Source organism: Protomyctophum bolini (genome assembly GCF_963924005.1).
Source record: "Protomyctophum bolini genome assembly, chromosome: 12".
NCBI lineage: Eukaryota > Metazoa > Chordata > Actinopteri > Myctophiformes > Myctophidae > Protomyctophum > Protomyctophum bolini.
The window spans coordinates 16214929-16359107 of record NC_137873.1 but is presented as its reverse complement, the minus strand read 5'-3'; the positions used below and the strand labels follow the sequence as shown (position 1 = coordinate 16359107).

The 144179-nt window shown below is 42.0% G+C and overlaps 8 protein-coding genes across 10 annotated transcripts; 3 read left to right on the top strand and 5 right to left on the bottom strand.

The window, feature by feature from the left end:
- Nucleotides 1-96: 96 nt before the first annotated feature.
- On the bottom strand, nucleotides 97-20247 carry LOC308325663 (uncharacterized protein). Its single transcript, XM_080778229.1, has 6 exons — nucleotides 20010-20247; nucleotides 18640-18895; nucleotides 17665-17765; nucleotides 17092-17182; nucleotides 13219-13554; nucleotides 97-1492 (listed from the first exon to the last, which is right to left on the bottom strand). The coding sequence occupies exons 1-6, from the start codon at nucleotides 20055-20057 to the stop codon at nucleotides 915-917; spliced, it is 1410 nt and encodes a 469-aa protein (XP_080634355.1). The 5' UTR covers nucleotides 20058-20247; the 3' UTR covers nucleotides 97-914.
- Nucleotides 20248-22884: 2637 nt separating this feature from the next.
- On the bottom strand, nucleotides 22885-33041 carry LOC308325666 (uncharacterized protein). The gene is made up of 6 exons (XM_080778234.1): nucleotides 32611-33041; nucleotides 30692-30958; nucleotides 29490-29553; nucleotides 28085-28312; nucleotides 26507-26647; nucleotides 22885-26162 (listed from the first exon to the last, which is right to left on the bottom strand). Exons 1-6 carry the CDS (start codon nucleotides 32707-32709, stop codon nucleotides 25828-25830), a joined length of 1134 nt encoding a protein of 377 aa, XP_080634360.1. The 5' UTR covers nucleotides 32710-33041; the 3' UTR covers nucleotides 22885-25827.
- Nucleotides 33042-34487: 1446 nt separating this feature from the next.
- Nucleotides 34488-44150, top strand: LOC308325664 (uncharacterized protein). 3 transcript variants are annotated; one of them, XM_080778232.1, is made up of 5 exons: nucleotides 34488-34997; nucleotides 35771-35880; nucleotides 38570-38636; nucleotides 39057-39448; nucleotides 39773-44150. In XM_080778232.1, the coding sequence occupies exons 1-5, from the start codon at nucleotides 34667-34669 to the stop codon at nucleotides 40226-40228; spliced, it is 1356 nt and encodes a 451-aa protein (XP_080634358.1). In that variant the 5' UTR covers nucleotides 34488-34666; the 3' UTR covers nucleotides 40229-44150. The 3 variants fall into 3 exon arrangements, with proteins under 3 accessions (XP_080634358.1, XP_080634357.1, XP_080634356.1); XM_080778231.1 differs by having other exon boundaries at nucleotides 38519-38636; nucleotides 39063-39448; XM_080778230.1 differs by having other exon boundaries at nucleotides 38519-38636.
- Nucleotides 44151-52345: 8195 nt separating this feature from the next.
- Nucleotides 52346-54949, bottom strand: LOC308325662 (tripartite motif-containing protein 16-like). The gene has a single exon (XM_080778228.1). It carries the CDS (start codon nucleotides 54915-54917, stop codon nucleotides 53046-53048), a length of 1872 nt encoding a protein of 623 aa, XP_080634354.1. The 5' UTR covers nucleotides 54918-54949; the 3' UTR covers nucleotides 52346-53045.
- Nucleotides 54950-55919: 970 nt separating this feature from the next.
- LOC308326103 (extracellular calcium-sensing receptor-like) lies at nucleotides 55920-61462 on the bottom strand (the record flags this gene model as incomplete). The annotated part of the gene is made up of 9 exons (XM_080778912.1): nucleotides 61317-61462; nucleotides 60876-61170; nucleotides 59732-59818; nucleotides 59188-59457; nucleotides 58620-58826; nucleotides 58260-58535; nucleotides 57640-57867; nucleotides 57421-57544; nucleotides 55920-56833 (listed from the first exon to the last, which is right to left on the bottom strand). The coding sequence occupies exons 1-9, from the start codon at nucleotides 61424-61426 to the stop codon at nucleotides 55920-55922; spliced, it is 2511 nt and encodes an 836-aa protein (XP_080635038.1). The 5' UTR covers nucleotides 61427-61462.
- Nucleotides 61463-64291: 2829 nt separating this feature from the next.
- LOC308326102 (extracellular calcium-sensing receptor-like) lies at nucleotides 64292-71147 on the top strand (the record flags this gene model as incomplete). The annotated part of the gene is made up of 9 exons (XM_080778911.1): nucleotides 64292-64533; nucleotides 64655-64949; nucleotides 65796-65882; nucleotides 66506-66775; nucleotides 67121-67327; nucleotides 67580-67855; nucleotides 69360-69587; nucleotides 69678-69801; nucleotides 70234-71147. 9 exons carry the CDS (start codon nucleotides 64292-64294, stop codon nucleotides 71145-71147), a joined length of 2643 nt encoding a protein of 880 aa, XP_080635037.1.
- A 3627-nt stretch (nucleotides 71148-74774) lies between these two features.
- nmnat3 (nicotinamide nucleotide adenylyltransferase 3) lies at nucleotides 74775-80856 on the bottom strand. The gene is made up of 6 exons (XM_080778478.1): nucleotides 80793-80856; nucleotides 79940-80088; nucleotides 79089-79272; nucleotides 77293-77354; nucleotides 76989-77176; nucleotides 74775-76670 (listed from the first exon to the last, which is right to left on the bottom strand). The coding sequence occupies exons 2-6, from the start codon at nucleotides 80046-80048 to the stop codon at nucleotides 76446-76448; spliced, it is 768 nt and encodes a 255-aa protein (XP_080634604.1). The 5' UTR covers nucleotides 80049-80088; nucleotides 80793-80856; the 3' UTR covers nucleotides 74775-76445.
- A 147-nt stretch (nucleotides 80857-81003) lies between these two features.
- On the top strand, nucleotides 81004-129825 carry LOC308326101 (calsyntenin-2-like; the record flags this gene model as incomplete). Its single annotated transcript, XM_080778910.1, has 20 exons — nucleotides 81004-81010; nucleotides 82276-82398; nucleotides 87454-87528; nucleotides 89341-89463; nucleotides 93666-93864; nucleotides 94337-94448; nucleotides 95106-95202; nucleotides 96627-96776; nucleotides 97844-98020; nucleotides 98964-99218; nucleotides 99351-99478; nucleotides 101119-101281; nucleotides 117646-117812; nucleotides 121052-121200; nucleotides 125552-125814; nucleotides 126459-126626; nucleotides 126838-126983; nucleotides 128372-128492; nucleotides 128809-128948; nucleotides 129628-129825. The coding sequence occupies 20 exons, from the start codon at nucleotides 81004-81006 to the stop codon at nucleotides 129823-129825; spliced, it is 2961 nt and encodes a 986-aa protein (XP_080635036.1).
- Between the last annotated feature and the right edge of the window lie 14354 nt (nucleotides 129826-144179).

Below are 144179 nucleotides of genomic sequence, written 5' to 3'. Positions count from 1 at the left end.
TTGGTATGATGTTGAGTATACATCAATCATGACCTTAACCATTCTGTACTCTGATAGGAGACAAAAATAATAAATAATAAATACAGAGCTTTGTAGTTTTTGTCTGAGAAATAATAATCATAATTTGTCTGGAATCTCAATTTGTAAAAAAATACATATTTGTGAGAAAAGTGTATATTTAACCCAGTATTGTGAATCCTATCAAGTTGAGTGAATCATTACATCCCTAATATCAATACATTCTAAAAGGTGCTGTAAATGATTTTCCTTTTGTTAAAATAAATGTTCAAAAGTGTATTCTGATAGTAATGATTATAGAATGTTTGTTCAGTAATATTGATTATAGTGTTTGTTCAGTAACAGTAATATAGAGCTTAAACTTTAACATAACACTTTTTGTTTTAACCAATACATATTTTTACAGCACCTTTCATTTATATCAATTCCCATAGCTCAATCTCGTCAAAGCTATGGTTAGCTAGGATTTGAACAATTCCGGTTCATTAACTATTCCCTTTAACGATTCCGGTTCCTTAACGGTTCCCTTTCATGATTTCTATAGGGGGTTATAAATGGACCCTTACAGGTCTGTAACTCTGGGAACGTACAAATGGAACCAAATGCGAGTCCACTTTGCTCCATTTGTACACTCTCACAGTTATGATGGTTCTGTAAATTAAAAATGTTGAGAACCAGCGGTATTGTAATTAGACATGAAGTCCACATACCAGCTCTGATAAAAACGGTTCCGGAAACGGTTCCCAAATGTGATGGAAACCCTCCGGGTTCCTCAATTTCGGATCCGGTTCCTCCGGATCCCAACCGTAGTCAAAGCATGCTGGTCGCATTGGAGCCACACAACATCAGACACGGAGAACTGGAAGAACGAGTTCGATCGAACGTGCACAGTAACGTCACTGAAACGTCCCAGGGAGCTGCTTGTCGCCCTCGTGCGAGCTGACGTGCCTCCGCAGGTGGTTGGCGGAGATGAACGTCTTCCCGCAGTGTGGACACTTGAACTGCTTGCAGCCCGTGTGCACGCTCATGTGCACTTTCAGCGAGCCCGACTGGGCGAAGCGCTTGCCGCAGTGCAGGCAGCCGTAGCGCTTCTCGCCCGTGTGGACGCTCTGGTGCCGCTTCAGGTTGCTGGAGTCGGAGAAGCGCTTGCCGCACAGCGGGCAGCTGAACGGTTTCTCCCCGGTGTGCACCCTCATGTGGGTCTTGAGGTTCTTCAGACACGCCAGGGTCTTCCCGCAGAAGCTGCAGATGTACGTCTTGTTGCCCCCCGAGTCCGAGTCCCTGTTGTAAGGGAGACTGTTGCCGAAATCGTCCTGGGGCGGCGAGACCCAGTCCTCCCCCTGCAGGACGAAGGGATTGGTCACGGTCGGCAGGTCTTTCCTCGAGCTCATCTGACGTTCTGACGACTGTGTCCCCTGGGGGCGCTCGGCCACGGCAGTGGTCACCTCACTGATGACGAAAGGAAAGCTGGTCCCTGTGACAGAAGGCAGGGTTATTGTAGTTAAATTAAACTAACAAAATAACTAAGACTGAACTGGCTTTACAAGAAAATGATAACTGAAACCATATTGTGTGGTTCGTTTAAAAACGAACTAAAATCATGGAGAAAAGGTCCTTCGTTTTATAGTACCAGGCTAAGATATGTATGCACTATAACCCATCGTTTTTGTCATTTCGTAATTTTTTTCAAATCCTCAAAAATGATGAAAAACGGCGCGCTATAGTATGCCGTACGATATGAGCTATAGCCCATGGTCCAAAATGATGAGAAACGAGGCTAACTTTTTTTTTTTTAATTTAAAAAACATGGGCTATAACCCATCGTTTTTGTCATTTCGTCATTTTTTTCAAATCCTCAAAAATGATGAAAAACGGCACGCTATAGTATGCCGTACGATATGGGCTATAGCCCATGGTCCAAAATGATGAGAAACGAGGATAACTTTTTTTTTTTTAATTTCAAAAACATGGGCTATAACCCATCGTTTTTGTCAATTCGTCATTTTTTTCAAATCCTCAAAAATGATGAAAAATGGCGCGCTATAGTATGCCGTACGATATGGGCTATAGCCCATAGTCCAAAATGATGAGAAACGTGGCTAATTTTTTTTTCAAAATTTCAAAAAACATGGGCTATAACCCATCGTTTTTGTCATTTCGTCATTTTTTTCAAATCCTCAAAAATGATGAAAAACGGCGCGCTATAGTATGCCGTACGATATGGGCTATAGCCCATGGTCCAAAATGATGAGAAACGAGGCTAACTTTTTTTTTCAAAATTTCAAAAACATGGGCTATAACCCATCGTTTTTGTCATTTCGTAATTTTTTTCAAATCCTCAAAAATGATGAAAAACGGCGCGCTATAGTATGCCGTACGATATGGGCTATAGCCCATGGTCCAAAATGATGAGAAACGAGGATAACTTTTTTTTTCAACATTTCAAAAAACATGGGCTATAACCCATCGTTTTTGTCATTTCGTCATTTTTTTCAAATCCTCAAAAATGATGAAAAACGGCGCGCTATAGTATGCCGTACGATATGGGCTATAGCCCATGGTCCAAAATGATGAGAAACGAGGCTAACTTTTTTTCCCCAAAATTTCAAAAACATGGGCTATAACCCATCGTTTTTGTCATTTCGTGATTTTTTTCAAATCCTCAAAAATGATGAAAAACGGCGCGCTATAGTATGCCGTACGATATGGGCTATAGCCCATGGTCCAAATTGATGAGAAACGAGGCTAACTTTTTTTTTCAAAATTTCAAAAACATGGGCTATAACCCATCGTTTTTGTAATTTCGTCATTTTTTTCAAATCCTCAAAAATGATGAAAAACAGCGCGCTATAGTATGCCGTACGATATGGGCTATAGCCCATGGTCCAAAATGATGAGAAACGAGGCTAACTTTTTTTTCAAAATTTCAAAAAACATGGGCTATAACCCATCGTTTTTGTCATTTCGTCATTTTTTTCAAATCGTCAAAAATGATGAAAAACGGCGCGCTATAGTATGCCGTACGATATGGGCTATAGCCCATGGTCCAAAATGATGAGAAACGAGAATAACTTTTTTTTTCAAAATTTCAAAAAACATGGGATATAACCCATCGTTTTTGTCATTTTGTCATTTTTTTCAAATCCTCAAAAATGATGAAAAACGGCGCGCTATAGTATGCCGTACGATATGGGCTATAGCCCATAGTCCAAAATGATGAGAAACGTGGCTAATTTTTTTTTCAAAATTTCAAAAAACATGGGCTATAACCCATCGTCTTTGTCATTTCGTCATTTTTTTCAAATCCTCAAAAATGATGAAAAACGGCACGCTATAGTATGCCGTACGATATGGGCTATAGCCCATGGTCCAAAATGATGAGAAACGAGGATAACTTTTTTTTTTTTAATTTCAAAAACATGGGCTATAACCCATCGTTTTTGTCAATTCGTCATTTTTTTCAAATCCTCAAAAATGATGAAAAATGGCGCGCTATAGTATGCCGTACGATATGGGCTATAGCCCATAGTCCAAAATGATGAGAAACGTGGCTAATTTTTTTTTAAAAATTTCAAAAAACATGGGCTATAACCCATCGTTTTTGTCATTTCGTCATTTTTTTCAAATCCTCAAAAATGATGAAAAACGGCGCGCTATAGTATGCCGTACGATATGGGCTATAGCCCATGGTCCAAAATGATGAGAAACGAGGCTAACTTTTTTTTTCAAAATTTCAAAAACATGGGCTATAACCCATCGTTTTTGTCATTTCGTAATTTTTTTCAAATCCTCAAAAATGATGAAAAACGGCGCGCTATAGTATGCCGTACGATATGGGCTATAGCCCATGGTCCAAAATGATGAGAAACGAGGATAACTTTTTTTTTCAACATTTCAAAAAACATGGGCTATAACCCATCGTTTTTGTCATTTCGTCATTTTTTTCAAATCCTCAAAAATGATGAAAAACGGCGCGCTATAGTATGCCGTACGATATGGGCTATAGCCCATGGTCCAAAATGATGAGAAACGAGGCTAACTTTTTTTCCCCAAAATTTCAAAAACATGGGCTATAACCCATCGTTTTTGTCATTTCGTGATTTTTTTCAAATCCTCAAAAATGATGAAAAACGGCGCGCTATAGTATGCCGTACGATATGGGCTATAGCCCATGGTCCAAATTGATGAGAAACGAGGCTAACTTTTTTTTTCAAAATTTCAAAAACATGGGCTATAACCCATCGTTTTTGTCATTTCGTCATTTTTTTCAAATCGTCAAAAATGATGAAAAACGGCGCGCTATAGTATGCCGTACGATATGGGCTATAGCCCATGGTCCAAAATGATGAGAAACGAGAATAACTTTTTTTTTCAAAATTTCAAAAAACATGGGCTATAACCCATCGTTTTTGTCATTTTGTCATTTTTTTCAAATCCTCAAAAATGATGAAAAACGGCGCGCTATAGTATGCCGTACGATATGGGCTATAGCCCATGGTCCAAAATGAAGAGAAACGAGCCTAACTTTTTTTTTCAAAATTTCAAAAACATGGGCTATAACCCATCGTTTTGGTCATTTCGTAATTTTTTTCAAATCCTCAAAAATGATGAAAAACGGCGCGCTATAGTATGCCGTACGATATGGGCTATAGCCCATGGTCCAAAATGATGAGAAACGAGGCTAACTTTTTTTTTCAAAATTTCAAAAAACATGGGCTATAACCTATCGTTTTTGTCATTTCGTCATTTTTTTCAAATCCTCAAAAATGATGAAAAACGGCGCGCTATAGTATGCCGTACGATATGGGCTATAGCCCATGGTCCAAAATGATGAGAAACGAGGCTAACTTTTTTTTTCAAAATTTCAAAAACATGGGCTATAACCCATCGTTTTTGTCATTTCGTCATTTTTTTCAAATCCTCAAAAATGATGAAAAACGGCGCGCTATAGTATGCCGTACGATATGGGCTATAGCCCATGGTCCAAAATGATGAGAAACGAGGCTAACTTTTTTTTTCAAAATTTCAAAAAACATGGGCTATAACCCATCGTTTTTGTCATTTCGTCATTTTTTTCAAATCGTCAAAAATGATGAAAAACGGCGCGCTATAGTATGCCGTATGATATGGGCTATAGCCCATGGTCCAAAATGATGAGAAACGAGAATAACTTTTTTTTCCAAAATTTCAAAAAACATGGGCTATAACCCATCGTTTTTGTCATTTTGTCATTTTTTTCAAATCCTCAAAAATGATGAAAAACGGCGCGCTATAGTATGCCGTACGATATGGGCTATAGCCCATGGTCCAAAATGATGAGAAACGAGGCTAACTTTTTTTTTCAAAATTTCAAAAAACATGGGCTATAACCTATCGTTTTTGTCATTTCGTCATTTTTTTCAAATCCTCAAAAATTATGAAAAACGGCGCGCTATAGTATGCCGTACGATATGGGCTATAGCCCATGGTCCAAAATGATGAGAAACGAGGCTAACTTTTTTTTTCAAAATTTCAAAAACATGGGCTATAACCCATCGTTTTTGTCATTTCGTCATTTTTTTCAAATCCTCAAAAATGATGAAAAACGGCGCGCTATAGTATGCCGTACGATATGGGCTATAGCCCATGGTCCAAAATGATGAGAAACGAGGCTAACTTTTTTTTTCAAAATTTCAAAAAACATGGGCTATAACCCATAGTTTTTGTCATTTCGTCATTTTTTTCGAATCCTCAAAAATGATGAAAAACGGCGCGCTATAGTATGCCGTACGATATGGGCTATAGCCCATGGTCCAAAATGATGAGAAACGAGGCTAACTTTTTTTTCAAAATTTCAAAAAACATGGGCTATGTATAACCCATCCTTTTTTTCATTTCGTCATTTTTTTCAAATCCTCAAAAATGATGAAAAACGGCGCGCTATAGTATGCCGTACGATATGGGCTATAGCCCATGGTCCAAAATGATGAGAAACGAGGCTAACTTTTTTTTTCAAAATTTCAAAAAACATGGGCTATAACCCATCGTTTTTGTCATTTCGTCATTTTTTTCAAATCCTCAAAAATGATGAAAAACGGCGCGCTATAGTATGCCGTACGATATGGGCTATAGCCCATGGTCCAAAATGATGAGAAACGAGGCTAACTTTTTTTTTCAAAATTTCAAAAAACATGGGCTATAACCCATCGTTTTTGTCATTTCGACATTTTTTTCGAATCCTCAAAAATGATGAAAAACGGCGCGCTATAGTATGCCGTACGATATGGGTATAGCCCATGGTCCAAAATGATGAGAAACGAGGCTAACTTTTTTTTTCAAAATTTCAAAAAACATGGGCTATAACCCATCGTTTTTGTCATTTCGTCATTTTTTTCAAATCCTCAAAAATGATGAAAAACGGCGCGCTATAGTATGCCGTACGATATGGGCTATAGCCCATGGTCCAAAATGATGAGAAACGAGGCTAACTTTTTTTTTCAAAATTTCAAAAAACATGGGCTATAACCCATCGTTTTTGTCATTTCGTCATTTTTTTCAAATCCTCAAAAATGATGAAAAACGGCGCGCTATAGTATGCCGTACGATATGGGCTATAGCCCATGGTCCAAAATGATGAGAAACGAGGCTAACTTCTTTTTCAAAATTTCAAAAAACATGGGCTATAACCCATCGTTTTTGTCATTTCGTAATTTTTTTCAAATCCTCAAAAATGATGAAAAACGGCGCGCTATAGTATGCCGTACGATATGGGCTATAGCCCATGGTCCAAAATGATGAGAAACGAGGCTAACTTTTTTTTCCAAAATTTCAAAAACATGGGCTATAACCCATAGTTTTTGTCATTTCGTCATTTTTTTCAAATCCTCAAAAATGATGAAAAACGGCGCGCTATAGTATGCCGTACGATATGGGCTATAGCCCATGGTCCAAAATGATGAGAAACGAGGCTAACTTTTTTTTCAAAATTTCAAAAAACATGGGCTATAACCCATCCTTTTTTTCATTTCGTCATTTTTTTCAAATCCTCAAAAATGATGAAAAACGGCGCGCTATAGTATGCCGTACGATATGGGCTATAGCCCATGGTCCAAAATGATGAGAAACGAGGCTAACTTTTTTTTTCAAAATTTCAAAAAACATGGGCTATAACCCATCGTTTTTGTCATTTCGTCATTTTTTTCAAATCCTCAAAAATGATGAAAAACGGCGCGCTATAGTATGCCGTACGATATGGGCTATAGCCCATGGTCCAAAATGATGAGAAACGAGGCTAACTTTTTTTTTCAAAATTTCAAAAAACATGGGCTATAACCCATCGTTTTTGTCATTTCGACATTTTTTTCGAATCCTCAAAAATGATGAAAAACGGCGCGCTATAGTATGCCGTACGATATGGGTATAGCCCATGGTCCAAAATGATGAGAAACGAGGCTAACTTTTTTTTTCAAAATTTCAAAAAACATGGGCTATAACCCATCGTTTTTGTCATTTCGTCATTTTTTTCAAATCCTCAAAAATGATGAAAAACGGCGCGCTATAGTATGCCGTACGATATGGGCTATAGCCCATGGTCCAAAATGATGAGAAACGAGGCTAACTTTTTTTTTCAAAATTTCAAAAACATGGGCTATAACCCATCGTTTTTGTCATTTTGTCATTTTTTTCAAATCCTCAAAAATGATGAAAAACGGCGCGCTATAGTATGCCGTACGATATGGGCTATAGCCCATGGTCCAAAATGATGAGAAACGAGGCTAACTTTTTTTTTCAAAATTTCAAAAAACATGGGCTATAACCTATCGTTTTTGTCATTTCGTCATTTTTTTCAAATCCTCAAAAATTATGAAAAACGGCGCGCTATAGTATGCCGTACGATATGGGCTATAGCCCATGGTCCAAAATGATGAGAAACGAGGCTAACTTTTTTTTTCAAAATTTCAAAAACATGGGCTATAACCCATCGTTTTTGTCATTTCGTCATTTTTTTCAAATCCTCAAAAATGATGAAAAACGGCGCGCTATAGTATGCCGTACGATATGGGCTATAGCCCATGGTCCAAAATGATGAGAAACGAGGCTAACTTTTTTTTTCAAAATTTCAAAAAACATGGGCTATAACCCATAGTTTTTGTCATTTCGTCATTTTTTTCGAATCCTCAAAAATGATGAAAAACGGCGCGCTATAGTATGCCGTACGATATGGGCTATAGCCCATGGTCCAAAATGATGAGAAACGAGGCTAACTTTTTTTTCAAAATTTCAAAAAACATGGGCTATGTATAACCCATCCTTTTTTTCATTTCGTCATTTTTTTCAAATCCTCAAAAATGATGAAAAACGGCGCGCTATAGTATGCCGTACGATATGGGCTATAGCCCATGGTCCAAAATGATGAGAAACGAGGCTAACTTTTTTTTTCAAAATTTCAAAAAACATGGGCTATAACCCATCGTTTTTGTCATTTCGTCATTTTTTTCAAATCCTCAAAAATGATGAAAAACGGCGCGCTATAGTATGCCGTACGATATGGGCTATAGCCCATGGTCCAAAATGATGAGAAACGAGGCTAACTTTTTTTTTCAAAATTTCAAAAAACATGGGCTATAACCCATCGTTTTTGTCATTTCGACATTTTTTTCGAATCCTCAAAAATGATGAAAAACGGCGCGCTATAGTATGCCGTACGATATGGGTATAGCCCATGGTCCAAAATGATGAGAAACGAGGCTAACTTTTTTTTTCAAAATTTCAAAAAACATGGGCTATAACCCATCGTTTTTGTCATTTCGTCATTTTTTTCAAATCCTCAAAAATGATGAAAAACGGCGCGCTATAGTATGCCGTACGATATGGGCTATAGCCCATGGTCCAAAATGATGAGAAACGAGGCTAACTTTTTTTTTCAAAATTTCAAAAAACATGGGCTATAACCCATCGTTTTTGTCATTTCGTCATTTTTTTCAAATCCTCAAAAATGATGAAAAACGGCGCGCTATAGTATGCCGTACGATATGGGCTATAGCCCATGGTCCAAAATGATGAGAAACGAGGCTAACTTCTTTTTCAAAATTTCAAAAAACATGGGCTATAACCCATCGTTTTTGTCATTTCGTAATTTTTTTCAAATCCTCAAAAATGATGAAAAACGGCGCGCTATAGTATGCCGTACGATATGGGCTATAGCCCATGGTCCAAAATGATGAGAAACGAGGCTAACTTTTTTTTCCAAAATTTCAAAAACATGGGCTATAACCCATAGTTTTTGTCATTTCGTCATTTTTTTCAAATCCTCAAAAATGATGAAAAACGGCGCGCTATAGTATGCCGTACGATATGGGCTATAGCCCATGGTCCAAAATGATGAGAAACGAGGCTAACTTTTTTTTCAAAATTTCAAAAAACATGGGCTATAACCCATCCTTTTTTTCATTTCGTCATTTTTTTCAAATCCTCAAAAATGATGAAAAACGGCGCGCTATAGTATGCCGTACGATATGGGCTATAGCCCATGGTCCAAAATGATGAGAAACGAGGCTAACTTTTTTTTTCAAAATTTCAAAAAACATGGGCTATAACCCATCGTTTTTGTCATTTCGTCATTTTTTTCAAATCCTCAAAAATGATGAAAAACGGCGCGCTATAGTATGCCGTACGATATGGGCTATAGCCCATGGTCCAAAATGATGAGAAACGAGGCTAACTTTTTTTTTCAAAATTTCAAAAAACATGGGCTATAACCCATCGTTTTTGTCATTTCGACATTTTTTTCGAATCCTCAAAAATGATGAAAAACGGCGCGCTATAGTATGCCGTACGATATGGGTATAGCCCATGGTCCAAAATGATGAGAAACGAGGCTAACTTTTTTTTTCAAAATTTCAAAAAACATGGGCTATAACCCATCGTTTTTGTCATTTCGTCATTTTTTTCAAATCCTCAAAAATGATGAAAAACGGCGCGCTATAGTATGCCGTACGATATGGGCTATAGCCCATGGTCCAAAATGATGAGAAACGAGGCTAACTTTTTTTTTCAAAATTTCAAAAACATGGGCTATAACCCATCGTTTTTGTCATTTCGTCATTTTTTTCAAATCCTCAAAAATGATGAAAAACGGCGCGCTATAGTATGCCGTACGATATGGGCTATAGCCCATGGTCCAAAATGATGAGAAACGAGGCTAACTTTTTTTTCCAAAATTTCAAAAACATGGGCTATAACCCATCGTTTTTGTCATTTCGTCATTTTTTTCAAATCCTCAAAAATGATGAAAAACGGCGCGCTATAGTATGCCGTACGATATGGGCTATAGCCCATGGTCCAAAATGATGAGAAACGAGGCTAACTTTTTTTTTCAAAATTTCAAAAAACATGGGCTATAACCCATCGTTTTTGTCATTTTGTCATTTTGAAAAAATCCTCAAAAATTATGAAAAACGGCGCGCTATAGTATGCCGTACGATATGGGCTATAGCCCATGGTCCAAAATGATGAGAAACGAGGCTAACTTTTTTTTTCAAAATTTCAAAAACATGGGCTATAACCCATCGTTTTTGTCATTTCGTCATTTTTTTCAAATCCTCAAAAATGATGAAAAACGGCGCGCTATAGTATGCCGTACGATATGGGCTATAGCCCATGGTCCAAAATGATGAGAAACGAGGCTAACTTTTTTTTCAAAATTTCAAAAAACATGGGCTATAACCCATCGTTTTTGTCATTTCGTAATTTTTTTCAAATCCTCAAAAATGATGAAAAACGGCACGCTATAGTATGCCGTACGATATGGGCTATAGCCCATGGTCCAAAATGATGAGAAACGAGGCTAACTTTTTTTTTCAAAATTTCAAAAACATGTTTTGTCATTTCGTCATTTTTTTCAAATCCTCAAAAATGATGAAAAACGGCGCGCTATAGTATGCCGTACGATATGGGCTATAGCCCATGGTCCAAAATGATGAGAAACGAGGCAAACTTTTTTTTTCAAAATTTCAAAAACATGGGCTATAACCCATCGTTTTTGTCATTTCGTCATTTTTTTCAAATCCTCAAAAATGATGAAAAACGGCGCGCTATAGTATGCCGTACGATATGGGCTATAGCCCATGGTCCAAAATGATGAGAAACGAGGCTAACTTTTTTTTTCAAAATTTCAAAAAACATGGGCTATAACCCATCGTTTTTGTCATTTTGTCATTTTTTTCAAATCCTCAAAAATGATGAAAAACGGCGCGCTATAGTATGCCGTACGATATGGGCTATAGCCCATGGTCCAAAATGATGAGAAACGAGGCTAACTTTTTTTTTCAAAATTTCAAAAACATGGGCTATAACCCATCGTTTTTGTCATTTTGTCATTTTTTTCAAATCCTCAAAAATGATGAAAAACGGCGCGCTATAGTATGCCGTACGATATGGGCTATAGCCCATGGTCCAAAATGATGAGAAACAAGGCTAACTTTTTTTTTCAAAATTTCAAAAAACATGGGCTATAACCCATCGTTTTTGTCATTTTGTCATTTTTTTCAAATCCTCAAAAATGATGAAAAACGGCGCGCTATAGTATGCCGTACGATATGGGCTATAGCCCATGGTCCAAAATGATGAGAAACGAGGCTAACTTTTTTTTCCAAAATTTCAAAAACATGGGCTATAACCCATCGTTTTTGTCATTTCGTCATTTTTTTCAAATCCTCAAAAATGATGAAAAACGGCGCGCTATAGTATGCCGTACGATATGGGCTATAGCCCATGGTCCAAAATGATGAGAAACGAGGCTAACTTTTTTTTCAAAATTTCAAAAAACATGGGCTATAAGTTGCACTTCATTTAGGAGATCTCAACTGTTCTTGGCTAATATGACCGCCACGAACAACTTGGGAACTATGGCTAATTCTCTATCCGGGACGAAATACCTGAAAATGACCACACCCTATTTAAAATGCTAGTTGAAACATGGCTCTAACTTCTAAACCGTTGGAGCTACAGATTTTCTGAGATGCTCAAAATGTTCAGAATACTCATGTTTGAATACTCAATAGACCATATGCACACGGTGGTCATCTTTCCACAAGTTAATGGCAGGGTGGAAACTAGCCACAATTTGCCAATGACCGCCCATACATCCAAACCGACATAGTCCAATCTAATTGTATTAAATTATGTCAAACTCACCAACATTGCAGCTGTACGGAAAGCTTTAATTATCTTCTTTCTATCTGCAAAGTGTTTGTTTCATAAAAAATCCACGTTAGAGATGTTATGTAAGTATTGGAGTTTGGAAGCGCTCATTGAATAATCACCCAACGGCCCTGCGTACCACCTGTTTTGAATTTGCACATAATGCAGGAGGCAGCAGGATGCTGCGTTACTGAAAGGGAGCGCTTCCAAACTCTGACCTGCAAGGAATTTCTTAACATAAAGTGGCAACATGTCTATGTTAGATATTTATGAAAAAAAAACTTTGCAGATAGAAAGAGCATCATTCAAGCTTTTTGTACAGCTGCAATGTTGGTGAGTTTGACATCATTTAATACAATTAGATAGGACTTTGTCGGTTTAGATGTATGGGCGGTCAATGGCAAATTGTGGCTAGTTTCCACCCTGCCATTAACTTGTGGAAAGATGACCGCCGTGTGCATATGGTCTATTGAGCCCATGACAAGTATTCTGAACATTTTGAGCATCTCAGAAAATCTGTAGCTCCAACAGTTTAGAAGTTAGAGCCATGTTTCAACTAGCGGTCATTTTAAATAGAGTGTGGTCATTTTCAGGTATTTTGTCCCGGATAGAGAATTAGCCATAGTTCCCAAGTTGTTCGCGGCGGTCATATTAGCCAAGAACAGTTGAGATATCCTCTCCTAAATGAAGTGCATACATATCTTAGCCAGATCCTAGACTATTAGTGAATATCCAATATTTTCTTCCAAAATAGTGAACATAACAGATCTACAAGCTCACAACAGGTCGCTGTGCAATTGTGCATGCGTTGTAAGCTTGTAGATCTGCTATTTTCACAGTTTTTCAGCGCATGTGGAATCTCGCCACTGACCAACTCATAATACAATGTAAAACTGAAACACTAAAATGAATACAATCTAAACTAAAACTAAGCTTACTAATCAAAACTAAACTAAATTTGAAAAGATAAAGTCAAACCAAACAAACAAAAATAAAAGAAACATTAGAAACTACAATAACCTTGGTCGGAGGCAGCCGGAACACCCGTGTTGATGGAGTACGAGCAGCTGGGATCCTCGGCTGAGGGGTTCTGGGTATTCCGGGCTGTGTGTTGCTGTATGGGAGGTTCGTACATCATGCAGTCGAAGCCAGTGCTCTCCGGCAGCGCGGCCCCACTTTTGATGGAGTTGAGGTTTTTGGCCAGTGGCTGCGGGGGGCTGATGCCCCCGGCGCTCACCCAGGAACACACCCTGCTGCCGTCCCGCTCCGTCACTTCCTGTTTGGTCACTGGGGGCGGGGCTTCAGGGTCCATTCCGGGCTCCCCCAGACAACCGTCTGCGATATGATGGAAACCATCTGAGGATAAAAAACAAACGCTGTGTGTAAAAGTCAGTGATGTCCTGATCACGTTTTTTTTTTCATTTTTCATTTGATTTTGCGCATCTGCTAGTGCCGATTTTTCCCGATCCCAGTGATAAATAGGTTTTCAATGTAGTGAGTCCCGGGATGCAGGGATGGTCTTTTAGATCAGTCCCAGGGACATTTTATGAGTCCCAGTTTTTCAGCATTTAACTCCCACCTCATTTTATATGGTTATAATGTGGTTATGTCGAAAACGGAAGAAGAAATTATTATTATTATAACTAAAGCTAGCAAAAATAAATTAGAATAAAAAGAATGCTCTACATATTTCATATTATTTTGGCTATATGAAATCTATAAGAACTCTGCCAGTTTTAACTGTTAATTAAGATTAAGTAGAAGCAGTCATGGAGGTAGGCTGTGCACAGCATCATCATTAGCAGATGACTTGGGTTTAGGTTTAGAAAATAGGGCTGCTAATATTTTCTGTTGCCTTGCAGTTGGCTTTGGCACTTTTTGGGGAGGCATTTTAATGTGTGGTCGCACCGGTCCACAACGCACAACATACAACAGTGTCGACGTTTGTTACACGATGTGTTTCCCATTCAATCGGTCTACTCTGCTTGTCATGCTCAAACATGTTTCCCAAAATCATTCTGTCGGAGGCAGCACCGTTTAGATGAGAGTTGCGACAACTCCATTCACTGTTTATTCATTGGGCTGCATGAGTCACTAGGTGTGATTCCATTAAGCCTTTGCGAAAAAAGGAAGTGTATGTTCATTAAGTCGGAAAAAGAAAAGCGAATTGTCGGTGTTTCCATTAAACTGATAAAAAGCGCATATGAAATAAGTTCATGAAATATGCAGTAGGTGGCACTGTTTGGTCAGTAAAGTGAGGCTCATGCATAGACTGTAAAAAATATGGACAAAGCGTTCCGCGGGTCTAACATGAACGTAAAATGAAGCCTGTCAGTCCTTGCAATGGAAGTCGCCATCTTTCTAGATCCGTTTGGGCCCAGCTGGCCCATTGGCTGGCCCAGACAACGAGGCGGGACATCCCCCCTTCTTCTTCGTTGGTTTTTATTTTGACTCGAGTGGGTGGGGGATCCCGTTCATAGACTATAACGGTAGCCACGCCCCTCAGAACATGCGCGACTTTATGGTCATTTTTTTTATAAATGGGACCATCATTTTCCAAAAAGAATATTATGACATTAGAAATGAGACTTTAAACTAGTGACTGGAAGCAAAAAGTATTCATGACCATGTTTATTAAGGTAATACAGTCTAGGTGAAGTTGGGCCCAAATACATGGACTTCTATGGGGCTATGGGTTTTTTTTTAGCCCAATGACAGCGCCACAACAGGCCATTATATGAACTTTCATTTCCTTAGTGGCTTCACAAAATATTTGTCTGACTGCCCCCCTGGGCTCATGTAAAGTAGACCTAATCCATGTTCACACCATTGATTTGATGCGCTTTCTGCGTGCTCTCAGTTTAACGGACGGGACTACATATACTGCACTGCAATCTGATCCCTGGTCAGGGGCTGACCGTCAGCCAGTCTACAGCAGCTCGCCAGCGGGCATCTGCTGCTTTCACAGTATTGACACCTACAGTCAAAGAACGTACAAAGAACTATTTGTTGTGTAATACTTGTCTTAATATATTCGGGGCACATGTAGCCTACATATATGTCGCGGGACTCGATGAGAGCATACTGGTCATTTATACTGTAAATTTATTGATTGATTGCAGCTGCCAACAGTTGTGAATAACTTGTTTCATCGGCTATAACCTAGCCTACACGTTTAGGTTGCTTATCTTATGCAATGAATATAAATATGATATAAGAATAGATGAAGCATATGCATGGGTCGAAATCGAATAGCTTGCAGGGACCTGCCTGGCTAGGTTATATAAAAGTTTAGTCCACTACTCCACGTGTGTGTGTGTGTGTGTGTGTGTGTGTGTGTGTGTGTGTGTGTGTGTCTTGCATCCATACAGTAGCGATCAACTCGGGAGGATTCAGACTTCATATGGGATCTTTGAACACACTACACAAGTATTAATCGGTCGGGTAGATTGGGACCTTATATTGCGAAAAATTGAGACTTATTCGCATTTGAGGTGTTTCCATCCAGGAGATTTTGCGCAAGAGCCTTAATGGACAAAAAAACGGCTTTATGGAAACACACCTGACTGCTATGTTGTCTGGGCTCTCTCTCTCTCTTAACAGCTCTGGTCTTGAGGGTTGCTGCGCTCCGCTCACCTTGCAGCGCTCGTCTCTGAGCAAGATGGCGGCGCCCCCGTCCTGGGACTGGGAGGGTGGGGTTCAATCCCCCCCCATGCGTCATACCAAAGACCCAGTGCCTCCCTGCTTGGAACTCAGCATCAAGGGTTGGATTGGGGGGATATGTCCCTGCGACATACTAGCGTCATTTCCAGGGGGTGTACTTGTACATCAAGCTGCCTCACACTACATAAACAGGAGATAGGCTCCTGCCCTATGGGCCACATGGCTTTTACTTACTTAGTGGTTCTACAACGATTCCTACGTGTATTGTATTGTTTAAAACGTAGGATGAGGTCAGATGCAGCCATGCAAAATGTCTGTGGATTATTGTTTTCCCCCAATGTATTTATTATTTTGCGATAATTCTTTTCACATGGATTATTACTGTACATGCTAAGTAGATTAGTGCCGTGCGTCCCGTGGATGCAGAGGTCGTTGGTTTATTGCATCCATTACCTATATACTGCGTTTTCAGACAAAAAAGGAACCATATTTTAATCTCTGATCCGATATTTATATTTTTATAGAACATATCACAATAGTACAATATCCAAAATCGCAGACAATGTCCAGTCTAATATCATGATATGGATATAATATTGATACTAGGGATGTTCCGTTCATGTTTTCTTGCTCCAAATCCGATTCTGATCATTAGAAAAGGATGGGATCGCCCCCCGATTTCCGATCACATGATCGGATCGGGACAACCCTCGTAACAATGTTGCACTGATGTCTGAAATCTACATTAAAATCACTGAAGCAGAATTATTTAACTGTTGAAGAAATGGAAAAAGATACTTGTGTTCAAATTCCAATGGATCCAATGTAGTTATTAGTAAGTCACAAGCTACTTGTCATGGGTTCAATTATTCATCAAATGTAATCCTAATCAATATTTCACAAGGAGTGTCTACTCTACACTGACTCAAGTACGTTGAGTATGTTATGAGAGAGAGAGAGACGGACAGACAGAGTTACTGTAACCACAAGTATATAGTAGAATTTGAGAAATGGACATTGTGGGTAAGATTTCCATGGTCCGACTCCTCATAAGAGAAATGGTTTTGCTCACAATATGTCGCAGTGCAAAACATTGTCAGCTTTTAGATCATTCATAACATTGCCATGCTAAAATGTTGCTGTCTTCACAATCACAAGTATAGTAACACAAATATATGCGTGTCTGGCGCTGTGCGCAGTTGCGCACGCATGCGTGCGTAAAGGACTTACTGTCTTGCTTAGTGTCGGTCCAGGCCTGTTCATCAGACTTCTCCATCTTAATTACCGGAGTCTTAACCTTCACCAGCTCACCTGATGTAGACTGACACACAGACAGACAATACAATACAATAAAGAATAAACATGTCTTCTGAGGATAACCTGTAAATATTATTAGGCTATCATAATAATTTGTTTATTTATTTTGTTGGTGGGTGGGTGGGTATTTTCAACAGAGAGATGAGGAAGCAAAGAGCCTCAGGTCCGATTTGAACACGGATTGGCTGTGCAACAACATGCAAAAGGTACACTTCTTTTAAGTAAAAAAAAGAAGTGTTCCGTCCGTGCAGGTTTGATTGATTTTAAAAGTGCTTGAGTTGGAAATCACTCAACGGTCGTACAAACCACCTGTTTCTAAATGGAGAAGGCAGCAAGACAATGCGTTATTGAAAACGATCTCTTCCCAACTCTTATTTAACAACTTTCAACCTGGTGTCCCTATTTTGGGAATGTCATTACAGGTGAAAAAGGGGGGTTCTGTGAGAGATAAGAAGGTTGGGGACAACTTATGATATTAGCACATACCTTACTCGGAGTAGCATCTTCTATCACCACAACGGTGGACTCGACAGCTTCACACCTGGCCGTGGGCACATGGGCAGTCACCCTGGGCAATGGCACCTCACCTTCAAATAACACATAACACAATTAAAAGCAGTTATTAATACACAATAAGATCGCAATGCAGTGACACGTTGTGAGCTTGTAGATCTGCTATTTTCACTACTTTGGGTCCCAGAGAGACATAACATTTCACTTTTGGGTCTAGAGCTAAATAAATTTGGAACCAGTGCTCTGTCTAGACGCCTTTCCGTCTTTGATCCAGATCATTGCCCCTGATCTTCTCCCTTTCATTACCACCATCATATCCCTAATCTCAGGCTGTGTCCAATCTGCCTTCAAGTCAGCCTTGATTTGAAGGCTTTACAGTAGATATCGATACTGGTTTGACAATGTCCAAGTGGAACAGGTCAGGTTAAAGCTCAGTGACCTTGTGGTTCGTGTGTCCCCCCTACGCCTGCGAGGCAGGGTATTAAATCCCTGACAGGGTCATACCACAGACTATAAAAATGGGACCCAATGCCAATCCCAATGTTGACCTGCTCGACACTCAGCATCAAGAGTTTGATTGGGGGTAAGTCCCTGCGACATACTAGGGAGTCCAGACTCCAGTGGGTGTATTTGTACTTGTGCTCCTTCGCTATGGGCCACATGGTTCTGGAAATACTGGCTTACTTTTCAGGTCATAAATGTAGATATGACAGCCTGGTGTTGCCCGCCCGCAAGGGTTGCCAAACTTTTCAAGCCGCGATGCCCCAAAATAATTATATTTAAACTGGGGACCCCCCAAATGTGCAGATACCCCTTTACACTTAGTATACTGTATGTTGGTTTGTTTACTGTCGAGTGAGAAAACACATTAAATTAAACACAATAAGCTGACATCTGGGGCCCACCGGAAAATAACCCCTCAGTTTGGGAACCACTGCCATGCCGTACCGTGTGTCCTCCTCTGCTCACCAGCGGACAGGTGGGAGGCGGCTCGGGCGGCGGCACGGCTGCTGGCGAACACTCCGCTCCCGTGGTGGTGGGCAGCGCGCAGGGCGGACGTGCGCGCCACCTTCAGCTCCATCAGCCGCAGCTTGCGGCGCAATGCCTCGTTCTCCTTCTGGCTGCGAGAGATCTCCACATGCAGCACAGCGTAGCCGCTGTCCACCAGCTCGCAGATCTCTGCCACCGCCGCGTTGGCCAGCACCTGCAGCGTAGCCACATTCATGGATGAAAGCAAAAACTAAATGGCACGACTTAAACCGTTTGCACAACCAATTCCTAATGTCAGGAAATCACAGATAGAGAGGTTTTAACCTTTGCTTTTTTATGATCCGAGGACATATTTTATATGATCCGAGGACTATTAAGATTTTTTCGAACATATTTTTCTGCCTTCATTCAGTATTGAATACTTTATCAATCCAAAATGTAAACAGCAAGTGGCAGAGTCAGACATTAAGGCTAAAAGTACAGTGGAGAGTGACCGAAAACAGGCTGTCCCGATCTGTGAAACAATGTGAAAGGATTCCTCAACGCACAGATTGAGGTTTTTAAACGTTGCTTTTATGAAATATCCAAGACCGTTGGATATGGGGTTTATGGAAGATCCTTCTGAACAAGATTAATGTATACTAACATATATTATATTACTAGTTTGACCCATTACTCTAAATATATTAACCATGTTTATATTATAAACATGACTGAAATCAGTTGTGGTGACTGAGAACTGTCACAATTATGGCATTTCATTTGACGATTATCTGTCATAAAATAATCTGTTTGCCCTTTATGTATTGAAAGAAAGACCATATGGTAACTGCAGAAGAGTGGGCACTGGGCACGTACAGTAAACATTGTGGGCACCTACACATCGTGGACACAACCTTACAACAATTTTGAAAATGGTCTGAAGTAATGTAAAACGTACATGATTTGAACATGCTTGAACAATTTACTTTTATAAAGCCCAGCAATTCTACAAATGCTACAAAACAAAAAAAAACATAGGCTAGCCAGACATTATGGATTAAGTTATGGGCATAAACTAAGTTGTTGAAGGGTACATTTATGGCTGATAGATGATGATTGGTATGGTCATGTTCAAATTATGAATAGAATACATCAATACATGACATTATTTCAGACCATTTCCCCAATGTCTTTATTCCTTCTTTATTTATTTACATGGGGGAGGGGGGGAGCCCACCAACCCACAGTGATTAGCTCTATGCATAATTACGACCAGGTGATAATAGTTATCACGACATTTATCACGATAATAATAATGTAATACTAATAACCATAACAGGCCTTACCTCCATGATGGAGGCGAGCTGCGTGTGGAACGCGACGGCCCCGGACATTGTTGTGTTTGTTGGCGTTAGCGTGCGCGCGTGTCGTGCGTGTATGTAGACACACAAGCAGACGCTTCCACTCAGAAGAAGAGTTATTTGAGCTATAAACGGTTTCAGAAGATATTAAACGTCAGTTTTATCCTTGGTGTTGTGCATAGAATAGGTGTTGTGGAGTAACATCTTTTCCCCGGTACGGTTTTGTAAACACTGGCGAACAACCCGGAAGTGTTGAGGAAACGTCACGACGTCAGGCTCCATGGCACTGTCTAGTGAGCTAATCTAATGAGCTAATTTAAGACTTCCGGTGGACGGTCTCTTCAAAATAAGAGTATCCTCTAGAGTATTGAAAAAAAGTTTAAATGATGCTATAAGACACACATTATGTTTCTGTGTAAAAATAAGTAATTCAATAATAATAATAAAGTTATCTAAATGGATAAATGCTATTCACTGGAGTGCATGGACTTTATAAAGTGGACACTGGACAAAAGACGGCTCTGCTTGGCAACTATCTGGACATACCCACGCGTTCAGGGAGATGTCCTCTACCACACCCCACTCTCCGCTAAGCGGGAGAGGTGTAAAATTCACAGCAGCAGACCTTCTACTGGGGTCAACGCTCAATGTGAAAACTGTACAATGTGAAAACTGTACAATGTGTAAACTGTACAATGTGAAAATTGTACAATGTGAAAACTGTACAATGTGAAAATTGTACAATGTGTAAACTGTACAATGTGAAAATTGTACAATGTGAAAATTGTACAATGTACAAAATAAAAACTCCTCGATAGCGCGAGAAAAACGAGGCGCGACGACGACGATGATGATTTTTCTCGCGCTATCGAGGAAGCGCGAGTTTTTGAAAAAAAATAAGAACAAAAATAGGAAAAATAAGAAAATAAAATAAAAACTTGCGCGAGTTTTTATTTTGTACATTGTACAATTTTCACATTGTACAGTTTTCACATTGTACAGTTTTCACATTGTACAGTTTTCACATTGAGCGTTGACCCCAGTATAGAAGGTCTGCTGCTGTGAATTTTACACCTCTCCCGCTTAGCGGAGAGTGGGGTGTGGTAGAGCAGTGGTTCCCAAAGTGGGGTCCGGGGACCCCCAGGGGTACCTGAGGGAGTTCCAGGGGGGACCCATCTATTTTGTTCATGTTCATAAAGTGCTAAAGTGTTTAAAGCAGTGGTTCCCAAACTTTTTCATGTCAAGGACCCCCAAATTGACACTACTTAGCCCGTGGACCCCCATTTGAAAAGATATGCCAGGGACCCCCATAAGAGAAGACGTACACATTTAGACGTCTACATTTAGACGTACACATTTAGCGTCTACATTTAAACGTCTACATTTAGACGTATACATTTATTTGTTATCCGTGTTGCGAGGATGAGGGGGTACCTGGAAAAATATCTACCCCAAAAGGGGTACCTGGTCCAAAAAAGTTTGGGAACCCCTGTGGTAGAGGACATCTCCCTGAACGCGTGGGTATGTCCAGATAGTTGCCAAGCAGAGCCGTCTTTTGTCCAGTGTCCACTTTATAAAGTCCATGCACTCCAGTGAATAGCATTTATCCATTTAGATAACTTTATTATTATTATTATTATTGAATTACTTATTTTTACACAGAAACATAATGTGTGTCTTATAGCATCATTTAAATGCTTAATTTGTAGTTTTAATGTGCAAATTAAACTTTTTTTCAACTCTAGAGGGTACTCTTATTTTGAAGAGATCGTCCACCGGAAGTCTTAAATTAGCTCATTAGATTAGCTCACTAGACAGTGCCACGACGTCAGGCATCCTAGCCCTAGCTTCACTCAAATGAGATAAATATTTATATATGGTTTTATTTATTTTTGCACTTAATGGCAAATATGGCCAGGTTGAAAGTGTACTAAAATAAATAATGCTAAGAATGGTGTGTCAATAATGATCCGAATGCTTGGAAATTGCGAGGCAACAGTCTGGTAAAAGCCTGGATTTCCGAGGCTAATAACAGCCTGTTAACGCGAGACTAGTTTCTATTTTCTGCTCAGTAACTCACATCTGGTCTATAGCCCACCCTACTGTGTCCGGTCGGGGGGAGGTCCGGTCTTTCCAGCGCGCACATATAATGCAGTTTCCGTGTCCGTTCTAGACCGGATCTGCAAACTGCAGAATGAATTCATTCTGGCCAACCCAAAGGTTTCCGTCTGCAGTCACTATTGGAAGGTTTTGACTGCTTGAAATGAATGATAGGCCTACCGTAGATAGGTCAGAATAGCATTTTTATAAGATGAAATGCAAATGGTCTAAAAAAGAAACACACTCAATACACAAACCTACATCAATTAAAAGTATAGACAAATCAAGACACTATATTGAAATAATTGATTGCAGTAATATACAGTAGGCTAATTATTATTGATTACAGTAATATTTAACAAGTATTGGTAACTGGTAGTCCTTTATAAATTGTAACTTTTGAAATGTGCAAACTCCGTATACGCTTATGGTTTGTTTACTGTTGAGTGAGAAAACAATGTTGCACATTAAGATATTAATCATCTATTCTGGGGACCCACCAAAATAATTTGTGGACCTCCAAATCATTCATAGCCTATAACATGATTTAATAATTATATAATACTAAAGCAATGAAAACAGCTAATTTAATTCAATGTTCTTTTTGGGTGATACCATTATGCACCATAATAATTGCGTCTTATAGATAAACAGGCAGACAGGCAGACAAACTGACTGCTGCTCCAAAAGTGGTAATACAAAATATTTAATGTTATAGGCTACTACTAGTAATATTTCCAAAAATGGAAGCAAATCAACGTAATTATTTTATTAAAATAGAACAAAAGAGCATGTCAACTAATGATAAACTTCATAACATATTAACTGAAAAGTATCACTGTCAGACAGGGCCTTCTATAGGACAGAGGTATCAAGGGTACATCTGCTTCCATTTGTAAAACAAACAAGGGAGGGTGCATTTTGTTTAAGCACTAGATAATTTGTTGTAAAATACATCACAAAAAATAATACCGATTTACACACACTGGCAAAGCTTCACTCCAAACTGAGGCACCAGGAGAATCTAAAGTCAAAGGCAGTGGATTCCATAAAAAACGTGTCAAGGACTGCCAAATCTATTTGAAAATGAAGAGAAAAAGTCATCTTTTTCAATTTTTTTCAAAAAAAGATGGTAGTACAAAAATCCGGGGTGTTCACATACGTGACGATACGTCCGAGTAAAATAACGATAATGACCAAAAGTTAATTATCCCTTTAAGCTGGAACTAATGTTCTTGGGGGGTAGCCTGAGAGTTGTTTTATTAAAGAATATAATATAATATTATAAATTAATTTTTCATGTCAGAGTAAGCCGTTTGAATAAGATGTTTTTTGGCCAAACAGTCAATAGCATCACTACCGGTAGTTAAGTACTGTATTTAACCAGCAAAGCAAAGTTCTTTGTTTACCCAGGGAAGTGGACTAAGCTCGAGATGCTTGTTTACAGCCACACCCTGCTCATAGAACATTTCATGGTAGGGCTTCAATGCCATGCTCAAGGGCACTTCAGCGGTGGTCATTTTAACGTGACAGTCCAGGGATGCGAACTGGTGACCTTCCGGTATCAAGACCGCTCCGCAAACCGTTCGGCCACCGCTGAAGACCAAAACGTGTGTTTTTAGGCAATTCGTATGGACAATTATTTAGCCATTGATCTATTATTTTACCATCAATTTTGTACATGCCCATGTGGGGGAAGAAAGGGTCCAGTGGTTTGTGGAATTCTGTGGACACCGGACAGCCACATTTATAGAAAGCTGGACTCTTACAGAAGCAAAGCACAGGAAAAATGCTGTATTATCCTAGAAGGGTTGGAAGCTGTAATCTGGTTCTACTTAGATCAGAGCTGTCCTATGGAGAAGGATTAGGAAGAGATGGGCAGGCACCCAACCCACTGAGGATGAGGGAGAGGAGGGGGTAGACAAATTCAATGACTACGGTTCTTTTTGCCGTTTGGGAAGGCATTCTGTCTCTTTACCTTGCACTGCCTGAGGAAGGATCCCTTCTCTAACGCCGAAGACTTCTACACATTGGCTGAGGAGAAGTTGCATTTTGACGTTTCACTGTCACCTGCTAGTTCCAGAGAAGATGAAGAAGGTGATGATGAAGTATTTGTGGGTCCAGTCACCAAGATTCTTGAATTAGAATCCTGAAAAGCAACTGTTTTGGACATATGAGGTTTTCAACAGACCGAGACAATACTGTATACTTTGACTTGAATACTGTACTCAAGTACTGCATACTTTGTCCACCACTATGGGTGAGATGCAAGAATAAATCTAAACAAATGGTCGCTATGTGGATATTGGTAAACGTAGTCTTCAGGTCATATGAATCATAACTAATCAGTGATTTATGATGGCCCCAAAGAAATGCCTGTAGGGCTAATTTAAATACAATCATTAACTAGTCCTCGTTTTTAAAGTTTAAAACATTAAATGTCGAAGCATATTTAGACTAGATCTAGTGTGTTCTTGCACCATCTATCAACGTTCCTCACATTAGACAATATCTGCTTTGGAAACTGGATTTAGAAGTAATTTAACACGTTTCATTCTAAATGTGCACGCACACGCACACACACACACACACACACACACACACACACACACGCACAGCATTGCATTTAACCACACAAAACATTTCTATTCTGAGACCCTTTTCCTACAAAGCAGTAGCTTCTCTTTATAATTATATTTCTGGCAGTGGGTTCATGCCCCCAGTGCCCACAGCGTTCCCAGCAGGAATTGAACCCAGGACCTTCTAGCTGTGAGGCGACAGCACTACAGACTGCGTCATTCATATTCTAAAGAAAACCTGGAGACTTGACATTCAGTAAATGGGTCTCATGATCAAAATAAGAACATTATAATGGTGTGTAAAAAACAATAAAATATGTGCCACTGACAAGACTGCTTCTTTGCCACAGACATTGATGGACCCTGCTCTGAAGCCTGACAGAGCTTCACCAGTGTGATTCCTGGGCTCGGCTTACATGTCGCTCCCCCACTTCCTCTCGCTCTTTCCTGTCCGTCTTCACTGTGACTGTCAACCAAGGGCTGTCAACCAAGGGTCCTGCGACGACAGGGCTCATGTCGTCGCAGGACATGCCGGCGCCGTGGCATTTCTTCATGTGCAGCTTGAGGCTGTATTTCACTATGAAGCTCTTGGAGCAGAGCGCGCACGTGAACGGGCGCTCTCCCGAGTGCACGCTCAGGTGGGACTTGAGGTGGGCCGACTGGGTGAACTTCTTCCCACACTGCGAGCAGCAGAAGGGTCTCTCTCCCGTGTGGATGCGCATGTGGACGTCCAGGTTCTGAGATGTGGCATAGTATTTACTGCAGATGCCGCAAACAAAACGCTTGCCTGTGGAGAGAGATATAAAGAGTGACCACAGAGTAATCATTCCAACTCATTGTGCTGCAAGAGTGCTTGTTAACCACAAAAGATCCAGTCTGTCTCCTGTTTCACCTTACAAAAATACTTGTGAATGAATCATCTAAGCTCAATTTCAGAAACAGTGAAAATAGATTGAACGGATCCATTATGAGCTTGCATAAAGAAATATTTGTTTTCTTTTCGACATTTCTCAAGTTGTGGGATGAAAAAACAAACCAACCAAACAAACAAACCAAAGATATTTCCGCAGGCAGGATATTTAGTTGCGAAAAACAGGTCTGCGCCCCAAAAGTGGGTCACAAGCCTACGTGTGGGGAAACAACATGCCTTTAGAGGCCGATTGATCGCAATGCAGACCCGACGGGTCGCGGTAAAGGCCAAAGTTCATCGCGTCTGAGTCATCGTACTCAAAGACGGAGTTGCTGTTCTCGGAGAGTTGACAGTCGGTAGAGTTGGAGCCCGTCATACTGAGGATCTTCAGGCCGAACGGCTCGCTATCTGATGTCTCGTTCGGGTGGAATGCGGGAGGAGGGAATGCCATCTGAGATTTGGACGGCTTGGTCCAAGACAAACTCAAGTCCAGTTCTGCTTTGTTCACCGCGGTCTGACACGACTCCATCAATGCCTTGTTACTGTGACCTGCAAGAGGGGAAGGGAGGAGAGGAGAGGAGAGGACCAAAAATATAGAACCATTGATATGGTAACCGGGACTCAAATTAATGTTTTAATAAGCTCCCAACATCATACTTTATCCCAATAAGGTAAAAAAATATTATGAATTCTAGATGAATGCTATTTTTTTATCAAATCTCATGTTCTCGTGAATGACGTAGGAGGGTTTAATAGCTTTCTTCAAGATATCTCGAGAATGGCATGGATTGTGTTAAAAACCACAGCTCCTCTCACCAGCAAATCACAACGGCACACAGAGAGATTTGGTGCATTTATAGATAGATGTAAATTAACAAAATTACAAACTGTACCTCCAAAATACGTTGTGACGTGTCTGCTGCTACTCGACATGGTGGGAACCAGGGTCCGTTCTTGGAGCACCAGGTGAACATCTGAGTCGATCTGTGCACTGTAGGAGCAAACCTCGTCCCCTGCTTCCTTGTCCAGGCCTCCTAGTAGGGTTGTCACAACCATGTAATTTAGCTGATGGTTAATTCACACACTTGCTTTTATATCCACCTTTGCATAAGAAAAATGGCCAAATAGTGTGACACACACACACACACACACACACACGGCGACAAGGTCAGTCTGATAGGACCAATCTATTTGTTTGTAAACTGCAGAGGAGCTCCACTCAACATGCATTTTCTGTAGCTCCGCCTCCACTGATCTACAAGTCCACAACGCGTCGCGGATGCAATGCGCTGTGGGTCAGCTGCGTTCCCTGCTGTGTTGTGAAGCAAGAAACAGCACCAGAACGCAGAGACATACAGCTGTGTTTTCAAAGCACTACAATGTTCAGATGAGAGCTAGCCACATACACAGCATTTAACATTAAAACGTCAAATGTAAATGCAAAACATCCAGCCGCAATCGTTCATTAGTTCACTGAGATGACATGTCGTTGTGTTGAAACCTTCACTTGAAAACACAAGTGCTATTGCTACTGCTAATCACAAAGATGTGTAGCTCTATGCTGCTCTATGCTGCCCGGTCCTAGCCTGGTTAATAAACCAGACCTAATCAGCCGTTAGCAAAAAAAGATTGCCTGCCGGCGGATTACGGTCTGGAGAGGCTCAATTGTACGCCCATTTCCTACACCAGAGAACTGGGGCGGCCAATCGGGACACGGTATGCAATATGGGCGGTCTTTGGTACAGTGACTTTCAATGCTTGAGACCTTTGACTGACAGCTCTGACCAATTGTGTCAAAGAGAAAATGTTTGAACCCGCCCCCCGGGAAACAAGATCCATGCACAGCCTCTCCAGACTCAAATACCACACGACAGTGTGATTTGAGTCTGGCTTATTAGCCAGGCTAGCCCGGTCCCATCAAACATTAATTTACCACTCAACAGAGGCTGTACAAGATCTCCACAAAAGTGTCCTAGTTTCCTTATGCAGATCGGCTACTGTCGCCGTTTGATGAATTTAATTTGTCCTAATATTGGTCGTTGGTCCTAATAACACTTCTCACTGCTAGACCAGGGCAGGCTGACTGAGGCGGGGAAGCCGGGCTGCTTGAGCCCTGTAGTGGACATGCACACACGGGCGCCGGTGGAGCCGCAGAGAAAATATGAGGATCGGCTTGGCATATTTTGTTGCCCCCCTCAGATCACTTGACTATCATAGCAAGCCTGCTGCGTTGCGACTGCTTCGGTCATGTCATTCACACCACGGCCATCGCTACACTGTACACATCCCCTCCACCCCCCTCCATTTCGATAAGAAATCCTGAGGACAGAAATCCGTCCTGGGGAAGGAAAACTATAAGCCCTGAGATCTGCCATGTTCACGTTTGGGTCCCGAGCAGCAAACTCTGGGCAGGTAATCTCTTTTGGGTCTCGACCTGAGAAGTTTGGGAACCACTACCCTATTGCGCTTACCTCCTAGCTGGCTGGAGCAGCCAGGGTTGTGCGAAGGCGAGTCCAGTGTGTACTGTGGAAAGCCCTTCTTCCGTTTCCCCATGCTCAGTGTTTTGAAGGTGTCCATCTTGCTCTCAGGTGGGCAGGTGCTCTCGTCTCTGCTTGGCCAGACCCTCTTCTTGCTCCTGGCTGTGTCCCTGTCCCCCAGCACTCCGCCCACGCCCCCTCCCTCTGAACAAATCTTAGCACCTGAGAATGAGACAGAGGTCAGAGAGGTCGTTGATCCAGGCGACAACGTTTGCGTTAATCTCTGCCCGTTTGAAAGAACCAGTCCTTTAAAAGGATCCATGGCTAATACGACAACATCTTAAAACATTATAATTGCCCTCTATTACAAAAAAACATCTTAAATATTTTATAAATAGAGAATCTTTCACTCAATAGGGACTGCTCCTGTCGCAAGTTGATGATGTCATATGTTCATGTGTGGTCCAGCTCTATGGAATTATGGAATGCACGTGCTAATAAAAAAAGTGAGTGGTGCAACTCCGTGTGGGGGTTCCCACAGGAACGCACCCAGGGTGCCGGCCCAGTTCCGGCGAGCCGCCCCGCGTCGAAAACGGTAGAGAAATGACAGAGTTACCATGTCCCGGGGGTGGGGGTTCCAGACCCACGCGCCCAGGGGGCCGGGCCGGTTCCGACATGCCGCCCCGTGTCCGAAACGTTTGAGAAATGACAGTTACTGTGTGCCGGTCCCTCTACTGTACTGTCACTGTACTGTACTGGCACAACCAAAATCATCATATATATATACAGTTAATATGTGCGTGTGTGTTTGTGTGTGTTAGGTTGCGCACAGGTGGTGAAAAACAACCATGCTGTTTTCATGCTCATACCTACCCAGTACCCAGCCAGGCAGGCACCCACACACACACAAGTCCATAAGGGAGAGGTTGCACCACTCAAAAATATTTGAAATATTGCTTTGTTGCTCATATTAACTTTAGGAAGTATTAAGTTGTTTTTTATTAGCATATGCATTCCATAGGGCTAGACCGCATATGACATCATCAATATGCGACGGGAGCAGTCCCTATTGTGTGAAAGATTCTCCATTTATGAAAGAAATAAAATATTTATGGTGTTATTTTGTAATTCTAGTTATAGAAGAGGTTTTAACTAAGACACATTTGTCTTATTAGCCAGGGATCCTTTTAAAAAAAAGTTTGAGAACCACCGTTATTGAAATTGTATAGAAGACGTGATGTCTACATACGAGCTCAGACAATGGGACAAAACCGCTTCTGGGAAATGGTTTCCAAAATGTATGGTATCAATGTTGGATCCGGTTCCGGACCCAAACCCTAGAACACTCACTTTGAAGGAATAATTGACGGTACTTGATATAGTCTATTGCTGTACTCACCTTCCCCACAGCTATCATCATTGGAGTCTGAATCCTCATCTTTGATCAACACCACATCTGGAAACTGAATGAAACAAAGAAAGTTTGCCAAACAATACCAATTGTACAACCGATGCCACATACGTTAAGTTAATAAACCACGTCCACATTATGTTTGGATTAGGAACGCGTTTAAAAAGCAAACAAAGGAATAGCATCAAATTCTATATACAGACCGAATCATCATGACACCACAACCAAAACTTTGTCTGGGTAGTTTATGTCAGGAAAATAAAGAAAGGAAAAAAAAACAATAACTGATAAGTCTTGATTCATCAATAGATAAATCGCCTAGAACAGTGGTTCTCAACAGGCCACGACCCCCCAAAATAATCGCATTTGAACTGGGGACCCCCACCCTGATAAGCACTTGGAATTTTAGGAGTTGAGGCATTAATTAACTTTAGGTTAGCCTGAGCTAACGTGTTTGGATTTCACCGATCTGTCGGTCAGCCATGGCCAACACTTCCGCGTTCAGTTTGGGCCGCCGGAAAGCTTCCGGTCGGAAGCAACTCATTCACTGTGAACGTACGGTCGTGATTTTGTAGGAATAAAGTTTAGTACTTAATAATGTGATGCCATAGTTTTTAATAGTTTGTATTATTTGTGTTGCGACGTTGACATGATGACATGAGTTGATAAATGTCTCGGATTTCTCCGATGTTGCCATGTCCGCTTGTTATAAGCGACTTTGGTCTTGTTTTTCAGTAAAGTTGCTTGAAAATATTGACAGGTTAGGTTGCGTTTTTTGGGGCTTGTTTCTAAAGTGTATGCTTATTTAGGCTTGTTCCCTAATGTTGTTTAAACCTGTGATTCTGCTCAAACATTGTCATAAAGCCAAAGACCCCATGTATTTGTGCACACGGACCGCCATCTGAATGTTTTGTGCCAGGTTTTAATTAACGGCTACGCAGATTAGCACCGCTTCGAACACGTTCCCGCTGTCTCCTATTGCTGTTGTATGCATCTTTGAAACATCTCATCAACACTCAAGCGACCCCGCGGGTCTCCGTGAACAGACAGTAGGTAAAGCTGCGTCCTATGGAGAGTGGAATAACTAAGGAGGGACCCTAGGGTACCGCCATCCAAAATTTCAGAAAAGGTAACCTAGGGTTCCGAAAGGGGCTGCTTGCCCCTTTTGGGGCAAGCATCGTTATTATTACCTCTTCTTGTCTTGCAGCGTTGCTGTCCTCTCCAGCAGTGCTCCCCTCATCACCGACTCGTGGCGGTACGTCCACAGTGTCACCACCACCACCAACGGCCGCCGGATCGCTGGTGCATATCAGCGCCTTGAGCCCGCTGCCGTTGCCCCCACCCCCACGTACATTAATGATGGACTCAATGAGGTGCAGCTTCTTACGGAGGTCCTCGTTCTCCTGCCGACTACGAGTGATCTCCAAGTGCAAGACCGCATAGCCCTCATCCACCACCTATGGATAGACAGACAGATAGATATGTTGGCATAATTGTCACAAACGTTTCCATTCATCTGTATGAATTAATCTGTTGAAAGTAAAAAATATACAGGTATATACAAAAATAGTGGAATTAGTGCAGGCAAGCTCACAAGTCACAACACCTTGCGAAGAGAGATTTGTCAGCTTGTAGCTCAGTTAGTGTCACTATTTTAAAACGTGTTTAATGTACAACATTAAATACCGGTAGGCTATGGCTACTTATTTGAGTCCAACAATGCATCCTGCATCCTAAAGCCCCAACAACTTTGTCATCAGTAATTCAACAAAAAATACTTATAACACGCACAAATAAATTGCATTAAACAGTCAGGCATGCGGCCATGCAGAGTCCAATGGCACTTTGGATATAAATAACATCATATCCTGTTTGTAAAACTGCTGGGCGGGTTTTTGCACAACCCAATCGACATTGGAATATACAGTAGGCGGTCCTCACTTTGAGAACCCCTGCTTTACATGGTTATTGGACTGCTGTGTCCTATATTGAGTGGTCTCAAAGTTCAAATCAGCCTCCATGATATTGTCCTCATGAACAAATTAGTGCAATATCACTCTTATACTCACACAGTGATGTGAAATTGTGAATAGGTTTTCTTTTCTTTTTTTTAAGATTCGTTTTTTACGGGCCCGGGAGTGGCCATTGAGAGAGATATTTTGTAGGCTGATTTGAACTTTGAGATGACTCAATAAGTAGGACACACAGTCCAATAATCATGTAAAGCAATGGTTATCCAAGTGAGGTCCAGGGGTCCCTCCCAGTCAATGGTCGTTGAGGGGGTTTCGGCAAAATCAGTTGGTCCGTAACTTTAACCCTATGGCTGACATAACGTTAGCCCTAGAATGTCTCTGTTGTTACATAAAGATATTACAGTATTTCACATACCAGAGCCATAGAACACCCTAGTTCACTTCTGGTTGTGGCGTAACATGCACTGCATTAAATGTGATAAAAGCTCCGTTTGTACTCACCCATTAAATAATTCCAAAGACGTGGAGTGAGATATTGTCCTCTATTTTCATATCCCTGTGAAACGTGTATTTAGTCAAAAATCTCCACTTTTCCACTGCATTCACACAGACACCTTTCACTCCGGGAAAGGGGTCCGGAATGACAGCTGATCACCACAGACAGGTTGGCAGGTGCGTTGATAGCGGTGCTGGGTAATTAATCACACCACCTGCCAATGGTGTGCCCCAAACTTTTGTGTTTCCCTGATGACATTTGTGATGATCAAAGGAAGATTTGATAAATGAAGTCCAGCTGTCAGTCGTTCCCCCAGGTGCAGCTCGAGAAAAAGTGGAGATATTCGAGTAAACAAACATTTTATGACAGAACTGTCAGTTGAGGACCATATCTGACTCCCAAGTCTTTGGAATTATTTATTGAGCGAGTACACAGTTACACAGTAACAGTATACAGTTCTATGACTCTGGTATGTGAAATACTGTAACAACTGTATACCAACAGTTATAGAGACATTCTATGGCTAACATAACGTTTGATCACAACTGATGTAAAGGGACAGCAATGTACAGTATGAAATATGAATACAGTAACTGTATATTAACACACACACACACACACACGAGCCATTGACACACACCTCGCATATCTCTACCACTGCCGCTTTGGTCAGCGCTCCCATGATGATGTTGAGCTGCTCCTGGAGCACCTTGGGGTTCAGGACGTGAACGGCGGCCATCTTTTCACTTGTGTGACTGACTTGTTCACACCGAAGCGAATTTGCTCAACGCGAACAGAGGAGAGCGCACCACCTGGTGCGAATTCTACGTAATGACGCGCAGAAGGAAGAAGCCAGCCCAGTAGGAAATTCGCTCTAATGCGGATTGACTCCCGTGTGTTGAACTGAACACACTACAGTTTCGATGTATAATTATTTTTCAGTTTGGATATTCAAAAGCATTAATTTATTTCCCCCCCTCTATTTAAAAACAAAACCACCCATACGGTTTAAAACCGTTGGTTATCGCCATACATGCCTGCCTGTCACCATAGACTAGGGCTATGGTGGTCTTCACCACAACAAAGGATCAGCAGGAAGAGCACTGTTTTACGCACACTGCTGTTTTCAAAATAAGAGCGCAGCTGCATCCTAGCCTTGCGGGCTTGGCTGGCTTGTTTACAATCTTGCCAGATTTTGCGAGAGAAGAAGTGACTGATTGAAGTATTTATTAACAGTTTGCAGAATGGGTACATTTCACATGAATCACAACTCAGATGCCTATATATGTATTATCTCTGTTTATATTTTGTACATTGTGGTGATTGTGCCCTGCCACTAAAAGATTAGCACTTTGGTGATTTGTGGTATTTTGAGGTGTATCATGGATGTTTTATTTTCTGTTCTGTAATGTGACATGTTCGATGTAGCATTGAAGTGTAATTTTATTTCTGCCACTTGGCCAGTCTCAATGTGTCAGTCTGCATGTGGATGGACGACACACTGAATCATTACACACTACACACTTACACAGCATTACACAGCATACACTAGCACTCCATACAAGATTTGAAAGATGTCCAGATCTTTTCTTATTATTATTTTTTGCCTAGCTGCCCTAGCAGATCAGCTCCTTTCAAATATTGATTGATTGATTGATTGATTTATTTATTTATTGATTTATTTATTTATTGATTGATTTATTGATTGATTGATTGATCAAAAAGCAGGAACACAAAAGTTTTCACAATGGTGACGTCCCGCTGAAATTGCCTATAGGCTATGAACTTAATTTGTAGATCTGATATGTTTTATTAATTTGAAAATGTATTATTAATTATTTTATTAAAATAGATTTTTATACCTGGGGTCCTGGGCCCACCGAGCGGTCCAGGCACCTCGGCTGGTAATCCTGACAGTGTGTCGTGAGTTCGAGTTCCGATCCCGATGACCTTTGCTGCATGTCTTCTCCCCCATCTCTCCCCCTTTCCTGTCAAACTACTATCAATCAATAAAAGGCAAAAAGCCACACAAAAATATATAAAAAATGATTTTTAGATAGATAGATAGATAGATAGATAGATAGATAGATAGATAGATAGATAGATAGATAGATAGATAGATAGATAGATAGATAGATTAAATCAATTAGTTTGATACATCTTATAACAAACTACATCTTATGTGTTTGTTATTAGAAAGTATCTCGGTCGGAAATCTGCAGTTGTAAAAGAGAGAGAGTGACAGTGTACAATTGGAACCAAATAGTGTATGTATAGTAGGCCTAGTAGCCCCGATACGTTCCCATGACTTCCCAATAATCCCTTCATCCTGGATTCCTGGAGTTTTGGTGGGATCCCAAATCACTTCTCAACCAAATGGAGAAGAAGGAACACGTTTATTTTGAAAGGCTTCTGAAACGGACATTGCGTGGCCCAAGGAAGAGGAGGAGATCTAACCATCAACAAACAGCATCCATCAATTCCATCTAACAGGCCAGTGGCCACCCATCCATCAGCCGGGCCGGGGATGAAAAACAACCAACAACAACGATCCAAAAGTGCCGTCATACAGCCACCACCGAATCCGCCCTCACACTTTTCACACATCTAAACAGATCGACAAACGCCTATCTCGATGCCTGCTTTGTGATCGCTTTATCGTCTCATCTTGGAGAGAGAGAGAGAGAGGGATCACCATGGCGACCTACACGGCGTTCCACTCGCAGCTCGCCTCCATCATGGAGGCGTTGACCAAGGCTGCGGTGGCAGAGATCTGCGAGCTGGTGGACGACAGTTACGCCGTGCTGCAGCTGGAGCTGTCCCGCAGCCACAAGGAGAACGACGCGCTGCGGAGCAAGCTGGAGCTCATCGACACCATTATAGCCCGGGGGGGACACGTCGTACCGGGGGGCGGCAGACACCACCACCTCCACCACCAGCAGCAGCACCGGGGGCCGGCGGACATCCAAGACGATTACCCCGGACAGGAGGCCGGGGCCGGCCTGCTCCACCTGGACTTCACCCTGGGTGAGAGAGAGCTTTACATCATGAATCTACTATAGGCTATACCAGTATACCTTACCTTGTTAACTACTTGAAATGAATTTGCTGTTAGAAGACAAGTAGTATTTTTGTGCTAGTTTGTGCAAGCTAGTTTTTCCAAGTTGCAATGTGGCCGATCTGTTTTATTTATTTTGATTCTTACTTTAAATGTAAACGTGTTTACAATTGGAGGGAAAGTGGTGGAAGTGCTTAACCGAAGTAGAAATTAGTCATAGTAATACCACAACCACAATACACATGCTGTGTAAAAGTAGTGAGTGAGTAAAAGTACTAAAACATTCCTATCAAATTGCATTACCAAAGTCAAATTTGCCTACTCAATACTCTATTGTCTATACAACTCTTTCAAAAGATTGCTGATCTACATGTTAGTCATTTTCAATGAGTCTAAATATGGTTAGGTAGTAGTAGTAATGTTAAATAAAATGACCCCAAAATTGGTTTAACGTAAAGGAAAACTTCACCTATCATTGACTCACCCCATGAATCCTTGAATTCATGGATATTTGTTTTTTTTGTCGTTTTGTTTGAGTTGTTTGTTTTGCTGATTTTTACATGTGATTAGTAGTTCCTATTCCTCATTGTCCTTACTTCAGTTAATACTATACAGAAAACCCAAAGGCACATTTCAGCATAAGAAGTTTCCTATTGTACTGTCTTCTACCCTATTTTATTCTATTCAGTCTATGTGTTTGGTGTAAGGAAGTCTAACAACCATTTGTCTTGTGTTTTCCCAGAACGTGCCTTGCCAAGTGGAGCGAAGCAACCTAAAGTCAGTAACACAAGAAGTGGCAGATTTTTGCCCGTAGAGGCTGCGCCAGAGAAACCGCCAGCTGGAACCAAAGAGGTAACGCATCTCTAAATCATCGATCCATCTTCAACTGCTTATCCGGAATCGGGTCGCGGGGGCAACAGTTTCGTCCCAAGCAACATGTGTCTTCCTGGGGGATCCTGAGGGGTTCCCAGGCCAGTGTGGAGATATAATCCCCCCCATCTGATTCTGATCCTTGGTCTGCTAGGGCGTCTCCTTCGAATGGGACGTGCAGCGAGGACCTCGATTTGATTTATACAACTACTGTCTATCGCTGTAGGTAGAAAGAGAGAAACCTATGATTTGAAAGGTTATTCTTATACAGTACATGCATTCAATATTTGAATGTATGTACTGTACTGTATGTACCCCATGAAATACTCAATACTCTGTGGTGGTCTCTGTTCTGTGCTCACTCTGCCCTTTTAGGTTCTCCAACATCCGTGCTGGTTCTCCAAAATACAAAATACATAATTACATACATGCCCTGATTGCTGTTGTACTGTAGATGTGTTCTTTCTTGACCTCAAATGTGCTGAATGAGACAGATGCTAGATTCATTGTTTACCTGGTATCTTTTCTATAGTTTTGAATGTACAGAAACAGAATGTTATGTCTCGACAGATGCTGCTACGTTCACTGTTTACCTGGTATCCTAGTTTATTTGATGCACTATTGTAGTGTATTACTCTACACTGTATTTACCTGTTTATTGAGTTCATGTTTACTCTGCTTACTTTGAATTCTCACATCTGTCACTCTGTATAAGAGTGTCTGCTAAATGCCTACATTATACTGTATATTTTAAGAGGTTCACATCCAGTTGTGCCTTGGAGATGTTGTAACAGCCACACTTTAGTAAGCAAGGCATATTTTTATTTGTATAGCACACATGGACAACAAGGCAAATAAATGTGCTTACATAAATCATTAACCATTAAGACAACAAGACGCAGAACATTTAGAGTGCAAATGAAACGCATGAAAAGACTTGACTACAATCAAAGTTTATTACTACTTATTATTGTGAAATATATTCTACAACTATACAAAACTGTTATGTTTGTAATTTACTGTATCAGTATTGTGCACACTCAAACAGAGTCAAATTCTATATATTGTAACGACTGCCATCATTGCATCACTATTTTGGGCATGTTATTACTGTATTACTATATTGCAAAATGTTTTTAAAATAGCCAAAACATGTCACAGTGTGACACATTGTGAGCTTGTAGATCTGAGAGTTATGAGGAGATGAGTTAGAGGAGATGAAGTCAGCACACCTGACACTTTTATTTGGATCTGAGAGTGAACATATGGAACCAAATGGACCCTTACTCGTCCATTTGGTTCCATTTGTACACTCTCAGAGTTATGGTGGTCCTTGAAATAATGAAAAGAAAGCAAAAAATACCTTGAGAATCACTGGTATTGTAATTGCAAAGTCCATCAAACCGGTTCTGGAAACAGTTCCTAATGTGTGAGAACCGATTCCGGTTCCCCAATGCTGGATCCAGTTCCTTCAGTGCGCATTGGGCACAAAACCTTTTAAAACCACTGCTTTAACTGTGGTTGTTTGAGCCCTGGTATTGCTAGTAATCCACCATAGTAGCGGCATTGTACTGTAACTAGTGGCGGCCATTCCCAGTCTAACTACTAACACCGTAGAGTGTAGACCATTATGAATAGTGTATGCAGTGTGGCAATGTGTGCACATAATTTTAGTGATGTGCGTCTTCTCCATACAATGTGAAAGCATTTCCCTCACAGGATACGCCTTTGGTAACAGACACTGCATTGTGTGGCAGGGCCCTAAAGATGGCTTCTGTCGCTCACACTGGCATTTAAAACAGACAGTTATTGAAGCAAACATCAGGGGTGTGTGTGTGTGTGTGGTCAGGAAAATCTAGGCAACAAAACAGTGGTGGAAGGAGTAATGATATTATTTACTTAAGTAAAAGTATCAATACCCTATTGTAGAAAGAATATTTTACAAGTACAAGTTCGGAATTGGTTGGTTGAATTTCTTAGATTTGTTTGTGAAATGACTGAAAAAAATCATTGTGAATTTATTTTTAATTAATGAAAAAGCAAAAGGAAAATGTAGAAAACCAAAAATAAAGGGACCCAAAAAAATGTGTCCGCAAGTTCGCAAACCACAAATGGGTTCCGAACCTCCGAGTCTCCGACCCACTGTTGGGACCCATTTCACTGAAAGAGTGAGTCACCCTGGAGTGTCTGCTATGCATCCAAAGGGAAACAATGTCTTGCTTTATAAAGTAACTAGGGTACCTGTTAAGCATCAAACCTCTGTAACAACATGCTATTCAAAATTAGCCCATAACCTTTATATTACAGCTTTAAGGTGAATGTGGTGCAGTAGTGTTGACATTATAAGACACTGTTGTGTGTTCTGTTTGCTCTTCAGGTGAATGTGGCAGTGTAGTGTTGATTACATATAGCGTGCGTGTGTGTGTGTGTGTGTCCACTTGGTGATTTGGCGGCCCCTCTGTAGTAACTCTGCAGACCCCCTAGGGTCCCGGACCCCCCTGTTGAAGACCTCTGGTATAGAGCATTCCACATTTTGGTGGCCGCATAGTAGAAGAATCACGCCAACGTTTGAGCCAATGTTTTGGGGAAATTATCAGCGTGTGTTGTGTTTTCTCATCAGGTGAATGCGGTGGCAGACGATCTAAATGAGTCTGACGTGGTTTTAATCAAGGAAGAGACGTCGGTAGAAGATCTCAACGATGACCATCCCACTGATGAGTTGCTCATCAATGATGACGGTACGTGAAGAGTCGGCATGGTGGGATTTATCTTTACACTAGGTTTTTAAATAAGTCCCGGATTGCAGCTTAACGTGCCATTTTAGTTGTTTAGTGGATGTTTTTATGATCCGTGAGTTTAGAATAAGCACGTCGGAACCGTGTGTTTTACTCCAGAGAGATCATAATTGTGGGGATTGAGAACATTGCGTCCATTGTCTAATGAACTGAACACAGCATCAATATCAAAGTAACTCAACCTCAATGTTGCACATCATAAAAAATACTCACTGCGAAAAATCACGATACGTCGCAGCGAGAATGGCGGGAATGCGTTGGCTACAACAGTGTGTGTACTACTGTACTACACATCGTCCAGACAGCCGATGACTCTGTGGGCGTGACTTGTTTATTGACCTTAGTTTGTGTTCCTTTCGAAAGGTACAGAGATGCAGAAAGTGGAACGTGACGACTGTGAAGAGGGGCCTTCAGGAGTTCTGCTGGGCGCCACCGCCAGCCTGTTGCCGTGGGAGCGGGGCGGCGAGGACCTGTGCGACGACAAGCACAGCAAGATGGGGTCTCCCGGGCCGTCGGTGCAGGGGCTGAACGACAACTCGTCGGACGGTGTCTTCGACCTGGCCTCCGAGTCTGACTCGGACACCCCCGCGGGCTCGACGTCGACTCAGAAGCCCTTTCTCCTCGGACCCTCTGCCGGTGGCAGCCCCGGGGGCGACTCCCTCCCACCGACCTTCGACCTGAAACGGGGCGTGTCCCTGCTCAGCTCTCTGCCGTACGACATGGAGCTGGAGATGTGCTCGTCATGGAACAACCAGGTTAATCTATTAATTGGTTATGTAATATTTCAAACATTAATCTAGGGACGGAATTATAGATTGTTTTCTTGGCAATTATTTGTCTTACAGTATATACAGTAGCAACATACTGTACATATATATATTTGATGTGTTTCAGAAAACTTAGGTCAGGATTTAGAAGGTATTTTTAGAATCTTTTTTAGAACTAATAATCTACTAAATCAATTGGTGTGATAACCCACTTAAGTCGATACTTTGTCATACAAGTGTTGCACAAAAATAACAGATCCTCTTATTAAAATCAATTAGGAATAATTTGTTAACCGTTTCATTAACAACCAGGGCCTGTCTGCCATGGTGTCCGCCACTGCCTCGACGAATCATCGACCGACGTACCTCAAGCCCGACCACAAGACCTTGGATTCACTGGGGGGCGGGGCGGGGCCGGCCTTCTCCTTAGCCCTGGGCCTCTCCTCCTCCTCTGCCTCATCCTCGTCCAAGTTGGACGCCGCCCTGGACCTAAACCGCTTCTGCCGGGACCGACGCTTCGCTTGCAACTACTGCGGCAAGTGTTTCACGTCGTCGCGCAGCCTGGAGACGCACGTGCGCGTGCACACAGGCGAGCGGCCATACAGCTGCGCTCAGTGCGGCAAGCGCTTCACGCAGTCGGGCCACCTGAAGACGCACCAGAGCGTGCACACAGGTGAGCGGCCATTCGCCTGCGAACACTGCGGCAAGAGGTTCGCCGGCAAACAGAACCTAAGGATCCACCAGCAGAAACACCATCTGGCCACGTGAAGATATGCCAGTGTCTTACAGTAGTGTGCAGACTGAGGTTGGGATCCGGAACCTGGAGGAGTCGGATCCAACGTTGAGGAACCGGAATTGGTCCCATCACATTTTGGAACCATTTATCATCGCACTGTCGGAGCTTGGATGTCGACCTCAAGTCTGCTAGACAATTACAATACGGGTGATTCTCAAACTTTTTTATTTCAAGGACCACCCTAGAGTGTACAAATGTAACCAAATAGACCCATAAGGTCCATTTGGTTCCAGAGGGTCCCTGGACCTCACTTTGAGAACCACCACAATAATATGTATGCAATACTGTATGTATGATTGAATTTGTTGTGTTGATCAAAAACTTTAATGAAGTTATATATATATGATATATATTTAAAATGAATATACAGTTTACTGTAGCAATCGTTAAAGGAAACCAGTGAGGAACCGGAATCGTTAAAATCCCAATCCCAATCGTAGTGGACATAGTAAACTGAATCAATGGTAAAATTACACGTACTGTGCAATAGCGGACACACTATGGACCAGAGCTGCTCGCTCTACGCGAGGAGACACCACCGGACTCGTTTTGATAAGAGAACGCTCGTTTTCATAAGAGTATGAAGGGGATTTGTTTTTCCTTACCTTTCTCATATATTTTTGTGAGCTTTTCTGCCTTTTTTTTCGATAGTACAGTGGAGAGAGACTGACGGGAAAGGGGAGAGAGAGTCGAGGAGTTGCATGCAGCAAAGGTCTGCAGAGCTCGGAAATCGAACCCAGGACTCTCTGTCAGGCTTCAGGCATCACGGTTAAGACTATTGTTTTCAATAATTTGGGCTACAAACAAAGGTTGAGTGTAAAAGTAATAGATTTGATTGCCCCCGGACGTTTAGTGTCAGTCCGGAGAGGCAAACTGCTAATTCAAATGATGCCTTTTTGTATTATTATTATTTAATATGATGATGGGACCAAATGGACCAATTGCAATATATTTACACACATCCTTTATGTTCAAAATGACCTAAAAATAGGGCCCAGGTATGGGGGAAAAAGTCTCCTTAAAACATCACGTGAACTCAAAGATCCCTAACTATCAGCGAAAATAGCAGATCTACAAGCTCACAACACACAAGCTCACAACACATTGCAGAGCTTGTACATTCGCTGTTTCTGGCAAAGATATTAGTGTAGAGGGCCTTTGGGAATACGCTCAACTAAGTATAGAGTTTCAGCTCTTTTACATTTTCAACCTGGCTTCCCTATGTTGGGCACGTTAATATAAGCAACATTGTTTAAAAATGTTTTTATTTATTCAACAAGCAGTACTTGTAGATCAGCTATTTTGCCTTGCGACAAACTAAATCAGACTTAAAAGAGTAACTTTTTTATTTTAAATGTTATTTTTTATATTGTTAATGTCGGGTGGAAAATGTCCAAAACTGTTACTTAGTTTTCAGCACTCAAATTCAATATCAGATCTTTTGTGTGGCACTGTAGTATAAGACGTTTCAGCCTGATATACTGCAATCTTTCACTGGTATATTTTTCACAATAACTATTCCGCACATTTTTTATATTTTTATTTTTTGTTCTCAAACATATTTATTTGCAAAAAAAATGTTTTAAAGTTAATACAGTTTTCTGACAATGCTGTTGTTTCTTTCCAAGATACTCTCGATACTATGAACCAACAACATTTATTTTGGGGTGCTACTTCTGAATTCTGAGAATCACAATTCTAACAGACCATACACAGGCACCAAAAACACTTCTAAAGGTGTAATAATCATGCAGTATGCTTTTCACCCCCAAAATGACCTTTTCTATCAGTTTAATGTGAAAATTTGTATTCAAGGGATGGTATTAATCAAGGGAAGGTATTAAGGGAATGTGTTTTCTAAGCAATCACTAATTTTCTTCTCATGGTCTCGGCAAATGTTTCTTCAACAAGTATGCTTCCTGCTTAGCTTCAGTTAGTTAACCTGGCAGGCCTAAACATTTAGGAAAAATGGAACTGAATTGATGATGATCATTAATGAGAGCTACACATGTATTGTTTGATTTAAAAAAGAAAAAGAAGCTTCAGTAACAAGTAGGAGAGACTGTGAAGGGTTAATGGACGATACCGTCTCCAGTTGTACTGTAAGGTATATTAAAAGACATTTCTCTATCCAGTAATTCCTGCTGGCAGATTCGTCGCACCGGGAGGCAGCCGGAAGTTGGATGGAATGCATTGCAGTCAATGAGAGCCGGCTGGACCAGATTATGAAACCCTATTTTAGGAACGAATGGAAGCTTAGTAAAATACTGGGAAATACACACATTGTTTTTTGCTTTTCAGTAATTGTATTAATGTATCAAATGAGCATGAAGTACATTTCTGTACACATCAAAAGTATGGGCTGTTACAAGACTTTACAAGACTCTCGATCACTGACAGCCTGACAATCAATTCTCGCTATACTGCCGAACCAAAAAACGAAATATGTCGCTGTTAAGATGCCTCAGCAAAATTCTGTGGCCTTCACATCGAACAACACATGATTAGAAAACAACCTGTTGTATGCCTTCTTTTATATTGCTGAACCAAGCGGTCTCCAGACCCCACTGTCTAGCATCAGGGTCTTGAGTTCTGCAGTGTTGTTAGCCCCGCTGTCATGCCGCAGTGCATCTACATAGGTGCTCTTCTAGCCTTTCCTGACAACTTTGCAGTAATTCAGTAATGGTGTTTGTTCATAAGCTCATTGACTGCAGTGCATTCCATCCAACTTCCAGTTTGCCTCCAATGCCTCCCATGTGTCAAACGCTGCCAACTTGGTGACTGTTCCTTCTCAATATTTTGTCTTGGTTGAACTCAGGATGTGAAAGACTTCCTCTTAGTATATTCTACATGCTTAAATGAGCACTTGTCACAGACATTTTGAGGGGCAGATGCTGAAGTGAACAAATGGCACCTTGTGCGGTGAGTAGAACCGCCGGCTGCCTTAATAGTGTGTGAGATTTATATTTTTTTGGGCATAAATAATATATTAGACTCTTTTAATCCAGAATTGACCGATGTTGCCATGGGCCACATACTGTACAAAACAAAAATATAATGAACTAACTACAAAAAAGAACTTTCAAAAGGGCACCACTTGGTGTGCATCTGTGCACGCCCCTGGAACCTGACCCATTTTCAACCGATCTTCATTGGTCCTAACTAATGCTTCTTATAAGATGACAACATTTCTGTCGGTCACTGTCTCAGAGGGATTTAAAACTTAATTTTTCTTGCAAGAATGCAAGGATGCAAGAATAATGGCTTCTATTTCAGATGCTAACTTTCCAGGATGAGAAAGGCTGTAGAGTTTCTATTAGCTTGGAATCCCCATCAATGATGTCACTGGTAGGCAGGTTTCTGAACTGCCCACAGCCCCCCAATGAGACACAGACTAAGTAGATGTACCATCTTTAGCATTAGTGAGGACCAATTAGTGAAAATATGCTCATTTAAGTTTACTTTATAAGCTACAATAGACCGGAAACCTACTACTGTCACTGTTAAACTGTACTGGTAATCTCAGCTTTTGTTTTTTTAGAAGCATTTTGTTTTAATCATGGGCGAAAATATATAAAACCAAGACCTCTCAGTTGTTTTTATGTTTTTGTTTTGTCTTTTCTTTTTACTCGTTCTAAACTGCCTTGGTAGAAAATCCTGGATCGATTTTCCTTTTGAAACGATAGCGAAGCTGACAAACTGAGCGATCCTTCTCCTTACCTCAAAAAGCCTTGTGGGTGTTTGTTTTTTTTCATGCCTGCAAGGGCTCCGTGGAGACACTGACAGACAGTTCCGTAGCAGAACGAACATAGGCTACACCTATATGAGAAGCATGTGAATGTCTATTGGTATTCATAGTTGGCAGTGTCTAACATTAAAAGTGTGCAATTTGAATTAATTGATTCTTCATTTAGTTGCGTGTCTTACTGTCTTTGCTTTGCAGTGCTGCGTAGGCCTATGAATCTTAGTTTGATGAATGGGGTTTCATTTGTGGATGAGCCTAGAATGGAACAGAAATGATTAACAATGTCAACATAGCGTCCCTATTTTGGACATGTTTTATACAGTAGGGCAACATTCTATGACAATACCGTAGCCGATCTACAAGCTCACAACGAGTAGTTGGGTGGTTTCAAAGTTGGGCAGTGTAAACCAACACCATCATTTACAAAACCTCATTACAACAGAATACCGAGAGTACCTCAGGCACAAAAAACAAACCACACCCTTTCACCTCACCTGGTACTTATAGCACCCCCGACTCTACCATCACCTCCACAGTGCAGGTCCCTGTGGTATTACACTACTAACATCTACGCACCGTCTAACAGCAACAACACTTACAGTACACACCATGCCAATTATTACTTAGTTAATACAGGTCAAAACAAATGTATAATAAACTAGATAAATGCCTAACACAAACACAAACCGACAAAAAACCTCCAACCACAGTTACCACACCCTCTCTCTTCCCTGGCCCCTTAATGGTACAGCCGGACAAGGTAATTGCCAGGCTTAACAAGATGATGGACATCAGCTGGAATACATCAAATAACCACAGTAAACTTCCTATATTAGGATGACAATCACAATGTCTGTTTTTTTTTTTTTAACAATATATTTATTGCATTTTTTTTTTTGTACAAACAGACAATACAACAAACAAAACAATACACAATACAGACAATACAATTACCCAAAATGAAAAACAAACAAAACAACAACATACAGTACGTACATAATAATAATAATAATGGCACTCGAATGGCAACAATAACAGAGTCAAACAACAAACAAGACCAAAAACAAATAGCTGCAGAGAACAAGATCAAACAATTTCCCCCATTAAATAAGACAAGTCATTAACCGTAATATACTGAATAAACTTTCCCCATATCCTATCAAACAACTCCTGTTTATTCTTTAAAGTATACGTGATTCTTTCCAGAGGAAGACACAATGATAACTCCCTAAACCACTGAGCAATACTGGGTTTGCCTATCTTTTTCCACGATAAGGCTATAGCCCTTTTGGCTTGTAGTAAACATAAATCCAGAAATCTTTGTTCGCTACTCTGAATCTTATGGCCAGGTGGGCAAAGACCCAATAGAAACAGTTTTGGGTCAAGCTCAATATCTATCGACAATATCTTCTGAATCTCCCTCCTCACTTCTTCCCAGAATTCTTTCACTCTTGGACATGCCCACAGACAATGGAAAAGTGTACCTTTGTCCCCACCACATCTGATACAAGTATCTGGAATATCTGCACTAAATTTATTTAGTTTCTCTGGAGTGATCAGCCAATTATATTGCAACAGTTTTAACCGAGTGTTACCGGTCTGGGATTGAGCATCCATACAGGCTGAGCTCCACTCTTCCAATGTCAATTCCTCTTGTAGATCAGCATTCCATGCATTATATTTGGATTCAGAGGATTCAGGAGAGAATTCTACTAACATAGAGTATAAATCAGAAATGATGCCCCTATTAAAGGGGTTTCTGATAAGCTCTTTTTCTATTATTGACAGGGGAGGGAGTGTCAGAGAATTCACCTGTTTAACCCCTATAAAGCTTCTGAGTTGTAAATACTTAAAGAAGTGTGTACGGGGTAAATTGTATTTAGCAGCTAGTTCATCAAAAGAGAATAGATTCCCCTTTTTGTCAAAAACATCCTTCCATTGTTTAATCCCTTGCTTGGCCCATATCTTGAAGCCCCCATCCGCCCTTCCTGGGGTGAAGTATTAATTTCCCCAAATTGGGCTGAATCGAAAACTGGGTTGGATATCCAAAAGATAAAGTCTGACATCCTGCCAAACTTTAATCATGTTTTTAACAATAGGATTAGCTGTGTATTTTATCAGTTTTTTACTCGAATTAGAGTAAAGATATTCAGGCAGTGGGAGCTTCAAAGAGTATGATTCAATGTTCCTCCATGTGGGGGATCCACAATGTCTGTTTTCACAATAGTGAAGGGGGTGTTCTTCAGCTCCCTCATGCACAGCTGTATTTTAACTGTTGCTTTTCCTCCCAAAACTGGTCTTAGAATCCTCTCCAGTCCAGCGATTCCCAACTTGTGGGTCGGACTCGGGCCCACTGGTGGGCCATGAGAATATTATTGCATATTATTTTGATAGTAATCATGGCTATATTGTTTGTGTTCAGTAACAGGGGTCTCCCTGTCTCTCCACAATCCATAAATAAAACAGAAAATGAATTTGCTATTTTAACAAATTAAGTTAAGTAACGTCTTAAGTAATGTCTTAATAGCAGTGAGAGAAAGATAGAGACCATACTTAGTTTAACAAACAAATAAAACATAGGACTATATCATGTAATCCATGGTATGCACCTTTACATTTAGTTGTTACTGTTTATGGCAATAGTAATATTAGTGATATCAAAAGAATAATAATCACGGAATTAAATGCTTTGTGGTCATGATTCACCAGAATCCTGGATGGCTTGATTCTAGGCTCATAAATATTTGTTGAAATCTCTTTGGGAAAAATGAATGGTGTCTGGAACGATGAAACAAAAAAATGGGCACACTGCTATGCCTTAGGGCTTAGGCCTATAGAAGCATAAGGAAATGCACAGGAGGAACACAAAACTATGCAATCTGCACAATACTGCACACAGAAAATGCTACTCTCCATGAACACAATAGATGCATACAAACCATTGACAATAACACATCGCACAACCTCACACAAATTCTATTGACGGAATGCACAATAGACACACACAAAGTTCACAAACACTAGCTGGCTGAAACTCGCATGCTAATTACATCCACACTTAAATAGTGGCGTAGACAGTAAAATTCCCTTATGTTAATTTATCCATTTGTGACTCTAAGAGTGTGCAAATGGATGGAACATTACCGGTCCATTTGGTTACATTTGTACAGTCCAGGAGTAAATGTTAGCCTATTGTTTATTGGCTATAAGTGTTAAATAACCTGCATGATCACTAGTAATCATTCCTAGAACCTTTATGTGTCTCAGGGCACACCTTCAAATAACTTTTTCATCCACAGCACCCCTGAATTACACTGAATACTTTACAGCACCTTAGATTTATTTCAGGCTGTGACCCCCCATAAATAATAATATTCTAATTGGGGAGTGGAATATTCTAAACGGGGGACCCCCAAAATAAGCCTAATTTGAACGGGGGACTCCCCAAAATAATCACATTTGATTTCCACAGATAAATATTGTGAAAACATCCGAAGTAGATCAGCCATTTTCACAACTTTTGCCTCTTGCAATATATTATTTGACAATTTGGCCAATGTTTGACCAGTTTTTAGTTCATCGATTACTTTTGATGCCGTAATGGTCTTTTATCATATATTTTCTTTTTTACTTTTTTGTATGCATTAAAAAATGTACTTTAGGACACGGTCACACAGCACTTCTATTCTACCTTGTCACACTTTGTCCTAGTGTGAAGGTAGTGTGGGCCCAAAAATGGCACTGAACCAGCTCAAAAATAGTGAAAGGTACTGAAAACAAGTCTTTTGATGAACAATAAATATGTTTTATTCACCTTGCAGAGTTCACAAGAAAGAGTCGTTCCAACAAACAGCATACCAAAAAAAAAGTATATACAGCCCACTGGCCAGGTTGGCTCTATCTAGGTCTGCTCTGCACCCTGTGCAATCCTACATTGATTGCCCGGGCAGTGGCAGGTGCTCCTTATAAAGGCTAGGCCCCTCCCATGGACCAAACCAACCCTGGATTGATTCCACAATCATACCAGTGCAATTGATTCCACAATCATACCAGTGCATTCCCAATGTCCAGAGACATCACAATTCATAACATATTTTAGTGTCACATAATATTATAAATTATCTACATAATATGATTAAAGAGTTCTCTAAACAAACCCTCCCACTGTTGGCATGTTCCCCATACCCCACAGTAGTTGCTCCCTTCAATGAAGTCAACAATCAATTATCAATCAACAAATGCACAATAAATAATGTCAATTAACTAAACTCATTTTCTGCAAATTCAAACTCTGTTGGTTATCTTCAGTCTCAGTGGCAGGGTGAACTGCCACATACCTATAAGGGAGGATTCTGGATTTCTGCATAAACACACTCGTGCCCTTACTGTTATCTAGGAAATAATTTGTCAGGTGTGGCAACAATTTCATCCAATCAGGTAAAATATGAATGATCCACATGTGGGATATCAACACGTTGTGTTGGTTCTGGCATGAGAGAAAGGACAGTGGGCGGATCCGCGAGGGGGTGCCCTGGGCGCAGCGGTCGCTGGGGTGTGGTCAGCACTGGTTTCCTGCACCTGGCCGGCAGCATAGGCGGATCTAGAGATTATGGGCCCCTGGGCCACAGTCATGCAAAAGGGTCCCCCCCAACCTGAGTTCATCATAGGTTTGCAGTGGTAGCTCAGTGGTCTCAGTTTGTTTTTGTGCAAGCTCCAACATATTGTTTTCCAGGAAAGACAGGATATTTTGCATACATTTATTTAATTACATTCTAACTACTTGTAGCTGGTGAGAGATGTGTTTTAAATTTGCATGCATTGGCACCCCCATGTGGGCAAGACAGGATACAGCACATTGAAACTCATCCTCTCGTGTGTGTGTGTGTGTGTGTGTGTGTGTGTGTGTGTGTGTGTGTGTGTGTGTGTGTGTGTGTGTGTGTGTGTGTGTGTGTGTGTGTGTGTGTGTGTGCGTGCGTGCGTGTGCGCGTGCGCGTGCGTGTGTGTGTGTGTGTGTGTGTGTGTGTGTGTGTGTGTGTGTGTGTGTGTGTGTGTGTGGTTTCGGGGATTTGAAATGGGTGCTTGCAAAATTGCATATAAAGAAATTGATTATTCTGTTTGGTGGTGAGACCTCAGAGAAAACGAAATAGCCGTACTGTATAGATCCCTAAAAGAGACAAGCTGGCCCTTCACGTTCCACTTATTGTAGGTTGAATCCAAAGCATGGATGAAAACAAATGGTTATTGCAAATACAGGCATAAGGACTGATGGGGATTTTTAACTTAAAATGTTGTCTAAACTAATTCAAAATTGTCAATGAAGAGAGAACTACTGGGTTGTTGGTATACACTGGGAATAACGTGTTGGTAGAGGGGCAGAGTTATAGTATAGTTCTAATTAATTGTGCTAAATGTATTTTTAATGCTTAAAATCTTGAAATCAATGTTTGTCCCTAAATATCTTTACTGTCACCCCAGTTATGCTGATGCACCTGTAAATGTCCCCCGACAATTTCTCTAGCCACATGACTTCAGAAAGTAGCATATATATTTGTATGTGAGACCCTCATGTGAGACCTTCATCATTCTGAAAATATGGTTGATAAATAAATTATATTAAAATTATTTATCTGTGTTCACAATGTGTTACCATTCTTCATTACATGAGGAGTAATATCCATATTTAGCATAAAATGTCCAAAATGTGTACAGTGTGTAAAGAATGTTGATCTTGAGAGAAAAGAAAACCAAAACAATTATGAATGAACTATTGTGGAATGTGGAGTCATTCATCACACATGGTCATGGACCGTCTCAAAGTGCGACCCACATGAAGTCACACAAAACACCAGTGTCTCCATGACCTCAAAACCAAAGTCCATCATAGAGGGTTTGCCTGGATCCACATTATAGTAAGTAAGTAAGTAAGTACATTTTATTTATAGAGCACTTTTCAAAACAAAGTTACAAAGTGCTGTACAGTAAAAACAACAATATAAACAATCAAGTTAAAACAGGCACAAAGGAGCAAACACAACAAAGAGTAAGAGCAGAAACATAAATTGACAACAGTGATAGTCAAACTAAAAGTAAACGTTTACAAGATAAAATGTAACCTAAATAAGTGAGTTTTTAACTTGGACTTGAAACCTTCAACAGACTCTGCATTTTTAATTGATAGGGGTAGGGCGTTCCACAGTGTGGGAGCAACCACTGCAAAGGACCGGTCCCCTTTGGTTTTCAGTTTTGTCACCGGAATATTCAGGAGGCCTTTGTCAGAGGACGTGAGGGGTCTTATTATAGAAGGTCATAGCACCTGCAATGTGATCCAGATATATGCCTGTCCTGGACGATACATTACCTAGGGGGAAACATGTAGTAGGGGCAACATGATCCAAATAACACATTTTGTTCTCACAACGTAAAGTCCAATTCATCAGATCATCTTTTCCGAATGTCAATCCACTGTCATCATTTATCTCGTTCCACCACCTGGGGATATCTTTATATGAGACTGCTATACCAACATCGGATCCACTCCACTCTACCTCCCAGTAACAGCGTTCAGGTTCAAGTTCCTGTTTTTCAGTCGATGGACATGAATATCATAAGAGCTCAGATCTGGTCTTGGGTTTTGGTGGCCACCAGTACTCAAGCCGCCAGTAATCAAGGAAAGGATTTAGAACCACTGGAAACTGAACCCCAAACTGCTCCCTGTGTGTCCACTGGGGCTGAAAACTGCTACTTATAGGATGTGTCAACATAATTACAAAGAAAAGGGCCACTACAAGTAACCCCTTTATTTGTTTTATTTTAAGAAAGTCCTCTTTGTCTTTTTGTAAGAACTTGGCTCTTGTTTTGGGTTCTGGTGATGCTAACAGTAAAACATTCACTCTATTCACTGACTCTGAAATATTTGTCCCACCCTCTTTAAAAATGTCCTCTAGTTTGTCCCTCATATTTGACACAGCCACAGGCACATCTTCAAAGTATCTCAGAGGACGGATATTGCTGCTGACTTAGTGTGTAAATTCACTAATCATTGAAAGGGACTGTTTAGAAAATGTACCGGTATGTGATCCTTTGTGTGTGAGAGCTGCTGTAGCTCAGCATGTCTCCTCCTCAGTTCAGTGACCTTCTGCTCCACACACTTCCTCTGTTCTTCAGCACGACTCACTTCACGTTTCTGTTGGTCTCTGATCAACTTTCTCACCTCAGATCGTCTTCCCTTAATGGAAGTGGTGAGCTCAGACACGCCCCTGTATGGGGCACATGTCAGTTGTGTGCCCCATACATTTGTGCTTCAGTGGTCAATTTGTGATGATGTTTGGGGTGATCAGAGGGGTCCACACATAGACCTATTCCTTGTAGCCTATTGTTATTTGTTCCATGCTGTTCTCTCTGGTGGCATGTGGCTGTCTGAGGTGTAAGAAATGGCACCTTGGCCTGTCAAGGCCAGAAAGTAGTTTTTTGCTGCACTCAGTAGGCATTCCCGCATAACTTCTGGGTATGATGTCACGCGACTCACGCCCATGTCCTCTATTGTTTGTCACGGGACCCCGTCACCCCGCTGGGCTTGGAAGAGAGAGGTATGGCCATACAAGTTCTAAGCTGGGCGGAGACAGCCAGGCCGTCTGAGTTGTATTGTTCTCATTATGTAGATCTGTGGTCCTCTTTGTGTTGTTCTCATTATGTAGATCTGTGATCCTCCTTCTGGAGTATTAGGGCAGAGGTTCTCAATCTGTTGGCCACGATCCCTCTGGGGGTCGCTACATTTTTTTCTGAATGTGTAAAAAAGAATATAAACTACAAAATGTGCCCTTCTGGGCACAGGTCTCCACCAGGAGGATAGGAGTGTGTGTGAGATTTTTGGCAAAATGTAATATAAAAAACATGTTTTTTTTATTTGTTTGTTTCTTGCAACAATTTTCTTCATTTTGTTGAGGAAATGCAGAGCCAGATCACTCATAGCATCTCTGAGGATAGAATTCTGGATGTGCAGCATTTTGTACAAAACGGGCTACTCCTGAAAACTTTGGAAGGCAATCTTAGCTAATCAGTGTAGAATCTTTCACTCAATTGGAACTGCTCCTGATGCAAGTTGATGATGTCATATGACCATGGTCTAGCCCTATGGAATGTATAGAATGCATGCTAATGAAAAACAACTTAAATAGGCTACTTCCTAAGGTTAATATGAGCTTAATATGTCAAAATCAAATATTTATGTCACATCACAGCTTTACAGTGGTAGGTCACATTTTGTTGTTTTCCAGGAAAGACGGGATATTTTGGAAACATTTTAAGATTTATTTAATTACATTCCAACTATTTATAGTCTGTGATACATGCGTTTTAAATCTCTCTGAAACGCCCTCCTGCACTCCACACCAAAGCGGGATAAAATAATATGCTTGTTATGTGTCAGTGTACTACTATTTGATCTGACAGTGTCAGAGGAACACATGTCACATGTCAGTTCATTCAGAAATCTAGCTATTGTGTGCTTTTCCTAAACAGTGGGTCAGGAGTCGGGACCCATTTGTGGGTCACAGACCAATTTGTATGGGTCACGGACCAATTTATATGGGTCACGAGTCTCACGACTCGTAATCTTTAGTTAAATAATAGTATATCACATTGCTTACCAATTATTACATTGCATTAAATATATAGTAATAATGTAATTTAAAAAGGTCTGTGAATTCAGTTGAAAAGTATTCAGAGAATTAAAAAGTCAATCAACATTATTTAACATGGAATACCAAGCACAGAGAATACATGTGAATACTAGGAGAACAAAATAGTGAAACAGATAGTTATCTGAAAGTAAGACAGCAAGCATATTAAAAAAATCTTCTATAATACCAATAAAAGAAACACGATTTGAGTGACAAATCTGAGGCCAAACAAATAATTTGGTTATTTTATCTCCATCAAGAGAACAATTTCTTTTTTAAATTTGAGTTTAAGTTGATCTTGAGAGAGGGGGAAAAATCGAATTATGAATCAATTATTGTCATGAGAGACAGACTCAAAAGTCTGTTTTACTTGAGGTCACTCAGGTCACACAACTCAGCAGTTTCTCCAAGTCTTGACAATAATCCAACTTTGACCTTCTGGGTGAATGTGATCTGGGCTCTGTGGAGCAGAGTCATGGTGTCATTAGAGAGGCTGTAGAAGGACAGATCACCTTTACTGTGATCCAGGTACACTCCCACTCTGGAGGACACATAGCCTGTGTGAACCCTAGTTACCATGAATGGATTGGCATTTGAACGCGTTACCTTAGTCATGTTTTGGAAATAACATTCGTCAATCTTACTACACATTAAAGACCAAGATTTATCATTGGATCCAAATCTACTAATACTAATCCTGTCGATATCTTTATATGAGACTGATATACTAACACTGAATCCACTCCACTCTACCTCCCAGTAACAGCGTCCAGTAAGACCCTCTCTACTCAGAACCTGAGGCCAAAAAGTGAATCTCTCTGGATTAGTGATGTTAGGATGTGGTGGTATTGTATGTGTTATTTTTCTGTTCCCTTCAGAAAGAGACAAGTTTACATGTGCCGTGTTTGGATCCAGTGTGATTGGACATGAATATTGTAAGAAGTCAGCTCTGAGGTATCCCTGAAGACAGTTGAACGCAAACTGCTCCCTGTGTGTAAACAAGGGCTGAACATTGCTGTTAATGGGATGTGTTAACATAATTACAAAGACAAGGGTCACTAAAAGTAACCTCATTATTAGTTTTATATTGGTCTTGGTTAATTCTGGTGTTGGCAGTAATATATTGGCTCTATTCGCTATCACTGAGACATCAGTCCCATCCTCTTTAAAAATGTCCTCTAGTTTGTCCCCCATCTTTGACACAGCCACAGTCACATCTTCAAAGTATCTCAGAGGACGGACATTGCTGCTGACTGGGTGTGTGGATTCACTGATCCTTGAGAGAGAAGTGGAACTGTGTAGAAAATGGATGTGATCCGTTGTGTGCGAGATCTGGCACAGCTCAGCATGTCCCCTCCTCAGTTCAGTGACCTCCTGCTCCGCACACTTCCTCTCTTCTTCAGCACGATTCACTTCACATTTCTGCTGGTCTCTGATCAGCTTTCTCACCTCAGATCGTCTTCCCTTAACGTAAGTGGTGAGCTCAGTGAAGATGGTGTCACTGTCCTCCACTACTTCATCAGCACAGTGATGGATGGAATCCATCTCCTGGTGAAGGACCTTCACGTCTTTCTCTCTCTCCTGGATTCTCTCCTGGATGTTCTGCTGACTCGTATCAAGCTCTTTCTGTATCTCAGTCTTTTCTGCTGCAGCTGAGATTTTATCATGACCTTTGTGTTCTTCCATGGAGCACATATAACAGATACACTGCTGATCAGTACGACAGAAAATCTTCTTCACCTCGTTGTGATGAGAGCAAATGTTCTCCTCAACCTTGCTGGAGGCTTTAACCAGCTTGTGAATCTTAAAGGCAGGAGACTGATAGTGAGGCTGGAGGTGAGTGTCGCAGTAAGACACCAGACACTGAAGACAAGTTTTCACAGCTTTCAGTTTTCTCCCAGTGCAGAAATCACAGGCCACATCTCCAGGTCCAGCATAGCAGTGCTCAGGAACAACAACTGGGACTTCTGTCTTCTTAAGTATATCCATCATTTCAACCATCATTATGTTTTTCTTTAGATCCGGTCTTTGGATGAACGTCTCTCTGCATTGTGGACAGCTGAATTTCCCCCTTTGATTACGCTGATTCCAGTGTCTCTCAATACACTTACTGCAGTAGTTGTGTCCACAGGGAACACTCACTGGATCTTTCAGTAAATCTAGACAGATAGAACAAGAGAACTTTTCATGGTCCAGTTGTCCCTCTTGCTCTTGCTGCGCCATTTTAGCTGCCTGCATGTCTTAAAGTAAAAAAGTTCAGTGTGGTCTCCGTGTCCGTGACTCCGTCTCATTTGTGTGTGTGTGTGTGTGTGTGTGTGTGTGTGTGTGTGGGTAGGAGGAGCCATCACCATTGGGGGAGGCGCTAGGGGTTACTATATTTCACCCTGTTGAAATATGAGCCAGAAGAGTTGGGGGAATAGTTAATGAGCTAAATATATCTACTATAAAGTGCTAGCCTCTGTCCCAGGCTGGAAACAGGTACGGTCGCCCCTTTTCCATCTCGCCCCACTACTCTACCTAGCTGTAAATAACAAACATAATTCATGTTGGTGATTATATAAAAGGTATTATCATACTATAATTCTAACAATGTCTGTGATTCTAACAATGTCTGAGTGTCTGTCTGTCTGTCTGTCTGTCTGTGTGTGTGTCAGAAACACTGCCGTAGCTCCTCATTGCCGACGAAATTAACTGCTAGAAGGTCCTAAATTAACATGGAAAGAGGGAGTAAATTGAAAGAGAAAGAGAGAGAGATAACTACTGACTCATATTTCAACACTTCAACACATTCCTCTTGTGCAGTGTGCACCCCCAGGTCCCCACCCCCACACACAGAGGCAACGGTTGCACAGTGCACACACACCGACCCTCCCATGTCATGTGTGTGTGTGTGTGTGTGTGTGTGTGTGTGTGTGTGTGTGTGTGTGTGTGTGTGTGTGACACATCTATTCACCCTGTTGAAATCTGATTCCTAGTGTTGAAGGCCAAGGATGGTTGTTTACGATGAATCTATCATGCTTAAAATGTAGTTTATTAATGAAAAGAATAATCACCAAAGTTTAAGGGTAATCAATTTTGACAACTTTTCTTTATAATAGATGTTTGCATCTCAGACCGGATTACTGCTTTTGGTTAATTCATTTGGTAGTAAACTTACCATCAAGGTTAACGGCAATCAAATGTATCCATATATTATTTATAAGAAAACAGAGAAAATGTGTTAGCATTGAATTTCTGCTACTACGTCTTCGTTGCACCTCTGCCCATGATGGACTTCTTAGTGTTTCTCTCAGGTTTCAAAATAATTATATAACACTTTGGGCCAAACAGCGCAATTAAAAGACCAAAACTAGATGCTAAAATAGCAAATACCTCCACTACATCTGCATATTTGCCTGGAGAACTGATATATGCTGGGATGAAGGCTATCCACACGGCACAGAAGATCAACATACTGAAAGTGATGAACTTAGCTTCATTGAAGTTGTCTGGAAGATTCCTTGCCATGAATGCTAGGAGGAAGCTGAGGAGTGCCAGTAAACCAATATAACCTAGTAACACTCCAAAACCAACTGTTGATCCCACATCACACTCATAGACAATCTTATCACTGTGGTATTGTGTGTTTTTATACGGAGTCGGTGAGGCAGACACAAGCCAGGCTATGCAGATTATTGCCTGGATGGAAGTAAGAGTCAGAACTGTTCCTCTCTGCTGCATAGCACCAAACCACTTCATAATGCCTGCACCCCCAGGCTTGGAGGCATTGAACACAGCCAACACAACCATAGTCTTTACCAGGATACACGAGACACACAGCACAAAGCTGATCCCGAATGCTGCGTGCCTCAACTGACAAGTCCAGAGCTTGGGACGGCCAATGAACAGAAGTGAACACATGAAACATAGTTTGAGTGACATCAAAATTTGGAAGCTGAGTTCTGAGTTGTTGGCGCGTACCATGGGTGTGTCACGATGATAAAAGAAGATTCCCAGGACAATGGCACAGATAAGTGTGCCTAGCAATGAGATGGTTGTCAAGGAGATACCCAGAGGCTCATGGTAGGAGAGGAACTCCATGCTCTTAGGGACACAGTGGTCACGCTGGGGACTGGACCAGAAGTCCTCTGGACAACTGGTGCACTCTGTAGAGTCTAACAAAGATTAAAGGGACAGACAAGTGAAGTATTATCCTACATTAACCTACATTGCTATTCTACTACTCCTATAGTGTTTTATGTAAAGCGCTATATACATTTGAGTTATTATTATTATTAGTAACGTACTATAGGCCTATCCTACTATCCTATCTACTATAAATGTGGAAACCTCTGTCCTTCCTTCCTTTAGTCTGGGTGTGTGTCTATCTATGTCTGCCTCATCCATTATCTATTGAGTGAGTTGACCAATTCATTTGAACTTGCACATGGGCACTGATTGCACTTTTGCTACAGACGTAACATTATTTGCACCTGGTTGAACTAGATTAAAACTAATCTGAACCTCTTTACACCTGGTATCCAGGTCACTGTAGGCCAAGATGATTTTGTACATGTTTTTTCTTTTTTGTTGAAGAAATAGCAGTGACACATGAGCTTCTATAGCGACTGGTATCTGCTATTTGCACTATTTATCGTGTGAAAAGGTGTAACAGGACTTTATGTTGTGACGTTCTAATGTGCTCTTTTCTGTGCTAAATTGTTCTATTCAATCAGTTAATCAATCAATGCATTCAATCAACCTGTCTGATTGCTGATTTCTCCCTCAGAGCAGACAATGCAGTCAAAGCAGCAGACAGGTTCTCCTTTCCTTCTGGCCACACGGGTTCCAGGGGAACAACTCTCACTGCACACTGACCGAGGAGGCTACAGAGGAAAGGAACAATAATCAATTTCAGTCTACACTAAATTACTTTCACATCATGAGCTCAACATTAGTTATTTTAGAAATCCAAAGCAACCTTTGTGGATTCAAAGCTCCAGAAGATTCGGTCTTCATCCAGATTGATTTCTTCATCTCCGGAGGCTGACTTCTTGATCAAACCCACATTGTGAACCATTGTGCTTCCATCAGGGAGCCACTCCCAGTTCATGACATCATAGATTGGTAAAGGATCACCATTCTCATCAAATGATACATCATCACCAAATGATGTGGTGAAGTTGACCTTTTCCAAGTAATAGATAAGCTAGAAAATAAATGGTGATGAGAAAAAGTTTGAAAACAAGACTTCTTAAACTTAAAAGATCCCACTTTTGTGAAGTGAGGGGCGCTCTTATCATCGTACATCACATTCCGTGCTCAGCCAATCAAATTATCACAAAGGTATATTTCCGGCCAATCACTTTTGGCATTTTCACTTTTCTGCCCTCACTCTTCAATATGTACTTTGCTCAGCCAATCAAATCATCGCTATGGGGTGATCAGCCAATCACAAGCCAATGTTTATGTTCACACAAACACTGAAAGCTGGGCATAGGAGGGGCTTGCGCCCCTCAAAAAACACTGAACATTCACTGCCAGGCAATTAGTATTATACCTCATTACGATAATACATATTGAACTGTGAAGTAATACCACCTGCCATGGCTGTACTGTGTGCAAACTGGCACAGCTGTGCCCAATGAAAGGCCCTCTTCCTGGGACACATTGCAACATGTCATGGAGGGCATGGGCCAGAGCATACACAGCCTTGTACACATTGTACTCTCCCCTGAGGTCAGACACATCCGACATTGTAGTTTCTGCTGTTCCTAGTTCCTCTTGTCCAGTACACACCCTTCCACCAGCATCCACCCAGCCAGTCGGAAGGGGTGCAAATTTACACTGAAATGTGTGCTCCCAAAACTTCCTCACCTGAAGAAACAGACACCAACATAGATAAACCTTGTAAACATTTGAAAACAGACATCAGTTAATTACTAAATGAAAAATACTCACTATGCTCTTTTCATGGCTGTTGTCAGGGTGATTGTCGGGATGTATTTTTAACAAGAAGTCTTGGAGACCTGGTATCTCTCCTCGACGGACCGCAACGCCCAGGGTGCCTCTCAGGTACGGCATGAAGTGAGGAGTCTGGAGTTTAGTATATGTTGCCCAGGCTTCACTGGCCATCCACTGAATACCTGTCACATTCTGCTTTACCACCTATTGTGTTGAACAACATTATACACAGTGTTGCTGTTGGACAGAAACCTTGTATGTCCAAAACCGTTCAGAAAATGGACCAAAAAAAAACTGCATTCCAATCAGGCCTGGAATATCAACATTTTAGGGGCAAGGTCACTTAGCCTTTGGTGTTGTCATTGTTATTATTATTTTAGCATAAATGGTTAACTGCCCGGGTATAAGACCATCAAATGAAACAATGACTTTATGTCCAAGTATTTATTATTATTCAATTGCATGGAAAAAAGGTTTACAAAAATCGAACCTATTTTAGCTTTTGTTCATTTTAATATAGCGAATTTAGTATTCCTTATAATTATGAATGCATCATAAATCAAACCTCCTCCATGAGTTTAGCCATACGGCTCCGAGATACAAGTACAATGACCACACGAGCTGTGGATTTCCTCATCACAGAGACAATCCTCTGAAGTTTGACCGGGTCAGAGTCCATGGGCACAACCTCTACATAGGCTAGACAGGCCAAGCTAGACCGAGCCATCTCAGACTGTAAGGATCTGGCAGCGTTGTGTCCATAGTCATTATCAATGAACAGCAATCCTACCCAGGTCCACCTGAACCGCCTCATAATTTGAAGCATAGCCTGCACCTGAGTGGATATAATGGAAGGATAAGTGCTTAATTTATTCACAAAGTGAACCAGTAAATATCTTACACAGATATGACAATAGATAAGGTTTAAAGTCCTACAGTATCAGCAGTAACATTAACAAGCATTCAGAGGTGATATGCAATATCTTATAACAACATTACAGGGAGTCATGCAAGTGTTTGGAACAGAAGCATTCAAATCTGTTTCACTGGGGATCATTCACATGAAAAAAAGAACCTATATACCAACAGATATATAGTCTGTAGGTTACCTGGAAAGCGTCACTTGGGATTGTTCTAAAGAAAGATGGGAACTGTTTGCGGTCACTCAGACAGGCACAGGAGGAAAAGTAACTGACCTATAAAAGGTACAAAACATCTGTTCTCAATACTCAATAATAACAAAAGACCCATGCAAAAAGATAATTAACATAACATTGGTTAATCAGTGCCCTCTAGCCACAACTTGGAACACTAGATTTATTTTAATATGTTGAATCTAGATTTGCAATACCACCAATGACAGCCCTTACATCCAAACAGATCCTATATCAGATCGTAATAAACAACATTAAACTTACCAACATTGCAGCTGTAGCCTATGGAAAGCTTGAATTATTCTCTTTCTATCTGCAACATGTTTGTTTCATAAAAATCCACATGACATGTTATGAGCTACTTTCTGTCAAGTGTAGGTGATTATTTTACGAAGTGTTTTGAGTTTGGATGCGCTTGTTGTGTAGGACAAAAATAGACACTAAGCTGATTTGCACGGACACTAGGACGTAAAATTCATTGTCAATGGGAATTTATATCTGTGTGAAGTGAGGGGCGCTCTTTTCATTATACATCCTCATACATCATCTCATGAACAACTGAATTTATGTGATAGTTAGCCGATTTGCTCGTCTAGCCTATGACGTAAATGTTCCCTTCGTTGTCAATGGTATTTAATGTTTGTGTTGGCACAGATTCACGTCATATTTGGCGGACATTTGACCTAATTTCTCCTTTCATTGTCAATGGCAAATATTGAGACAAAAGCTGTATATAGGAGGGGCTAGCGCCCCTCAAAGGTAGACACTAAGCCGTTTTGCTCAGACACATAGGCCTTGTGTAAGACGGAAATCTACACTAATAGCTGAATATAGCACCCCATAAAGAAGAAAATCAAAAATAGCAGCATTGTGAGCTTGTAGGTCGAGTATTTAGTATGTAAGGCTTTTATTTACCAAAAAGAAAGTTTACATATCGAGCTATGAGGTTTCTGCCCGACAGCAACAATGTGTTCCATGTCAAGCTGTAAAATAGGCAAGATGCATTATTTATCATATTTTAGATTTTGTAAATAAGCAACTAAACTACATTCGGCATAAAATAGGCCATGGCAAAAGGGGGTTCAAGTAGGCAACGTACCTGGGGCACTCTGTATAAACCTAGTATTCTAGCCATAGCAATAGAACTTGTTGAGGTCACAGCACCCACAATTCCGAGCACTGGAGGAGACCCAACACAGCTCTCATCCAATTGAAAGTGCTCCTCTCTCCCAGTGACCAATGAAAATGTTCCCCGGAATGTAACTCCAAGTGTGAGACAGTTATCATAGAGAACATATCCCAGAGTCACATTGGGTAGTAGGCTGGTGTTTCTGTTGATCTCATTTATGGCAAAAGCCATGGTCTGTGCTGACCTGAAGCCAGTATTGTGAAATCTAACAAAACAAAATTCCACCGTAACCTTGAATATTCATCTTGGTAGAACTACACAGTATCAACTAATCCTATGGTAGGCTATTATCTATCAAAGCAAGTTAGCGAATTGTCTTGTTGATATAATGTAGCTATTTGTGATACTCACCTATAGCAAGTGGGCTGCTGTTGCTTGGAGGTGAAAGACAGCTCAGGGTAGACAGAGCGGAGGTGGACATGAAACAAGCCACCCAGAACAATGTCCCCAGCTTTGTACATTCTGTTGAGATGAAACTGTTCCTGTAATTCACAAGAGGAAGAGGAAGACAAAGCAGAAGATGAAGATAACAAGGTCAAGTACAGATATGAAAGCAGGTGTATGTCTAGAGAAGCCCTCATGACTGTCATCCTTTGTCTAACGCCCCCTTCTCTAAAGCCGTTGTCCAGTTGTTACATTTTATACACTGTGCTGTGTGTCCCCTGCCCAACCCGTACAGGTCCAGGGCATTACGTAATCTTTCACACCACCCATCAGTGCTATGCCATCCCCTGTTCCCAGATTGTTTTGGAGTGTTGGAGATTGGAAGCGCTTGTTTTCAGTAAAGCAACTTCCTGCTGCCTCCTGCATTATGTGCAAATTTAAAACAGGTGGTAAAACGATGAGTGATATCCAACGAGCACTTCCAAACTCCAAAACTTATTTTCGTGACAGGAAGTAGCTCATAACAGTGGATTTGTTATGAAACAAACACTTTTGCAGATAGAAAAAGCATAATTCAAGCTTTTCGTACAGCTGTTGGTGAGTTTGACGCTGTTTAATACAATCAGATAGGACTTTTCTGTTTGGGAGGATACAGACCTGCTGATGACCTGTACTTTATACTTAAAGCAGAACTATATGTAACTCTTCTCTTCTATCCCGGATTTGAACCTTTCCTGTGCAAGTGCTGTAACACACAGTCACACACCATTGTCAATGGGATTTAATGTTTGTGTTAGGACAAAATGGGTTACATATACATACACCAAAAGCTGGACATAGGGACTCAATAATTAACCATACAGACAAAATTACATTTGACACATAATTATTCATTAACAAATCACACTTTGAAGTGAGGTGCGCTCTTATCATCATACATCACATTCTGATCTCAGCCAATCAGCTGAGCACATTCCGTGCTCATACACACAAACACAAAACTGCGCAAAAAGTTTGGAATTGGAATGGGCTCGCACGCACGCACGCACGCACACATGGCATGCACACACACAAACACACACGTACACACATACACACATACACACATACACACATACACACATGCACACGCGCGCACGCACGCACGCACGCACACACACACACACACACACACACACACACACACACACACACACACACACACACACACACACACACACACACACACACACACACTTTAGGCCAGGTGTAGCTAATCAGTTATTGGTACACCTCAGTAATGGCCGTACCCAGGGTACCTCTCTATGGGTTTGTCTATACCCAGGTGAGCACAAAATAAACATGAGCTGGGAAAGCAAAGGCAGGTGTGTGTGTGTCCAAGTGGTGACATCTGGTCTAGGGATGATGAAATAGTGAGTCAACAGGTGCACTATTGAAAAATAATTACTGGAGATGGTTTCAAAACATGCTATTGTCAAATAACAAGGACACGAGAGTGCCACATTTACTACTGTAGCTCTATTGTACAGGGATAATAATATTATCACTGTAGACCACTGTTGCCCATAGACAGGGATGGGCAAGCAAGACATTGACAATGTGATACAATGTGATAATGAATCGTGTTAATAAATGTTATTGCAATGTTTGAACCTTGAGGTTTTTAATTAATTAAAAACAACACTGTTTGTGTGAGCTGTTTGGCTCAGCTAAGGGACTGTCAGTGACTCATTTTTGGGACACATCTGGTGCCCAGAAGGTGCCTTGGGCTTCACTGTTGTACATTTATTCAAGTACTGAATTTAACTACTTGAACCCTCAGCATCCATTAATTCTGGGAGGAACATTAACCACAAATCTACAAGCTCTCAACACATCACGTGGTTTAAAATAGGAAATTTGGTATAGTATTTTTTATTGGCCTAAAATATTGTCTATATACATACATTCATGAATCCACTTGCTGACCGGCTGTGAGTATTGGGCAATCTTTTTTCCATTAACATCCTATGGCAGGCAAAATTGTCAAAAATGTCAAACTTTCCTTATGCTTTAAGTAGCATTTGACATGTCAAACTAGGGGGTTTTCAAGTTTCTGAATCCATTCCAGGCATTAGTTTTGCACAAAAAAACACTCACTGTGATGAGGTCAGCACAAATGTGATGAGGTCAGCACATTTTGGGCAAGTGGTTATGGCTGTTTTTAGCCAAAGGAGTGTATTTTGTGCAAAACTAATGCTTGGAATGGATTCAGAATCATGAAAACCCCCTAGTGTGACGTGTTACATGCTACTTAAAGCAAAAGGAAAGTTTGACATTTGCCATTTTTGCCTGCCACCAGGTATGTATAGTACTGTACCTGTTGAGACGTAGGAGGGGCCCAGACAGGAGTCAACCCACAGAGCCTAGTCCCTCCACAAACCAGAATTGTACCTCCCAGACCCGAAACCCTGATGACCTTGGGATACATCACTGAGGATATATGTCCCAGGTGCATCCAAGCAATGTATTTTCTTCTTATAGGAGACAAAATAACATTGACTCTATGTTTTCTTTGTAAGTTTCTTTGTAAGGAGGATATCCATGTCATTAAAACTAAGATATTAGATAAAACAGATAGATCTAGCCACTATGACCGAAACTGTCCGAACTACTAGCCTAGCCACCCAACCCACTCTGCTCTGGGATATCAGTGAGACTGAGCACAGCTGAGTGATTTTTATGTTTTGATTAGGCGTTCCATCATGCTCGTTTAAGCACGGCTAGATGGCCATTTCAACCAATCAGATTGCTTCCTCGAAACCACCTGTTGTAAGCCCTTACCACCCAGACGGGTGGCGTGAAAGAGCACATAGTGCCATAAGGTGTTACAGGAGATGACACAGCACCGTGTAGCTATAAAATGATTTAGAGAAGGTGGGGTTAGACAGAGGAGGACAGTCATGGGGGCTTCTCTACACACACACCTGCTTTCATATCTGTACTTGCATTTGACGTTGTTCTCTTCCTCCTCTCTTCTGTCTTCCTCACCTTCCTCTTCTTGTGAATTACAGGAACAGTTTCATCTCAACAGAATGTACAAGGCTGGGGACTTTGTTCTGGGTGGATTATTTTATATCCACTTCATCCCTGTCTACCCTGGGCTGTCTTTCACCTCCAAGCGACAGGAGCTCACTTGCTATGGGTGAGTACCACAATTACAGTATAGCAAGCAAGAGAACAAGTAACTTGTTTAGAATTTAGATTATGCTGTGTATTCCTACAAAGATAAATATTCAAAGTTACAGTAGACTTTTCTGTGGTAGTTTTTTCACTCCAGGGTTCAGACGGGCGCAGACCATGGCTTTTGCCATCAATGAGATCAACAGAAACAGCACCCTGCTGCCCAATGTGACTCTGGGCTATGGGATCTATGATACTTGTCATACACTTGGAGGTGCATTCCATGCGGTGTTGTCATTGGTCAGTGGGGGAGAGAAGCCGTTTCAATTGGATGAGAGATGCGTCGGGTCCCCTCCAGTGCTCGGAATTATGGGCCCAGCTGCTTCAACGAGTTCTATTGCCATCTCTAGTGTATTAGGCTTGTACAGAGTGCCCATGGTACGTTTCCTAGAAATGAACTACTCTTCAATCCACCCCTAATGCGAATTCTGTTTGATAAAAGAATGCGCTCCTGACTCTGAGACGGTGAGACCTGAGTTGGAGCTGCCTCGGCTTGAGTCATGTTGCAAACATTCACAGCTCAGGGGTCTCGTTCTGTCTTAATTCTCCACAAATCTCTGTGATTGGAATTGTACTATAATCAGCTGTGTCAATTCCTTGTGCTTATTGTGTTTAATTGTCTAGTCAAAGAAGTTATTAGATTTGCACGAGTGAGGCTGTGTTGGAGCTACTGGACACAAAACAACCCGGCCTCTGTATCAAATATAAATAGGCTATATTTGTAGGCAGCAACGTGTCGCTCTTCCATGGCCATGGGCCATAGTGTAAATCACTGGGCATAATGTTAAATGGATGATGGATCTCTTAAAGGCAATGCGGCAGGTGGCACGGTGATTGGTTTGAACATTGTAACGCCCAAACCACACCTATGGATAATGTAAGGGGTAATGGAGGTGTTTTAGGCTGTGGCACAATAATAAGATAACAAATTTTACGGGGCCACACCTCTCACACAATATTACACCCCCAAATTAAGGAAAAAGGGCCCCTGCCGCAAGATGGGGCCCCTTATCTATAATAGGAGTGGGGAGTATTTTGAGTAATTTTGAGAATGTTATATGAAACCTTCTATATCAATCAGTGATCAATAAATACAACACAATTTATTGAATTATTGTTATATTCTCATACTGTATGCTCATATTCTCTGCTTGAAGGAGACATTTGTTAAATAATTGAGTAGCATTGCTATATTAGAGAAAAGTTGTTTCGAACTTTTTGCAGGTAAGTCACTATGCCACCTGTTCCTGTCTGAGCGACCGGAACCAGTTCCCGTCCTTCTTTAGAACAATCCCAAGTGACGCCTTCCAGGTGAATTCATACAGACCAGATCTCTTTCTTGGCATCAAGCACACATGTTCCACACACTGTGACCGGTTCTACAAACAGTTTTCTGAAAAACGTACAGTATGTTGTTACAGTTCTCAAACGTATTAAAAATTTTCATTTTAAAATAGCAGATCTATAATCTACAATCATAGCATGGCACAAAGAGAGCTTATGAGCTTGCATATCTGCTGTTTTTTAATAGAGGGTATGCGCGTGACATTATGCGGGACTCCTACTGAATGGCAAAAGACTACTTTAAGTCATTCTGGCCTTGACAAACAGAAAAGTCTTCTCTGATTGCATTAAACAATGTTAAACTCAGTTTGCCACTCACTTTATGCATGTGCATACCCTATATAACCAAAGAAGTGTAAAATGACAGATGTTTTCCCGGTTTGAATGGGTTAACACATGTCACCCTCTAGTGAGCGTACTTAGATATTGCATTATCACCTTGAATTATTGCAGGTCAGGAGCTGAAGGTCTTTAATGGCAGCATCAAAAGATAATGATTAGAACATTCCTATTGTGTTATCTGTGTAAGAAATTTACTATGTGAATAATCTAGTTTAGAAGCACTTATCCCCATCATTATATACACTCAGGTGCGAGCTATGCTCCAGATTATGAGGCGGTTCAGGTGGACCTGGGTAGGAATGCTGTTGATTGATAATGCATATGGCCACCATGCTGCCATAGCCTTACAGTCTGAGCTGGCTCAGTCTGGTTTGGCTTGTCTGGCGTACCTGGAGGTTGTGCCCATGGACTATGATCCATCTGAACTTCAGCGGATTGTCACTGTGATGAGGAAGTCCACAGCTCGTGTGGTCATCGCATTTGTATATGAGAGCCATATGCCTGAACTCATGGAGGAGGTTTGGGCTTTGATACATGTTTTTTTTGTTAACAATGTGATTCATAATTATAATACTTTTATTTTATCGGAAATCCACTATTTTGAAGAGAATACATTCATCCAGAATAAAAATAGGTTGCAAACATGTTTTTGTAATTGCTATGCAATTCAATAATATTTGCTCGAGGTTCATGAATACTCAGCAATAACGTGTACCGTACTTATTTTGTTCTGGCATTTCATCTTAGTACTTAGTAGACCATTCACTCATCTCACTGCTATAACTAATTGTTACATACATACAAGGTTTCCATCCAACAACAAAGATAGCCTATTTGCTAATGTAATGTGTTCAACACACTAGGTGGTAAAGCAGAATGTAACAGGTCTGCAATGGATGGCCAGTGAGTCATGGACGACATATACTGGACTCCAGACTCCTAACTTCATGCCGTACCTGAGAGGCACCCTGGGTATTGCCATCCGTGGTGGAGAGATACCAGGTCTCAAGGACTTCTTGTTAAAAATACATCCCGACAATGACCCTGACAACAGCCCTGAAAATAACATAGTGAGCCTTTTGCTTAATTTAGTAGTTAAACAAACTGGAATTTCACACTGCTGTCTGTCGCCAAACATTTACAAGGTGTATTGTTCTGACCTCCTGTTAGTCCGACTGGTTACTAATATCAAACCCTAACCCTAACCTCAGGCTCAGTCTTAACCGGCCACGTAGTTTGGACTAACGGGAGGTCAGACTTATGGGCACTTTGGGCAGTCCCCATATTAACAGTATGCGTATGTCTTCATTGTGTTTCTTCAGGTGAGGGAGTTTTGGGAGATCACATTTCAGTGTAAATTTGCACCCCTTCCGACCGACTGGGTGGATGCTGGTGGAAGCGTGTGCACTGGACAAGAGGACCTACTAACTGCAGAAACTACACTGTCGGATGTGTCTGACCTCAGAGTAGAGTACAATGTGTACAAGGCTGTGTATGCTCTGGCCCATGCCCTCCATGACATGTTGGAATGTGTGCCAGGAAGAGGGCCTTTCATTGGGCACAGCTGTGCCAGTTTGCACACAGTACAGCCATGGCAGGTGGAATATTAATTCACAGTTATCTGTTAAAGGATTAGTTCACCCCAGAAATGACTTATTGTCTCCACCAGGCCGAAGGCATGGGGAGGGGAGAGAGTATGTTTGCACTCCGTCCGTCCGTGTGTCCGTCCATCCGTTACCAGCTAATCTCCGTTATATCTATTATTAATTGCAGCTCATTCATTAGTTGAAGCTGGTTCCAATATGACATTGCAGCTGTCAACGGTTCTGAACTCTGTGTGTGATACTGTTGTGATTGTGAACAATGTGTGCTTTATTTAGGCAGACTGCACACACAATGTACTGTATGTTGGTTTATTCATATTTAACATCAAATAATATGTACAGTATTAATGCTTGTAAGGCCTCCATTTAGACCATGTTATTATACCTTTCAATCCGGGAGGTAAAGCATGCTGTGTAATTTTAAATTTTTTGTAACATTTTGAATATTGCAATGCTATTTAAATTACACCTCTGCTTGACACTGTAGTATCTAGCTCGCCAGATTTGTAGTCTATTAAATGTTCATAATGGTGGATATATACCAGGCAGGTTGTATAGAAAAGAGAGGGTCCAGGCAGTGTCCTTTCTTTCTCATTTTGAGTTTATTTCAAGAACACCAATGAGCTTGCCACAATCATGACCAAACAGGAAGATATTCTCTGAGAAGCAAAATCTGTAGGCCTACAACCACGCGGCATGTGCGTGCATGTGTGTGAGTTTGTATGTGTGTGTGTGTGTGTGTGTGTGTGTGTGTGTGTGTGTGTGTGTGTGTGTGTGTCTCCTAACATGTATGACCTGTATGACCTGTTAACTCTGGCCTTCCCCTAGTGATCACTCAAGGCTCATACCATATCTTAAGAACAGGCTCACTTTAAACATTGACTATGTGAATCTACATCTAAACAACAACTCCTTATATTGCAATGTGAAATTCATGACATAACATAACATTGTGATGTGGATCTAAGTACAGGTGTTTCTAAACATGCCCAATTTAAGTTTTCCCAGATGGTTTGGGGCCTCTCCACATATCTACCCCAGATCTGTTTATGTTCACGTCTGGGCGCCAATACACTACAACACTAGCACACCTCTTCTCAGTCACACAAGGGAATTGGCCACAAATATACAATATAATAGTATTTCTCTATGAATCCATAAAAAATACCAAAACCTAGATGATCAGATTCAGAACTGCCAGCTGCCCTTGCAGCAACACACACACACACACACACGCACACGCGCACGCGCACGCGCACACGCACACGCACACGCACACGCACACGCACACACACACACACACACACACACACACACACACACACACTTGTGATAATTGTAGTGCCCCTTTCAATGCCCAGACAGTGAAAGCCCTGCCGACACTCCCCACAAAATATACAGTTCATGTTTTTACTGTTTTTTACTGTAAATACTAGTTAATTCAACAGTCCCTGTGTATTTGTTTGTTCTTCAAAATTAACTTCATCACCATTTCTAGCTTGTGTATTACCTGGAAAAGGTCAACTTCACCACATCATTTGGTGATGATGTATCATTTGATGAGAATGGTGATCCTTTACCAATCTATGATGTCATGAACTGGGAGTGGCTCCCTGATGGAAGCACAACGGTTCACAACGTGGGTTTGATCAAGAAGTCAGCCTCCGGAGATGAAGAACTCATCCTGGATGAAAACAAAATCTTCTGGAATTTTGGATCCAAACAGGTCATTTAATTTGGCTTTCTGAAATTAGCTAATGGCTCATGATGTAATTTATTTCACACTGAAATGTATCAATGTTCCTTTCCTCTGTAGCCTCCTCGGTCAGTGTGCAGTGAGAGTTGCTCCCCTGGAACCCGTGTGGCCAGAAGGAAAGGAGAACCTGTCTGCTGCTTTGACTGCATTGCTTGTTCTGAGGGAGAGATCAGTGATCAGACAGGTTGGTTGATTGATTGAGTTTATTGATTAATTCATTGAGTGTATTTGGTGATAGCATATTAGCACTCACCACATACAGTGACATTTGTTTCATCACAGATTTAAACAACACAATAAATCCCAAAGGTTTATTTTCACGGTGGCTCTCTGGACATAAATATTGAGCATAACATCCAAACAATACAATTAAAGATTTTAACCAAATGCTATTTTATCTCAAATATTTTAGTATTCACCTATTTCCTTATTATGAAAAATCCACAGTTAATCCCACTCATAGACACAAGTCTATGAGTGACAGTTCACACAAATGCAAGTAAAAAAACTATAATTTAGGAAAAGTGTAGAATACATACATTACATAATGAGGTATCTTTAATCTTTAGGGTGATACTTTACTTGTCTGTCCCTATAATATTGCTGTCTTTGTTAGACTCTACAGAGTGCACCAGTTGTCCAGAGGACTTCTGGTCCAGTCCTCAGCATGACCACTGTGTCCCTAAGAGCATGGAGTTCCTCTCCTACCATGAGCCTCTGGGTATCTCTTTGACAACCATCTCATTGCTAGGCACACTTATCTGTGCCATTGTCCTGGGAATCTTCTTTTATCATCTTGACACACCCATGGTACGCGCCAACAACTCAGAACTCAGCTTTCTTCTCTTGTTGTCACTCATACTATGTTTCTTGTGTTCACTTCTGTTCATTGGCCGTCCTAGACAGTGGACTTGTCAGCTGAGGCACGCAGCATTTGGCATCAGCTTTGTGCTGTGTCTTTCATGTATCCTGGTAAAGACTATGGTGGTGTTGGCCGTGTTCAAGGCCTCCAAGCCTGGGGGTGCAGACATTATGAAGTGGTTTGGTGCTATGCAGCAGAGAGGAACAGTTCTGGCTCTTACTTCCATCCAGGCAATAATCTGCATAGCCTGGCTTGTGTCTGCCTCACCGACTCCGTATAAAAACACACAATACCACAGTGATAAGATTGTCTATGAGTGTGATGTGGGATCAACAGTTGGTTTTGGAGTGTTACTAGGTTATATTGGTTTACTGGCACTCCTCAGCTTCCTCCTAGCGTTCATGGCAAGGAATCTTCCAGACAACTTCAATGAAGCCAAGTTCATCACTTTCAGTATGTTGATCTTCTGTGCCGTGTGGATAGCCTTCATCCCAGCATATATCAGCTCTCCAGGCAAATATGCTGATGCAGTGGAAGTATTTGCTATTTTAGCATCTAGTTTTGGCCTTTTGGTGGCGCTGTTTGTCCCAAAGTGTTATATAATAATTTTTAAACCTGAGAAAAACACTAAGAAGGCCATCATGGGTCGAGGTGCCACTAAGACATAGAAGCAGAAATTAAATTCAAAACACATTTCCAGTGAGTAACAGATTTTGTTTTGTTTTGTTTGGGACCGGTGGTGCCAAACAAGAAAGTATGATTAAAACTATATTGAAATAAATCAAATAACCTGTTAAAAGAGAAACAAAGCTGTTCCTACAAGTAGCCTACAAAGATAATTTATTGTGGCACTCGCCTCTAGCTGGTGTAAAATAATAGCTAGTCAACTACGTGTGTAGAATGTAACGGGTACCCAGGCTAAACTACCCTCCCTGTAATACGTTTGGCTGTTCATGAATGGTGGCAAAACTGAGTTGAATTGGTTAGGACTGAACAAAATAAATGTTTGGGAATGACAGGTGGAAGCACAGCAGGAAGGAACAAGATGGATGGCTGGCAACACAGGTGGTTTATATAAGCTAATGGCTGGAGAGGATTGGTGGACCGATGAGTGGAGGACCAATTAACTGTTGGTGAGAGGCGGAGTTGACTGAGTTATGGAATGACTGAGAGCTGAGTGGCTGGACCTGTGAGAATGAGTGACAGACAGAGAATGGGAGAAAAACATCCACATACAAATGCCCCCCATAGTAATACAGTACATGTAATGATGATGATGATGATCATCATCTCAGTTTGAGGTTACCGTTACTAGACGTGATGTCTCCTGTATGTAGTTTTGGCCTTGGGTTAAGACAATGATTAGGTTCAAAACAACTTTGTTTTGGTTTTGTTAGATTTCCAAATCAATCTGTAAGGCACTGCCCCCGGGTGAGTCCTGTATATTGGCTACTGTAAGGCTATTAATATGTGTGACATGGCCTGCTGGATGTGTTAATTCCTCCGCTGGCAGATTTAGCCCTTGATACTTTGCAATCTGTGCATGTCAATCATCATGGGATTAATCATCATCAGACACACACGCACGCACACCCTGCACGCACGCACACGCACACACTGCAGGTTCTATCAACAAGTTGTGAGTAGAAATCCATAAAGCAACCATAACTGTATAGTCCTATTACTGATATTCTTTGCTGTTCTTACACTCAAAGGCAGATAAGAGCCTATAGGTCAGCTATAGGTCAGCTGGTGAGTCATCATCACCCTGTGAATTATCAGCAGCACTCGGCTCGCCTTTGTTCTTTATTCTTTTATTAAACTTTGTGTCATTTCGATCGCAAGGTCATGGGTTCGAGCCTAGGCACCATCAACCCAGCATGTGAGGAGCACGGCTTGAAGTTGTGCGGCAAGTATACTGATGGTAGGTGTTGCGCTCCACCTCAGCAATCCATCTCCCAGAGGTCTAGCGCATTGAAACGGGGATAGACTCCCACACCCTGGCTGATACCGACAATAACCCTCTCTAACTTGCTGACTTACTTATTAAACTAACCAAATGATTCCCTAAACAGGGCAGAAAGAGCATCAAAACACAGCAACAAGCAAGGGTTTAGACTTAACAAACACTGATGCTGATTATATATTTGACAGACGGCCATGACGGCCATACAACTAGAAAAAGTGCTCCTCTGAGCACAGATCTCCACCAGGTCAGGTAGATTATTGTGGGCCCCTGATGGCGCTATAATAGGCCAATTATAGTGTTGGCGATAGTGCTGGCAGTGCACTGAACGCACACACGTTCATTCACTTGACGCAAAAGCAAAACATTGTCATTCTTGATTGTGTTGATTTGGTGTAGCTCCAGGGCCCTTGCAGGGGTTGATTCAGCACTTCCACACATATACAGCAGGTGGTGTATACACAGGATGTATTCTATCAACAAAGAGTTGTAAGGATACAGCAACATGACTGTATAATGTGATATCATTTGCTGTTCTTACACAGTTACACTCAGTGTAATAGTCTATTGTCATTGTCAAAAATGTCAGGAACGAGTGTTGTAGGACCCAAAAGCAGACAAGTTCCATCCATGAGAATATAAATGTAATGTAATGATTAACCAGTAAGACACCCTGAGGGCGAGGAGCAACCTCGCCCTCGCACCCGTCTCATGGCGCTTTGGCTTGGGGGATCAGATCAACATAATGGAATGATTCTGTACTGGCCATATATGGAGCGTGCCTTGAGTGTACAGGGTTTGATGATGTCAGATCAACATATGGAATGTCAGAACAGAGCAGCTCCATATTTGGAGATCTAAGGGTGGCAGCGGTGGCAGTTTCTTGAGTGTACAGGGTTTGATTAGGGCCCAGGTATAGTTGATATCTCTAATTTTTTTAAGTGGGGAGAGGAGCCCGAGCTGTCAATCTTGCTTTGGGGTCTGGGGACTGTTCCCTTAGACGAGGAACCGAGAGACAGAGACTCATGAGGGACAGAGACTGAGGACAGAATGGTTCTACTGGGAGACGTAAGTAACAGATCTGGTTTTTCTGTTCCAGGACCCATTAAGGATATGGGGTGGCTGCCTATAGGCAAGTAAGTAGACTAGTGTTATTGCACTCCAGTGCAATAACAAATGTTTAAAGAGTAAAACATTTAAATCGTGCAATAACTCTCTATTCTCCCCTCCGATTGGCCAGCGATTCTGAACTCTTCGTCACCTCACGTCACCAGGCTTTCCACCTCGGAGGAGGTGGAAAGATTAATTAATTAAAGGTCCCCTGGAGGTCCCTGCAGCATTGGCGGCAGGCTGAAAAGCTTGTGCCTGCAGTTCGGATTACTACCTCAATCTTGGCCACTAACCACGGATGACATCACACTCACAGGAGCTGAGAAGATGGAGAGGATGCTAATGATGATTAGCTCATGCGAGTCATTCCCCGATGCCCTGTATGGGAGCTATTGTCCTCTCCTGCCTCGCAGAGGAGTTCGATAAGTTTGAATGGAGCAAAGTGAGAGTGGAGATGACCCTGATCAGGCTGATGAGTCCTGTCGTCCAACCCACAGCACTAGTTGTACTTTGTGTAGCTCACAGTACCTTCGGAGGATGCTGTACAGCAGTGGTTCTCAAACGCTTTGGCTCGAGACCCAAAAGAGTTAATATGCGTGTGTCAAATACTGGATAACTCACCTGGTGAGACGTCTTCACTTTCTGACATTTCGGGGGGAGATGTCTCTACATTTCCTTGCCTTGATCGACCACCAGCTGTGTATGGTTTCAGAGAACAAGCTACGGTGTTACCAGTGAAAGAAGACTAAGGAGACACAGGGCAATCTGGCCCAGTTATGGAAGGACTTGGAAAGGAATAATCTGACCATCATGCAGATGCTGACGAGGTGAATGTCCCAGTAACCAGAATGGGACAGTAGCACACTGAATAGAAACATTTGTATTATTATTTTTGCAGCTATGACAACTTTTTTCTTCTCTTATTGAAGCAGTGTTGTGCAGCAATATGTACTATAATTTGTTCTATATTCTTTGTACTACTGTATACTTGACAATTATTTTATGATGGCCCACTTAAAAATCTCTTCTTTGCAGCCCACTGATTGGGCTGCTGTGTGTTAAGAGGTCAGATGGGTGGGCCACAAGCATTTTCAGAGGGATTAATGATCAATCAATCAACTGTGTTCCAGCTTGGATCAATGAAACCTAGTATAGTAAGTATACTTTCATTCCCATTTATCATTGTTCAAGGTTTTAAAGAAAAAAAGAAAAGAAAAAAGAATCTCCAATATTTTATTATCGTTATATTATCAATATAATTTGGCATTTATTTTCATGCATTCATTCCATACTATCTCAGAAATACATTGAGGTCAAGTCCCTAATTTTCAATGATGCTGAGAACATAAGGCCATAGCACAATAGACAACACAATCATAATATTAAAATAAAAACAGGACAAAAACTAAAGTTGTGTATTATAAAGACCAACCACCATTTGGGGGCCGTTTTGCAGATCACAGGTTAGGAATCGCTGTATGACTGCATACTGCATGCAAGAATATGCATGTATATTTGTGCTTGTTAAAAGCATAATTAAAACCCATTTTGACCTGGCATCAGATTCTAAAAATGTCTTCTACATCCTGACAGTTTTCTGAAAAAGCTGTTTCTATGTCAGTCGTTCATTTAAAAAAATAATAATAGCGTAACATAATGCTAACACCAAAAGGGGTTCCCACCCAAATGGGTTAACATTTGACTTTGTTGTTTTCTAGACCTATAATCAATTGTTTTGCTTTCCCTGTACTCATACAATCTTTTACATTCTTAAATGTTGGCAAAGGCCTTCAGCATGGCCGTATAAATGTACAATGTACAACACCTTTCTTTACACTTTCAGAGTTAGCCTACAGTAAATAGAGTTTTTACTGTGTGTAGTGTGTGAATCATGTAAACTCTGAAACAATGTGCTGATGAAAGGACTGAATACATATTTCAAATACTGTCCACTCAAGCAGCTAAGTCAGTCAGTCAGTCAGTCAGTGAGTGGTTCTTCTGATGTGTTCATGTCAAGGACCCCCATCTGACTTGTTTGTGTTAAAAGTAAAACACATTGTGAATGATTCTTTGGTCAAAAATTTTCAAGAATTGTTAACAATTTTCAACACATAGCTGATCTGACGTGCTGTGAGCTTGACGATAGGCTAGTTTTGAATAGAAAAAGTATCAAATATGCAGTTGCTAAAATTAACGGTAACACAAATAACGTATAAATGATGTTTAAACATAGTTATAAATGTTTAGGTAAACATTTACGGATGTCAACAATTATTGTTCATGATTATTACTCATCTACAAACTGCTTATGAATGTTTATAAATGCTTTAGGTCGTTATTGTAAAGTGTTACCAAATTAACACAATGCTATATTGACAACTTTTAGGGATGCACCGAATGGGAAATTCTTGGCCGAAACTGAATACCGAATATAGGAAAGACTTTGCCAAAAAGCAAATACCGAATAATATGATTGCGACCATATAGGTGGCAGATTACTATAAAAACCTGCTAAACCTGTCAGTCCGCCACGGCCCATTTATATGGATGTCAGTCGGTCACGTCTGACATGTCACACAACCATATATGGCCGTCAGTCAGTCGCACCTCGTGACACGTCACAAGCGAAACAAAACAGTAGGTTACGAGAATTCCAAAAATCAACCGAACTGAATACCTAATATGCATTTTTGCCACTATCTGGCCGAATATTCGGTGCATCCCTAACATTTTTTGTCTGGGACCACGGTCCACAGACATTTCCTGAACTGTCAACCGGTCCGTGGCACTGGTAACAGAAAGGTTGATCCAAGCTCTTGACAGATCTACTTTGCTTGGTGAAGTCAGTCGATCATCTAAGCTCTTGACGGGGCTACTCTGCTTGGTGAAGTCAGTCATCTAAGCTCTCGACAGGGATGCTTTGCTTGGTCAGAGGTCTGAGCAATGAGCCCTGGTTCTTCCTCTCACTGTCCTCTGTGTACAGACCGTGCTGCTGGATGTATTCTATCACTGCATCAGGGATCAGGTACTTGACGCTGCGGCCTCGCCTCAGGGCCCGCCGGATCTCCGTGGCGCTGGTGTCGTTCCTCACCCACTCCCTCAGCAGGAAGATGTTCTGTCGGTGAGATAAATGTACTATAGTTAAGGACAACTATTGAAATAACTACAACTAAAATTACAAGTTAAACCAAAATAAAACACCAATGGAAAAGGTACTGAACTTAAATTCAAATGTTTTCTAAAACAGCAAAAAATATGCACTTTTCTAGTTCGGTTATTTCCTTTTTTAATGCATTTAAAAAAAATCACGTACAGTACCTTCCCCTTCAGGGGTGGTTTGTGTCATAAGGGAAACAATAAACAATACAACAATCACAGAACTTCACGGGTTCTGAAACGATACAGAAGGTTCTGGGTTAACCCTAATAATGACCTTGTGATGGCGGGACAGGGTGTCAGACTGGTGCACGGCGTGCTCAGGCTGCAGGTCCCCTCGGCTGACACACACCAGGCCAAAGCGTCCGGCCACCTCTTCCACGTGCTGCTCCAGCCACAGGCCCGGGACCTTGAAGGTGTCCAGGAAGTCTGCTCCGCACAGCAGCTTGAGCTCAGGGTCTGGAACTGCACCATGGCACACGGGAACAAAGTTAATTTGCTGAGTATATGTACACTGAAGTACATAAGACTGAAGTGATTCAAAGTACATTCATCACGTACATGAAAAATAAACGTCTTACTTGAGTCTGGAAAGGCATTGTTTTGTTGCTTGTACTGCTGTAGAACACGACCGTAGTGGTACCTGAGAGAGTGGGGGGGAGAGATGACTGACTGAAGGATTGTTTTGTTGAGAAAGTCCACTGCTTTGAAGTTAAGCCTCAATTTGCAAATTACATATTTTCTGAATTTAATAAAGAGTTGGAGAGACAGGGAGATCCCTGTTACTAAACAAACACTAAATTGTGTAATAATAATAACTAGAACTGCACTCTGTCGAGTGCATACTTGCTTGTTGCACACTAGTAGGCCAACTAGAGCGCAAGCAGAGCGCGCAAGTACTTTCGACCGTTATAAACTGTCACTTTTGATGCGTATGCACCGTCCCAGGAAATTGTGCCTGATACGGCAGTGGTGCCAGATTACATACATGTATACACAGGAGCATTACCTTTAATCCTCCCAACACTAAAACATATCGTCATTACGTCACCATCGAAAACCAATTACACTCTGGCATTGGGTCCTTTAATCCACATATTTCTTACGTCATCATTGAGAGCTAGTTATACATATACACACCATGTACTCTGGTCCCAGCAAATCAGGCACAATTTGCTATTTTATTTTACAAATTACATATATATAGTATATGTATGACTAGCTCTCAATGATGACGTAAGAAATATGGTCATGTACTGTATGTAATCTGGTCCCAGCAAATCAGGCACAAAGTGGCGGGTTGGCTGGGACGGTGCATACGGACCGGGCAAAACTATTACTTGTGCGCTCTGCTTGCGCAAGTAATAATAATAACTAGAACTGCACTCTGTCAAGTGCCTACTTGCTTGTTGCACCCTACTAGTGCGCAAGCAGCGTGCAACTACTGTCGACCGCTACAAACTTTCATATCTCAGCCTCTGTGAAAGAACGTTTGCAATATTTAATTATTAGGTTTAGCTATTTCCTACATACCTAGTGTTTGGATGTAGTATGATAAAAGCTTCTACCTATAAAATAAATACAGTCCCATCGATTTAGAAGTGTCCAGGATCCACTAGTAGTTTCTCAAAGAAAAATAAGTCATGGATGTTTGTCCCGTGCCAGCATATGACGTAATGATTACTTATGCCTGTTATGGCAGTGGTGTCGGATTACATACGTATGTATACATAGGGGCATTACCTTTAGTCCACCCAACACATGTCATCGTTACGTCACCATCGATAACCAATTATACCCTGGCATTGATACATACAGTATCTTCATCACGTCATATGCTCATATGCTGCTAAGGGACATACACATCGTAGCACCTGACGAAAAACATTACTTGCACGCTCTGCTTGCGCAAGTAATGTTATTAGTAATGTTACATTATTACATTATAATTATATAATTTTAAACAATCACACCTGTGTGAAGTGAGGGGCGATCTTATCTTTGCTCAGACAGAGACTTTATGACGTAAATTCTCTATTCGTTGTCAATGAGAATTTAATGTTGTGTAAGACGCAAAGAGCCGATTTGCTCGTCCACATATGACATCAGTTCTCCATTCATTGTCAATGGGAATTTAATGTTTGTGTAAGACAAAGATCTACACCAATAGCTGAATATAGGAGGTGCTAGCGCCCATCAAAAATCACTGTATTTACTGAATATCAACCACATGATGTCTTACGTTGGCATTTACCGCCCTAAACAAACATTAAAGTCCATAGACTTGGCTGGTGACTAATCTTCTTGCAATGCATTCAGCATGTTTCACATAGATTTGTACAAGCTAAAGCGTAGACGTTTTTAAAATGCACCTCACCTCATGGTGAGCACCGTCTCCGTCCAATCAGGCTGCTGGCTCTCCCATTCGTCGACCTTTATCCAATCAGAGGTCTGGAGTGCCAGCCTGGCCATGGCGGTCCTGTGATTGGCCGACACCAAGCCCTGCTTGGCGTAGCCGTCACTCACTGGAGACACGATCCCGCCCACCACCTGGTACTGACCTATCAGGAGACCATGACATCACACATTAACCTCTGTAACCTACACCTTTTTATATATTTGACATTTATTTTTACCAACAATTCATTCCCATTGAGATCATGAACTTATTTTATAAGAGAGACCTGGCCATGGTAGCATCCAAATTAAAACAAACACACAAATAACAGATTACAATGCAACATAATTGTAAAATGTAATCCACAACAAAAAACAATGAAAAGAAAGCTATTCAACCGTAATGGCCTATCAGTGAAAATGGGGACATCGAAGAGGAATGATGGGTGGGAAAGGATCAACATATGCAATGTCAGAACAGGTCAGCTCCATATAGATCTAAGGGTTTGAGGTCAGATGTTCTGTAGAGTTGCTGGCCAATATTGATTACATCAGGGATCTCCATATACTGTATGGGCTTAATATTGATGACATGATGATCTCCATCCCTGATGATGTCACGTGCTCTCTCACCCCGACCAACCAACCAACCAACCAACCAACCAACACACACCGACAGGAAATGCACGATTCCGTAGTTGTCGCAGAAATGCACACAACACCACAGGTCCCGACCCAGTGTTTGGGAAACACTAACCTAGATCACTTGGTTTCATACTGTAGATGTACTGTACATGTAGTCTATGTACTACTGTTCATGTAGTTTCATACCTGTACCGGTCATGTGATCTCTGGCCAGCTCAAACAGTCTCATGTGCTGGTTGGTGATGGGGTTGAACGAACCGCAGGCCAGCAGCACCAGCGGGATACGAGTCGACATGACGGCATCCTACTGGCACCCCCACATTACCATCCTGAATCTATGAGACAGACAGACAGACAGACAGACAGACAGACAGACACAGATTAGACAGACATACAACGAGATTAGACAAGACGCAGTGGTTCCCAAACCAAGAGCCAAAAGATAAATTATATATAGGTCATGATTGACTGCGCAGAGGGCATGATGTTTTACAATAAAATATAAATATGTATCTTGCTTCTTGCATGCTGAGAGCAGACCAATGAATGGGCCGGGCCACCCCCTTGCTTATATATTCTTTTACACATGGAGGGATGTTTTTTAGTATAAAAGTGTTATACCAATGTATGCTACCTCGTAGCCTATGTGTCCTATCGGTCTAATAGGCAGTGTTTTAATTAAAACCACTAAACTATGAAATAAGCTATCTTCCCATTAACATGTCAGTTAAATAAACCGTGTGAAACATCAGTAAACTATAAAATAATGAATATACAATATAAAAATATTGTCTGTTATATCGACATATTCATTATTTTATAGTTTACTGATGTTACAAGATATTCCAACATAACACTATAGTATCTATAGCCCCAAGTATGTTCCCTCAGCACTACGCTCATTCTGCAGCTCCGGAGCTACAGAATGTGTGTAGAAATAGTGCTGAGGGAACATACTGGGGCTATATAGTATCCATACTTGAATGTATGATATCATTACGCATAATCCAACATTAATCTCACTATATCATGCCATTACCTTCGGCTTCTGCAACCTGCCTGCCGATGGCCTGCCGATGGCCTGCCTTCTGTTTGTGTCAAATGTGTCACACAGTGTGTCACATTGATTGCGTTCCCTCCGTTCCACAGAACGCCGCTCGACAGTTCCGGAAAAGTAGCTCAATTCTGACCTCTAGTGGACGCAAGAAGTCTTACAGCGAGAGAAAGAGGGAGCTGCCCATGGTGCTGAAATGACAAGTAAAATGACATGCAGCATCAGAATCTGTACATTAAGTGCATTCGTGAGGTATACTTTACACCCATGGCTAACAGGGCTTGGGCACTACCCTACCATCTCTCTATATCATTTGATAATGGCATATTAAAAACATGACTTGTACACCCAATGAAAATATAAACTTCACAGAATATATACCACTGCTTGGATTCATGAGTGGGGCAACGACGATTTGCAAGCTCACAACGCGCTGCATGTGTACGCAACACTTGGAGCTTGAAGATCCAAGCCGTGTATATCCACCACGGTTATCCCAAGCCGTGTACGGGGACCGAGGCTACTTTAATTGGCCCTGTTTCAAATAGTGGAAACAGTCAAAATATGATTTGACATTATCTGTTATTTTCACAATGATTTATATTTTATTCATTAAAAAAAATAAAAAATAAAATACTGGTGTTGAGTATCGTGCTGCTGGCCTGTGAGTCGCACAATTGCACAAGAAGAAGTGTCATAATTTAGAATAAAACCATGAGACCAGTCATTTGTGACATGTAGTGACAAACTTCAATCAGTAGGGGGAGCCTGTGTGCTGTTGAAAATAATACAATCTTTCATGCTTGTTTCTGACACAAACAAAGCTGAAATGCTTTTGATGACAAAACAGTGCCCTCATTCTGTGACTGAGTTAGCCTGCCTAGAAGAAAATGAAGAATAATTAACAGGTTATTTTTTATTTTATTTTTTGCCCTTTGTTTTTAGTTCAATCTTTGTTTTAAAAACGCCATCGACAATGGAGGGAAAAGTTACATCATCTTGTCGTCCCTAACACAAACATTAAATGCCATTAACATTAAGAGAATTTAATTGCATAAGCATAAGGAGAAGAGACTGGAGCAGCACGGACATTTAGAGCCTTTTATTTAGGTACTGAATATATACAAAGCACTAAAAGAGAAAAGAGAATCAATGTTTGTGTTGGCACCATTTGTTTTTTCATCACCATTGCATCACCTAATCAACATGAGTTAGAATATATTGGCGCCCCTCACTTCACACGGGTGTGATTTACCCCCCGGTATAACCTGCAAAGAATCATGAATCATAATTATTAGAAACACATGCATTGCATTCGCCATTCGGGAACTACACATTTTTCACAGGCTACTGCAGGTCTGGGATCTCTCTCTCTCTCTCTCTCTCTCTCTCTCTCTCTCTCTCTCTCTCTCTCTCTCTCTCTCTCCGTGCGTGAGTGAGTGACGGAATCAATCCCGTCCCCTTCCAGGATACCCACCCAGCAGCATCCAGAAGAAGTCAAATCAAACCCTGGCTGAACTGAATCCCACCCAGCCTCCTCTCATCCCTCGAACCACTGTTGGAGCGCAGCGCCGTTCAGAGCCGCACATCAGTTGGAACAAAGTATTTGAGGATTAAAGCCAAATCGATCCACCATGCTCTTCGGGGTTTTGTTTTCACTCTTCTGGATAGTTTGGGGGCGTCAGGCGTCTTGTACATTCGTTGGCAAAGGTAAGACTAAGAACACATACGTGCTGTTTGTTTGTTTGTTTGTTTGTTTGTTTGTTTGTTTGTTTGTTTTTGTTTGTTTGTTTGTTTGCTTGCTTAAATAATGGACCCTTATACAAACTGAAAGTGTCTGAAACTGGCGGTCTTGATGTCAAAACCAATTGCTCCAGAATGATGATGAAGGTTGAAGTTGCTTTTGCTGAGCGACTTTAGTTTGAATGAAATATAGGCCTACTCGTATATTAGCGAGGAGAGAGAGAGAGAGAGAGAGAGAGAGAGAGAGAGAGAGAGATGTGGTACAGGGTGTAAATTGGGTCTCTCTGTACTGAGTAGGCCTACATAGGCCTATAGGCTGCCGCTACAAAACACGATCATTATTCTGCCTGGTTAAGGGTTCCTCAGGGCCACAAACAGTTTACGTTTTAACTTTGTACAGCAACAGCCATACCCTGGCTTTGATTGATTGGTGAATTTATTAACAACGTGCAGAGAATTACAGTAGCCTACATTTCAAGCACAACTCAATACAAAACTGTTAACTGTGGACGAAACCATAAAGTATTACACTTGTTTACAATATTAGGGCCCACCATGTTCAATTCATCATACTAATTAGAGACGTACAAATATACTCTTAGCCAAAAACAGGAAATCATCATAAAAAGGAAAAACACAAACATACAGTGAGAGGAAAAGGGGTGGGTGGGGGATTCAGGTTTTATGGGGGCCAGTTTCGAATTGCAGCCGTCCGTATAGGTGCCCTTTGAGAGCGGTTTTGATTTGAAGGATTCAAGGGATTTGCATGTCTTAATGACTGTTGGCGTTCCTTGTGGAACGCCACAGCTCACTGGGAGGAGGTGTTCCGTTCACTTCCACCATCTGTTCTCTCCCCTCCAGCTAGAATTTCATCTGCCATCCAGCTCACCGATGTGCTATAAACCAATGGCTTTTAGCTTGTTTACCAGTATGGAGTGGTTCACAGTGTAAAAAGCCTTTGAAGGTCCAGCATGACCATGCCGCAGTATTTGCCAGCATCCACCTCTTGTTTGATGTGGTCACTCAAATAGAGTACCGGTAGGCATGTGTCCGTGGAGTGGGATGTTCTTAAGCCAGATTTGAATTTGTACATTATTTTGTTTGTGGCAAGATACTTTTCAACCTGCTCATAGACTATTTTTCCATCACTTTCGAGATGGAGCTTAGAATAGAAACAGGGCGGTAGTTTCCGGGTTCTAATTTGCTCCCTTTCTTGTGCAGGGGGGTTACTTTAGCCAGTTTGTAGTCTTGGGGGACCTGTCCCTGTTTCATGGAGAGTTATATTATGTGGGTGATGATTGGAGCTATAGAGAGTCTCTGAGAAGTTTAGAGGGAATATTGTCATGGCCAGCTTGGCCTTGTGTGGTTGAAGGGCACTCAGTTTTTTGAGCACCTCCTTAGTTGAAAATTATATTAATTACTTATAAATCTCTTCATGGGCTGGGCCCAATTTATTTAAGTGAACTGGTGCACCCCAAGGTGAATATGAGACAACTTAGGTCTTCAGACAAAGGTTTTCTCATTATCCTGGCCACTAATCTGCGAACCAAAGGAGATCGAGCTTTTGAATTTGTTGCACCCTCGCTGTGGAATGATTTACCACTCTGCTTGAGAAACGCTGTGTCTGTTGAGATCTTTAAGAAACTACTGAAAACGCATTTGTACCTATTTCTAGGTACTGTCTTTGCTGCTCTGTTTCTTATTTCATTGTTGGTTTACTTTTGATTGAAATGTTCTTGTTTTATTCCTTTTATTTTATTGTACAGCACCTTGTAACAACTGTTTTGAAAGGCGCTCTATAAATAAAATGACCTTACCTTACCTTACCTTGTTACCATTGCCAGTTTAAAATCTTAAACACCATAGGTTTCTGTAAGGCTTTGACGCCCAGAGTGGGAGGGCAGTTTGTTAACCATGCATTGTTGCAATGTTATGTAAAGAAAATGTTTAAGTAGTTGGCCAGTAGTTTGCCGTGTCGCTTTCCATTGTTGTCGTTGTTGTCGTCACGGCCCAGGTAAAAGTCGCTATGAGAATATAGACAGACAGACAGACAGACACTTTACCTATTCACTTTTAACTCTGAACCTAACAGTCTAAAAATACTTTAAACATAGTTCAAAGTAGATATTAGTATTATTACTGTGCCAAGAGCAGAGCACCCAGTTAACTTTAAACATGTGCCAAGATGCAAGCCCTTAGCCAAGTGCATCGTGTGGAAAACACAACATCCCCAGTGTCTGTGTGTGTGTGAGAGAGACGCGTGTGTGCGTGAGAGAGACGTGCATGCGTTTGTGTGAAAGAGAGACGTGTGTGTGTGTGTGTGCGTGAGAGAGAGAGAGACGTGTGTGTGTGTGTGTGTGTGTGTGTGTGTGTGTGTGTGTGTGTGCGTGTACAGAATGTGTGTAAAGCAAGTCAAGTGACGTCATTCACATATGCACTTTGAAATTGACGTTAGGTTTTTAGTTTGCTAAAAATATAGCCCTATAATATGAGTCTGACAAGGCTTGCAAGGCTTGTGTCTGCGAGGCTTGTGCGCTGATCCAGCCAGGCACAGAATCGAATGTGAACGAAAATAAAAGCTCATGGGTACCGAGGCTATACAGAACAGTCCCGAACCACTGAGCTAAACATGTTGCTGCCACCGAAAAATATCTTCCAATAGCTTGTTATTTTGCATCGAGGAGCGCTGTCTGTTTGTGTGTACATGATCGCCTCGACGAAAAAAACACTCCCACAGTATAGGCTTAATGCCTGATTTAATCTTGTGACTCGTCGTACGAAGTGTTGCCTAGGGCCATAAGCAAAGTGTAAAAGGATTTGGTGGCAGTAAATCCTAGAGGTTTTATTCACCAAAATCCAGGGTACAAGCAACATCACACTTAACATCCAATAATGAATTGAGAAGGAACTAAAAAAAACAGGGCTATAAATACACACAGGGAAAACAGGGCACAGGTGAACAAAACTCAAAATCAAGACAGTGATTTGCTAGGAGATCAACAGAACACAGGTGGATCAAACTATTAATCACAGGTGTTGAGACAACACAGGTAACAAAAGCAACAGAGGATACCAAGGGACCAATAATACTACAAAACAAAAGCAGAACGTCACAGATCATGACACAAATAAAGTAAAATCAAAACTAACGTATACTAACTAATGTAACTAAAGAAAATTTATTTAGTTTTAGTCTTTGTCATTTAGCCGTGCCAGTTTTAAGCCCAGTTCTGAAAATTGTCAAAGATAATACTTTGCCAATATAGCATCGACATCAGTTTAAGTTTGGCTGAAAATGATGTTGTGATATAAATTTGTATGTATTATCTTTTACTTGTTAAAACTATGAGAACACCAATCACACCCGTACAGCATGCAGTAGACACTCTCTCTCTCTCTCAGACAGACAGACGGATGCAAGCAGTGTAAAAGGACTTGTACTGGATCTCTTGTCCACTAGTCCCTTCCTATCATTTTAGTCTAGTTTTTATTTGTTGACGAAATTTTCAATAATTTTAGTCATAGCTTAGTTTTCATTTAGTTTCCATTTAGTTTTCAGTCAGTGAAAAAAGGTAGTCGACGAACATTTTTTGTCATGTATTAGTCGACGAAATCAACACAGACAGGCGTCCTGTAATATCAAATTAAACTACTGTGTGTGTGTGTGTGTGTGTGTGTGTGTGTGTGTGTGTGTGTGTGTGTGTGTGTGTGTGTGTGTGTGTGTGTGTGTGTGTGTGTGTGTGCGTGCGTGTGTGTGTGTGTGTGTGTGTGTGTGTGTGTGTGTGTGCGCGTGTGTGTGTGCGCGTGTGTGTGAGCGAGACGACAGAAAAAAGTGGAAGTATAGAGCAGGAAATTCAATTTGATCGTAATCGGACGCATGCATTGTTGTGTTTCTGAGGAAAATAAAATACACGGTGGTGGTAGACTCGTGCTGTGGGAATGATGCAGGACAGGTGGTAATCTATCAAACACACAACAAAATATTGTATTTATGCTCCTGGAGGAGAATCATTTCCTGGGCCATGGTAGGGGGCGGGACTGCGACGCTCTATAGGCAGTATAGGCACACATTATTATTAATGCAAACCTGATCACAGTGATGTGGCTGCAACACAGCCAAATCATCACAGAAACCTTGTATTTGTGTTTCTTTTTTTGTGGAAATTAATATACATAACTGATTAATATACATAACTGAATGCAGAAAGGGCCAAAGAGGTTAATTTCGGTTCAATTACAGTTCTACCAACACCTGAATAAGGAAGTCATGAAAATACGTTTACGGACCTTCTTTCCCCCATTTACATACTATCAGATTTCAGCAGGCGGTCTGTGGCCTAATGCATGTCGAATTGGGGGTCCATGAAAGTAAAATCACTTCTGTACAATGTGTAGAGTCTTACAATATAACCCTATACGGTGAGTTTCTTAAAAGCTAAAAGTAAAGCTACTGTACATTATTAACTCAAACAGTGGTGAGTGTAGACTATAGATAGATGATTATCATCGCCTTCCTTGAAGTAAGCCTTTATCCCAAGATGAAGAGATGATTGAGGTTCAGTCTAAGTCTCTGCTTGATGTGACGAGGACATCGCAAGTCTTTATACTGCCCCTCCTGTGAAGTACAAGAGAGAGCTATACCAGACACTGTACCAGACACAAAGAATGGAGTTGGAACAACAGATGTTCAGGAGGCGGAGGAACACACCTTGACCATACCTTCACGCCATCCTCCGCCCTCCATGCCAATCTACCTGAGCCTACTTATACCCGCCCAATACAACCCAGCATCCTCTATGCTTTTCGTATCCCGCCACCATCCCCATCACCACCACAGGACCAGCAGCATCTCCACTGCTCCATCTCCTCCTCCATCTCTCCTCACCTCCTCCCTTCCTCACAGTTCCCACGGGGGGATCACGCCTCCACGTGTACCGCGGGCTGACCACCACACGACCCCCTCCCCAAAGACTCCAGGGTCGGCGACCCCCCGGAACCCACGCCCCGCTCCCCCCCACTCCTCATCATTTCATTCATTCATTCAATAAAATATTTAAACCTTCCACAATGGTGTGTTCATTCCAACTAGTGAAGTCTCCTTTGTGTATATGGAGCTGGTCATCAAATTATTGTCTTTGGAATGCAACAAAACAAAACGATATCCATCCAGTCTCCATAGGTAGACCATAGGAAGTGAAGACAAAGGACCCAGCTGCTTCCTTTGTCTGTGGGTATATTGCTCTTGTTGTTGAGCATCTTTTAGATGTGGACCAAGTCAAATGCAGGCATGTCGCCATCATGGGATCTAGATCTACGCTGCATAGCAGTTTGGTTCGTTTTCATGTCACATTGCGACACATTGTGGATCGGCTATTTTCATTTTCAAACAGCCAGTCAATGTATAGGGGGATTAAGCAGCCTGTGTACCACATGGGGGTCCCCGTACCCCAGTTTGAGAACCACTGATCCAAAGGACTTATAGTGTAGTGAGTGAGTATTGTTCTGAGTGAGTAGCAGAAAGTAACTAAGTACATTTACTAGTGTAAAGTAAGTATGCGTGCGTGCGCCAATCACTGTGCACTGAGCATAAATACAACTACCCCTTGGCTGTTTTATTGCAGATGAGACGTGTCAGTGAGGGTGAAATGTGACACCTCATTAGGCAGGGTTGTTTTGATCCACTGTGCTAACAGGAGTTCAGTGATTCAAGCACCCAGGTTTACCTGCACTGTTCTCCCAGGCACAATAACTACACTGACCAACCCTCTCTGACCATCTCCTTATTTTAATTAGTTGGTGTTTATATTTAATCATATACTGCAGCGTTACCCGAAAGTATAAAAAATAACAGATCTACAAGCTTGAACGTGGGTCGAAATGTTTGTCGGAAAGCGGTGCAAAGCGGTGCGAAGCGGTGCGAAGCGGTGCGAAGCGGTGCGAAGCGGTGCAAAGCGACGCGCTTTGAGCTTGTCAATCTGCTAATTATGAGGTTTCCACCCGACAGAAAGGATACATGTTTGTGATGGGATTAGCGGGCAGATCGGCTGACCAATCCCAAATCTCCCTAAACTAATTTTCACAGCTGTCTCAGAGTTGATACAGTACACAGTTTATGATCCCTTTAATGACTTGTTTAAACATAACAGGAGCAATAAGGAGCGTTTAATGGTGCTTTCAATCCACCCACTGGACTTTCAAAGACCCAATGGACTTTCAGTGACCCGTGGGACACTGGCCAACCATTTGAGTTCTGCTTAGCGTGCAGAAATCTGCTGCAGTCAACCCCTTAACGACTTGAACCCCAGCGTCCCTATTTTGGGGGAACTACTTACTTACTTACTTATTACTTACTTACTTACTGACTTACTTACTTAGGGTCGACGACAGAGTAGTTAGTTAGTTAGCTAGTTAGTTAATCCGTCCGTCCGTCTGAATAGCCTACTGTATATGCCATATATTATATGCTACAGCATACAATGTAACATAATACAGTATACCGTAATTTACATACAATGTAAACATACATACAGTATACTGTATGTAATTTATTTCTTTCATACAATGTAAACATACATACAGTATACTATATGTAATTTATTTATTTCTGCTTGCTTTCCTGTGTATTTCTCCTTACTCTTCCTCTTTCTGCCCTGACTGTCCCCTGTTTTCTGAAAACTTCAAATGATGACCCGCTACTTTACACCTGTAAACCTGTGTGTGTGTGTGCGTGTGCGCGCGCGCATGTGTGTGTGTGTGTGTGTGTGTTTGTGCGTGTGTTTGTGCCCTGCAGTGAACAGACACAAGCCATGGATGGAGAGCTCCTACCATGGTGTAATCACAGAGAACACAGACACAGTGCTGCTGGACCCTCCTCTGATGGCTGTGGACAAGGACACTCCTGTCCCCTATGCAGGTAGGACACGCACGCACGCACACACGCAGCCGCAGGCACACTCAACACTCACTCAGGAGGTAGAGTTGCCGTCTTAGAATCGAACCGGTTTCCGGTTCGATCCCCACACTGAACCCATAATTACACTGGTTGTTGTCTTGCATGGTTTCCTCTGATGTTGACCTGTGTGTGTGTGTGTGTGTGTGTGTGTGTGTGTGTGTGTGTGTGTGTGTGTGTGTGTGTGTGTGTGTGTGTGTGTGTGTGTGTGTGTGTGTGTGTGTGTGTGTGTGTGTGTGTGTGTGTGTGTGTGTGTGTGTGTGTGCGCGCGCGTGCGTGCGTGCGTGCGAATATTCGCATGAATGCATGTGTGTGCGCATGAGTGAATGTATTCATAAATCATTGTAAAGTGATTTGGAGAAATAGTAGAATTGCACCTAAAACACACACATTGGTTCTGCAAACCTTTGGCACATTGCATTGTACATTCATTCCATAAATAATTCAGTGCTCTTATGTGGTACAGGCGTTGCCTCGCCTTTGCCACAGACAGGGCTGTTGAGTAAGCCGGGGATTAAGAAATGGGATGCCAAACCGAGTTCAGAGCTTTTCTTTTTTTTACTGAAGAGGTGCTCAGCCTCACCTGAGGTCCTTGAAGCAGCTCACTAAGATTATTTAGATCGTGCCAACGGTCATCTCACAACTATACACAGGATCTGAAACACAATTTGACCTGATGGTCAAGATCCAAATTATCCCCTGATAAGGCAGGCACTTGCTCAGTACTCTGTGTTCAAACCCAGGGTAGAAACTAACTAAAATGATTCTAGTTTTGGTACATTATGTTATGTTATGTTTTGGTTAACTAATTACCTTGCTGCTCACCCTCTCCACTGGTTCTCTGTTGATTAGGATGCGGGACATGTAACACATCTAAAATGATATGTGCGTAGCCTATACAGAAGTCCACCATCATCTCCCCGGTCTTGGATGTTTAATGTTTAAGACTCCACATTCCATCCGGCTAGCAACCAGAGAGCGAAACGCGCCAGTCAGAAGCAGGGTAAACACAGTGAAAATAACAGGAGATGCATGCATTTTATTGTTTTCTCCGCGCGATTAACATTCAGGCGTGTTGAATGGAGAAGGTCAAGGCTGCTGAAATATTGCTGCAGTGAGTGAGAAAGCAATGTATCCCCCCCTCCCCCCCACACTGGCGATATTTCTTTCCTTTGTGCTTTTTTGTGCTTTCTTTTTGTCTTTCACACATTGCCAGCTGTCTAATGAATTAAAGCATAAAATAGCTACCAAGGAGACAGCTGCAATGCAAATGGAAGCTCTCTCAACAAGTATTCTACTCTCTCTTTCTCTCTCTCTCTCTCTTCCACCCCCCCCCCCCCACATACACATACAAACACACACACACACACACACACACACACACACACACACACACACACACACACACACACACACATACACACACACACACACACACACACACACACACATTATTATACATTATTAATGAAGTAGTGAAAATAGCTGCTTATTGCGGCTGTAGGCTGTTCAAAAGCCGTGAGCCAAGGAGCTAAGCATGAGAGTATACGAGACACTTGTATGACGCTCACGCAGGAGTTCAGGTCCAGTCCAAGCTGTCACTTTGACCATTTATTCTTCTCCGCAGCACAGGTAAAATACAACAGTTCCAAGCTAACTATTATATACTACCGACATGGATGTTAAGATGCGTTGTTACGGTCAACAGAAAATGTCGACTCCCAGCTCACCCCCTCTCCGCCTATAAGTTCCTCAACTGTTGCCAGGTAAACTCTGGGCAGTTATTATATTGTGGCAGCGCCCAGCCCCAGTGACCACGCCCACCACCACTAGTGCAGTGCCCAATCTGTACATCAATGTGACATACTCAAAGCACTATAGATCACATTATGGCTCCTACAGCGCTTGTATAGATTTTCACTAGTTTGTGTCCTGGGAAAACGCCTTATTTATCTTTTGTGTCTGGACCTGAAAAGTTCTGGAACCACTGATCTATGACATCATTACTCCTTATTTAGGCAAGGTTTTAGCCCAAATGGATGGTTTTTCACTTTCTCTCATAAACCACTGGTTCTCAACGGTGGGTCGGGGCCCATCAGGGGACCCTTTATGGGTAGTAGTGCCTGAAATAAAGGGATGTTCACCCAGCGCAGAGTTGGTGCTTGACCTGGCAGTGCGGTTTCTACTGCTGTGTAATGTCTCTGTCCCCATGTAGCATGGGGCTGTAATCCTTTGCCTAGAAGACATAAGCGTGCGAAGGGGACTAACAGACCAACTCCATGACTTCAGCCATAAAAACAGAAGAAACCAGAAGTAATCTGAAACCAGAAGTAACCATAGAGCTTCGAATCGACAAAGCACAGCTGGCATTTAAAACAACTCTCTAACAACACCAAGCTACGGATCTTCAATTAACACCAACGCGAAGACTGTCCTGCTCTATTATGGCCCTGAAACGTGGAAGACCCCCGAGGGCCTCATAAGAGGTGTTTTCAAGCTATGGTGGCCCATCAAAACCACACATTTGGATTCATGGAGGATCACAAACCAGGACAATATAGTTACTATACATCAAAAGGAGAAAGTGGAACTGGATAGGCCAAACCCTTAGAAAGGACATTTTCAGATGGGGGTCTGCAGCCAAATACATTAATTTGGGGTCCTTGGCATGAACAGGATTGAGAACCATTGTTTTAGACTCACAGCAACAATTTTTATTTTGCTGACAGCTTCCATTTACTGCACTTGAACAGTTTATTTTGTTGACCCATACTAAAAGACTAAGATTTTGATATTTAGTCAACTAAGACTAAACAATTCCATATGACTATAGGACAAAAACTAAATGGTGTTATAAAAGGGCTCCATTTTCGTTCGATCATTCTAAATACACTGTTTGGGGATTTAGCAGTGGGGAAGGGGTGTTCCCCCACTAATGTTGGTATTTTGGTTACCTGTCTAAATCCCTAAAACATCTCCGTTACCCGTTACATTATGCATATGTGGTTTGGGCGTTTCAATAATGAAACCAATCACTGTGCCACATACCATTGCCTTTAAGAGATCCCTTCTCCATTGCCCGTTATGCCGTGTCTATAGCCCATGGAAGAGTGATGTGTTGCTGCCTTGAAGTCTCACTCGTGCTGCCCAAATGTGTGTGACCAAAATAGCAATTTAGGGGAAAGCGTGCCAACACGCCCATGAACACACCTCTAGGCGCAAATACCGGTGTCGGCAAAATAGATAGCGGGTGACGCTGGACCAAAATACTATTAAGGGACAGAGCAAGCTCCTATACTCCGGGCCACGTCGCGGGTAACGGTGGAGCCCTAAGACTGAATGAGACAAAAATGGAGCCCTGAGACTGAATGAGAATTTGCACTGCTCACAAATCAGAATGTCTGGGCATGCACCCACTGCCCGCAATGAGGAATCCATGCATGCTGATGTTTGCTTTGAAAAGCGTCTCTCCATTGCATTCTGTAGCCTACAGTATACTGTATGTCAGAAGATTACAGTTCATTCCAACCGCACAGCAGTGTGTGACTGTGTGCTCAATTATATTCACACCCCGGGCTGCTGGGTGCTGAGACGCGAGTGTGCGCGTGTGTGTGTGTGTGTGTGTGTGTTTCCCTCATGGAAATTTAACGCATTAAAACCGGGGAAGCATCTTCGTCATTTTAGATTTAGCGTTGGCTATTCAAAAATAGCAGATGTATCTGCTATTTTTGAACATTTAAAAAATGTGTTTGGCGGCCCTTGGCATGAAAACGTTTGAGAACTACTGATTAGAAGGCATTTGTAGAATCGGCTTAAATACATCAACACATGGCAAACTGAATTTCAGCCCCTGACTGTCCTAACCTTGCGTAGCGAGCCTTCATCTGCCTTTGCAATGCATATTGCCCCAGGCAGATTAAGTCTGGTCCCTCTCAATTGTGGGAGGACTTCACGGCCGAAATGGTGACGGCCAACCAGATTCATCTGGGGCTATAACCATCCAGGGCCCAGTATGCAAATCTAACACTGAGAGGGACTAATATCCACACAGTGATATTAGTATTGGCTATGACTGTCCATCTCTCTCTCTCTCTCTCTCTCTCTCTCTCTCTCTCTCTCTCGCTCTCTCGCTCTCTCTCGCTCTCTCTTTCTCTCTCTCGTTTTAGGGGAGATCTGTGCCTTTAAGATCCACGGGGGGCAGAAGGCCCAGTTCGAGGCTGTGGTCCTGAACGCCACGTCAGGGGAGGGGCTCCTGAGGGCCCGGGGCCCCATGGACTGTGAGGACCAGAGGGAACACACCCTCACTATCCAGGCATACGACTGTGGCACAGGACCCAACGCCACAGACTGGAAGAAATCACACAAGTGAGTGTGTTCGTGTGCGTGCGTAACCAATTAAACTAACATCTGCCTTTTTCATTTTCTCGACACATTGATTCAATCTAATTATATACTTTTGTACAGTAACAGTCAGATTGTTGTACAAGTAACTGTAAGATAGTTTACATTGAAAAAATCCTTTCTTCCCTCTACCTCACTCTCCTTTCATCTCACTATCACCTCCCTTCTCCTTTCACTATCCGTGATCTGTTCCTCCTCTCACTATCACCTCCCTTCTCCTTTCACTATCCGTGATCTGTTCCTCCTCTCACTATCACCTCCCTTCTCCTTTCACTATCCGTGATCTGTTCCTCCTCTCACTATCACCTCCCTTCTCCTTTCACTATCTGTGATGTGTTCCTCCTCTCACTATCACCTCCCCTCAACCTCTCGCTATCACCTCCTTTAACCCTCTCGCCCCAACTCCTCTCGCTATGCGCTCCCTTCCTGGGTGCAGGGCGGTGGTCCACATCCAGGTTGATGATGTCAACGAGTTTCCTCCCGTCTTCCGACGGACGCAGTACAGGGCCTCCGTGACGGAGGGCAAGATCTATGACGCCATCCTGCAGGTTTGTTATTGTTAGATCTATCACATCAACCTCTTTATTATTCATAAAGATCTATGACATCATCCTGTTTATTTTTCATGAAGATCTAAAGTATGAAATCATTCTGCACGTATGACATCATCCTGTTTATTTTTCATGATGATCTACAGTATGATGTCATCATGCAGGTATGACATCATCATAAAGCAAATATCTCACAGGCCTTGACTATGCTGATGATCTGGTGTGTATTGCTGATTCATAGGGGCTGTGGTGCTTGTTGCTTGTTATGGTCTAAAACAGGAACTCAGGTTTGGCTCCTCCTCCGTCTTAGTCCACTTCCTCCCAGGTGCTTCTGTGTTTATTCCTGCTAACAACAACAGTACATATTTAATCTGATCCACCCGGAGACTTCCTTATAGAGGACGAAGACCATTTATGTATGTAGATGCTATAATAGCCAGAGACACTGACAAATGGGAGATAAACCAAAGGTCGATGCTTGTTGTGTTGTAGAAGAATCACAACAATGTCACAATTTTGTAGTTACACAGAAAAGCCAAAGCTGGCTTCCATCGTGGTCCACTTCCAGAGATAGAACACCATGCAACAAACTGTACACACAACCATGAATCAAAGACATGTCATGTTATCCGTGTTGTGGTGTTGCCACTGTAGGTAGAGGCGTGGGATGAGGACTGCTCGCCACAGTACAGCCAGATCTGCAACTACGACATCGTCACAGCGGGGACGCCATTCGCCATTGACCGCAATGGTACGTTTGACCGCATGAGTCACACTAAATACTGTATCACTACCTTATCACAAATGTATAAATACTTTCTCAGTTAGACACAGTATTATCATCGCAGAAACCACTATCTCCATACAACTTTTTATGATAAATGAATGCCCTACTTGATCATAACGTAAAACGTATAAAAAATAGCAGATATACAAGCTCTATTGTATTTTTTAAATAGTGATAAAAAAAAAGGAATGGTTTTGGCGGGGCATAAAGTTTCCACCCGACAGCAACAATACACAGCTTACTGAACAGTCTTTTATGTAAAAGTCTTTGTCATGTAAAAGTATTGTTGTGGGTTCTAAAACGAGCCAGAATTAAACAGCATGACTTGCCTGGTGATTAGAAGAAAAGTTGTAAAATGCACTTGCATTATTCATGCAATCTTCTAAAGACTACTCAGTGTAGGCCTTTCATGTCTGCTTTAGTTCATTGAGACACTTCAGCTCAGATTGACCATAAACCATTTATTGCAAAGCTATTGCATGTTAGTATGGCGGTGTAGCTCTGCTCATGTGATATCAGATGATCTGCGTACCGAGACACAGGTCTGATATCACATTGATATCTCTGATTATCTGTGCACCAAGACACAGCTCTGATATCAACGACCCCCCAGAGCAGAGCCAAAGATAGAATAATCCATGAACAACAACACACAGTATAACACATCAACACATCATACACAATCGCAAACAATACAATAATATCCCATAACCCCTGGACTAAGAATTACAGGGAGGAGGCCGGGGAGGCGGGGGAAATTTCACGCCGACGCGGCACGAGCTGCTTGACAGTTCAGCATGCAAAGAATGAGTAGAGAGCTGAGGCTGCTTAAGTAGGTGGCCTGAATTGCACTGTGGGAATGAGGGCGTGGCCTGGAGAGGCAGCAGATTTAAAGAAGCAGTATAGATCACTAGGGAGAATAAATGAGGGGGAACTATGTACACATATAAATATAAACCATTTGCCTTCCATGCCGCAATGAACTAACGCTACGCTTGAATTATTTTCATTTGCGATGTTTGACCTGCACATGAAGCAAAATAAAATATCATGACTGAAACCTTTTGTTAGAACCAGTGAAAGGAGCCCTACCTCACAATAGCACTGTTTCCTAAACAATTAGCACAATTATGTAGAATGATGTTTTGTTAATATTGTTCAAAACCTATGTTCCTAAACACACGTTTTAAATATTGCTTTTATGAAGACCATTAACTGTTTTTTGTAAGATGCTTCTGAACATTCAAATTAAAATTCCTCACAGCACGGCACGCTGTCAGCTTAGGCTATTTCCGGTTCACAACATGATTCCACTGAAGATATCTAATATCTAAATGACAGAAAACAGTTGTGGCGACTAAGAACTTCACTTCAACCCATGCCTGCAGGTAACATCAGAAACACAGAGCGGTTGAGCTATGAGAAGCAGCACAGCTACCACTTCCTGGTGACGGCGGTTGACTGCGGTCAGAAGAGAGCCAATGAGAGCGTCGCTGTGCACATTGATGTGGAGCCTGTCTGCACACCTGGATGGAAAGGTAAGCCATTAATAATAATTAATACTACCAGCACCCATGTGGAAAGAAAGAAAGAAAGAAAGAAAGAAAGAAAGAAAGAAAGAAAGAAAGAAAGAAAGAAAACTCACAACCATGGACTGTAAAACACATGGACTAAAGGCTACTACTACTACTATTATCATCAATTTTAAAATGAATGTGATCATAATTTACAAAAAACTAAAAAGATCTATCATGGTAATTGAAGGAAGACTGAAAGCACCATAATGTAATTATGACAATGATTAATAAGGTAATAAAATCCAGTGTAATGTCCGTTGTCAAAGTCCCATTGTATTGTTTCCCCAGAGTTAGTGTCGACGTGTCCTTGAGCAAGACGCCGAACCCCTAATTGCTCCCTGTGAGCAGGTTGGGGCCTAGCATGGTTTCCTCCGCCACCGGTGTATGAATGTGTGTGAATGCAATGCATGTAAAGTGCTTTGGTGCTATATAAATGCACCATTTACCATGGCAATCATTGTTCTGCAGCCAGCAGGGGCGAAATAGCAACACCTGCTAAGCCATTAATGAGAACTGCAGGGAATTTGGCCCTTCCTTATTGGTTTCATTTCCAAAACAGTATGCCTGCCGCCTGCTCACAGCGTGCCACATTGCAACGCGTAGTGAGCTTGTCAATTTGATTTCATGTTTGCAATTTCTCAACAGACTGATTCAGTTGTCTCTCAAAGCTACCCCCATCAGCCTAGCTATAGAGCCAAATAAATGTGAATTTGGGATGACATGAAAAAAGGTTGAGAGCCACTGGCTCAATTTAGTTGATGATGGTCTGAGGACTGACACATCCACTCTGTGTCACTTGTTTCATCAATCATCATGCATGTCATTTTATTTTTACACTTTTGTAATCAAAATATTAGTTTTGTTTATTTCTTTAAAAGAGCCACAACATTTGTCTGTTCTATTTTATTCATACATGCAGATGAAAGGAAACTGTTTGATGATTATGTAAAACATAATTGTGTGAATTTTCGATCAGGCAATTATGTAGCAACATTCACAGGTGACATTGCTCTTTTTACTTGCACCAGGATGGAGCGAGCGTGTGGACTATGAACCAGGAAGTGGAAGCAGGCAGCTGTTTCCCAGCATGCACCTGGAGACTTGCGGCGGAGCCCTGTCTGCTGTGAGCGCCACACTGCAGCTGCACGCCACACACACTGGCAAGGACTGTGGCCACTCCCACAAAACAATGCTAAAACCATGTGGTAAGGAGAGAGAGAGAGAGAGAGAGAGAGAGAGAGAGAGAGAGAGAGAGAGAGAAAACCATGTGACATTAATGTTGAATAAAGAAAGAAAATAAATGTGCATGTAATGCAGGAGGCAGCAGGACGTTGCTTTACTGAAAGTGAGTGCTTCCAAACTTAGAAAAATAATCACCTGCAATTGATATTTCTTGACGGAAAGTAGCTCATAACCAGTGTTATCAAGTAACTTAATTAATATATTACTTTCAGTAATATTATTACTTTTTTCCAGTAACTAGTAACGTAACTAGTTACTTTCACATTTTGAGTAATAATATTACATTAACGTTTTTTCCAAAAGTAACATTATTACTATTTTCACAAGCCTTGGTGGAACTGTGGGCTTAAGTGTTTATTTATAATGGTAGACTGGGTTGGGGTGGAGTTGCAGGCTGCTGATCCGCTCTAGAGCGGATACGGATCCGCTCAAACAATTCCTTTCCCCTCCATCAGGCGGCCCGGCTGGCCAGGGGGAGGTAGTTTAGAGATCAGTATTACTGCATGTTTTTGTGAGGGTACCTACCCTAGGGGACACGGGGAGAACATGCAAACTCCACACAGAAAGGCCCTTTTGCCAACACCGCCTCTGGTACATGTACATAGTAGCCATCCAGTAGAACGACCTCGAATCTGGGGTCTTTTAAACAGCAGACATGTCTATGTCTACTGGAAAAGGTTTCCCTATAGGGTCATTTGTATAGGACAGATAAGGCAGCATTTCTTTATGTTATGTATATGTATATTGTACAATATGTTACCGTCATGTGTTTTGAATTGTAATATATTAACTCAGGACTGTTGTGGTATCTGTGCCTTTCAAAATAAATCAAATCAAAACAATTCCTGACAAAATATGGACACTGGACTTTAACTGTGCTTCCTCTGATTGGTGCATTGACCACAGGTGCGGCAGTGGGCAGCACCAACCTCCTCCCCGCCCCCGGGCCTTCCGCTGGTTGGACGGCCTCTCTGCTGATGGACAGTGGCAGGGACGGCGAGCTCGTCTTCCGGTTCGACGGGCACCAGGCGGCCATCGTCCCCGAGCCCCATCGGCTGAGTGACCGCTTCACCATAGCAACCTGGATGAGACACGCCCAGAGCCCGAGTACTGAACACCCCGCCCACAACGAGACCCTGCTCTGTAGCTCTGACAAGACTGGTGAGTAACTAGATACATTTACTCAAATACTCTACGTATATCATTTCTCTTTTACTTTACTTGAGTATGTCTTAGAGGTAAATATTGCATGGAAAATGCGTGCGTGCGTGCGACCGTGCATGTCTGTTGCAGAGATGAACCACCACCACTACTCTCTGTACGTGCACAACTGTCAGCTGGTGTTCCTGCTGAGGAGAGACTCCACCCAGTCTGACTCTGACACCGTCACACCTGCCGAGTTCCATTGGAAACTACACCAGGTCAGTCTAAAGTTACAATTTAATGACTTATACGACTTTTAATACCAAATTTGCCAAATTATCTAAATTTTATATTTAATATTACATAAGAAAGAAATAAAATAATAGCCGATCTACAAGCTCACTGCGAGGCATTGTGAGCTTGTAGATTGGCTATTTTCCACAATATGTATTGGTGGAAAAGAGTCAAACTAAATGCATCAACTCACTACAATTCCAAGTGCTTGTCAGGGTGGGGGCCTGGGGGGGCGACCAGTTAAAATGTGGTTGTTTTGGGGGGTCTCAGCTTGAACTTGCAATAAAAGAGAGAGAGAGACGCGTATCAACCTTGCAATACAGTACAATGTTTGCTGCTGAATAAATACTCATTAAAGTACCTCAAACTTGGTTAAAGGGATAGTTCACCACTTATTTTCTATTGATTACTCTGAGTTGAATTCATGTTGTCCCCCCCCCCCCCCCCCTTTATATAATTTCTTTGTCGCATTATAAGCCAATAACAAATTCATGTATCCATAGGGAACCACTGCTGGTCATCAAATTATTGGCTTAGGAATGTGAAGAAAAAAAAAACTAAAAAATATCCATGAATTCAAGTCTCCATGGGGGGAGTAATCGATAGACCAATCACAGGCATGCAAATGATATACATGTAACATATTTTTATCCATTAGCAACATTTTCCTTTTAGCACTTTTGTTGTTGTTGGTGGAGTTTATTAAGATGGCTATGTTCATTTAGAGACAAATTGCCCTCTTCTCTTCTCTTCTCTTCTCTTCTCTTCTCTTCTCTTCTCTTCTCTTCTCTTCTCTTCTCTTCTCTTCTCTTCTCTGCTGTTATGCCATTGCATTATTGATGCCATCCTATTATGTGCCTGTGCAGTGGCACAGAGGTGGCTGAGTAATAGACTGCAGAGAGAGAGAGAGAGAGAGAGAGAGAGAGAGAGAGAGAGAGAGAGAGAGAGGAGACGGACAGATGGACCTCTGCCTCAATGTGCTCGGTTGTTTGTGGCTTCTTGTAACTGATGAGGTCGTTGTCTAACGAACAAGCTGTTCATTACACAACAACCTCATTTGTTATGTTAATGACCTGTTAGATAGGGGCAACTCAGTTAAGCAGCTTGCACACTGAGCTAGTTTTGTGTTTGTCAGAAATTGTCACGCCTCCGAAACGTTTGCCTGTCATTAGCCCATTTACACCGGGGAGGCATCTGTGTCATTTTAGATTTCAGCAAACGTTTATTGGAAGGATTTAAAAGGTCTAAATGGGTCTAAACTTTCCGGATCAGGTTAGATATTCAGGGTTTTTCATAATATATTTTCTGTGTAGGCCTAACTGTATGTCACAATGTTACCCTGAGGAATGAAGCCTGTGTGTGCATTCAGGAAAGGCCCATTGCTTACTTTGTAATTTTCCAATGCGATGATATAATTTGGAACAACCGTGAAACTATTAAACACCATTAAACAATTGGCGGCACACACTGGATGCAGATATGAAGAGATGTGTGTGTGATGTGTGTGACGTGTGTGTGTGTGTGTGTGTGTGTGTGTGTGTGTGTGTGTGTGTGTGTGTGTGTGTGTGTGTGTGTGTGTGCGCGTGCATGCGTGTGTGTGTGTGTGTGTGCGTGCGTGTTTCAGATATGTGACAGGCAGTGGCATTACTACATCCTCAACGTGGAGCTAGCTACTGTGGCGCTACTTGTGGATGGCGTGACCTTTGAACCCTACCTGGTGACTGGTGATTGGGCGACCCACGTGTCTCAAGTCGACACCCAGCTGACTGTCGGTGCTTGTTGGCAAGGTCTATTTTAGTTTCATTCATCAGAAAAGTCATAACACACATTCACTGCCTTTGACGAGATGTCTTGTCATTTAAGGGTTTTCATTGATAACATCAGATCGCCCTCTTCGTCAGCATATGAATGGCTCCAAATTGCTAGAAGACCCATACAACCGAAAGTGAAAACTCTGAAGTGTCTCCATCGGCATAAATGTAAACAGATTTACAAAAATGCTCTTTTCCTGTTTTTGGACAAAACAAGCTTTATTCTCAGCCTAAACTAAATGTTATTTTCCGGGTGAAAATAACACTCAGGCGACCCAGCCGGGGTTGATCAAGTCCCAGTAGCTACCCTCAATTTGACCATTCGGGAAAGACCAGGGCCACAAAATCCGTTGGAACTACTTCGGAACTACTCTGCCGGGACGGGGAGGTACGTTTCTGGCGCATGGAAGGACAAGGCTCTGTGGTTTGACTCCTGTTGTCTCACCAGGTCCAATTCCTGCTTTCACCAGGCCCAGGACCTGTGTGTTGCACCAGAGGAACCTTGTCCAATATAACGAAGCCCTTGTAAAAGCCCCTAAGGCACACATGGTGTTACATGTTGTGAGTGTCGCTAACTAACATATATTTTGTGGGCCATGGTCAGTCTTGGCCAGATGCCAAGACAAGTCTATTCTGAGCAGACTGCAGCTTACTATAACTTTGAATGACTTTCTCAAGCTCTCGTCTCATACCACAAGGTACAGGGAAAATCTAAATGACAATAATATAAGGGGATTTGTTAAAAGCAACTTAAAGTTTTTGTCTATAGGCTGCGTACTTTGCCATGTTCTGGGGGAAAAAAGGTGTCAAATCCGAGACTGTGCAAGGGAGAGAGAGAGGGAGAGAGAGAGAGAGAGAGAGAGAGAGAGAGAGAGAGAGAGAGGCGCCTCAGGCTACAGATGGCTGTTCGTTCTTCTGTGAGAATGAAGCTGTCATACTTACATCAAACACCATGATAATGCCTGTCAGTTCCGGTCTCAACCAGCAATCACAAGTAAATTATGGGGGGGGGGGAACCTTGTATTTCCAAAACGTTTACTTTTCAAGATAAGAAAAGAAAGAAAAAAACTGTGTTCCGATGAATCCAATGTAGTTATGATTAAGTCACGAACAGATTATTAATGCTTCTCATTAGTTCAATATCCATAAACTGAACACTTAACCACCGTGTGTGTGTGTGTGTGTGTGTGTGTGTGTGTGTGTGTGTGTGTGTGTGTGTGTGCGTGTGTGTGTGTGTGTGACGTGTGTGTGTGTGTGTGTGTGTGTGTGTTTAACTGCCATGGCATTTTGGCTGTCAAAAATGTCTTTTCATCTGGTGCATGATTGCAGTTTCATTTCTCTTCAAGCCATCATCTTGTTCACTCTCTCTCTTCAGTTCAAAGGGGTTTCATGGCCATGAGAATGTTCACTCTCTCTCTTCAGTTCAAAGGGGTTTCATGGCCATGAGAAAACCTAGCTTGCAGATCTGATACTTTTGATGCTTTAGTGTGATGCTGTAGTATGATGAAGGGCATTTATTCAGGTTTTTGCCCGACAGTGACGATATTTATAATGGTTTTGCTACTTTTACTCATAGCAAAAAGTAAAACATCTGAGTACTTGGCAGAAACTTAACACGTAGTTACCTTCAACTGCAATGGTATCGTGGCTCTCATTTAAATGTCTTTCAGCTGGTGCCTGCATTGCTATTCCATTTTTCCTACAAGCCATCATCTGCTCCATTTTCTCACTTCCTCCTCCTCCTACTCAGTGCATCCCTCGCTTTCTCTCTCTTCTGTTTGGATGTATGATTGTGGGTGAAAACCCTGAAGGAGGGATTATCCGGAGTGAATGGAATGCAAATTCACTCGCTATTATGTCCCAATGAAGGCAGCCGTTAAGCTGATTTGAAGCCGAGGGGTCTTTATCACCCTGAAGGCGTTTATTTCTCAATAATGACCGACTCACCGTTCATGATCACTTTGCATAATGACCGTCTCACCGTCCCACTCATTACAGAGCTAAATAATAAAGAAATATTGTTGCTGTCGGGCAGAAACCTCTTATCTCCATCTTTTTGTGTTATTTTATTTCATAACTGAATGCCTGACTTCATACCACAGCGTCACACAAAAAAAAAAGATCAAAAGCAGTTCCGGAAGCTTGAAACGCAGCGCAAGGCGACCCATTTTGAGGTTGTCGACTTTGAATTTGCATCCTGAAAAGTAACAGTTTTGGACATATAAGGTTTCCACCTGACAGAGACAAATTCATACATTGGAATAGGTTGGGGGTGAGTAATCGATTATGATGTTATGGCTGGCTCTGGGGCCATAACGAAAAAGGGGAAACGACACCGGAGGACAATCCAAAAATAAGTATTTTATTTGATACTTGATAATAGAAATAGTAATTAAAGAATTGAAGTTTCCAACTGAAACTGGCAGGGAAACATGCTGCCCAAAACTTATAACCAAACTAAGAAACAAAAGAACAAGGGTACTCTCCTGCGGCCGCCCCTGCAGCCTGTGGAGAGATGCAGATCTGTAGTGCTTTGAGAGCAGGTGTCTTAAATAGTGTTTGGGGAGGACACTGGCCAGGTGTCTCCCCTTCCACTCATCATCTCTGGCTCCGCCCTCCAACACTGCAATGGAACTGTTAAAGGCACAGCCACACATACACCAGAAACCCCACATAGTAGACTAAGGCCCTCATTTATCAATCGAGTGTAAAATCTGCCACAGATTCGAGTGCAGGTTTCGTAGTACACCCACGTCGCCACGGCATTTATAAAGTGATCGCAAACAGCTGATCCTTCCTTAATTTCGTTCTGACGTTAATAAATGTGACGGCTGAAATCTATCTGGCACGCCCTATGAAATCAAGCCTCGCCCTCGTTTTTGCGACCTGAAAACGGCAATACGTTTCCTGAAACCATGGTTACATGGACTTGCTGCCCCAGCTCTCTCATACACACACAGACGCACGCACGCACACGCAACTTGCAACTTGTTGTATCTTAAATAAATAAACCTGCATGAATTAAATAAAGCTGTAGGTCTGTTTCTCCTCTCGCTTCGCTTCCCCCTTGCTGCCCGCCTCACCCCCCCCCCCCCCCCGCACGCACGCTGACGCACATATCGCAATTTGCAAGCAACTGTCACTGTGTGTTGTTAGTTGTACAGTTATATTAAATTATTAAAGTATTTTTAATTTAATATACAACAAGATCTATTAGTGAACGAAAACCTGAACCTGTGAACCATGAATTAAATAACAAATATGCGCGCGCGCGCACACACACACACACACACACACACGCTGCTGTTTTGCATAGGTGCTGCTCCTCGATCCTGATCCTGTCCTGTCTGCCTGTCTGTCTGTCCGTGACACCGTGATCAACTGACCATGCACGTTCGACAGTCTATTTAGATTGCCTCACAGTCGCTAGTCGCTGCAGTGGATGGGCTGTCAACTCAACTCAACTGTCAATATATGAATGTGCAGCTAAAACCGTAGCCCATGTGGCTGGCACTGGAGGAGTGGTGGTGGTGGGCTGGCTGGGTAGCCTACATCTCCGATGCGGTTCCCACTTGCGCTGGCGGTACATTTGGCATTCGAGCGACGCGTCGGGTTTATTAAACGAGGAGGAGATTGCACATGTAACTCCAGAAAGACATCGGCCTACTGTAGATTAGGCTACAGTATATAGGCTACCCATGCATGTTGGGACTCTCCGCAGCTGCAGGCAGCACTGCACTATAGGCTATACTTTCCAACGTCATGGAAATATTCCAGCACAGACAGCCCAAATCCTCGCATGTATGCGCTCATGCAAAACACTGTTTAAATGGCTTAAATCAAGTGCGATTTTAATTGTAAAGTTGGAAAGCTCCTATAAATTTAATATGACACAAAGACACAACTTGTAGGTCCATTCCTTTTTTCTTTTTCTTTTTTTACATGTAGCCCATATACATACAGTTTTATATTAACATTTTAGGAGTGAATACATATGTTTCGATGCCTTTGGCTGCGGGCAGCCTCTCAGCTGGTCAAACAATGCTGCTCCGCCGTTCTGCGACAGAAAAACATGCGTACGCCAGCTGAGGAGCAAACGTGGATTTTGAACGTTGTCACGTTCAATTTCAAGCTTTGGCGGAAATGGTAAATGTCAAAAATGTCGGTAATTTCGGCGTGCACCCATATTTTGGCGTACGCACGGTTGATAAATGAGGGCCTAAAGGCCCAGGGGGCCGTCACACAAATAACTGATAATTGAAACGATCTTGTGCATGTCAAGGAAAAATGGTGAAAATAGGCAATCTACAACCTCACACAATGTGTTATGTAATGTGACATGTTGAGAGCTGATAAGTTTGTAGATCAGATATTTTCTCTTCGAGGGAAGCTATAGTTCCCTCTAGGGAACTAGGGGGACACATTCATACACCCCGTATACTCCATATATGAAAGCGGCGACCGTCAATTTACCTTTTTGCATTGCTCCGGTTGCTATATGCAATGCCTCCGTCCGCATTTCGTCGCAGCCTTTACCCGCAACACGGCCCGCAATTCAGCTGCTGCCCGAAAATTATGAATATAGGAGCTTTCTCTGTCCTTTAATGGTATTTTCTTTTTTGCCGACACCGGTATTTGCGCCTAGAGGTGTGGTCATGGGCGTGTTGGCACGCTTTCCTCTAAATTGCTATTTTCACTTACATTTGTGAAGTCGGTAGTGGAGTTTAAAAGCACCCGTAAGCCGTGCCAAATTAGTTTGGTAGAGCGGCGCACGGCATGCCGCGCACGCCTCAATGGAGATGTCTGCAGGCACAGAGTCAGGATGCCTCATCTCTCCTTATTCTCCTATCTCTTTGTAATCAGCAGAAGTCAAATGCCTGCCACTTCCTTGAGTCCATTGTGTTTATATAATTGTATAGTCAAAGAAGTTATTTGTGCGCGATTCCATTTTCATTTGCTCTTTCAGTTCATGATCACCCCATAGCAGCAAATGGGGTTTATTGACCGAACTTTCCTTTTTTTTCGCTTCATACCGTTCCGTAGAGACGGCCTACACGATACTATGTGAAAGCCCTAATTTTGTAGTTTACATAGAACTTTGAATTTTTTTAAATGAGCAAGATTTGAGCAGTGTATTTAGAAAGATTATAGACTTTGAGCACTGTCCATGGTGAGCCGTCGCACATCCGATGTTCGGATATCATTTGGGACTTTGTCTTGCATCGCTCCCGACCGTTTCTGACGAGAGGTAAACAGTGTGCGTTAACGCTCATTATCATTCCTCACAACAACAACCCCCTCCTCCCTGATAACCCGGAAATGAAAACGGAGGCTCGTATACGGGAGCCTATGGCTGGCTAGCTTAGCTACCGCATGCTTGTGCTACCACCGCAAAAAAAGAGTTAAGTGGTCAACATGGATTTTATTCTTCTCCACGTCATAGTATTGGAAAGATGTTTACTTCTTCCCTAGCAGCAGCTTATTGATCTTCCTGCCATCCTTGGTCAACTGGTTGGCACTTCTTGGTTTCCTTCTTGCGTTGGAATGGTAACTTTGGTCTGTAGCAAGGTTATTAAGCTAAATAAATAAAGCAATAAAAGAAAACTATTGAAATAATAATAATAAGGATAATAATAATAATAATAAAAACGAGTTAACTGAAACAAAACAATTTCAAAAGTGTGAGAGGTGCCATGTGCAGGGTGCATGTTCTCATGTCCGTGAAAAATGGAATAAATGTATTACGAGATCTCTCTCATATTTTTCTCTTTAACCCATGATTAAGACCTGAGGCTAAAAATGTATTTTTTCATGTCAAGGAGCAAGATGACATCTTACATTGTCATTACTGCCCTAAAGAAACATTAAATATATATTTGGCTGGCACAAATTACATCATAATTTACCCTAACCAAACAGTAAATTCCATAGACTTTGCTGGCATGCTGCCGCATGACATCCTTTTGAAGAAGAAAAAGACAAACATTAAAAGTCCATAGACTTGACTGCCACATCAACGTCCTAATTTCTGAAAGACGCTGGAGGGGTGCTAGAAATAAATAGTGGGGAAACAAATAAATAAATAGTTCAGACTGCAAGCCCGAAAAACAATTCTTAAAAAGATATACATAAAAAACAAACAAACAAATATTTTAAAAGTGCGCCTCAATGATTTGAAGAACTAATCAGTGGAATAATTGCTAAGAAAATATTTCTTACTTGCTGTGGTAATATAGATGTACTTATAGTTCCTGTGTGTCTTCAACGCTGTGTTTATTTTCTGGTTCTCCTAGATGCTGTGCGTTACTTTGCGGATTGAGAGTGAATAGTTTCATAAAAATAAAATAACACTTACATTGTTAAGTGTTCATTTAAATAGAATTGTGGATAACGTTCTTTTTTTGTCCTGACCTTTTTGGCGCTGTCCGTCTTGTGGGCTTTCTGGTTGTGTCACGACACCCTGACTCTGGTCCTCTTCGACTCTTTTGACAGTGCGTATCTTGGCGGCCGGCATTTTGGGTTCTTAAATATATATATTTTAAAAAAAAAACGATTAATAATCGGTCATCATTATAGACAATTAACAAAAATGTTAAAACGTGAAAACAGCAGATTTACAGTCGGCGGAATAATCCAAAAGAAAATATTTCAACTATTTCTGCATGTGACAAAGTATTAAGTAACACTAACAGCGTTAGTTGATTAAAAAAAAATCAAAACGTGCTTCTCGATAATTCAATTAATAAAAATAAAAAGTAAAAATCATCGTTAGATGCTTGTCTTTTTTGGCGACGTCCTGGTCAACTACCTGCATCTCCTAGCGGTCGCTGAGCGTTCCCTCTCTCGGCCTGTTAGACGCAATGTGATCCTTGACGGCTGGCCTCCTGTGTTTGACTGCTTTCTTAGCACGTTATTGTAATTCAAGAACACAATCGATTAATAACCTTAGTAACCCTTAGTCATTATAGGTGACAAGTTAAATACATAAATAAAAAGCACGCCTCTGAATTATCTTTCTTAGCAAACGTTTGAAACCCACGAGGCGAGTTAGCATAACTGCAGGCGCAGATTTTCTTCCATTCAGTTGCCGTGTGCGGAAACTCAACTAATGCAAGTGAAAAAAAATGACTCATTGAAACGCCAGACGTCCCGCTGTGGCCAGGTTTGTCGAGAACAGTGGTGCACAAACCGCTGTTCTCACAGTAAAGCGCGAGTGCTGCAATTAGTTTCCAAGCAGAGTTAGGTTGTCGGTCGAAACATTTTCACATTTGCTGCGCGCCGCCGTTGCGTGACTAACAACAACGCTTGAATGACTAATCGATTTATTTGTTTTACCTTACCTTACGCAGTGCAGTGTCTTCCTGGACCACCTTCTTCGCACCTTCTCCTTCTCACTTGCCTTTATGGCACTGTCCTTCTCGTGGCCTTTTGCTCGCCTTTCTGTGACGCACGATTGACTTTCTACGTGTCATGGCGGGCCTCCTGACTCTTCTCCTGGTCCCTTGGATGCTGTGCATTCCTGGGAAGCTGGCTTCCTGAGTGTTTGACTGCTTTCTTAGCTTAGAATGTCTATTGGCCACTTTCGCTATTTTTTACACAACGTTGTGAAAATAAAAATAATATAACGTGTACAATGATTAATCGATTTGCTTACGCAGTGTCTTCCTCCTCCTCCTCACCTGCCTTTTTGGTGCCGTCTTTCTCGCAGGCTTCCTAGCATTCCTGCGACGCAGTGGTAGACATTCTGCGTCTCCTAGTGGCCGCAGTGCGTTTCTTGGCTGCTGGTCCTGCATGTTTGACTGCTTTCTTAGCTTAGAATGTCCATCGATCGTTTGCTCTATTTTTTTGCATGCCAACGTTGTGCAACAAACTGTGAAATAGAGCTTAAAGGGTTAATCGATTCCATTACGCATTCTCTACCTGGACCACCTTCGCCCTTCTCCTTCTCCTTTTTGGAGCGGCGGGCTTCCTGGCCTTCCTGCGACGCGTGGTGGACTTTCTGCGTCTCCTGGTGGTCTTCTTGGCCACGGAGCGTCGCCTCCTCCTCTTGGGCTTGGCGGATGCAGCGCGTCTCTTGGTGGTCCTCCTCCTGCGTCTGACCGTTCTCTTGGGACCTGCGGACGCCGCGCTCCTCCTCCTCCTCCTTGCTGGTGCTTTGGTTGGGGTAGCAGTCTCTGCAACTGGGGCCACGTCTGCCATGATTCTTAAACGCTAAAAAGTTACTGAAGTTGAATTATTAATTTTTACTTTCTTAATTAAACAAATTACTTCTGACACGGATACGCAGTGCATTCCCCATTATCTTTGTATTTGGAAGCCTGTCAATGATGTCATTTACAGTAGATGACACCAGGGATATCCATCCATACATGGGCGTGAACGGGACACAGACACTCCCAGATTTGTGAATTTATTTGTAATTGTAATAGACTCGCTAATTGGAACAACATGGCAGATCGTCTGCCATACACGTAGCAAGTTTCAAGCCATCTGCGTATCTCGAGAACTAATCAGCAAAAAGGTTGGTTACCGGTAGTTCTCAAGAAACTCGCACACACAGACACACATGCACTCACGCACCCACACGCACGCACGCATGCACAGACACACAGATTCTCCTCATTCATCAGTTCATTTTCTTTCAGTGGGGACAGTGGCTGTATACTGTACCGTTCTAATATTGTGAAATGGTACAGTGAAGTGAAAATCGCTCAGTCAAATTTGAACTTGAGCCAAAGTACCGGAGTCCTTGCTTTTAAAAAGCGTACTCTTTGTGAATGAATATGCATTGCCTTATTTAAATGTAGAAACATTGTATGCTTGGAAATCAACTATTTTTACATAAAAAATAGGTCTTGATTATATTGTGTAAGTTTTGGTCCCATGGGTCCCTTCCTAGAAATGTAGTACAAAATCTGTCTTTATAGTAAAAATAAACACAAAATGTACTTAAAACGGCACTACTGTATGTGTAACTTCTTTTGATGAATAAAATGTATAATTTTGTCCAATCTGTAGGCCTATGTTAGAGATAATCTATTAATTAGGTTAATACAATATATTTTATACAATTGGGCTGGTTGTATTTGGGCTCCCTCCTCTTCTATTGTGGCATTTAAATCGTGTCAAAGGTCATGTCTCACATAGACACAGGATCTGACACAGATTCTGACCAGATTGAATGTATGGCCACCCACAAGGGGCCATGGAACTGATTGAATGTATGGCCACCCATAAGGGGCCATGGAACTGATTGAATGTATGGCCACCCACAAGGGGCCATGGAACTGATTGAATGTATGGCCACCCACAAGGGGCCATGGAACTGATTGAATGTATGGCCACCCACAAGGGGCCATGGAACTGATTGAATGTATGGCCACCCACAAGGGGCCATGGAACTGATTAAATGTATGGCCACCCACAAGGGGCCATGGAACTGATTGAATGTATGGCCACCCACAAGGGGCCATGGAACTGATTGAATGTATGGCCACCCACAAGGGGCCATGGAACTGATTGAATGTATGGCCACCCACAAGGGGCCATGGAACTGATTGAATGTATGGCCACCCACAAGGGGCCATGGAACTCGCTGAGGGAGCGTGTTGTTTTAATCCCGGGAAAGTTAGTGGGGATTAGTTTAGAATCAGGATCATCTTTATTGTCACATCACAGTTTTACAAGTAAACAAGAATGACACACGTACTCCCAGGTAATAATAATAATAATAATAATAATAATAATAATAGGTGAAACAAGCGCTCTCCATTGTGCATCTGCCATAGCCCATAGGGTCTCCTTTATCTTACTTTCAATGTGAATAAGGGGTTTCCAGTTATTTACAAGCTTGCTTCACAAACTGCACAACCATAGGGTCTCTCTTATATGTTTTAGGCCTACAGGCTGTACGGCCGTACGGGTGGTTCAAGACGAGCTAAAATCCAAGTCAACTAGTCCCTGGTATAATGCACAGTGGTTCAGGAAGAGCAAAAAGAAGGTCTAAGAACAGCCTGACGGCATTGCCTATCATCGGCATCGCCCACCATCAGGCCGACGGCCGCTGAGCAAGACTCATTGCGCCAGGGCCTCCTAAGGCCCTGGCGCTACACCGAATCAAAACGTGTGTGCGTTCAGTGCACGTCCACGCAAGTGGCCACCGTCAGCACGATCGCCACTGATCTCCGACTGGATCTGTAATGTTCGAGTTTCCTCCTACCGAGTGGTTAAGAAACTGTTGGACGACCAAAAACACTAGCAGGGGTTCCTGTGTTGCATTGCATTGAAATTGTTGGTTATGAATACGGTTTTGACTCCGTTTTTGTACTATGTACGCTGAACGCACTATTCGCTGTACGATGATCTTTTCTAGGACAGTAAAGTTCAAATACCAGGTTGTAGTACAACCTGAGGATGTGTTGTCCTACTCTTCTTCAGGTGTCGAAGACAGTACAGTTGCTTTTGGGCCTTTTGTGTGGAGTCCCATTTGAGATCCTCTTGGATGTGTACTCCGAGGAACTTGAACTTGCTGACCCTTTCCACTGCATCGCCATCGATGATGGGTGTATGATCTCTCCGCAGCCTCTTGAAGTCCACGATCAACTGCTTCAGGTCTCCTTGTTCCTGAGATCCAGTGCCAGTGTTTGATGTTGATATCTTGAAACCTGCGGGGACGACAGCATTGGAGAGAGAGAGAGGTTGAAGATGTCAGCAAAAACATCTGCCAGCTGGTCTGCACATGCTTTGAGGACCCGGCCTGGTATCCCATCGGGTCCTGCTACCTGTTGACCCGTGTAAAGGTTCAAAGTTTAAAGAAAGTAATGCTATATGGTAGAAATAAGTCAACAATACAAATGATTCTAGTTTTGTGGATTTATTTATTTTTAATGAGTGACCCCCAGACACCCACCAAATGATCGCAACTACTTAATATTCATCAAAACCAGAACAGAACTCCCATCCACACCCAATGTGTGGCACACAAACCACACATTGGAGTGGTTAGCACCGCTCAAAAAGGTTGAAAACCACTGCCCTACATACTGTCCTGCATGGTGCGTTGGTGGGGGAGAATCTGTTCTTCTGAGAAACTTAAACACACTGGTGGACAAAGACAGGAATAGCGTGACTGGCATGAACGGCTCCCTGCTCTGAACCAGAGTTGTGTCTTGTTATTGGCCTTCTCTGCTAGTCATGGACTGTCCATAGCAAGCACCATGTTCAGAGTAATGTGTCTTTTATTGGCCTTCTCTGTTAGTCATGGACTGTCCATAGCAAGCACCATGTCCAGAGTAATGTGTCTTTTATTGGCCTTCTCTGCTAGTCATGGACTGTCCATAGCAAGCACCATGTCCAGAGTAATGTGTCTTTTATTGGCCTTCTCTGTTAGTCATGGACTGTCCATAGCAAGCACCATGTCCAGAGTAATGTGTCTTGTGATTGGCCTTCTCTGTTAGTCATGGACTGTCCATATAGCAAGCACCATGTTCAGAGTAATGTGTCTTTTATTGGCCTTCTCTGCTAGTCATGGACTGTCCATATAGCAAGCACCATGTTCAGAGTAATGTGTCTTTTATTGGCCTTCTCTGTTAGTCATGGACTGTCCATAGCAAGCACCATGTTCAGAGTAATGTGTCTTTTATTGGCCTTCTCTGTTAGTCATGGACTGTCCATAGCAAGCACCATGTTCAGAGTAATGGTATTTTTTTTTAATAGTATAATCAGATTTGAGGCCACACGCTTTGGACAGTCAGGTGAAGAGAGTCAACTGATCACCAGTGGTGGTGAGATGGGTTGGATGGCAGTAATTTCAATGAACATTGGAAACTATGTTGATACCATGAATGGACCTTGTATCAGTTTAAATAACATGTTATGTATTCTAAATTACATTCTAAACAAGTAACAAAACGTTTTTTTCTTGGCCCAGTCTCTGTGGAATAATCACATATTATTTTGGTCACAACAGAAGGTGAAGGGAGATATTTCTTAGATATAATAAAATAATTGATTACTAATCTATCACTAGATGAAAAGCAAATAAACAAAAAATATTCATAAATAGTAAAGATAGATACAAGTGAAAAGTTTCAATCTTAAATGGTTAATCAATTAATGTACCGTATGTATATAAAAAAAATATTTTTTTTAAATGGATGTTTCTCGTTCTGGTCCGTAATTAAAGGTATTTTGTAGAAGGTATAAGGTACAGTAAACGGTAAAATGGTAAATGGTGCATTTATGGTGCTTTTATCCAAAGTGCTTTGCATAGATTGTGCATTACATTCTTCCATTCACTCAGACATTCATATACCAATGGCGGAGGAGAGTGCACCAACCTGCACTCTGGGTGAGACTTGCGGTTCCCATCTAGCCACTCTACCGACTACCGGCCACTCTACCCCTGAGCCGTAATTCATGTAATTTCTTTGTCCAGTAATTCCAACTGGCAGATTTGTCTCACAGGCAAATTGAAGCTTTAAGTTTGATGGAATGCATTGCAATTTATGAACACTATTTTTGAATGACGGCAACCTTTGTAAAATACTCAGTCCAGGGAAATAAGACATATCACACATTATGTTCTGCTATGTTGCTTTTCAATGTGCACACTGTATACGTTTATTGAGTTATCTAAAGACTAAAGAGATACAGGGTACATTTACATTATGTTCTGCTATGTTGCTTTTCAATGTGCACACTGTATACGTTTATTGAGTTATCTAAAGACTAAAGAGATACAGGGTACATTTGACTGTGCCAAAAAGTATGTGCTGTTATCACGAGATATTGGCTGACAACAACATCTCACGATACTACCGAGCTAGAAACGATGCAGCTGTTGATAAATAGTGTTCGTTTATTGATTGATTGATTGATATGTTTATTGACAATGTTTACATCACCATCAAAAGTGTAGATACCCTCACAAAAACATGCAGTAATCCTGGTCTCTAAACTGCCTCCCCCTGGCCAGCCGGGGCGCCTGATGGAGGGGAAAGGAACTGGTTGGAATAACGTGTTCCTTCCACGCGCTATGTCCAACCAGGCAAACTCCCCCCTGTCAGGTGTAAAGGAGCAACTTGGACACTCAAGCATGAAGGAAGCATGAGCTCAAATCCGTTGCTCTCCCCAGGTTGGCGGAGGGTGTGTAGAGCTCAGGATCACATTAGATAATTGACACAGGGGTGAAAAATGGGTTACAAAATCATGGGATAAAAAAAACAAAAGGATAAATACAAGCAAGCCAATGGCTTATTTCCATTGCAGTCCCTTAGTTAAAAATAAAACACAACAATGAATCTGTATCTGAGTGTATGAGTGAGCGTGTCCATGTGAGTGTTTTAGGAATGTGTTATATAATAATAATTATGTTATTATTATTATTATTAGTTTTTCATTTTTTCTTGGGTGTGTGTTTCTCGTGTGAGTGCGTATGTAAGCTGGTCCAACTTAGCGGTCGGTTTCTTCACCGCAGCATTTCTTGTCGGCTGGCACCTTTGACTGTTTTCTTATTGTTTCTTTAATTTAATGAGAAATAGTTGATTAATAATCTGTCACTTTTGTGTCATTATAGGCGCCAAAAAAAATATTCAGGGCATGTCATGATAGGCGAATGATTGAAAAAAAAAGTTGATCTGTTATTTTCACTATTTTTGCATGCCACCGTTGTGCAACAAAATATAACATATTTATACGAATATTACTTATGATTCGTTGATGAAAAAAAATACAAAACACGCTTCTCAAATATTCGATTCATTTTAATCTACGACATAGTAATCGCTAAGAAAGTAATCCATAGTTGCAGCCCTAGTATGGAAGTTAACATCTTAAAGGCGATGTCATCGTGGTCTTCCCTTTTCCAGTCCTTCTCACTTACTTAGCGCGCAACGCGCTGCGTGTTTCATTAATTTGATGAAATAATCGATTAATAATCATTGCCCATGTTGGGCATGCCATTACAGATGAAGAGTAAACAAAAACAAAACAAAAAAAGGTTGTGAGCTTGTCGATCGGTTATTTTCATTATTTCTATGCGGTACAATTGTGAGGCGAAGTATAAAACTATGCTTCTTCCCGTCCTCACTTTCTACGTTTCTTGGCAGCCAGTTTCTTCGCCGCAATGCGTTTGCTGTCTCTTTTGGTCCTCTCAGACGCAATGCGTTTGCCGTCTCTTTTGGTCCTCTCAGACGCAATGCGTTTCCTTGCGGCGGCTGGCCTCCTACGTTTTTGGCACGCGTCGTTTCTTTAATTTCATGAAATAATTGATTAATAATCAATGCCTGTTTTGGACATGCCATTACAGATGCGAAATAAAATGAAAACAAAAAACGTTGTGAGCTTGTAGATCGGTTATTTTCACTATTTTTACAAATACAAAAATAAGTAGAAAAAAAATCCTTAAATGGTGTATCGACTTCTTGTCCTTTCTCCTTCTTTCTCACTTGCACTCTTTCTTGCAGGATTCCTTGTCGACTTACTGTGTCTCTTCGTCGACTTCAGTATCTCTTGGCAGTCGTTTCTCCGCAGCCGAACGGTCGCTGGCTCTTCTGGTCCTCTTTATTCTTGCCGGCTGGCTTCATGGGTTTGATTGCTTTCTTAGCGCGGTTCTTTAATTTAATGAAAAATCAATCAAAACAAAATTGAAAGTGGCCGATCAGTGAGTGTCAATCGGCTATTTTCACAATTTTTCGCACGCCACCGTTGTGCGATGGCGTGTAAGATGTCGCTTGAATGGCTAATGGCTTACTTTAGATGACCACATTCTTCAGCCTTCTCATTTGCCTTTTTGGCGCTGTCCTTCTTGCAGGCTTCCTTGCGGCCTTCGTGCAACGCGGCAGTAGCCGTTCTGCGTCTCCTGGTAGCCGCAGTGTGTTTCTTGGCTGCTGGTCCAGCGTGTTTCACTGTTTTCTTAGCTTAGAATGTCCATCGACCTTTTGCACTATTTTTTGCACGCCACCGTTGCGTGACTTATAGAATAACGTGTAAATGATTAATCGATTCGATTACGCATTCTCTTCCTGGACCACCTTCGCCCTTCTCCTTCTCCTTTTTGGCGCTGCCTTCTTGGTGGGCTTCCTGGCCTTCCTGCGACGCGTGGTGGACTTTCTGCGTCTCCTGGTGGTCTTCTTGGCCACGGAGCGTCGCCTCCTCCTCTTGGGCTTGGCGGATGCAGCGCGTCTCTTGGTGGTCCTCCTCCTGCGTCTGACCGTTCTCTTGGGACCTGCGGACGCCGCGCTCCTCCTCCTCCTCCTCCTCCTAGCTGGTGCTTTGGTTGGGGTAGCGGTCCCCGAAACGGCGGGTGAAGCGTCTGTCATTATTCTCCTACGTTTAAATAATTAAGTGGAATCAAATAAATTGCTTTACTGTTATCGAATGAAACTACAACTTAATAATGATGCACTGCAATGACTGACATGGACTCGGTGCAGTGCACATTATTATAATAGTTTAGAGGGCGGTCCATTACGTCACATTGATGACATCAGGGGTGTAGCAGAGGATCAAGTACTCAGTTTTTTTCACTTACTGTATGAGATCTTAAAACAAATCGAGAATCTGTTTAGCGAGAATGTCTTGCTCATAACAATATAATGTGAATACTCCAAAAGGACCCCTTTGAAGCAAACCATACTCAGACAACCTCGGGAGGTGCATGGTCTGAGTTCGGTTTGCTTCAACAACATGCAGTGAAAACACAAAACTCTCCAGGTTGAGGATTACACTCCATGGGCTAATTGTGAGAGCTTTGTCACAACCCGTGTCACATCCTGGGTCTCCTCCCTGCCTTTTCCGCACGCGGGACGTCACTCCTTAACTATATCTGCCAGACATAGCCCAACCAACCCCTTGCATCCAGCAGCCCGACCCAGTAGTCAGTTGGGCCCCAGTAGTAGTAGGGTGCGTCATTCCTAACCCTAACCCTAACCACACGCGGAAGCCACGGGTGAGTCTTAACCGGCCATGTATGTCGGACTATGGTACCCCTCTGTTGCAGTCTAAAACTGCAACGGCAAAAAACTAATTGTCCGGTTGGCGGGAAAATAGTGGCATAAGCAGGACTCAATGCCAGGAGGTGTGGGTTAGATTTATCTATTCTGTGCCTTCTAAATCAAATTAAAATCAGGGGTATGGACTTTTATTTTTAAATAATATTTCTCTCAGATCATGATACAAAGGACATGCAAAATCTAATGAATTATATTATCTCATTGAAATCCTAACCAGATGCCCGGACCACCTGGCTCCTTTCCAAGCAAAGAGGGGTCCTTGAAATGTAAAAGTTTGAGAACCACCGTTCTATCCTCCTCAGCTCTTACACGTTCTCCCTTCATCAGGTGGCGAGAGGGACACTCCGAGGTTCACTCAGTATTTCAGGGGCAGCTTGTCGGGTCTGACCATCGGACCGGGTGGCACGGAGAGACAGAAGGTCATCTCCTGTCTGCAGGCCTGCAGGGAAGCTCTGGACATCACCTCGCTGGAGAGCTTAGCCGAGGACGTCAAGGTGAGAAGGAGACAACACTATATATTTAAATGGTAAATGGTGCATTTATATAGCGCCTTTATTAGTGATGTGAGATTAATCGGCAAACACATCGGTTTCGGCCGATTTTAGTTGATCGCATCAGTTCGATTAATCAATCAGACCGATTAATCGGTTTGTCTTTACAGATAAACAAGCCCAAAGTAACAGCTTGGACAGATCTACAAGCTCACAATATTAAGTTAAATCTGACTTGCCTAAGCCTGCAGTGCAGACACCCTGTTACATGTATTTTTCAGAATAGACAAAATTATTATACTTTTTCAATACAGAATGAGATCATATCGACATTGGTATATCGGTTAACAACAATTAATTATATCAGATATCGATATCAGCCAAAATGTCTCATCGGCACATCCCTAGCCTTTATCCAAATCGCTTTAAAGTACACAGATTGTTCACTATGTATATGTCTGACTTTATTATTATCTATTATTTTCTCTTTTTTAATTGAAATATGGCCCTTTTTTATACCAAGTCTGCTGGATTTTTTGAGGGTCTCTCCCACGTTTGATATGGCGGGAATACTTGGGGAGGCACTGCTTTATAATCCTAATCAGCACCATTTGCATTGCATTCCATGTTGTTGCTGTCATTGGAGCCTCAGCTTCCACCAGCAATGGCACACATCCAAATCGTTGCTGTTGGCCAGAGACCTCTTATCTCTAGATTCTATAAAGATTTTGTCTTTTTATTTATCTATTTTGTGTTTTTATTTATCTCTAATTTTGTAAATGAACGCCCTACTTTGTCATACTACAGCGTCACACAAAAGTAGCAGATCTTCGGTCTGTTGCTTTTCCCATTTTTTGTTATTTGAATCCTGAAAAGTAACACGTTTGGACGTACAGTAGGCCTATACTGTGAGGTTTCCACCCGACATAGACTATTGCGTTTCATCCCAGGGCGTTGCATTCATCGGAGCTGAAGCTTCCAGCAGCAGCTTCCACAAGCAACTACTGTACACACACACCAATGTAAACAATCATGTAGAATTATATATATAGAAATAACTCTCTCTCTCTCCCTCCCTCCCTCTCTCTCTCTCTCTCTCTCTCTCTCTCTCTCTCTCTCTCTCTCTCTCTCTCTCTCTGTCTCTGTCTCTCTCTCTCACACTCTTTCATGTCTGCTGCTGTAGCTACGGTAAAATCCTCAGTGTTCGTTTATCGAGTGTGTACAAAAATAAATACTTCACTAAAGGGAGCATTTTGCCCTGATGTTTGACGTCATATACTTAGCCTTGTTTTAGAAAGCTGCTCACAGAAATCCAACAAAGAGACAGCATGACTCCAAGGGGTTGTAGCTTACATTCATGTAAGCTATCTATTTTTATAAAGTAGACTGAAGCATAATGCTTTACTTAGTTTGCCAACATTGACAAGAAAAAGGATACCCCGCCATATGACAAGCTTGTGAGTCTAATATAATAGTATATTGTAGATTATTCAAAATAAATGAGCAGCATTTGAGTTGTTATTGATGGTAACCTAATAAGTAGCCTAGTAGTTAACAGTAGCTTCACATCCTACACAAACAGAATGGAACTGTGCTGTATCTAAATTAGACCCATTATATTTGCATTGTTTATAGTGATTTTCATGTCAAGGACAACTGCATTAATATGTATTTGACTGCGGACCCCCATCTAAAAAGATGTTGTGCCAGGAACCCTCATACAAGATTTGTGTTCTGTTCAGAGGTAGACCAACATTAGCCTGGAAACAAGACGAATCTCGCAGTGCAAAACATGTAATAAAAAATGCCCTTGGCAGATAATGGTCTGGCCCTACTCGGTTGTGATTGGATTTTCCTGCCCCCAAAGTTGTGGGACACCAAGCAGGGATGAAATAGAAATATGGGGCGGGTTGACCAACAGAAGCATTTTTTTAATCTTCCCCATAATTGGAAATGCATGTTCCACACAGAACAGTCTACAATCTCCCAACGCAAACTTCTAGACTGCATACAGTATCGTGAGGGGTGTGTGCGTGTATGTGTGAAAGGGAGCAGCTTTTGTCAGATGTGAGAATCGGAAAAACAAAGAATAATTTTACACCTTAATTCCATTATGGTACATAGAGAGACTCAACAGTCTGGATAGAGAGTGTGAATCACCATTCTTCTTCTCTCTCTAGCAGTTTGTTTTTAAACGACAATCTTCATATAATTTGTCCTCACTAATGATCATGATACAATAGCACTTTTTTTCTACTCAGATTGTGTCTCATAGTGGGAACTTCAGAAACCCGTCCACCAGTGACATCATCTAAGGGAAATCCAAGTTAATAGAAACTGCAGGCTTTCTATTCCTGAAAAGTTGCAATGCGAAAATGGAAGCCATCGATCTCCCGATAATAAAAATAGAAATATATATATTTTTTTAATATTGGTTAAAACAAATCTACCAAACGTCACTGGTGGACGGGTTTCTGAACTGCCCACAGCCCTCCAATGAGACGCAGACCAAGTAGAAACAAATTGTGCCATTTTATCCTGAACATTCGTGAGGACCAATTATATGAAGATAGGTTGAAAAATGGTGAAGTGGTCCTTTAAGCTCATATTCATTAAGTTTTTAAATGAAAAAATATATAAATAAACATAATACTAATATTTTAAAAAGTGTGGTGTGTGTGTGGTGAAATTGCCTTGCGGGTGGGCGTCACAAATGTAGCATTCAGATATGATTGGCCAAGCTTCGTGTGATGTAACGTTCTGATCAATGGGTCTATATTTTCCCGAAGGTAGACGACACAAACGTAACATCCAGACCTTGCTGCGAGGCACACCATTGGTCCGATGACTCCGATCCGTACCAAACTTAGTACAAACACTGCTGAGTGGTCTGCCATGACAAATACTCACACCAGGGGCCACATATGCAGCCCAGGTACCCTGCCATTGACCTGCTCCAATATGCACCGAACTTGGCACAAACACCGTTCAGTGGTTAACTTGAACATAAGAATAGTCACACGACTCAGTGTTGCAGTGTTGCAGTGTCCAGCATTTCAAATGGTCATAACCCGGTGACCTTTGCTCTGATCAGCCCAATAGGACTGGATTTGAAAAACAATAGTTATATTGAACTTTTGTAGGCCTAGTTGTAATGATGTTGGTTGACTTTGACAGACTGTGTGTGTGTGTGTGTGTGTGTGTGTGTGTGTGTGTGTGTGTGTGTGTGTGTGTGTGTGCAGTTCCATTTGAACCCCGCTCAGTCAGTCTTGGTGGCGCACAGTGGAGAAGCGAGCAGCCTCAGTGCTGTCGTGAGCAGAGTGTCTTACATCAACGCCCTGCAGTTCCCCTCGCCTGGCCCCCGCACGCTGCACATCAGCACCACCCTGCAGTAAGTACTCGCACGCACACACACACTGTACAGTGGTGGAAGAAGTACGGAATGTGTCGTACTTGAGTAATTTTATGAACACTTTGCATTCACTTTGTACATCTGCTGTTTTCTGAACAGAACCACTGGCGTAGCTGTAGGGGAATTGGAGAAGAAGTCGCATCAGGGCCCGTAGGTGGTAGGGCCCGGCGGCTGCTTACCCGTGGTAGTAAACACTCTGGGCTGTATTTTGCGTGTCTTAAGTAGCCTACCAGGTCTTATTACTTAACTTAAGACCTGGAGGCATGGTCAATGCTCTTTGGCCACTCAGAATAGCCAAATGGCATTGGCGCTGTTCAGGTGTTGTTCAGGTTTATTCACAAACGTATTTAGGGAAAGGAGAGGGATAGTAGTAGATTGGTGGTGGCTCTCCAGGTTGGCCAAACTCAGCGTGGGAATCCAAAAACCGGGGAGGAGGAGGAGAGGAAGTGTCAGTCTTCATAGAAAAACAACAAAGGCAGGAGCTGCAACTGTGTAAAGTTGAACAGCTGGGAAAATAGCTGTGTAAAGCTAAAACTGTAACTAGCACTATAACTCAGTTTAACAATACTATAAGCTTGGCCTGTACTTGTTTACCATACATGTAGACATGTGAAGCTCTGGCGTGGAATGAAGGACAGACTGGGCTTTTGCAGAGGCAGTGCTTGATTGTAGGATGGAAGACAGGTGCAGTGAATTGGTGAAGGGCAGCAGGTGTGCTGAGTAGAGCCATGGAGTATAGAGCACCGCAGTCCCTCCCCCTTTCAGAAAAACGAGTGGCACAGGAAATGAAACCCCAATGCATTCTCCCATCGGCACTTCTAATATAATTTATTTAAAGACGGTTACGCCGCGGACAAAGCCAACTCGGATCGTGACAAATCATGACAATGAACACAATGTTTTGGGCCGATCAAATAGACGAAAAACAAAACAAATAGTGTTGTCTCCTGACTTTCTTTTCTTCTTTCTAATGATTTGATCGGCCTTTGTCTCCAAATGACATGAAGAACTGGTCGTCCAGCAAGGGAAACACTTTTCTGCGCTACACCTCCATAGTTTTAGTATAAGGCTGTTGGGAGTAATGGTGTGTGAGAGCAGAATGTGTTTACTTTGTCACAGCTTGACTCCTAGAAATGAGAGACCAGGCGTGGTTACTGGCGTGAAATAAGATTTGTATTTTCAAAACAGATACAGTGTGGATTGTGGAAGGCACATTAATCAGTCATGTGTGCATGGCTTGATGTGTCAACTGTTTACAGCAAACAGCACAAACACAACGAAACAACACATCCCCCCTCAAGAGAGAGAGAGAGAGGGGGGGGGTGGGGGGGTGGTGGGGAGGTTCAACATGTATTTGGCCCTTCTGAAAATAATGAGGGACCAAGATTTCTGTATTTGATTTCCCCTTTTATTTTATTTTTCATGATTCCAAATGGTTCTCGTTTTGTCTACATTTTTCAAGAACATATTGAATAAAAAGCTGATCTACAAGCTCACCACATGTCCAATCTTTGTGGATATGATCCCCGCCCCAATGTATGGTTAAACTGTTCTTTTATTTTATATATTTTTTATTTGACATGACAGCACAGATTAATATTTCATAATAGTCAAGTAAACAAATACATCGTCTTAATAATGACCTCCTCCCTTTTCATTTTGAAACAGAAACCTTTCATCCTGGCGCTGTGTATAAATAATTGGTAGAATTATGATACATTCTTAGACAATTTTTTGACCATCTGGGGGAATAAATAAATCCCTCCCAACGCAATTGTAGCCTACCTAAATGTAATTCCCACGTGCCACCTACCGTATGTCAACCACACATAGGCATATATATGTGTATAGTAGTAGTACACTGTAGAAGTAGCTGTTCATTGGAGCCATGCATCAACGCTGCTGTCATTTTAGTCCAGGCCGCGCCTCTTATTGAATGCATTTATACTAGTCAGGAGGTCTCTACACAATTAAAGTCATAACTCACTGAATGATCCATACCGGCGAGCTGCCCAGCGCTGTAAGCTCATCACTCAGTCAGTCAAAGAAAGGTTCATCTCCGGGGCTGGCCCCCGCCTGGTCTACTCTATAGCCAAACAGTGCATGCGTTAACACTTAGCCGTGTGGCCACAAGTGGTAAATAGCTTGCGCGGGGCCGGAATTGGGAAGATTACTACTCAAGTTCTTCCCCGCTTGCACACCACCATTGTAAGAAAAGGCTAATGTTAGCATTAGCTCACACGAGCTCTTTCTCGAGAAACGTTTATATTTCAATGGCGATGCGAAAATCAGAAATCAGATCCAAACCTTGCATGTCTGATCAGCACAACGGACAGCGACATAATTTTCGAGAAAAGTAAGATCCTAATTATAACAGTAGGCTAGTCTAAATCGGCAGGGGTGAGAAAGGCATTGCCTAGCAACTGGCTCAGGGCTAAAAGTTGTTTTTAACGGTGTCGGTTCAGATCCACATAAGCGCTATAAAACGCACTGTATGTACATCAATGGCAGACATCTCAGATTGCTATTAAAAGCATCAACAGCAGACAATGTGTTAACCACTACAACCCTCTAGACTTGGTGAACTGGATTTGTGACTTGCACCACTATCCCTCCAATGAATGGCTTTTGAAGATTACGTCATGTGGCAACCAAGTCTATGGGATTTTTGCCCAGCCCCTCCAATGCATGACTTTCCAAAATGACGTAAAGTGGCAGCCAAGTCTATGGACTTGGCTTTGTCTATGGACTTTGGCTTTGTTTAGGGTATATAAGTATTTATTTATTTACATCATCGGGGTGATGTAAATATTGCCCTCGCTGTGCCCCTCACTTCACACGAGTGTGATGTTTAATGTTTGTTTAGGGCACTTATGACGTAAATCGTTTTCCAGACAAATCTACAGACTTTAAATTAGTTTAGGGCATTAAATTACAACGTGGCCATGACCTCGTCATGTCTATTGACCCCCTGTGACGTATAAAGGCAAAATAAATCACACTCAAAAACAATAGTTGACAACTACAAGTTGTCAACGCGTCAAAACGTGACGCGATGTGAACTTTCAGATCTGCTATGTTTGGCTAATGGCTGATGCTCTCTTCCCCTCTCTCTCTCTGTCAGTCTGACAGTGGTATAGTAGGCTATAACATGTGGTAACACTTACTAACCTGGCCAGGGCTTTCTCTGTTGCTGCCCCCTCACTCTGGAACACACTCCCCAACCATGTTAAAGACATGCACCTCCTCCCTCACTTCCTTCAAAACCACACTCACAACCCAGCTCTTCAGGATAGCCTTACCCAGAGTGATGAAGACTAGGAGAGTGGCGTCATTGAGGGGGCAGAAAACAGCGGCTCGAGCGCTGTTCATGCAGCACATATCATACTTAGTCAGTTACAAAGTGTCTTTTTGTATAATAACCAACATCTTTTCAGCTATGAAAAGAAGAGAGCTATGGTGTGCGAAATGCTCTTCTGCCTTCGACTGCAGTCAGGAAAACCAGAAACAATTACATAATGCTTCATTACCATACTGTGACTTTACTGTGTGTAGGATCATACCAGATTTGTGACAGCCAGAGATACTTTCAAACAGTACGCCTTGTTACCTCATTAAAAAGTTTCACTTGGTATCCTGGGTTCTATGGAAGCTCCTTCTGGAGCACTGGTTTTCAAAGACGGAAAGACTTGGAGGGGCAATATGCACATTTTATTTTCTTAATTTGTGTTTACTGATAGCTATGCATCTTTCATTTAATTATTTTCAGAGCAGTCTCCCTTTATGTCTCTCTCCATGGTGCTGACACGTCTCAGTCAGTCCTGCTGCGTTTCCAACCAGCCAGTGTCTCTGTCCATTCTGCTGAAATGTTCAAAGCCTGCTTCTCTGCCTGTCTTGTTTGTATGGTACTTGCATTCTGCAGAAAAGCACACATTTCACAGGAGCATGTAGTTTAGCTACTTAAACCCACTAATCTTACTGAAACGGAGTTGCAACTGCACTTGGTCCGCTTTTTTCCTATCTACATGATGCGCTGAGAGCTTGTAGATCTGCTATTTTTGGCTAATGTTCCCCCCAGAAAATGGATGCTGGCATTCAAGTGATTTAACAAGTGATGAAGCGAGTTACTGTAGGAACACACAGACAGCAAGCAGTGTGTTGTAATAGTTAGAACGATGGGGCCGTGCAGGAGTTGACGTTACTCATATATTCAACCATCATCTTCATATAATTGGTACTCACTCAGAATGCAGGACTTTTACTCGTAACAAAGAATTTCTGCATTGTGTGACATTGCTACTTTTTGTGTGTCACGATGTTTGTGTGTCAGGTGTTTCGGGGAGGACTCCTGTATGTCCATACCAGACGTCGACGTGGTAGTGAGGGTGCTGCCACCCAGGAGCACCATCACGAGGTCCCATCGACTCGCCAGGCCTGCCCTAACACCCGACGAGCCCAGGATCGCCATCACAGGATCCCATCGGCTTGTCACGCATGCCGCAGACCTGCGCGGGGCGGCTGGCGTAGCTCCCTTCAAAGAGATGCACATCACCAGCACCACAGTCAAGGGAGACGGCTCACCATTCAGTGCAGGTGTGTGGCGCGCCATTGTTTGCCATTGCAGATGTCAATACATTCTAAATGTAATGTTAAATAGCACAATGTTGGTCTGGAGACCATTGGGTTTCAAATGGACCCAAATGGACCCCTTGTTCTATTTCTACACTCTCAGAGTTACAGTACATTAACACTGGAGATTTTACAGAGTAGAAACAATATTGGCGTCCCAGAGATTAGCATGTGCACCACCACCCGACTCGTGCACAGTCGTTTTGAGCTTTTGAAGTTTAGAGGCTACAATTACTTCCAGTTCAATTATTTTCAATTTGACACAGCTGGCATGACACACAAGAGCTGCATTTGCAGGCCCTCTAGTGGACACACTTGAGGACAGGGTGACATGTACAGACAGACAGAAAGACAGACAGACAGACAGACAATAGGCTGTTTCTAAACAAACTTCAGAAAAAAAGAAACACGCTTGCGTGCACACACCACACACACACACACACACACGTGTGCTCACGCACACGCACGCACGCATGCACGCACGCACGTGCACACACACACACACACACACACACACACACACACACACACACACACACACACACACACACACACACACACGGTAATGGTTTGTGATCGACTGGTAACCCCTGTATACTGTATGTCAGCTCCCAGGTCCAGGGTCATGGAGGTCATGCTCAACCTGGACTACTGTGACGTGGTGGTGATGGGAGACGAGCTGGACCCTGACCGAGAGAGTCTGGAGATCACACATAACGCTCTGCTGGGGAAACACCTGGACGCCACCAACTCCACCTCAGGAATATCCATATATGGTAGGAGGCTCATGATCTCCACAGTGGTGGAAAGAAATGACATTGACTTAACTATTTGAGCTACTAAAAAGTGCAATATATTTTGTCTCTGAGATGTAATGGGGTAGAAGTAGAAGTATTGAACATTGGACATACTCCACTTAAGTACAGTTGCCTACTTGAGTACATGCACTTTACACCACTGCTCTCCTGTGTATGCGGTTGCTACCAGGTGTGGACTCCATGCTTCATTATGAGCAGGCTGTGAGACAGGTGCGGTACAGGAACTGGCGTCCGTCCGCACTGAGCGGCAGGAAGTTCAGGCTCACTTGTTCTGAACTCAACGGACGCTACACCAGCAACGAGTTCACCATGGAGGTCAGTCAGTGCCTTGCTTTCAAACAACACTGGGTCCACGCAAATACAATGCACAACACAACAACACTGGGTCCACGCAAATACAATGCACAACACAACCGGACTCATACGGGGTTCAACATGGAGGTCAGTGCCTTGCCTTCAAACAACACTGGCCTTGTGGCCTTGTAGTTAGAGTGTCCGCCCTGAAACTGGGAGGTTGTGGTTTGATCCCCGGCCGGGTCATACCAAAGACTGTAAAAATGGGACCCAATGCCTCCCTGCTTGGCACTCAGCATCAAAGGGTTGGATTGGGGGGTTAAATCTACTAATGAAATGATTTCCGAGCGTGGCACGGCTCCAGCTCACCGCTCCTTGGCTGCGGCTCACTGCTCCGAGATGGGTCAAATGCGGAGAACAAATGTTACTGCGGTAACGTGTGTGGCAAATCGTATGACTTTAACACTGGGTCCACGCAAATACAATGCACAACACAACCTGACTCATACAGGGTTCCAGTATAGTTTAGTTCAATGATTCCCAACATTGTTAATGTCAAGGACTAACAGTTTAAGGCCAGTTTTAACTGGCCTTAAACTGTTAGTCCTTGACATTAACATTAACAACATTAACAACCTTCACAACAGATTGATGTATAGCTGATGCATGAGACTTATTTACTGATGCAAGCTCGCAATGCATTTCCAATGGGAGTCACATGGTTTGACACAACATTTTTGTTGTATGAGGGGGAGGGGGGGCAGTCGAAACACAGCCGGAAGCCGCACAACAAAAATGTTGTGTCAAACCATGTGACTTCCATTGGAAATGCATTGGGGCAAGAAGTAAACAAACCCTTTGCTTACATCTAGCATGCATCAATGTTGTATGCTAGATCGAAAGATGTGAGTCAGGCCAAAGGGTCCATCTGTACACTCTCAGAGATACATCCGTTTGGGACCCTGCGTTGAGAAACAGTGTTAGAATGGTTGAATTACTTTTTTTTTAAACATTTTATCACAATTTCAGTATTGTGTGGTGTTGGATGATTATTCTTACTCTTTTCTATTCTGTAGTTCACTTTGTATGATAATAGCTATAGGGTTGCCATTTTTGCATTTATTTGTATCTGCTATGGGAATCTTGTTATTGACAAAGCAAAGGAAGCCTGTACCTCGTACAGCCTGCACCTCGTAAGATAACGTATAGGCATAATGTTTGTATTTTAGTTCTTCAGTTCTAAGGTCTCTTTTTATTGCCCTCATCCCGTCACTTTATTTCTGCACAGTACATTTTAGCGCAGCAGTGGTTCATACACTGGGGAGGATTTGGGAACCCTTGAATCTGGAGAGTTCATTGAAATACTGAACGTGTAGTAATTGTAATTGTCCCGCCATGCACCCCTTCAGGTCAGTGTTCTTCATCACACGGTGCCCGTGGAGCATGTCAATCACATGGCTGCCCAATCACAGTACCTGAGACCTGTTCATCATCCGGTGGTGTTCCACACCCTCAACGCACATGTGTCAGGTAAAGCTAGACAGCATGACGGTGTCCAAACAGCAGTGTTGAAAGAAGCTTACTTAAGTAAAAGTACCAGTAAGACGCCTCAGGTGTCTTACCCATCGGGCCGCTCTACCGGCCACTGCTACCCTGATGTGTAAAACGTACTTGTTTATTGGAAATTCGACTTTCAAATATGTTGTTGTTGTTTTCTCTCTCTCTTTCTTCCTCAAATCTCTCTTACGTCTCGCCTCCTACCAAAACCATATTAACTTGTAGTATATGTACTATGTAGCATGTGCTATGGTCCATCGTTGTGGTGATGTCTCTCCCTGTCCTCTAGGTGCTGCTGTTTCTCCATCAGTGACAGTGGTGATAGTGGTGTGCATCAGTAGTCTAGTGCTCATGGCTGTGATGGGCATCTACAGGATCCACAGCACACAGCACCAGGACACATCCGCCCTCACCATTACTGTTAATGAGGTGAGGCTGTGTGTCTGTGATATTACTGTTAACCCCATGGAGGTGAGGCTGTGTGTCTGTGATATTACTGTTAACCCCATGGAGGTGAGGCTTTGTGTCAGTGATATTACTGTTAACCCCATGGAGGTGAGGCTTTGTGTCTGTGATATTACTGTTAACCCCATGGAGGTGAGGCTGTGTGTCTGTGATATTACTGTTAACCCCATGGAGGTGAGGCTGTGTGTCTGTGATATTACACAAAAAAGCAAGAGCAGTGTTGTGCAGACTGCACTGGCTGACTCACTTTTAGAATAGATTTTTACGATTATTTTATTCACTTATGGCCTGGCCCCTTTTCAGACATTTTGGAGCCCTACACCCCACAAAGAGGTCAGTTCAGCCTGCCCTTCTATGTACTGTACTGTACTGTACTGTACTGTACTGTACTGTACTGTACTGTACTGTACTGTACTGTACTGTACTGTACTAGCCCTCCTCCCTGGCCTTTATATGTGTCTGTGTGTTAGGCTGTGCAACAGTGACACTTGGTGGTGAACTAACGCTATAACGCTATTTTCGTGCTCGGACACAGGGTCACAGGGACACAGGGACAGACCCAGCCACACACATAGCTGTCTATAGGAGTGGTTGCACCACTCAAAAAACATGTTTGTTGTTTGGGTGTTTTGGTTCTCTGTAGAACACGGGAGCCCCACAGACTGTAGGGGGCGCCGTCAGAGGGCAGACACACACGGAGGGAGAGGATGAACCAACGGGAGACGTCTGGAGCAGTGAATCATCTGACAGCGAGGATGAGGACGAAGAGCAACTGGAGGAAGAACAGAAGACACAAGAAGGACACATGCAGAAGAGGAATGGGACTCAGCCTCCATTATAAAAGGACACATGCAGAAGAGGAATGGGACTCAGCCTCCATTATAAAAGGACACATGCAGAAGAGGAATGGGACTCAGCCTCCATTATAAAAGGACACATGCAGAAGAGGAATGGGACTCAGCCTCCATTATAAAAGGACACATGCAGAAGAGGAATGGGACTCAGCCTCCATTATAAAAGGACACATGCAGAAGAGGAATGGGACTCAGCCTCCATTATAAATTGATGCAATGGTTCTCTCACACACACACAAGCACGGGCGCACACGCACGCACGCACACATGTACACGCACGCACACGCACGCACACGCACACACACACACACACACACACACACACACACACACACACACACACACACACACACACACACACACACACATTTTGTACAACTGTCTATACCTTAGATTAGAAGACATGAGCAATTTTTTAATAATTACATTTTTTCAACTATTGTTTGGGGGAACATTTTTTACCTGAACGCTGAGGTCGAAAAAAATATAGCTGGTCTGCAAGCTCACAAGTCAACGCATCAGGAGCTTGTAGATCTGCTATTTTCAGTGCATGACACAGGCTTGCAACTAGGTATAAATCATAACTCCCCTAACCCTAAATTACTAATGCTAACCCTATTATTTTATAAAAATCTGTGGCAAGTGTGTTATCAACACGTACATTTGTATAGTATGTGACAAACTATCTGGACATTTCTGAAGACAAGTACAGTAACTAAGAAATGCAAACAATAAATGTAGATGACAAAAAATGTATGTACAATAGGCTATATGCCTAGTCAATACCATGGTGTTTAGGTAATACTGTACGCGAAATGTATTGTATGTATTAATTTCTTTAATAAACACAAGGAAATTTAGTTTCTTTGCAATGTATAAAGGTAGTGTTAAGTGTCAGTTGTTTTTGTGTTTTTATTTCGTTTTGTTCTTTGAAACAAGTGATTTTCTCCCCTTTGTTTCTTTTATTTTCTTAAAAAAGCAATATATTCTGATTATTCTGTAATAATTGCTATAGAGTGTTTGTTCAGTAACGGGGGCGGGCTGTCTATCCAGCACTTAACAAACAGAAAACAACATTTTCGAGTGGGTTCCAATTTCATCCAATCAGGCGAAAAAACCTATACGCAATAGCTTACATTTTTATAGTGTTCCATTTCCAATTTTTACAGCGTATGCATTTGATTCGGTAGCCTATCAAGAAGGTCTGCATCTCAGAAGGTTATGATAATGGTTATGATGTGAAAGTAAGTAAAGAGTGAATGCAGAGTTCTGAAGGAAATCAAGAGATACAAATGTAATGGCAAAGGATACAAGAAAACATTGCATTATCTTGGGCATGATCATGTGACAGCATCATTCTGGGAGGTTAAGTGAGTGTGACTGTGAAGGTACTGTAAAGTCATGACTGATTGGATGCATGAAAAGGAACCAGCATACAGCATTTTGCCATTCTCTTCGGCCGCATGTTTACATATGTGTGACTTTGGGGGTCCTATTACTGTTATGTATGAAATTCAGTTTAACCTCTTTGACCCTGTTATACTTTAGCTATTCAAAATAGCTTTGCGACTCAATCCTGAAGATCAGCTTTTGTTTTTGTTAATCTAGAAAAACCTTTTTTGAATAATAAAGAAGTAAAGAAAGATTTTGCGTCATCTGTTTGCGTCACCTCTCCTCAAAACGAACTCATGGAATCCTAAATCCTTAAATGTGCACAATTAGAGGCGCGTTTCACACACTTAACAATAATAACCTTGTTGGGTTACAGCTGCACTGTATCGTCTGAGCCAGTAGATGGCGGCACAACACCAGGACCCAGGCCACCAGTCCAGCTGAGCTGCTGAATAGATTTTAGTTGTAAATGTCAAATCTGCAGAATTGTAGGGTCCCAGAAGTAAACTGTAGCCCTTACAAAAAAATAAGAAAAAGATAAAGACCTCTCTTGTGTGTGTGTGTGTGTGTGTGTGTGTGTGTGTGTGTGTGTGTGTGTGTGTGTGTGTGTGTGTGTGTGCATGCATTTATGGATGTTTGCATTGCAGGACACTGCTGGGCCTCTCCTTCACCCCAAGGTCCCATAACTCTGACCCTGTCACAGTCACACACACACACACACACACACACACACACACACACACACACACACACACACACACACACACACACACACACACACACACACTGCATCGAATGAGAGGCAATAGCCTATGCTGAAAGCTCCAAGGTCCCTGATCACTGCTGATGGACGCGTGATGAATGCCATTGAACCCAAGTATAGCCTATCTATGACTATGACACGCACACGCACGCACACACACACACACACACACACACACACACACACACACACACACACACACACACACACACACACACACACACACACACACACACACACACACACACACACACACACACACACACACACACACACACACGCACGCACGCACGCACACAATTTTACACTAAATAGAGTTTCAGGCTGATGTGAAGTGCTCTTATCTAGAGTTCGGCCTGCTCTGTGACCCTCACGCCTACATATGTCCCACCGCCGATCTGACCGGTATGTCTGCGTCAGCTTGGTCCGAGTCACATAGCGGTCGGTTCTGTCATAGTTTTACTATTGCTGTTGCTTGTTGTATCTGTCCTTCTGTCTCTTCTGCCCTATTTCTGGGGGACTTTACTGCTCCTAATTTACATTAATGACATGACATCAGCTTGCAACTGCAATTTGTTCGCGGATGACTCAGCTTTCCTGGCATAGGCCAGGAACAAATTGCTGGTTGAAAAAACCTAATTACTGCACAAGGCTTGCTGATAACAAACATCACACATAGAAGTAAAACTGAATCCATTCTGTTTGGGTCAGAGAGAGAGAGAGAGAGAGAGAGAGAGAGAGAGAGAGAGAGAGAGATTCAGCACAAACATGTTCTCATGGGGATGGAGAATTCATTCTAGTATTAAAATGTGGTAAGCCCTGTGACTCTAAATTGTGACTCGACTGCACCTCCTCCCTCCCTGTGTGGCCTGATTGAGAGACTTGATTGGGCAACCCAGCTGTAGACTGTGTTTGTAATTGGACTTGGATCTGTATTTAAGTAGTGTTCTGTCTTGTGTTTCGTTTCTGGATTGGATTGGTTTGCTTCCCTGTATGTGCTTTGTTCCTGCTGCTTGGGTTGCTATTCCTATGTTTTGACGTTTTCCCCGTGAAGTTTGTGATAATGCTGGCTGTTGGCCGGAGGTTCCAGGGAGTAGTCCGCAAGTATATTTCAGGCATTTTATTTACCTCCAAAGTGCAGTGACAATACAAAAAGTAATAAATACTGGCCAAAATAACATTCCAAAAATAGGAAACAAAATACACCTGCTGGCTAAACTTTAAGAACAGATCTTGAGAGACTGTTACAGGCTATTTAACCTTCGATGAGGTCCTGGGCTCCCTGATGTCTCTCCTAGCCTCAGGTAATACTGAACTGCCTCCACCTGCAGCAATCCTGCTTTTATACAGGTGGGGCAAACAATCCCCTAATCAGCAAGTGGCAATCAATTGACTCAACCACACGGCCAACTAAGGCCTACGAGTAATCTTCCACACTACTATACTTTAGAGGAATATACACTCAAACATATTTCAAAGGCCCAATTCATTCACAGGGCCTAACATAAAGACCAAACATAATACACACAGGAACAAACACCCCTCCTCCTCTACAGTACTTGGCACCCTCCAATCTAGAGAGGAGTGCCAGCACTGCAGAGGAGAGACGGGTGACAAACAGACCAATGCAACTTCAGTGTCAATAAATACAAATAAACATTTGAAACCCTTTCAACCATTGTGTCTATAGGGCACGGGCTGGCCTGGCCCGTGACAAAGTTGTACCTGACTTACACTTCCAGGCATTGTCTTGCGGCTGTTCAAGACCAAACCTCTTTGTTGAAAATTGCTGATCTACAAGCAATTTGAGCTTGTAGATCGGATATTTTCAGAAGAAGTTCTCCTCAACATAGGGATGGTGCATGGTTGAAGTCATCATACTGTACATCATCTCATTCTGGCAAATCACAATTTGCATCCTCACTTTTGTGAGGATGCAAATTCAATGAGCTAAGTGACGCAGAATATCGTTGCAGACACCAACAATTTCCATATATATATATATATATATATATATATATATATATATATATATATATATATATATATTCCCGTAAATCAACACCAGGCATACTTCATCGTACTACAACGTCATATAAAAGCTAAATACTGTATATATCAATTTGGGGGTCCTTGACAAGAGCTTGTAGATCTATCCGCTGTCTTTCGCTGAATGTTTGAACCCAGAAAAGGGATGCTAAGATTCAAGTACTGTAGCGTTTGAGTAAAATGCACGTAGTTAGTTTGTAACCACTGGGAATCAATGGTGTGACAGAGATCTCACGCCTTGTTTTGACACCTTGACACTGTGAAAGATAACAGCAAGATAATAAACAAAGGGAGAAATCCACTCGGGGCGACTCACTGTGAGTGAACACCAGTTCACTGGCATGTGACCATGTAGCCATAAACTGATGTTAGCCTAAGATTTAGACTCTCGTAGATGTATTTTATTGATTCTAAGTGTACCTCTTACACTACATTTATATAGCTACAATTAGTTGCCACTTATTTATTATTAAATATTTATCATTAATATAATAATGGTAGACTATTATAGGAGCACTTCACCCATTATATATCTTTTTTTATCGTGTTTGAACTAAGGGACCAAACATGCTGAACTGTCCACAGTCCTCCACTGAACGTGTGCAGACGTGTCCATCTTATGATGAGCATTAGTGAGGACCAATTACATGAACATAGTAAAAGTTGTCTTTTGAGTAGAAAATCTGATGAGGATGAGGATGAGGATGAGGATGATGATGACGGTGACAACGACGATGACAGGGGGAGGTAAATAACCGAAGGCGTGAGAGGATGAAGGGGTTGTTTAGATTTACGGCATCTATCAGCGGTCCAGGGCTGTCAGGAGGTTGCTGAATCCTCGTCTTTTGTGACAGAGTGCTTCGTTAGAGAGCCCCTGTTAACATTTATGGAGGCTCAGATTGATGACACCTGCAGAGTCCATGCTGAAATTCACCCCCTTCCCGTAAACTTTGTAACTTGTTTTTATTTTCTTCTCAAACAAGATGCGACATGCCGCCAGCATCAGTCATAGTAATGATCTCTAGTCTGGTGTGAAGCCTATCTCTCGCTCTGTGTGTGTGTGTGTGTGTGTGTGTGTGTGTGTGTGCGTGTGTGTGTGTGTGTGTGTGTGTGCGTCCAGCCCGGAGGCCCGAAAGATAGAGAGAGTCAGAGAGAGTATGAGTTATGGTATATTTTATCTCTTTCTCACAGAGCAGCTCGTTCTTTTGGCCTTGTTGAACAGGTGTTTGCTCAGCTGTAAATCTCAATGAAAGCAGTCACATTTATTTTTTTTACTTTTGTTTGTTTTTTTGTTTTTACATCTTTTCCCCTACTTCAAACGACTCACAGAAGACATACAATACATACATACTGTACATAGACTACATACTCCTTCCGGCATCAAAATCTTTTCACTGATGTCATTCCGAGCTCCGGGTGGGCGGTCTCAGAACTTTTCATCTGAACCCATGCACCTCCAGATTAGGATGAATATTTTGGGGGATGCGGGATGGGATGGGAAATGTGTATTAATCCCGAGATTGGGACAGGAATGAAAAATCCACGGGAGGGGGCAGGAGCGAGAATGACATCAACTAGCCTCATTATACAGTATATTACCACAGATTTACTGTTCGTGGTGCCATTTCTTTTTAATTAAAACTGCATGAGACACAGTCATCTAAAAAGAACATCAAAATCCATTGCCTTTTCTAATGACAAATGTATTAATAAAAACAAAACAAACAACGTGAGCGGGATGGGAGTGGGAGTAATTTTGAGTAGGAGTGGGATGGAATTAACCTGGCTATAATAAACCAGACCGAATCAGCCGTTGGCAAAATAAAATTGCCTGCCGGTAGATTACAGTCTGGAGAGGCTCAATTGTACGCCCATTTCCTACACCAGAGAACTGGTGTGGCCAATCGGGACACGGTATGCAATATGGGCGGGCTTTGCTACAGTGACATTCAATGCTTGAGACCTTTGACTGACAGTAGCTCCGACCAATTGCGTCAAAGAGAAAATGTTTGAACCCGCCCCCCGGGAAACAAGATCCATACACAGCATCTCCAGACTCAAATACCACACGAGTCTGGCTTAATGGCCAGGCTAGGATAACCTTAACAGAAGATACATCAGCTCACAGGCCTTTGAAGTTCCTTCCTAATATGATCTCGTTTAGGGGGATGCGGGATTGATTGGGGCTGTCGTTGGTGTCGGGTTCATATATCAACTATACTCCTTACAGAGGAGACCCCGGGCATGTCTCCATGTGGTGGACACTAACCAAAGCAATGTACTTGAGTACGATACATATTAAGTACTGTACTTTGAGTTACTTTATATTTTGTTTGAGAAACTGTTCTTTACTTGAATCTATTTTAAAGCTTATGACTTTCACTCCATCTACGTTTATGACTTAATCCATGCAGTTGCACTACATTTGTAATCTGTAATACAAAACCAAACCTGAGAATAGTATAGTATATAGTATAGTATTGTAAGTGTTGAATTAATAATCAAAATAGTAGTAGTAAGTAACTAGTTAGTAGTAATGAAACTATAGTGGATTAAAAAAAAGTTCTCTTCTGAGATGTAGATGTATATATAGGTCTTAAAAAAGTATCTCAAAATTGTACTCAAGTAGGCTACAGTACTTTACAGTAAAAGCTACTCAAGAAGTGTGTCTATTAAAATCCCCTTGGATAATGAGTAAAGTCACGTGACAGGCTGGGGAGGGCGTCAACCAGGGAATGGAGGCGGGGCATTCGTCATGTTCATTAAATGTGTGAATAATTTATGTTGCAGAGTGCACGCACACCCACGCGCACACGGCACGCAGGCAGGCACGCATGGGCTCTTTCAACTGGCTCATCCCGTTGAAGTGAAGACTGACATGTCTGTCGCCTGGAGAGCCGTAACCGCTGGACACCTTGTCAAACACAACACACACGCACACGCACATTTTTTCAGTAGTATACTTGTGAGGACATCTTTGGACAGCATCAAAAGTAGCTTAAAATAGCAGATACATAGCAAGGGAAGAAACTGTCTCTGTCGCCTAAGCTCGAAACACACACACACACACACACACACACACACACACACAGTTATTTTGTATTGTAGTGGATATTTTCAAATCAACATCAAACTATGTCATTAATACCTTAAAGTTGGTGTGTGGAAATAAGAAGTCAAGTCCCCCCATTCTGTGTTGCCTAGAACTGGATAACTGATTGTTGGGGTCATGTGATCTGTGACATGGTAGGTGTACTCTGCAGGCCAAAGATTAATGTCAATGTTGAAAATGAGTGGTATTCACCTTTACGATTTTCACATGTATGTGTATCTGCATCAGTATTCAGTACAAAAAACCCCCAAAAAACTAATAATGAAATCTGAATGAACGAACTGAAAAACAAAATGCAAACACCGGCTCAGAGAGATAGAGTGGCACTCTGGGACGGTGGTATTACGGTTTCCTCCGTCGTCAGTGTGTGAATGCAGAGTTTTGGATGCTAAGGGCACAACAGGAATGCATGCCGTTTATCATGTGGAGTGGACGTGCAGGTCGGAGCGGCGTGATATCCAAAGTGTCCTTCAGCACTGCGTGTGTGCAGTGTGTGTCCTTGAGCATTGGTGGAAAGAACATCTACTTAAGTACTGTACTTTGAACTGTTTAGCTACTAGTTACCTTGAAGAGTTTGATTATTATGACAAAACATAGACCTACATTAACCACATCAGCCCTATACATTTCAGCCATTTGAAAGTAGCCAATCTACAAGCTTGCATTGGGAGCTTGTAGATCTGCTATTTCCGGGCAATCTCCATGATGAATACTCTTAGTTTTGGTACTTTAAGTACATTTCGATGCCAATACGTTTGTACTTTTACTCACTCAAGTACATTTGGAATTCTGAACTTTTACTTGTAACAGAGTATTTCTACATTTGAGTACTTTTTACACAACTGTCCTTGAGGAGCCCCAGCGACCCTCTGAGTGGCTCTCTCACTGTATGAATCACTCTGGATAAGACGGATAAACGCCCCAACGGCGACAATGGGCACCCGGGACGATTACCTTCGATGCACCTTTGCACTTACGATAACGCACGGTTATTTCCCTCGCTCGCCGTGACCCTTAACACTCTTTTCAATGACAACTTGATTACATTTCATAGCGCTGTATCAGACCCCCCCGCCCCCCCTATTTCAATCCCTCCCCATGATTCTCCCTCACTGGATCTATTTCCATTTCCGCCCCGAGCCAAGCGTGCGATCGGTGAGTATAAGTGGCAGGAGGGTCAAAGTTCGGCCCCTAATCATGTGCAAACGGGACAATAATTCTGCTCACTTGTCATCTCATCTTAGCGCAGGAGGCTCTTAGTATTTTATCCAATGTTTAATTTCAACATACAGGATTGAGGGAGCTCAATGGGGGCCAGCCCAAGGACAAGGAGCAATCTGTCATAAAAACCTCCGAGAGAGAGAGAGAGAGAGAGAGAGAGAGAGAGAGAGAGAGAGAGAGACAGAGAGAGAGAGAGACCGCTTTTGTTGGTCCCACGGCATCAGTTCGGAACCTTAGTGTTCATTTAATTCAATGATTTCAGTTGACATTGAGATGGTCACGCATTATTATACATTATTTTGTACACTCTCAATTTACAAATCGTGGATAAATGAACACTGCAGATTGTATTGTGTCTCAATAATAAAGAAAGGACTGCAGTGTAGCATTGGAGCACGGGTTTCAAACGTGTTCATGTCAAGGAGACTTTCATCATACGTCTTCTCCAGATCAGCTGCTACCAACTCATGAAAGGAGGTGGTGTTAGAAGGACGTGGTATTTGAAGGAGGTGTAGGAGGAGGTGGCCACAACATTGGTGGACTGCCAATGAACTGTCAATTCAATGAGATTTTAAAGTATACTGAGTAACCTTTTCAATTAAGCAGCAATGTCAAAATTGGCTAGTGTGGAGGGTGGATCGACAGTGGACGTCAAGAAAAGAGAGAGAGAGAGAGAGTGATCAATAAAAACAACTATTTCTTTTAAGTAGGCTAGGTAAGATACAGATGTGCCATTTGAGAATTTCACACGTCATGCCATTGGCAAGACAGTGGATTTCCAGTAATTTTGTCAGAACATTGTCAGTGAGAAAAGAGGACATTTTGCAAATGATTATTATTATTATTTTTTTACAATTTAAAGAAGTGTTGACAATGCTATATGAATTGGCAAGGCTAAACAGTGAAAAGAACCTTGGTAAAACAAGTATTTCCAGGAAAAAATCAGACCAGTCTAGGGACATACCAGTAGACCAATTATTTGTTTACAAACATTGGGACTGGGCGCACTGGTGACTGTTTCATGGACAAACAGGCTCTGCTCCCGTTCATGAGCGCACCTCCCGTACTTATGACAGCGACTGGAGGTGTGGTTTTGAGGACAACTTATTTGAATTACTAGTATTGTTCACACACACACAACAGAAACCAATGGATTATATATTTCAAGAGTGAGAGAATACAATACAAATCCCAATCATTCTTCCTACACACTGGGAGAAAAACAGCACCTGAAAGTTTGATGGGGCATTCTTTACACGCGAGTGCAGCTATAACTTTTCCATTGCATCTTATGAGAGGCAGGGTTCTTCTGCTGCCGGTATGCACGTGCATGCTGTTTCTGAGTCTGACGTCGTCTGTTAAGGCGTCTATAGGGACATGCTGTTCCTTGGAGTGGTTTTGCACCACTCAAAAATGCAGGAAAGGTACAGGAAAGCCTGAAGTGTTGGCATGGCACATCATAATCCTACTGTACATGATAGGCTATGGACATTACACCTTTATGAAAGACATGTCAGTCTAAAACCTGATGTCTTATGTCTGATGAGTACCAAAAAAGACTACAAAACTACAAGGAGATGTGCACATGTAGCAGAGTGGCTCAAAGCCTCTGCCTGATGGCCTCACAAGTCTAATATCTACCCCGGTCCCTTTGGTCTAGTGGTTAAGATGTTGGACTTTCACGCGGGAAAGTTTGAATCCCGGGTGTTACACACGCATGCCCGGCTTCGAAGATAAAGTAATGCTACCGCGGCAGCTGGTTTAAATCGGTTAAGGTGCGAGAATAATAAAATCAGTACTCAGCGTGTGTAAGAATAGTCATAACAAGACACTTTCAAACTTTGAAAACAGAGTACGGTTTAACATGTGATGAAGCTACTTAATTAAGGTTGGTCATTGAGCAGAGACATTATGTTCTGGTGGTGGAGAACATCCATAATTTGGTCTCTAGAGGGCTCGATGGTTCCATTAGGAGCAAACACTCTCTCGCATTAACACTGATTGATTCCACAGACCCACATAACCAGTTCATTCCATCAATTAATATGATGGCTTCATCCAGAGAGAGCACACCACCACACCGCTATGAGTTCTGTGATAAATAGCTTCAAAACCATTTCATGGGACATCCTGTCCTTGAGTGCAATGGTTCTCAAAGTGGGTAAGTGAAAGTGGCGTAGGACCACTACCAGTTGACCTGTAGTAAGTCTCATGGTCGGGGGGGTAGGACCAAGGGATTTGGGATTTGTTTATAAACATTTTGGTATTTCCCAGCTAACATTTCCCCGCTAGCTACCGCCTCCCGCTGTCGCCTTCACAGCGTAGCACGCCCGGGCTGGCTTGGACTTCCCCCCGCTGTCCCCGCGACAAACGATCACGCCTCAGTTAGATTTCCATTCCTCTGCGCAACAGTGTGCATTTACAGCCCTCGTGGCGCTGTCCTGAGGCTTGCCCCCCCCCGCCCCTCTCTTCCTCTCTTCTCTCTTTCTTTTGCGCTCTCTCTCTCTCTCTCTCTCTCTCTCTCTCTCTCAGACAAGGATGTGCATCTTATGTATAAAATAAATCAATAATAATAATATTATATTTTGTAGGATTATTATGGTTTTTTTTTTAAACTATTATTGAATATAAATAAGTGGATTCTTCTTCTACTTCTTCTTGCAGCTATATTTAGTTTTAATTTGTATTAATAATAATATGTACCTGCAGACTATAGTAATTGTAAGTTGTAACACTTTACTGTGGTCGTGCAGTAAATTCACCCGTGAAGCCCCCCCCCTCTCTATGGTGAAGCCTGGGACCAAGGCTTCACCCGGCATGCATTGCAGGCTTCTCTGACTCTGTTGTTGTTGTGTTCAATGTGTTGTTGAGAATTGAGAAATGAGCTACGTAGGAAGACAAGACTCCACAACAAAGCCTTATATTTCGCCGTTTTTCTCCGGAGAAATTCAGTTGAAAGGTCAGTGTAATTTATATCTGATTTATACTGTGTGTAGTGTAATTGCACGTTTCGTTTCTAACGCTAGCAGAGGGAATAGATTACCGGTGTATCCGATCCGGTAGCTATAGCTAGCTAGCTAGCTAATCTATTGTCTGGACGGGGGTTAGCGAACGTATAATTCATGCTATTTTAACAGGTTTAAAAACAGCTCCATTGGAAAGCTACTGCAGCTTAAGCGTTATGGACGGTGTTTTATATTATTTCATTTTACAGACAAACAAGATGACGTTCCAAGACCCAGACGGTGGAGCCTGGGGAAACCATGAAACGCATTTTCTAAAGTAAGTATAGGCCTACTGTGATGACTGTGGACTTAAATATCAATGCTAATTTTAATCTTTATTAAACTGCCCTGTCTCTGCTCTGTCTGAACAGTTATTTGGTGGGAACCACTGAATTAAGTAATTACTTTTTGAAACAACTGAACCTTTTTTTTTACTGAAAACAAATTTCAATTTTGTATCTTTGTCTTTGTCTAAACTTCTCAGGACTGGAACCCTGCGTTCTCTACCACCCTGACCTGGTTTCTACTCCAGTTACATCATGGCAACAACAACAACAGCAGCTACATAACAAGGTTAAGCCATATATTTTGTGTAACTTCTGTATATATTGGCCTTTGTATCCTGCTGAAAATAGCCGATCTACAAGCTCTCTTGCCTCAAGTTTGAAATGTGTACCATTGTTAATTTGTTACCATCATGACATTTTAAATGACTGAGGTGTAGAAGGGAGATGAGCTTGTAGATCTGCTATTTTTCAACAGCTAACAGCTTTTAAAATAATCAAAACGTTATCCCACATTTCACAGCAGTGATGGTAGGTAGGCCTATTTCAGAATGCCTGAATTTACACTTGGTTGCATGGTGAAAATAGTCGATCTACAAGCTCATGTGTTGTGAGCCCTATACAAATGCAATCCATATCAATTTTGTATTTGATTTTGTTCAAATTACAGATGAGGAGGTCACGTGGAGATGATGGTGATGGATAATAAAAATGGTAAGAACATTTTCACATTTTGTCACATTTAGCTTTTTAGCACAGGAATAGAAATTAGAAAATGGCTGGGTTTTACCCACAGGGCAACTGTTAAGTCATGGATCACAAGCCAGAGAAATTATTAAGGTGAAAATAATTTATTTAATTAATTCTGTGATTTCAGACAAACTTTCGCTGGAGGAAGACCTATCGACTTCAAATGCAACCTCTGCTCTACCACCAGTCGGGTTTCCCTGACCCTCTACTATATGCAACATCCAGACCTCAAGGAACGCACCCAGCTTTCCGTGCTCGGACATACAGACACGGGGACATACACACATTGCTACGCTCAGAAACTCCTGACTCCACTCAGAAGAGAATTGGTGTTTTAAAGACTTAAGCACTTAAACTTGAGAACTGATATGTCTTCTAAATCCTCACAGATTTTAGTTAAAACGTTTGCAGCAAAATAATATATATTTACAGATTTGTGCCACATTTTCACGATGTTTCAAAATTAGCAAACTCGTTTTCAACAGCTTACAGCTTTTTAAATAATGGTTAAAGTGGCTAAAACCACTGGATCTTGGACTTCAGTGACAGGGACCTGGGGTCTGAGAGCCGGAGACGTTGGACAGGGTGCATTTTGGAACTTCTGCTGGCGGCCACCACCAGTCAGGCTTCATAAAGGAAGGAAACGGACAGGCATGGCAGGCAGCTCATCAAACGGTGGTCCGTGGCTCAAATGCTGAATAACTTTGGCATGAAAAGGGTTCAAACCCACCGCTATAGGGGTTTCCAAATGGACTCTTGAATGTATGCTGCACTATTTCTTGCTCAAAAGGTGAATCTCGATTGTGTGTTCTGTTTATTGCTGTGTAACTGTTATTGCAACATTACTGGGCCTACATAACTAACTCCACACAGAATAGACTTGGTGTTTTATAGAAATTAAACTTGAGAACTGATTCCACAAAATGTCTTCTAAATCCTTGCAGTTTTTAGTTAAAACGTTCACTGTGTTTGGGCCACATTGTCACGATTTTTCAAAAATAGCAAATCTACAAGCTCGTGAGCCAACAATGATGGTTAAAGTGTTTAAATGGTATGACTGTTTTCTTGTATTCTAAACTTGGTTGTTTACATATCTTTTCTATGTGCCTAAATTATTTCATTGTAACCTTTTTTTTTCCTAATAAAGAAACAAAATTAAGTATACATTTGCTGCTTTATTATGTTTCTATAAATATGTGGGAGGGAGGTGAGCATGGGGGAGGAGGGGTGCGGGGTCGCAATATATATTGGGGGGGGGGGGGGGGGGGGGTGTCATAAGACAGCTCCACGCTGTCCTGCTGCTGCCTTCGGTAGCTGACGTTCGAGGCGCGGCAGAGAAGCGGGGCGCCGGCTACACGCGCGTCGGCGCGCACGGCACACGCTGATCAAGAACGACGCGGCCACATCGTGCGACGCGCCCGGCGGAGGACACGATCGGCGGCGCGCGGCGACCGCCTCCCGCAGGCGGCGCGCCATGACTTGCTAGCTGGGTTGTTTATAAACATTTGTGATTTGTTTATAAACATTTGTGATTTGTTTATAAACATTTGGAATTTGTTTACAAACATTTGGGATTTGTTTATAAACATTTGGGATTTGTTTATAAACATTTGTGATTTGTTTATAAACATTTGTGATTTGTTTATAAACATTTTGGGATTTGTTTATAAACATTTGGAATTTGTTTACAAACATTTGGGATTTGTTTACAAACATTTGGGATTTGTTTATAAACATTTGGGATTTGTAAGTCTCATGGGGGGGG

What these genes read in the sequence shown, in the direction of transcription:
- LOC308325663 (XM_080778229.1), bottom strand. Translation starts at nt 20,057, where the DNA reads ATGTCCGGGGCCGTCGCGTTCCACACGCAGCTCGCCTCCATCATGGAG. An exon ending in AGCTCGCCTCCATCATGGAG is followed by an intron (nt 18,896 to 20,009) that starts GTAAGGCCTGTT and finishes GCTACGCTGCAG; the next exon opens with GTGCTGGCCAACGCGGCGGT. An exon ending in AAGATGCTACTCCGAGTAAG is followed by an intron (nt 17,183 to 17,664) that starts GTATGTGCTAAT and finishes TCTGTGTGTCAG; the next exon opens with TCTACATCAGGTGAGCTGGT.
- LOC308325666 (XM_080778234.1), bottom strand. Translation starts at nt 32,709, where the DNA reads ATGGCCGCCGTTCACGTCCTGAACCCCAAGGTGCTCCAGGAGCAGCTC. An exon ending in CAGTGGTAGAGATATGCGAG is followed by an intron (nt 30,959 to 32,610) that starts GTGTGTGTCAAT and finishes GTCTATCCATAG; the next exon opens with GTGGTGGATGAGGGCTATGC. An exon ending in ACGCTGCAAGACAAGAAGAG is followed by an intron (nt 29,554 to 30,691) that starts GTAATAATAACG and finishes TGTTTCATTCAG; the next exon opens with TTTCCAGATGTGGTGTTGAT.
- LOC308325664 (XM_080778230.1), top strand. Translation starts at nt 34,667, where the DNA reads ATGGCGACCTACACGGCGTTCCACTCGCAGCTCGCCTCCATCATGGAG. An exon ending in CCACCTGGACTTCACCCTGG is followed by an intron (nt 34,998 to 35,770) that starts GTGAGAGAGAGC and finishes GTGTTTTCCCAG; the next exon opens with AACGTGCCTTGCCAAGTGGA. An exon ending in CGCCAGCTGGAACCAAAGAG is followed by an intron (nt 35,881 to 38,518) that starts GTAACGCATCTC and finishes TTTTCTCATCAG; the next exon opens with GTGAATGCGGTGGCAGACGA.
- LOC308325662 (XM_080778228.1), bottom strand. Translation starts at nt 54,917, where the DNA reads ATGCAGGCAGCTAAAATGGCGCAGCAAGAGCAAGAGGGACAACTGGAC.
- nmnat3 (XM_080778478.1), bottom strand. Translation starts at nt 80,048, where the DNA reads ATGTCGACTCGTATCCCGCTGGTGCTGCTGGCCTGCGGTTCGTTCAAC. An exon ending in AGATCACATGACCGGTACAG is followed by an intron (nt 79,273 to 79,939) that starts GTATGAAACTAC and finishes GTCTCCTGATAG; the next exon opens with GTCAGTACCAGGTGGTGGGC. An exon ending in CAATGCCTTTCCAGACTCAA is followed by an intron (nt 77,177 to 77,292) that starts GTAAGACGTTTA and finishes GCCATGGTGCAG; the next exon opens with TTCCAGACCCTGAGCTCAAG.